General features: G+C 51.3%; 6 protein-coding genes and 1 pseudogene across 13 annotated transcripts; 2 read left to right on the top strand and 5 right to left on the bottom strand.

Moving 5' to 3' along the window:
* Nucleotides 1–5,713: 5,713 nt before the first annotated feature.
* On the bottom strand, nucleotides 5,714–9,295 carry GNG8 (G protein subunit gamma 8). Of its 2 annotated transcripts, XM_074316222.1 has the most exons (3): nucleotides 7,306–9,295; nucleotides 6,096–6,181; nucleotides 5,714–5,903 (listed from the first exon to the last, which is right to left on the bottom strand). In XM_074316222.1, the coding sequence occupies exons 2-3, from the start codon at nucleotides 6,177–6,179 to the stop codon at nucleotides 5,775–5,777; spliced, it is 213 nt and encodes a 70-aa protein (XP_074172323.1). In that variant the 5' UTR covers nucleotides 6,180–6,181; nucleotides 7,306–9,295; the 3' UTR covers nucleotides 5,714–5,774. The 2 variants fall into 2 exon arrangements, with proteins under 2 accessions (XP_074172323.1, XP_019608147.1); XM_019752588.2 differs by lacking the exon at nucleotides 7,306–9,295 and having other exon boundaries at nucleotides 6,096–7,290.
* Nucleotides 9,296–15,689: 6,394 nt separating this feature from the next.
* Nucleotides 15,690–24,897, bottom strand: DACT3 (dishevelled binding antagonist of beta catenin 3). The gene is made up of 4 exons (XM_074316221.1): nucleotides 24,561–24,897; nucleotides 19,250–19,346; nucleotides 18,931–19,083; nucleotides 15,690–17,932 (listed from the first exon to the last, which is right to left on the bottom strand). The coding sequence occupies exons 1-4, from the start codon at nucleotides 24,807–24,809 to the stop codon at nucleotides 16,536–16,538; spliced, it is 1,896 nt and encodes a 631-aa protein (XP_074172322.1). The 5' UTR covers nucleotides 24,810–24,897; the 3' UTR covers nucleotides 15,690–16,535.
* Nucleotides 24,898–30,575: 5,678 nt separating this feature from the next.
* Nucleotides 30,576–62,048, bottom strand: PRKD2 (protein kinase D2). Its single transcript, XM_019752637.2, has 19 exons — nucleotides 61,803–62,048; nucleotides 61,120–61,533; nucleotides 58,851–58,989; nucleotides 55,699–55,830; nucleotides 52,677–52,831; nucleotides 52,352–52,574; nucleotides 50,786–50,863; nucleotides 50,549–50,702; nucleotides 47,677–47,794; nucleotides 47,328–47,405; nucleotides 45,704–45,962; nucleotides 44,079–44,131; nucleotides 43,865–43,937; nucleotides 43,261–43,367; nucleotides 42,283–42,444; nucleotides 38,963–39,061; nucleotides 33,708–33,975; nucleotides 31,323–31,408; nucleotides 30,576–31,038 (listed from the first exon to the last, which is right to left on the bottom strand). The coding sequence occupies exons 2-19, from the start codon at nucleotides 61,357–61,359 to the stop codon at nucleotides 30,826–30,828; spliced, it is 2,637 nt and encodes an 878-aa protein (XP_019608196.1). The 5' UTR covers nucleotides 61,360–61,533; nucleotides 61,803–62,048; the 3' UTR covers nucleotides 30,576–30,825.
* A 2,334-nt stretch (nucleotides 62,049–64,382) lies between these two features.
* Nucleotides 64,383–90,400, bottom strand: STRN4 (striatin 4). Of its 3 annotated transcripts, none has more exons than XM_074316214.1 (18): nucleotides 90,104–90,400; nucleotides 83,165–83,268; nucleotides 82,545–82,618; nucleotides 81,426–81,504; nucleotides 78,937–79,134; nucleotides 76,574–76,715; nucleotides 73,207–73,366; nucleotides 72,516–72,629; nucleotides 72,058–72,173; nucleotides 70,122–70,297; nucleotides 69,990–70,037; nucleotides 69,486–69,607; nucleotides 68,159–68,329; nucleotides 67,870–68,010; nucleotides 67,330–67,428; nucleotides 67,064–67,150; nucleotides 65,557–65,780; nucleotides 64,383–65,300 (listed from the first exon to the last, which is right to left on the bottom strand). In XM_074316214.1, the coding sequence occupies exons 1-17, from the start codon at nucleotides 90,383–90,385 to the stop codon at nucleotides 65,611–65,613; spliced, it is 2,283 nt and encodes a 760-aa protein (XP_074172315.1). In that variant the 5' UTR covers nucleotides 90,386–90,400; the 3' UTR covers nucleotides 64,383–65,300; nucleotides 65,557–65,610. The 3 variants fall into 3 exon arrangements, with proteins under 3 accessions (XP_074172315.1, XP_074172316.1, XP_074172317.1); XM_074316215.1 differs by having other exon boundaries at nucleotides 72,058–72,152; XM_074316216.1 differs by lacking the exon at nucleotides 90,104–90,400 and adding an exon at nucleotides 84,206–84,226.
* Nucleotides 89,991–100,949, top strand: FKRP (fukutin related protein). Of its 4 annotated transcripts, none has more exons than XM_019752611.2 (3): nucleotides 89,991–90,051; nucleotides 91,634–91,695; nucleotides 97,086–100,949. In XM_019752611.2, exon 3 carries the CDS (start codon nucleotides 97,125–97,127, stop codon nucleotides 98,607–98,609), a length of 1,485 nt encoding a protein of 494 aa, XP_019608170.2. In that variant the 5' UTR covers nucleotides 89,991–90,051; nucleotides 91,634–91,695; nucleotides 97,086–97,124; the 3' UTR covers nucleotides 98,610–100,949. The 4 variants fall into 4 exon arrangements, with proteins under 4 accessions (XP_019608170.2, XP_074172321.1, XP_074172320.1 ...); XM_074316220.1 differs by having other exon boundaries at nucleotides 91,637–91,695; nucleotides 97,086–99,813; XM_074316219.1 differs by lacking the exon at nucleotides 89,991–90,051 and adding an exon at nucleotides 90,344–90,356 and having other exon boundaries at nucleotides 91,633–91,695; nucleotides 97,086–99,813.
* Nucleotides 100,950–105,361: 4,412 nt separating this feature from the next.
* Nucleotides 105,362–116,660, bottom strand: SLC1A5 (solute carrier family 1 member 5). 2 transcript variants are annotated; one of them, XM_019752652.2, is made up of 8 exons: nucleotides 114,851–116,660; nucleotides 112,534–112,576; nucleotides 112,080–112,127; nucleotides 111,060–111,226; nucleotides 109,012–109,245; nucleotides 108,073–108,267; nucleotides 107,790–107,924; nucleotides 105,362–106,263 (listed from the first exon to the last, which is right to left on the bottom strand). In XM_019752652.2, exons 1-8 carry the CDS (start codon nucleotides 115,417–115,419, stop codon nucleotides 106,029–106,031), a joined length of 1,626 nt encoding a protein of 541 aa, XP_019608211.2. In that variant the 5' UTR covers nucleotides 115,420–116,660; the 3' UTR covers nucleotides 105,362–106,028. The 2 variants fall into 2 exon arrangements, with proteins under 2 accessions (XP_019608211.2, XP_074172318.1); XM_074316217.1 differs by lacking the exon at nucleotides 112,534–112,576 and having other exon boundaries at nucleotides 114,851–115,399.
* A 7,715-nt stretch (nucleotides 116,661–124,375) lies between these two features.
* On the top strand, nucleotides 124,376–132,519 carry LOC141567665 (small ribosomal subunit protein uS8-like; annotated as a pseudogene).
* Nucleotides 132,520–134,429: the final 1,910 nt, after the last annotated feature.

Raw genomic sequence — 134,429 nt, 5'->3', positions numbered from 1 at the left:
CTGAGCCACCTGCCACCTCCCCACCCAGGTCTCTGCCCTTCTCCCTTCCCCAGGGCCCCCCAGTGGCCCCAGGTGGGGAATCACTGAGTCATCATCATACTTGGAATTTGGAGCTCACCAGTCGGCCCGGATGGGACCTGAGGGGCACAGCTGGCCAGACAAAAAGGCTGTCTCAGGGTGGCCTCTGGGATCTACTCTGGGCTCCGGGCCCTGAGGTTGAGAAATGACCAGGAAATTCCTGCCTGATGCAGTGTTTTCCAGGCACTACTGAGATTTCTGTTCCCTGGACACCATTCACTCCTTCCAGAAGGCTGAGGAAGGGGGTGGCTGGGCCAGAGAAAAAAATGCCTGTCCCTGGAACTATTCTCAGGCACGCCACTGCTCACATATTCACCCAGCAAAGCCCTGGGAAGTGGAGAGCGCCCTCCTGCCCTCTTGCTTCTCACCCCAACACTCCCAGGCCTGAGGCCAAGCTCTGGTGACCTTGACCTCCAAAAATAATATTTTAGCCATAAACAGCTGTTCTGGGTTCCAACATTGCTGTCACATTGATCTCTCCCACCCCTCCCCAAATGCACCCCCAGCTGCCGCAGCCCTGGGTCAGTGTGCTCCGCTTGCGTGTTCCAGCTGCCAGCACAGTCCTCACTGGCCCCACTCCCATTGAGCCCACTGTTCCCATGCGGCCTCCCCACCCATAAGGGCCAGATGGGACCTCAGAGACCCTTGCAGACATTCCTTATTTTTCAGGGAGGCAGTTTAAGTGTAGGGATTACAAACTCAGAATCTCACTCTCTTTGACTTGAATTTCCATCCCAATTCGACTACCTTCTTGCTGTGTAACGGTCCCAGGCAAGGATGGAAAGCCCATATGCCTGTTTCCTCATCTATACAATGAGGTACCAGCAGCTCCATGAGCCTAGCCCAGAGCCCTCTGTAACAGGGAGAGCCCATGCAGATGTGGCACAGCCACGGCCAGAGGTGATGCTCCCGACCCCAACGGCTGGACATCGGGCAGCTGCAGACTTCCCCTCTGTCCCTGTGTCCTCCGGGGACCACAACCCCCTCGCCCCTCCCTCTCTATTTCTCTATCACCGTGCCCAGCTAGTATCCCTAGCTTCCAGTAGGCAGGATGGATGCCCCAACTCCAGCCACACCAGGGGTTCCGAGAGTGACCACACAGCCCTGCTCTGGGAGTGCCCCTGTATGCAGGTCTCAGGCCGCCCAACCACGTGGTCCCTCCTTATGCCCTGCGGTCACCAGGCAGACCAGAGGGAACTCAGGAAGTTATATGATATTAATGAAGGATGACGCCTGCCTGACAGGCTTGCATCCTGTCTCTGCATCTGGAGATTGTGGGGTGGGGGGAGCTCTGGTCCCCAGAGCCTCCTTCCCACTGGCTTCCTGTCCCCACCAGGGACCTCTGAGTATTCCCAGTGCTCCCATGCCCAGTGAGATCTCAGACAAGCCCCTACCCCCCTCCAGGCCTCAGTTTCCCCTCCTGTGCTGTGGTGGGGGGAGGGTAGGAGCCTTTGCAACCCTGGCATCAGTTCCGTGCTTGGGGAGTAGGTGGGGTGGCGGAGACTGTAACTCATTCCTAATGAGAGGACTGAGGTCCCTGGGGCTCCTGGACACACCTCCACTCACCTTCTGAGGACCTGAAGCCCCAGCCAGACCCACAGCAAGGACTACAAGGCTTCCTCTTCCATCCAGGTGCCCTGGGTGAGAGGTCACCCCGCTGGGCAAAGGGTGGGAGGGTGGCTTCCGGGGGTAGTTGGGGGAAGGGCAAGCTGTGGGAAGGAACTTCTCCCAGTGGCTGAGTCAGCAGCTCTCCCCCTTGGCCCACTGTGAGGAGCAGGACTCACCTCCCCAGAGGGCCCCAGGGCAGCAGGCAGAAGAGGGAGGACAGCCCAGAGACAATTGGAAATGGACACACAGCACCAGGGAGGAAGGGAAATGGCCACCCAGGAGGGTGTGTGCAAGGGACTGTGGGTATACAAATGGCATATGTGAACAGGCTTTATTTTTCCCTAAGGATTATTTGTGCATCTTTTTGCGTATCGGTGAGTGTCTGTTTATTGTGAGCTCATGTGTTTCTTAATGGCCTTGTCTAGTGTGTGTGTTTGGTGTGGAGGGGCTGCCTGGTACAGGGGAAAGGGATGGGTTTGGAAACTCACCGCCAACATTCACCAGTCATGGTGTGACACTGGAAAATGACTTCCCCTCTCTGAGCCTGGTGTCTTCATCAAATGGCTGCCTTGCCCTTGTCTGGCTGTTGTGTGACGATTAGAGATGGAATTCACCCTCGCTGCCTCCAGGAAGGCCCCCAGCAGCTGCTGGTGTTATTATTCACTCAACAAACCCTAACACACTTGCTGTATACGAAGGGCTGGGGTTGCAGAGGTGCTCAGAGGGCACCATCTGATGGGGGTATGTTCTCAAATGGTGTGCGTCACGTGATGGCAGAGTAAGGTTAGAGCTGGAACCTGGGCCGGCAGGAGTTGTTCCACACACAGTGAGGGCTCCCTTCTGGGTGGGTATTCAGTAGAGGACAAGGCTAAGCGGGCCAGGAAATGGGGCTGCAGTGGGCCTCTCCCACGCCTGCTGGCCAGTGTCTCCGGCGGCCTGCCCAGGTCTGCATCTGGACATGCTGCTGACCCCAGCTCGCCCTTAGCCTGCGGCTTCTGTCCTCCTGGCCCTGCCCTGGGAAGGGGCCGGCCCCACCCCCCCCCTCACACACACACACACACACACACACACACACACACACACACAATGCACGCAGACTGCCAAGCCTACCCTTCTATCTCACTGCTGTGAGAAGCTGCTGTGTGTCCATCCTGAGCAGCCCTTCCTTGGCAGGTCACAGAACTTACAGCCAGAGGCCATTTTTCCTCAGCCCACCACCCCAAACAGCTTCCTGCCGGCTCCAGGGGGCTCTCCTTTGCTGTCCCTGCCCTGCCTTTGCCTGGGCTGCGCCCCTCACCTGGAATACCCTCCCTGCTGCGTTCTCCTTCAAGTCCCCAACTCCTCCAGTCCCTCTTGAGCACACCCATCTCTCCACACCAACCTCAAGCCCCAACTGGCCAGGTGACATCTCCTCTCCAGGCCTGTTTTCTGTGTCTGTAAAATGGGGACGAACAGAGTCCCTTTGACAGTTACCTAAGAATTAAGTGAGATGGGGCATGGAAACAGGACTCACAATGATTGATGCCATGACGGTGGCTCGGTTGGCTCTGAGCTACGTCTTCCTGATGCCCTCGGCAATGCCAAGCACTGCTCTGAGCACTGGGGTCAGGGTGGGAGGAAAGACAGGCTGGAAGGGGCAGCCAATAGTCCTGAGTGTTTGGGGTGAAGTGGGAGGGGCCTGCTGAGAGCAAGCACTTCCCTAGGCAGTTACCTCTCTGCCCCTGGGCCAGGCACTGACCACAGAGCTGACCTCCCAGCGGGAGAGGGGGTGGCAGGAAAGAGCAGCTGGTTACCAGAAGCTGGTATTGCAGTGTCATACTCCCTAACAAGATTATCTGTGTTTGCATGCAGAGAGCCTGGTTGTGGGGAACCTACCCTGTCCCTTCTGGCCTCCCCTCCCTTCCGGCCTCTGTCATGACCAGCGTCTGTGTCCAGGCTTACCCGGCTCCCCTCCACCCGAATCCAGGCAGAAATCTCCCTTTCCTACCCCAAGTCAGCCAGCCTCGCTTGCTCCTCCTCAGCTTCTATTCCCCAAGACCAGGAATTCCAAAAAGGAAGCTCCAAGATCCCAGGGCTGAGAGGGTTAAATCCCAACATCTAAGCTCAAGATATTTTTACACTCCTGAAGTGCTGGACAAGGGGGCAGGACCCCAGAACCCTGGTCCCGCAGGTTTGAAAGACTCCAGAATTCCAGCCCTTCAAGTCGTGGGATTCTAGATTCCTTCACATTTCAGGTTCTAAGATGCAAAGATGCTGGGTGGGAGAAATTCCAGAATCCTCCCGGCAACTTCCCTCCCAGCATCTCTTCCCACCCTGCCACACCAACCCCCAGCTCATCCTGGGCTCTCTCTGTCCCCTGTCTCCCCCGGGGCTCCCACAGACATGATGCAACCAAGCCAGAGCCTGCTGAGAGGTGGGAGGGAGCAGGGAGATGTAATTACAGCTGCTCCTGTCTTAATTCAACGGGAAGCTCAGAGTTCGGGCCCAGGGGACCCTAATCCAAAGTGAATAATGGAGCACTTACCAAAACCATACGCAGCTGCCTCTAGGGAGGGGAGACCCAGTGAATGGTCTCCATCCAGATCTAGGGAGCAGGGGTGTTAATCTCCAGAGAAGAGGAGGTGGGGGTTTGGGGTGGGGAGGGGGTCATGAACTCAGTGGCCGTTGGGCCAACCAGATAAAATAGTTAACCAAACCCACAGCTCACTCAGTCTGTATTTCCTCATTTTCAACACACATTTCAAGACATTTCACCTTTCTCTTCATTCCCCTGTAAGAAGCCCCCAACACAGGCTCCATGATAAATAGCAACTGGCCCTCCGCCTCCTCAACTGAGAGACAACAGGGCAGGGTGGGGAATTTGATGAGCTGCAAAGCCCAGGTCCCATCTCATAGTCTACGGTCACCCTGTGGAATTGTGTAGATATGAGGTCACCAGACCTTCCAGTTCAGGGGAAGCTGGAAGTATGGACTCCTATGTGTACTACTCTGTTTTTCAGTCTGGCAACCAAATCAAGAACATTTTTAAACATTGTGTAGGCCAAAAGTAGAAAGCAAAAAAATTATATAACTGCAGGCTATATATGAGTATGTCCTGTGGGCTACCAATGTGTGAAATGGGAAACAACATGGGGCAGGAACCAGAGCTGTCAGTCACCCATGTGTCCCCAGATTAAAAAAAAAAAAAATTTGTTGAAGGAATATACACATTAATTTGTCTCCTCTCCCTCTAGCTACACTTCTCTCTTCTCTGGGTCCCAAGTTTTATTACCACCATATACTAGCTCAGATGTCTCCTCCTCCAGGAAGTCCTCCCTGACCCCCAAGCTGAGTCACATGCTCCCTCTGAGCTTCCCCACCCCAGCCCTGCCCACTCAGAGTCATAGCTATCTGGGGACATGTGTGTCTCTCTCGCTGAATTCTGAGCCCCAGGAGGGCAGGGCCAGGGCTGTCTGGGTCACAGCCATGTCCCCAGCTTCAACCAGCACAGGACAGGTACCCAGGGAGTGCTTGGAAGAATGAACAAATGAATGAATGAACAGAGTTCAGTGCTTAAGGAGAGGGGTAGGCCTGTGGCAGGGGGTAGCCAGATGTGAAAGAAAGGGGTGGATTCATTTAGGGATGAGAAAGGTGGGAAGAGCACACAGGGGCCCCAAAGAGTGTCCAACCCAGGAGGGAGGGAGGAGAGGAGAGAGCCCTGCTGAGGGGTTCAGGGAGCACTGCAGACAGAAGTCTTCAACCCATTACCTTCTATCTGTGTGACTTTGAGTAAGGGACTTCCTTTGGCATCTGTAAAATGGGTATTACACAAGTAGCCAGATGCTTCTGGGGCTGTTGGGATCATTAACTAAATTCAGGATTGTGGAGCCCTCAGTGGGCTCTGATACACCCTCTGCATCCACACACCCCACATAACCTTACCCCCGCCCCCACACACACTCAGAAGGGGTGAGAAGGGACACAGGTTCCTCCACGGTGAACCCATGCTCTGCGCGTGCCTCAGTTTCCCCGAAAGCACAGGCACCACCACAGTTACCACGTTTATTGGATTCATACTTTGGCAGGGGAGGGTAAGCTCTCAGGAAGGCTCAGAGCAGGATGCAAAAGAGGCGCTTGTCGCGGAAGGGATTCTCTGCGGCCGGTACCGGCGTCACCAGCGGGTCGTCTTTGGCATGCGTCTCGCAGAAGGCCAATAGCTCCGCCGCTGCCTGCGATACCTGCCGGTGCCCGGGTGATGTTCACGCCCCGCCCCGCCCAAGGCCTTGCCCCTTGCCCGGACCCCTCCCCGGGTCCAGCCTTGTTCGGAAGGGGATCTTCCCCCGCCTCCGAGGCTCCAGGCCCCACTCCCAGTAACTCCAGGTCAAAACCCAGCCCTGAGCTCCCGCCTTCCTCCCATCTCGACCAGGCACCTTCAAGCGGTCGATGTTCACTTCCAGCTTCAGCTGTTCCACAGTCTTGCGGGCCTCCGCGATCTTGGCCATGTTGTTGGACATGGCTGCGGCGGGGAAGGAGTTAAAGGCCAGGCGGGAGTGGGATAGGCTAGGGACAGGTCTGGGTCGCCAGGTAAGGGAGGCGGAGGTGTGGTGGGACCCAGCAACTGGGGTGTGGGTGGAAGAGGCTGGTGGAGCTATAGGAAACCAGGGAAAAGTGGAGGGATGGAGAGCCGCACAGACGGGGTCCTAGTGGCAGCGGGAGGGATGAACAGAGAGGGGTGAGGAAGGCAGGAGGGAAGCACAGATTCGAGGCTGAGAGGCAGGTGGTGGGAGGGACAGAAGGACAGGGCCACAGGTGCTGGATCAGGATCCAGGTGTCCTTAGCCCCCAGGGATAGGGCATAAGCCAGGAGGGGGGCCCTCCCCAGGCCAATTAGCGGTGGCTCCAGGGAGAACAAGGAATTAAGATCTCGGCGGGAGGGGCACAGAGGGGGCCTCATTAGGACTTTGGCAGCAGCTGCCCCCTCCGCCCCCCTCGGGGAGCTCCCCCACCCCAGCCCTGGCCACCTCAAAGGTTCCTCTGCTCATTAGCAGCCAGAGAGAGGGCTGGGGGGAGAGGGGGCCCAATCCAGACATGACTAGGAGAGGGACAGAGAGGATGAAGAGGGGGACAAATTGGAGGGGCAGAGGGAGAGACAAAGTGACAGAGGGAGAGACTGAGGCACAGGGGAGATAAAGAGATTGAAGAGGGAGAGAAAGAGATGGAGACATGGGGGACGGATGGAGGGAGTAGGGGGTGGACAAAAAGCTAAAGAAAGGGGCAGAGTGATACAGAGGGAGAGAGGTACAGAGGACAAAGGGATGGGGGGATAGAGAAGGGGAGATGGAGGAGTCCAGGAGGGATGAGGTGAAGGGGGTGGGAGAGGATAGAGATAGGGACACATGTAGGGGTAGAGGAAGGGACAGGGATAGAAGATGAGAGAGAGGGGCACAGGGGGATAAAGGGACAGAGGAGAGAAGGGACCAGGGATGGAGAGAGAGAGATGGAGCAGCTGGAGGAGACAGGTTAACAGAGACACAGAAGTATAAAGTCATTCATTCACTCACTCATTCATTCATTCCCAGGCAGACACACTGACTGATGAGCAAAGGGAGGAGCTGTTGGCGCCAGGACCAGAGCTTCCTACCTGTTGTTGCCTAGGGCTGGGATGGCAGGCTGGTGGCGAAGGCTGGGAGACAGCTTCTGGGTCCCCCTGCCCAGCCCAGCCCCTCCCCCTCTCCTGAGGTACAGCCCCTGAGGACCCGCCTCCTGATGCTGCCACCGCCATCCTCACTACCTTCGTCACCTTGTGTCTTTCTCTGGGTCCCATCTGTGTCTGTCCGTTCCCCTTTTGTCTCTGTTTCTGTGTCCCTCTCCCTGTCTCTGTCGCTCCTGTTCTCTGTGTCTCTTTCCTTTTCTCTATCTCCCAGTCTCCCCTCTTAATCTCTGTCTGTCTCCCTCTTACACACACTCACAGGAAAAAGACAGACTCTCAAGGTGTACCCTACACCCTGCTGCATTTACCCCACAGTCACACAAATCTCTTCCGTGTGTCCACACAGCCTCTCACTCCATCACACGTGCTCTCCCACCGTGTCACAGCCGCCACCTTTGTCATCCCCTCACAGACACCCCTTCTCAGCACAGACTCACACTCTCAGTTCCTCACACAGAGATGCACAGTATCTCGCTTTGTCACACGGTATGACCACACAGTCTCACGAACAACCTGTGCCCAACACACAATCTCCTACAGTGCCACAGTCACATGGTCTCTCAAAATGCCACACAGTCCCTGTCTCTTCGAGTGTGCTACATCACCATCAGTGACACTGCGCCCAACCAGTTAAATACACTACCTCAGATATGTGACAGTGAGTCACATATCCAGGGACTCCCACGTACAATGACACTCATGCTTACACAATCTCTGTCACACACCATCTTACACATTCCCTGACACTCTGTCCCCACCCACACGCTGTCATGCACAGAATCTCTTGCTGAGCCTTACACAGTCTGTATCATACACAGCTGTCACCCTCACACAGCAGATTCCCAGTGTCACACATTTACACACACAAGGTCTCGCTTGTACTTTCTGAGTGCGCTCATAGTCTCACACTCTCACTCCCTGCCCCAACGCTGTGCCAGTCTGTCATCTCCCACACGATCTGCGTCACACACAGTTCTCACAGTTCATCAGTGTGGCTGACACTGTCTCACACTCAGTCTCTCTGTCACACCCAGTCCCCCGGGGCCGCTCACACTGCCTTCTCACGCCATCTCTGGGTGGATCACATTCATTCAGTCTCACATATCATGTGCCCATGTGACTCATACAGAGCTCATGCCCTCACCACGTTACACACTCTCGCACACAATCTCACTCTCGCATATGGTCTCTCGATGTCACAGTCCCCCAAATAGTGTTGCAGGCACACCAACTTCATGGTATCACACAGTCACCTACATGTTACCTCTCTCATCTCACATATAGTCACACACAACCTGTAGGTATGACAAGATTTCACACAGTGACACTCTGTTACACCGCATCTCACGAGGTCACACAGCCACACACAACCTCTGGCATCAACGCACAATTTCACAGTACTACACACTCATACAATCTCTTTGTGTCACACACCATCGTTCGGTGACACCCCGGACACCCACAGTGTCTTTCCTGCACTCAGCACACACAACCTTCTGTCCTCTCTGACAGTCCCCTGAAGGCCACACGAGGGCGCCCGCGGCCCACCGAACCACCCACCCCAACCGAGCCAAAGCCGTAAAAGGTGGAAATCCGGAGGGCAAGAAGCCCCTGCGGACCTGCTGTGAGAGAGACACAGGAAAGTGGAGGGAGAGAACTGAAGATGGACCGGGACACAGAGAGGGGGAGAGAGATGCAGGGAGAGGCAGACGCAGAGAGACAGGGATATGGAGACAGAAATTTGGAGAGATAGACCTAGGGACTCAGAGACAGGGACAAGCAGAGGATTGCACACAGAGACACAGAGACTTGGGAAGGTACAGGAAAGACACACAGACAGAAATGTAGGGTCGGAGACAAGAACCGAGACATACAGACACCCAAACAGGGACAGGCGGGCAGACACAGGTACTCAGACCGCGCCTTCCACAGGGGACAGTGACGGAGGAGGGGCCTACAAAGGTGCGTCCAGGGGTGTGGCTGTGACCTCGGGGTTTCTAAGGGGCGTGGTCCAGCGCAAGGTTTGGAGGGGCGTGTCGATGATGTGGGCGTGGCCTGGATGAGGCGTGTCCCGACCACCCCAGACTGCTGCGGGAGGGGCGGAGGCGGGAGCCCTGGGAAGAGGTGGAGGTGGGGAGAGGAGCGCCTCTGCCGCAATGAGCCCATCTCAATTTGGTTTTTACGGCCTGGTCTGGGAAGCGAGACCGACGGGGAGGGGACACCAGCCCAGATCCGTGGTGTAGCGATTTGATAGGGAAGTGGCGGACCCTGGCTTTCCTCCTCCCCTACTTCGCCCGAGCTACAGGGCCAGGTGGGGGAGGGGAACCAGGCTCACATCTGGAAAGCATCAGGCGCGCCGGACATGCCAGGGCCCCGGGCCCCGCTGCGGAAGCGGGGAGGGGAGCTAGGGCGCCCTAGTCTCCCCCTTAGCAGGGTCTGCCGGCGCCGGGGAGGGGCCTGGGCGTGCGCCCAGCCTCGGCGCCTCCCGCAGCTGGTTTCCATCATCAGTGCTGGCCCCGGCAGCCCCCAGGAGGAAACCTAACTAAGAGCGGGGGTGGACAAGGTGACGACCCAACCTCCCTTTCCCCTCCCCGATGGCGGCCAGAGGCTGACAGACTGACACTGCCTGAACCAAGTGTAACCTCCATTTCTCTCCGGAGCTGTGGACCTCAGCCCTCTTTCCACCCTACGCGTGACCTTAGTTTCCAGGTGTGCAGTCCTGCTCTGTGCCGCACAGGAAAGGCCCTAGCCTCATGACAACCTAGTAGTCAGTGGTATTATTTGTCCCCATTTCTTGGGGGGCAGGGGGGAACCAAGACCCTGGATTCGGATTCAACTCTGGCTTTAAGCATTCAAGAAACGTGCAATGGACGCCAACAGTAATTCGAGGGCCAAATACCCAATCGCTTGCTGTATATTCCCACCTGGGTATCTGGTGAGATTCTCAAAATCAATGAATCCAAAACTAAGCTCTGGATTTCACACGCCAAACCCACTCCTACAGCAGTCTTACCCATCTCTGTTGATAATAAATCTTTGGGGTCATTCTTGACACCCCGCTTTGCACCCCACACATGATCTAGCAATAAGTCCCATTAACTCCATGTTCAAATTCTCTCCACAGTCCAATCACGTATTACCTCCTCTGTTGTCCCCACTCTGGCCCAGCCACCATGCCCTTCCACGTGGACTAGTACAGTCACTCCTCGCTGGGCTCCCAGCTTCTACTTCTGTCTCTCTCAGCCTGGTGCCCACAGAGCAGCGAGAGTGACCCTGTTTGAACTGAAGTCCCCAGAAAATAGCAAGTGTTAGTGAGGAGATATTGGAACCTTCAGACACTGCTGGTGGGAATGTAAAATGGTGCAGCCACTTAGGAAAGCGGCTGTTCCTCAAAAGGTTAAACAGAGTTACCACATGACCCAGAAATTCCACTCCTAAGTATCTACCTACAAGAAATGAAAACATCTGTCCACACAAAAACTTGGACAGGGCTGTTCATAACAACATTATTCAGAATAGTCCTGAACTGGAAACAACCCAAATGCCCATCAACTGATGCATGGATAAACTAAATGTGGTCTACCCAGATAGTGGACTATCATGTGGTGATTGGAAGAAATAAAGTTCTGATACGAACTATATAACATGGATGAACTTTGAGAAAATATGCTAAGTGAAAGAAGACAGACACAAAAGACCAGATATTGCATGATTCCATTTATAGGAAATGTCCAGAATAGGCAAATCAATAGACACAAAAGTAGATTAGTGGTTGCCAGGAGCTGGGGAGATTGAAGGATGACAGCTAAGGGTGCAGTTTCTATCTGGGATGATGGAAATGTTCTGGGATTTACAGTGGTGATAGTTGCACAACTCTGTGACTATACTAAAAGCCATTGATGAAATAAATTGAAGACACAAATAAATAAAAAGCTATTCCATGCTCGTGGATTGAAAGAATTAACGTTAAAATGTCCATACTATCCAAAGCCATTTACAGATTCAAAGCAATCTCTATTAAAATTCCAATGGCATTTTCCACAGAAATAGAACAAAATATCCTAAAATTTGTATGGAACCACAAAAGACCCCAAATAGCCAAAGCAGTCTTGAGAAAAAAAGAACAAAGCTAAGGGTATCACCCTAATTTCAAACTATATTACAAGGCTATAGTAATTAAAACTGTATGATATTGGCATAAAAACAGACACTGTATACTATTGGCATAAAAATAGAACAGAATAGGGAACCCAGAAATAAACCCACACATATGTGGTCAATTAATTTAAGACAGATGAGCCAAGAATATACAATGGGCCAAAGAAAATCTCTACAATAAATTGTTTTGGGAAAACTGGACAGTCATGTGTAAAAGAATGAAACTGGACCACTATCTTACACCATACACAAAAATTAACTCAAAATGGATTAAAGACCTGAAGCCATAATACCCCTAGAAGAAAATATAGGTGGTAAGCTCCTTGCCAGCAGTCTTGGTGATTATTTTTTGGATTTGACACTAAAAGTAAAAATAAACAAGTAGGACTACATCAAACTAAAAAGCTTCTGCACAGCAAAGGAAACCATCAACAAAATGAAAAGACACTCTCCCAAATGGGAGAAAATATTTGCAAACCATATATCTGATAATGGATTAATATCAAAATATATAAAGAACTCATACAATAGCAAAAACCCAATCTGATTTTAAAATGGGCAGAGGATCTGAATAGACGTTTTTCCAAAGAATACATACAGATGACCAACAAGTATGTGAAAAGATGTTCAACATCACAATCAAGTAAATGCAAATCAAACTCATGAGGAGCTATCCCCTCACACTGTGAGAATTGCTGTTATCAAAAAGACAAGAAACAAGTGTTGGTGAGGGTGTGGAGAAAAGGGAGCCCTGTGCACTATTGGTTGGAGTGTAAATTGGTGAAGCCACTGTGGGAAACAGTATGGAGGTTCCTCAAAAATTAAAAATAGAACTACCATATGACCCAGCAATCCTGAAGAAAATAAAAACACTAACTTGAAAAGATATCTGCACCCCTATGTTCATTGGAGTATTATTTACAATAGCCAAGACATGGAAGCAACCTAAGTGTCCATTGATGGGTGAATGGATAAAGAAAATATGATACACACACACACACACACACACACACACACACACACACACCATGGGATATTATTCAGCCATAAAAAGGAAGGAAACCTTGCCATTTGCAACATACCATTTGCAACAGCATGGATGGACCTTCAGGGCCATCTGCTAAGTGAAATAAGTCAGACAGAGAAAGACAAATACAGTATGATCTCTTTCATATGTGGAATCTAAAAAAAACAAAATTCTACCTCATAGATACATGGGTGGTTGCAGAGGCAGGTGGTGGATGAGCAAAATGGGTGAAGGTGATCAAAAGGTACAAATTTCCAGTTATAAATTAAATGTCATAGAGATGTAAAATACAGCATGGTGACTGTAGTAAATACTGTTATTGTTCTGCAAATGTGAAAATTGCTAAGACAGTAGATTTTAAAAGTTCCTATAACAAGAAAAAAATGTGTTTTAAGCCATTAAGCTCCATATTTTATATGGATGAATTTCATCGTATGTGAATTATATCTTAATAGAGAGAGCTGTTAACCTCATCCCTCCCCCAAAAAAAACAAAACAAAACTAAGTTCTTCTTCTGCTCAGAATTCTCCCATGGCTCCCGATTCCCTCAGAGTTAAAACCAAAATGCTCACCATGGCCCACAAGGCCCCACATGATGTTGTGGCCCTTACTATTCCCTGCCCTCACCTCTCCTCTCCCCCTCATGCACTACTCCAGACACCCTGGAGTAATGTGTCTCCTAGCTATTTTGCCAACATGACAGGTACCATTTTGGCCTCAGGGTCTTTGCACAGGCTAACCCCTCTGCCTAGGATATTCTTTCCCAAGGTATCCATCCACAAACCTCATCCTTCCTTCAGGTCTCTGTTCAATCAAATGTCACCTTCTCAATTAGACCATCCCTGATCACTCTACCTATCTAAAATTACAAACTCTTTTGCTCCCCATCCCACTCATACCTCTGCTTGGTTTTTCCTCATTGTCTTTATCACCTTTAAAAGATTATAACATTTACTTATTATATCCACACACACCCCCCCACACACCCCAGCTTCCATCTCTGTGACCAATTCCTTGTGTATCTTTCTAGAGATAACCCATATAGCAAATATACTCTGTAGGGCAGTGGTTAAGAGCCTTGACTCTTAGGCAGCCTGAACTTAAATTCTGGCTTTGTTATTTAATAGCTTTGGGTAAACTACTTAACCTCTATGCCTCAGTTTCTCCATCTGTAAAGTGGGCACAATAATAGTATCTACCTCCCATGAGATTGTGAGGATTAAATGAGTCAATATATATAAAGTGTTGAGAATGGAGTCTGGCATGTTTCAATGGGTGTTAGCTATTATTTTTTATGAGTAAGTCTTAGAATCTTAAAAAGGAAGGAAGGTCATCCATATTACTCCAATCATTTTGACCAGAGTGGCCTGTGTGGCCTTAGACAAGTCCCTTTCCCTTTCTGGCTTTAATTGCGTCTTTTATGGAATGGAGATGGAGCGAATATTCCCAAGGGCCTGACAAGCAATGGCTTTTCCTGGAAAACCTTTAAAAATAACTGATTTATTGCTACTCTAACAGAAATACATGTTTATCCACATATACACTAGAATAGAAGCTCTACAGGGCAGAGACTTTTTTTCTGTTTTGTTCCTTGCTGTGTCCCTAGTGCCCGACTGGGGCCTGGTCCCCACTCTCTCAGACCTCAAACGGACAGAGAGCTGGACCCACCCATGTAGACATAAGGGTCAAAGCAGCAACAAATACCCATTTTTCAGACTGTGGAGTCGGTGGGGGTTGGGTCCGAGTCCTGGCTCCCTCTTGCTGTGTGACCGGGGCAAGTGATGGCCTCTCTCTGAGCCTCTATTTACCCATCCTTAAAATTCGTATAATTATTGGGCCTACCAAATAGAAAAATGGGCAAAGTATGTAAACAGGTCGAAGAAACACAAGTTGGTCAGTAAGTAAACCAAAAGATGTATCACCTCAAGGAAACAGGGAGTTAAGACATGCCAACTAAAACAACACAGTTCTCAAACCCATGTTTGGTGAAGGGGTAGAAAAACAGTCTTCTCAAAATTTGTAAATGTCAATTGAAGGCAGTCTTAGTGGAAGGAAATGGGGCATGGAAGTGGAATTCAGTTTTTAAATGAGCAGACTATAATGACCAAGCCATTCTATTTCTAGGAGTGGATCCTACAGACATTCATACATAAATGCACAGAGGTATGTACAAGGACATCACTGCAGCAAGATCCATACGAACCAAGGAATTGGAGAGTTTACAAATAGGGTTAGATTATGGAACTCCCCACAGTGGAATCTCATGCAGCTATTGGAGTGATAGGAAAATACGGCACCTAAATTTAGATGAAATGCACGAATTCCTAGAATACCACTTAGCAAAACTGACACAGGAAGAAATAGAAAAGCTAAGTACTATAAACATCAAAGAAATTCAATTCTTTTTTTTTTCCAACTTTTATTTATTTCAAGTGTGTGTTTTTGTTTTTTTTCCAGGACCCATCAGCTCCAAGTCAATTAGTTGTTTCAATCTAGTTGTGGAGGGTGCAGCTCACAGTGGCCCATGCAGGGATCCAACTGGCAACCTCGTTAAGAGCACCGCATTCTAACCAACTGAGCTAACCGGCCGTCTCCAAAGAAATTCAATTCTTAATTAAAATCCTTCCCATAAAGAAATCTCCAGGCACAGATGATTTAACAAAAAAAAAAAAACCCAAAAAAACAACAAAAAACCCAACCTGGTAAACAATGCATATAGTTCAATTTATGTAAATATAGTTTTATATAACCAGTGTGACAATATGTATATACCTATTTATAGTGATATATTTATATAGTTACTTAGATCTATATATGTATGTAAACACATAAATAAAAACATGAAGGATGTACATCAAACTGATGATGATTTCTGAGAGGATTTGGGACTGTCCCTTTACCTACATTGTTTCCGTCTCTCTGAGGCCATATTTATGATCAAACAAAACTCCTTCAAAGGTCAGATTCATTGAAGTAAAATAGCCAATGGTAGGAAAATGATGTTGAGACCCACCCTGGCATCTGCCATCTGGTTCTGGACACTGCCATATCCAAAGCAAACAGTAGTTGCTCAATAAATGTTACTCCAAAGGAAAAGCATTTCTACCATTTTAACACAAAGTCCACCACATATGTAACATTGTGCGTTTATTTACAAAGAGGTTAGAGAAACACACATTATCTGGCCCCCCTGTGCAACGGGGAGTCACCATCGTCATAATAAATACAGTAATTTTTTAAAAAGAAAAAAATACTGGATTGGAACAGCTGAGGGTCATCCTGAGCTCCCCCCATTCCGTCTCACAGGGGGGGCCACAAGATAGATGCCATCTTCCTTCCCCTCTTCTACCTCCCAACCTTCCAAATTATTCAGGGATAAAGGTAAAAGAATCTTTCTTTCCAAGTGTTATTAACCCTCAAAACCCCAAAGTCAGTGCTTCTTCCCTTCCTGGGAACTCTGCAGGCATCATCTGGGTCAGACAGAGTTTCCAACCGAGGTGCCAAGGGGGATAACCTAGGGATCCAGGGACATAGATGGGGGGCACTTGGTATATGAGGGGAACCGTATCTGGGCATAGAAAGGTGGAATAAGAACTCAGTGAGAGAAGTAAAGGGCATCAAACAGACTAAGTGTCTAAACTAAAATGAGGAAATTCAAACTGAATTACCCCTTCTACATACCATAGCACACCCATAGTACAGATGAGGAAAGTGGGGCCCAGAGAAATAGAACTTTTTTGCCCCACGGGCTGCAGAGCCAGCAACTGAACTGGGTCAAACTGGGCTCCTCCCCCATTCCTCCCTATGGTGGAGGGGCAGCCTTTCCAACCAAGACTGCAGTGGATGGGGGCAGTGAGGAAGGGTCTTTGGAAGGAGAGAAAATGGTGGTCTTTGGAAGGGAGGTGTGGAAGGGTCCGTGATTGGGAGTGTGGTGGTGCAGAGGCTATGAAGGGGGAGCCCACGCAAACCCTCAAACTCACACTGTAGTCATGACCTTGAGAGAACCCGAACGGAAACGCAGTATCTTTTTCTTGAGCGCGTGGGAAGCCTTGATCTTTACAAAGACTTTGGCGGGGCCCGCTGGCGCCCCTCCACCTGCACCACCCCCTGGCCCGGAGGCCGCGGTGGCTGCCACCAGCTGCTGCGGCCACACGAGGCCACCGCTGCCGTCTGAGTCGCTGGATGCGGAGCTGAAGGCAGGCGACTCTCCCTCGCTGGCACTAGATTCACTCTCCCCGTAGCCGCCGCCAACGCCGCCCGTCGGACCCCGGCGTCCAAGGGGTCCCAAGCGCCCCGCTGAGCACTCTGAGTCGCTGCCTGCGCAGCCATAGAGCAGCCGGCGCTGAGGAGCAGACGGGGATGGGCCAGGCCCTGGGCCGCGGGCCGCCGGGCCGCGGGGCCGGCCTCGGCGCCCATCGGCTGCGTCGATCTCGGCGGTGGAGCGCCAGCGGCGGCAGGACCCCGCGGCCTGCGCGGCCAGCGTGGGTGCTGGGCCGCGGCGGGGCCGCGGAGGCCGAGGCTCTTCCCGTTCAGCTGTAGGGTACTTGGGGGGTCCCGGAGGAACGGCGGCGGCTCGGCCCAACAGGCTGGTCTCGGACTGGGAGCGCGCGGCCTTCCGAGCCCTGGGCGAGCCCCGACGGCCCGAGGCCTCCGTCATGCGTCCGCGGCGGCCGGCAGCCCGGGGACGCTCCCGCGGTGGGGACTGCTCCACGCTGCGGCCCCGCGTCAGTGGTGGCGCTTTGCGGCGGGCGGCGCGGCCAGGGGGGCCGCGGGGAGCCGCCTGTGCCCCTGGGATGTACTGCGCCTTCACCAGGCGGCCCTCGCCCGGGCTGTCGGGGGGCGAGGATACAGCTGGCGGCGCAGCGGGCTCCGGCGCCGCCTCCGACTCCCACGGCGAGGCCCAGGCGCGGCCCAAGGCGGCCGGACTGGCGGGACGGCCCCCCACACGCTCCACTGGGGGCTCAGGCGCGGGCCGCGCGCCTCCGGGGGGCGGGGACGCGTCGGGCGGCCGCTGGCGCACGCTGTTCTGGCGTCGCGGGCCCCCGTCCGCGCCCCCGGGACTGGTCCGGGGCTGGCCCGCCCCCCGGCGGCGGCGCCTGCGCAGGAGCGCTGAGATGTAGCCGTCCAGGGGCCGCCCTTTGCCAGGTGCGTCGGGCGAGTCCGCAGGAGGTCTGCCACCTGGCCGCGGGCTGCGCAGCGCCACAGCGTGCAGGGGACTGGGCGTCAGGAAGGGCCCCGCGCGGGCCCGCCGTTCCGCGGAGGAGCAGGCCTCTGGGCCCGCAGATCCCGCTGCCGTCGGATAGGGAGCAGAGAAGGACCGCGGCACAGCTGCCCGAGCACCCACCGCCTCCGGAGCACTGGGACTGGCGTCTCCTAGGGAAAGGAAGGCAAGAAGAAGAAGGAAAAAAAGGAATAGGGAACAGGCACTCAAAGCCCTTTTCTCAGTGCAACTAGGAGGAGCAGGGTGCCTGTTGCACCCCGCCCCCACCACCCGCCCAATTCTCCGACTTCCATCAAACCCTGTTCTCACCCCTTCACTCATATCAGGTTCATAACAAAATCATAACAAGTGGCCTTCAACAACTCATATGGTCTGTCCTGCCCCTACCTCTCTGACCTCCATCTCTAACCCCCCTCTATATTTATTGGTCTCCAGCCACACTGATTTCCTGGATGCTCAGGCCAGTCCCGCTCCAGCCTCAGGACCTTTGCACTTGCTTCCCAGGCTTTTCCTTCAGGATATCTGCTTGGCCCACACCCTTACTTACTTCAGGGTGCCACTCAAATGTCCCAGTCTCAGTGATGCCCTCCCTGGCCATAGTTTGTAAAATTGCAATTCCCTCCTCAACTCAAAGGGACATGCCCTAGTCCCCTTCTCTAATTTACTTTTCATGGTACATGTCAATATCTAATACCCTATATATTTTACTTAACTTATCTTGTGTATTACCTATTTCACTCACCTAGAATGTCAGCTTTGTAAGGACAGGGATTTTTTTCACTGCTGTATCCCTCACCCCTAGGATAGTGCTAGGATAGCACATAGTAGGGGCTCAGAAACTTACTTGTATAAATGAATAACAGCAGTTCCTGTTTACTGAGTGGCTCCCATATGCCAAGTTCCATGCCTTAGGGCAGAGGTTCACTGAATACTCAAAACTTCTCTATGAGGTAGGTGCTGTTATTAATCTCATTTTAACAGATAGAGAAACAGAGGTCCAGAAAGAAGTGACATGCTCAAAATCACACGAAAAGGGAATGTCACAGCCAGAATTTGAATCCAGATTGGTCTGACTCAGAAGCTTGGGCTCAAAACCATCCTCTCATTGTCCAGTCCCTGGCTCTCCGGGTCCCAATCCCACCCACCTTACCTAGGGACTTGGGCCTCTCGCTGGCATAGATGCCCCGGGGTTCAGAGGGACCCAGGCGTCCATAGGAGCCAGATCCGGAGAAGCCACTGTCCCCACAGAAGGTGGAAGGTGGTGAGTCGGGACCTCCTGTGGAGCTGGGGTCTTCATAGAAGCCTGGATTCCGGGGAGAAGGGGAGACACCATCAGGGGGCCTGTCTGGGGAAATCAGGAGTGGAGAAAAGGATCCCAAAAGACAGAGATGGGGCAGCCTGAGTGATGGTGGGCAGTGGGAAATATTGGGGAGTCCCAGGCCAACCCTGCCCCCTTTACCCATGCTCACCCGAGCTGCGCCCGCTCTCCTGTTCCAGGCCCCCAGACTCCAAGCTCAGGTCTCCCAGCTGCTGGCCCAGGTCCCAGATGAGCCCGGGCAAGGCCTCCTGAAGGCATGGGGAGAGCAGGATGGTCAGAAGGCCCCCAGTCCTCTGCTAACTGGTTCCCTATTCCTGGAGCTCATGGGCAGTTTCACTTTGACAACGAGGCTCTGACTCAAAAGGTAAAAGCAGCACCTGAGGCCCAGGGTCCCCCTCAAGTTCTCTGCCCCTTGATCCCATTAGAAAGTCCTTCTGGCTAACGCCAGTCCTTCATCCTGCAGCCACTCATTCCCTTTTAGGTGTGATGAGGCCTCAGAAGGCCCTGTTCCTTCCCCCTCCCTGTCAACTGTTCCCTCCGTCTGTGCTCATGGCTCCTTGACCCCTGTTAGTCTAACTTCAGATCTTGCTATAAGTTCACTGCTAAAAGTTGGTGTCCAGGACCTGCCTTCTCCCAATTCTTGGGCTTCCTTTCTCAGATGCTCCCATCTTTCCTCAGTGCCCTTTATCCACCAGTAGAAAGTTGTTTTGCAAGTCTTCCTAAGACCTTTCCAGTGCAGACATGTTCCCTCATATGGATAAAATAGGCTGACCACGAATCATGTACGTCTTTGCTCCTCCTTTCAGAAAGAACGCTCAGTGCCTACTGGAAAGTCCTTCTGTGAGTCTGGCCTCAGTGGTACTGCAGTAATGGGCCCCAGCAGGTTCCTTTGGCCCAGGGACCACATCTTCCTCCTGCTCTTCTCCAGTCCCACCCAGAAGCCTCCAGTGTCTGCCCACTGCTCCTCAGCCCCATAAGAAATTTCTGTTGAGTCTACCCTGGATTCTTTTTGCTGCAGGAAAAGACCATTTCTTATTGGGTGTGAAAAAAATGAAGGTAAAAAAACCCTTTGAGCAGAGTGTGACAGTGACTGGGGGCGGGGGGAGGGACTGAAACAACACAGAGGGGTCTCCAAGACACTAGGATTTAATCCCATTTTGGAAAACGGGGCCAGAGTCAGAAGAGTCTCACACAGGTCTGAGTAAGGCCAGAGGCGGCAGCAGCCTGGGCTGACGGTTGACCCTCAGACAAAAGCGGCTTGTCTGGACGGTGGAGGCAGGGGAGGAGGTAGGAGGGAATGGGAGGGCAGGCGCCCAGCCCTGCCTATTTAGGGCAGAAAGACTGGCCGGCTCCCTCACCCTCCCACACCCCCACCCCCCTACCCCTCAGCTTCACACTCCTTCCACTGCTCTCCTGGGCCCCGTCCCCACCCCCCACCCCCACTCCACCCCCACCCCACCCCTACCCCCCACCCCACCCCACCCCACCGCAGAACATAAGCCCCCATCTGGGCTTGTTTATGGTAGGAAAGTCAAATCAGTCAACTTTGGGCTTCTGCTCTGGGTGTGCAGATGTGCTCAGGGTGATGGCGCCGTCTTTGAACAAAACCCAGGAAAGCAGGCTAATTGTGTAGCATCAGGGGTGGCTAAAAAAAAAAAAGAACCAAAAAAAAAAAAACCACAAAAAACCACGGACCGCCCAGATACACCATGTCATGTTCCCCACTAATCGCCCCCTTGCTCACTGTGCTAGCCACACTGGCCTCTTTGCTGTTCCCTGAACATGCCAGACCTGTTCCTACCTCAATAGGATGTGTCCCCCACATCTCCTGCCTCACACAGAAACTTTGCTCATCCCATTCCTTCTCTCACCCTCTTTCCAAAATAGTTCCCCCATCACTCTGCATCCCTAGTGTCCTGTTTTTCCTATGTAGCAGTAATGACCTCCTGGCTTAAAGTTATATCAGATTGTCATTTGTCTGTTGTCACTCTCACTAGAATGTCAGCCCTAGAGGGCAGAGACTTGTCTGTTTTGTTCATTGCTGTACCCTCCCCGCCCCCAGTGCCTAGAACAGTGCCTGGCACAAAGTGGGTGCTCAGGAAATGTTCGATGAAGGAGTAATGTACAGCAGAACATTATAGGGCTATTAAAATGGAAGAAGGTATTTCTTTATGGAAGCATCACCATGGTAGAGCGTTGAGTGGAAAAAGAATAGTGCAGAATGTATAGTATGAGGGTGAGACAGAATTACCTGGAAGTCTGGTTAAAACCTAAATTACTGGGTCCCTCCAGAGCTGGAGCCCAAGCATTTGCATTTCCCATAGGTTCCCATGTGATGGTGAAGTCCCACAGGCCACACTTTGAGAACCACTGGCATAGTCTCTGGGACCTCACCCAACTGGAATTTGTAAAAGGCAAAGCAGAAATTTATATTTCTTTTGCTTTTTTAACACCTGGAGTGATTCTTTTTTTTTTTTTTTTTAACTTTTATTTATTTTAAGTGTGTTTTTCCAGGACCCATCAGCTCCAAGTCAAGTAGTTTCAATCTAGTTGTGGAGGGCGCATCTCACAGTGGCCCATGTGGGGATCGAACCGGCAACCATGTTGTTAAGAACACTGTGCTCTGACCAACTGAGCTAACCAGCCGCCCAGAAATTTATATTTCTTGGTATGTAAACTGTTTCTGCCAGTAGATGAATTGGAAGAGGTCCGAAGGGACTCACACCAAGGTGACAACAGTGGTGATCCCAGGGGAGAGGGTGCATTTAGGGGATCAAGTGAGGGATAATGGGACTGGACGGTAGAACGAAGTGGTTAAGGAGGCATGGCTTGGAGCCAAATTGCCAGGGTTCAAATTCAGCTCTGACACTTTCCAGCTGTGTGACCTTGAACAGGTTACTTCACCTCTCTGGGCCTTGGTTTCTTTACCTGTAACATGGCATCATTTTACTCCTTCTCTTATGGGGTTGTTGTGAGGATTCAATGAGTTAAAACAGCAGTTCCTTTTAAGCACTTAATAAATGCTAGCTTTTATTATTATATGAAAGCTCTGAATTCCTAACAAGGAAAATATAAAATCATATTTTACTTGTGTAATTAAAAATAAATGTTGGTAAGTTCTGCAGGTCTAATTTCAGTTCTTCCATTGCAGGGGAGGTAGGAGTTAGGGGGACAGAAGGGAGAGGCCTTCTCCACCCTTGTGCCTGGACCCCTCATCACTCCTCCCCCCACAACACCCCCCCAGTCTATTTGTAAGTCTGACCTCATTCTTTCCAGCTGCAAAGGGATGAATCTTTAAAAGACCAGAAGGTCTTTGGTCTGAATCTGGCTCCCTGTTTGCCCACAATGCCTCTCATCTTTTTTTGCCGGTCCTACTGCAGTGGGCCTGAGGTCATCCAGCTCAGGCAGGTTTAACATGAGTGTGGCTAAGGCCCCTGGAGACCCCTTTGCTCAAACTTTCCCAGATCTTTGTTCCTCCCCTCACATGCCCCCAGTTTGTATCCAATTCTCTTTGTCCCGATTAGGAAGTCCTTCTGCAAGTCTAACTTAAGGCCTTCTTGCTGGAAGGGTTCCTTTCTCCTTGGTGGGAGAGAACAGGACCCCTGCCCTAATCCAGGATTCTGGCCTCTTTTCTGCGATACCCCTAATCTGTAACTGCATCCCCATCATTCTTATTAGAAACTAATGAAGTATGGCTTCAATCTTTTTTGCTTCAAAGGGAGTGTATTCCTAGGTGGGAGGGATGGGAAGGGTAAGCATCATAAGACAGAGGCTCAGGTATCAGTAGAGGCTTTCACCCCCTCTTCAGAAGGACCCAGGAACCCCAAACACCAGAGGGGTTTATATTTAGCGCTTCTCTGCTCCTCCCTCAGTGCCGCTGTCTCCCTCCCGCTGCCTGCCACCGCCTCCTCCCTGACGCTGGGACAGAGCTTTGCCTGGAGACTGTGGGGGGAGAGGCCTCTCTACTACCACCTCATGTGGTGGGGGTTGCTGAGGGGCAGAGATGAAGAAGCTGAGGGGGGAAGAGAAGGGGAAACTGAGGCAGAAAGCGGGAGAGACTGAGAGACAGTGAGGAAGGACACAGCTTGCCCATCCCCACGCCTTCTCCCTTTTCCTTGTAGAGGTGGGAGGCGCCTCCCCAAGCCCAGCCAGCTCTGGGTGGGGTGGGGGGAGCTGGTGAAGGCCCCCACAATGCGTCTCTAACTTTGGGAGGGGGTGGGGCCTCCCACAGCTGTTTCTGTTTCCAGAGAAGAATGTACAGGGTCCCACTCCCGGCAGGGGGAGGGGCTGGGCGTGCAGCCTGGGAGTCTGACTTCAGTCCCCTCCCCAGTCCCCATCTGGGGAGGGGGCAGTCGAGGTCAGCAGCAGGGAGAGCCCCCTCCCCCGCCACCTCGGCTCAGGTTTCCCCAAACGGGAAGCTCTGACCACCCACAGGCTTGGGGATGGGATCTGCAAGGGGAGCAGGGGTCTGGGGCCTGACAGGCTGGGGGGAGGGGGAGAAAGAGACAGAAATGGGGATGTGGGCCAGGGAGAGGTGCAGACATGCAAGAAGGGAAGAGCAGGGAGACAGAGATAGAGAGGCACAGAGAGACGGAGGATTAAGAAAGACAGAAACACACAGCAAGTCCCAGAGAAGTGATGGCGAGAAGAGTGCAAGAAACCCAGGAAGAGGTCTGGAGAATTAAGAAATGGCAAGAGAGGGATGGTGCTTCTTAAGTAATCTGGAGACCTCTGCCTTATCTTCCCCCATTAGAGCACCCAGGGAGTCCAGAAGTCAGACACCCATGCTGCCTCAACCTGCCTCCTTATGGGTTAACCAGGGCTGGGACCAGGTAGGAAAGGAGAGAAAGTGTCACAGGAGGGTCAAGATCACCGTGGGGTCCTCAGGCACTGTGAGCTGCCTCTCAGTAGTCATCTCTCCCTCAGGAGGCCCTAAGATCCCCTGCCCCCATCTCTCCCCCTCCGGAGATCTCCAAGCACACCAGGACTTAGGGAATATGGAGCTCTAGTAGTCAAGGCCCAGAGGGGGGCATGTTTGAATCCCAGCTGTGTGACCTTGGGTGAGTCGTTTGCCCTCTCTGAGCCTCAGTTTCTTTCTCTGTAAAATGGGGACTATCCCCGTTATCTCCAAAGCTACAAGAAGACAATGCATGCCAAATACTGGGCCCTGGGTGTGACACATAGTACTTGGCGCCCAGAAGGATTTTCCTTGGGGAAGGGGTGTAGGGGATGGGGCCTGTGCATCTCGAGAGGCTCCAGAGGAAGCAATGCAGCGTCCCCTTTCCCAGTTTGGAGGCAAGGAGGCCACATCCCGCCCGCCGCCCAGACTCCAGGGTCTGCAGCCCCACCCCCTGTCCTTTTCCCCCCTCCCCCCCACCGGCACGAGTGTTTCAGCATCCAACCGAGACAGACAGACAGACACAGATGGGGACGGAGGGACAGACGGACAGACGGCCTCTCACCAGCTGCTCCTCCAGGGCCGCTGCGGCCCGGCGCGCGGCCGCCGCATCTTCGTCCTCGTCGGCGTCCTCCTCGTCCTCCGCCTCGGCGCCCCCCATTCCGGGTTGGGCCAGCCGCAGCGCCTGCTGCACGCGGTACTCCTGCCTCTCCCGGAGCCAGTGCAACTCACAGAGCCCGGCCAGGCTGCCCTCCAGCCAGCCCCGCAGCCGACCCCGCTCGGGGCTCACCGGGAACGAGAAGGCCCGGATCATGGCTGCGGCCCCCGCCCCAGCCCGGCCGGGCCCCGCGGCCACCCCTCTCCCTGTCCCACCTCCCCGCCCCAACAGCCCGCCTGCCCGCGCGCCCGCCCGCTAGCCCGGCTGTCACAGTCTCATCTGCATAGGCGCCCGCCCATTGGCCCGCCCACCCGTGCCTTATCTGCATGACCACACCCCCGGCCACACAGCAACCGTAGCCGATTGGTGGGTACCCTCCCTTACGAAGATGCTCGGTGGTGCACAGGCCCCACAACGCGACGCATGCTCGCAGCTGCCTACTCGCTCTGCTTCGGGTGGCCTCGCCACGCCCCTCCACTCGCCTGCCATTGAACCCTGGCCACGCCCCCCAACGCGTCACCAGGAAACAAGTCCGCCCTTGCCCAAATGTCATTGGTCGGTACCTCCTCGGTATCACAGCTGGTTCCTCTGGCTACCATTGGACTGTCCGGCTGGAGGGGAAGAGGTAATCTACAAATAGAGAATGGGTCGGTGTGACAATTTGGCAGATGCTCCTCTTTCTCCAGCCCCTGGCAACCCTCGGTGTCTGAGGCTGCGCAAGGAGGAGGAAAGGGTTAGAGTTAGCCCTGATTTTGCCTCCTCTTCCACGAAGCCCTCCCAGACATTCAGCGGTAAAACTAGAGGGCCAGACCAGCTAAGATCAACAAACTCCCATAAAATTATGCTTCTAAGCGGAGACAGCTTCACCGGCGTGCGACCGGCTTAGAAGGTCCAGGGGCTTGGTTTTAATGTTCTGCTGCTACTGTCTTGAAATTCTTATTTTTTGAACAAGGAGACCCGCGTTTTCATTTCACACTGAGTCTCGCAAATTATGTGGCCAGTCTTGCTTCTCAGTCTAAGATAGGTTATGTCTTAAATTCTGGAATTATAAGACCCTCGATGGAAAATTCTGTGATTTGACCAGGACAGACTCTAAGTGTCTTTTGTCTCCCAGATGCTGTGAGGCTCTGCGCTCACCATTCTACTATTCTAGGGGCCTTTGTTCTACGTTCTAAGAGGCTTTGTTCTCAGCCTTCTAAGATGCTGTGTTCTCAACGTTCTATGGTCCTAAAAGTCTGATCCCGACGTTCATGTCCAAGGTTCCCCCCTCCCTTCCCGAGCTCCGCGAGCAGGGCTGGCGCCCCCTCAGGCGGCCAGCCTGTGTCACTACGCCAAGTGTGCGTCCTACAACCTTCAAGATCTAGCTCCAGTATTTATATCCATTTCTCAGACAGACCTGACTCCCTAAAACTCAGGGCCCAGAAGATCATGTGGGAACTTCCCTCTTTTATGATCCCCAGGGCACCAGGGGACTTTCTGGTCCTGAGCAGGAGAGGCAATAGAAGTGACTGAGAGCAAAGACTTCCAGGAGTGAGCCCCAACTCTGCCACATTCCAGCTGTATGACCTTGGGAAACTTGCCTAACCTCTCTGTGCCTCAATTTCCTCATCTGTATAATGGGGGTCAGAATACTATCTACCTCACAGAGTGGTTATGAGGATTAAGTGAGATATTTGTTAAGTGCTTGGAGCACTGCCTTCCATGTATAAAGAGCCACAGAAAGGCCTGATAAATAAGTAAAAAAATAATCGAGTGAGCCCAAAGGATAAAAATGAGTCTAGACTTTAGTAAAGGCAATTTTTATTCAATCCCACTCTTGTTTAAGACAGACCTACACTGTCCTTAAACGGCCCTAGTTTTCCAACAATGGGGAGACGATCAGGATTGATGAAATGGGGATCTGGAGCGCTCACTCTTGAACAAGATTTTCTTAGTGTCTGGGGGTGATCTCAGGATTGTTTTTTTATCCCTGCTGTTTGTGCAAGACTAGATCAAGACTAAATGAACCATTTGCTGCGTGAAATGTTGGATCTGGAACTGATTTGGGGTTCTGGTCACCAGGGATTTGAAGATGGGTGTTCCTGGGAAGAAAAATAAAAATGGTTAAATAAAGGAGTAAAACCAAGATTTGAGGCCAGAGGACAGCCAGTTGAGAGTTCCAAGAAGGAACTCTTGATGAAGAGAGATTCTTGGTTGGTGGAGTCAGAGCAGCGGTAGCAAGTGTGCAGATTTCCTTGTTGGCTTCTTGATGTCCTTTCCTTATTGGTGATGACAATTCCTGAAGAGTTCCTGGGAATGACGTGCAGCAGTTACTTTCAATCACAGCCCAAAAGTCCCTCCCCTGGCAGCCCTTAACCTGGGTACAATCATGCCCAAACATGATTGGAGGCCATACTAAATCCTTGGAGTTTATTCCCAAGCATCTGGCTTTTTGGGGGGTCCTAACGAAAAACTCACAATCATCCTGGGTCTTGTGTCTGTCTGATGATTTTCAGCTTCCACAGGATTTAGCAGATCTACTTTTGTGAGGAGTTGGGGGTTTGAGAGGAGAAAGAGTGAAGTTTGGGTATTGGTAGAATAAGGGGAATTGAAACTCTGATTAGGGTTTACAGGATTGGCAAGACCATATGGGGCCAAGCAGCTGGTAGGTAGATACCAGTCAGTGAAATCTCCACACATAAAGTATGTACCATTGGGGACAATCCAAGACTCAGAGGAGAGATAATCTTATTTATTTGAGAGGTCAGAAAACAAATGTTGACTAAAGGTGGAAAACCAAGGAGAACACACAGAGACAGGACTAAAACCATGAGATGAATCACAAGAGGAGCGATGCTGCTGGTAGCAAGAGAAATTGTTAGAGGCATTGGTTGACTGGGATGGGTAATATTTTGATACCCAGAAAACCTGAGTTCAGTGAGGAGGTGGTTCCTGCCATTAGGGTTGTTATGGTATCATTTACTGAATAAAAGGTTCAGTGATGACAGAGACTGAGTCCCATGAAGGGGCCACTAGGGAAGTTGTGGGAGGAGCACAGAAACCCTGATTCATACATAGGGAGGGGCCTTGCAGTGGGGTATGTGGGACAACGCTCAATCCATCTGCAACAATCTTATTTCCAAATCAGGTCCCATTCTGAGGTACTTGGGGATGATGTCAAAATATCTTTTTTTGTGTGTGTAAGAGGCCCAGAAACTATTGGAGTTGCATTTTAGTCTTGGGTAAAGATGAAATTAATGATGGGATAAATGCATTCTGTAGATAAGGTTTTTACCTTCAGGTGCAAGGTCATGTCCTAAACTGTGTGTTGTGACTGATATGGTTGTAATTTGTCCCTACATGCCTTGTGTCCCTATGAGCAAGGGTTTGGGCGTAGATACTAAGTGTCAGTGAGTGAGCTGTTGAACTGAGCAGACAAGACCATTCACATATTGGATTAGAAAGGAATTGCAAGGGAAAACCAAACCCTTCAAATTAGCATTCAGAGTCCGACAAAAGTAATCAGGGGCTTCAATAGAAACTGGAGGCCTAACCGTCTGTGTGTATTGTTGACTTTCCCCAGTGAAAGCAAAAAGGATTGTGAATCAGGATGTAGAGGTATGTGAAAGAATGCAGAAGAGACGTTTATATACTAAATTGGGTGGGGTTGGAAGGTATAGAGGCCAGGATGGTGCTGGATTGTGAACTCATGGGAACCCAGGTTTGACTGTTTTATTTATGGCCTAGTCTTGGACTAGCTATATCCCAATGGTAACGCTGAAGTTCTTGACAGACAAGATGGGAGAACTGCAGGGGCTGGAGGCAGGTATTACAAGGCCCTGAATGATGGATTGGAGGCCCTAGAGAGCCTCTGGTGTCAGAGCATGTTAAGGCAGGGGCATGACAGGATCTATTTTCACTTTAAGAGGCTCAGCTCCCAACATGCACCCTATGTCTGTTGAGTTGGAGGCCCAAAGAAAATCAGGAATGCGGGTCAGCATAGCTGACTTTGTAGGCCTGAGGGAGAGGCTGATGGGTTATTTTGGGAGAGGGGGTTGAGAAAGGTTCGTGGACCAAGATGGATAGGCTCAGTCAGGGATTGTGAGAGTTAGGCTCTCTCGTAAACATGAAATGTTAACATTCCAGATGGAATATCCCCTCTGAAAAGATTTATTGACGTAGTTTGAGTAAGAAATTGTTCTGGGCAGTAAGGTGCCTAACGAGACAGAGAGTGGCTTAGACAAAGGGTAAACGTGTGGCAAATTGTGGCATCTCATCATAACCATTGCTGTGTACCAAGGGAGGGTAAAGAGGGACTGTGAGATACTAATGGGGGTGGGGTGGCCCCTGTATCTACTAAAGCTGCGGTAGCACACCAGGTAATGGAGATGGTCATTTCCCTCTGTGGGTTGAAGGGTATTTATGGACACAGAGGAGAAAATCTGCTGGAAGGGAGTCATTGCGGAGACTGAATCTTAGGCTCAAATTCCTTTTTGTATTTTAATGCTGGACAGTCTCCAGTCCAATGTCCCTTTTCTTTACAGTACCTACAAGTATCCCTATCAAGATTAGGTTTTGTGGTATCCAGTAGCCCCGATAGGATGGCCTTTTTGTTTCTAACTGTTTAAGTTGTAGGACCTTAAGTTGCATTGTGGGAATTTGATTTTATCTGCCCTGATGTTGGGCTATCTCGTGGAATTCTGTATTCAAGGTATTTCACCAGTTAACATGTTTTTTATCATGTCTCTAATTTCTGGCCTCAGGAAGTTAACAATAACTGGTGGCTAAGACAGAAGCAACGTAATTGCCAAGGATCGGGCATTCTGGTTCATTCTGAAGATCCTTATTGACTGAGGCTCGTCTAGCTTTTTCGAATCAAAGAGCTGCAGCTCCGGAACCCACCAGCAGATGGACTAGCTGATACAAAGTGGGGAGACGGAAGAAGCAGCTCCAGGTACTAGCCTAAATTGGCACTGCCGTTTTTACAGGGCTCAGCAAAGTCTTCTACTAAGACATGTAAGTCTGAGTGTGATTAGGTATAAAGGGAACTTGTCCAGGTGCATGCTCCCCCAGCTCGCCCTCAGCTGTGGGGCCAAGAGTCAGGCTGACAGTAAGGAGCTGGGGAACTGGAGGGCAGGGGTCAGGGGTGATGACATGTTCCCTGGGTCTAGAGTCTCAGGGCCTAGATGAAGCTTAAGAAGGCAGCACAGGGGGGAAAAAAAACCAAAGAAGGCAGGGCAGAAGACCCCTCCTCCTGCTACCCAGGCTCGCCCTCCGCTGCCCTATCCTCCTGGGCTCCCCATCCTAGCCCTGCCCACTCTGGGTCATCACTGTCCCCCCACTGGATGGTCAGCCCTCTGAGGGTGGGGTCTGGGCTGTCTCGGTCACCACCATGTTCCCAGCATCACTAGCACAGTGTGACAAATGGAGGAACCAGTGAACGAGCACACTCAGTGTGTAGAGAAGTCCTCACATCAATTTAAAATACTAAGTATAGTGTATCAAGTTCCTCCTATGGACCAGACTTGGGCTAACACATTGTCATTATTAATAGTTGTGGTTCATATTAAAACACCAAGTGAAAAATGCGTCCAACAAGCCATGAATGACTTGCTTTCCTCTAAAGCTTCCTCTCCTCCAGTCATGCCCCCTCCATCTGTCTTCCCTCTCCAGTCATATTCCTTCCGTCTCCTCCACTTCCAACTTTTTGTACCTTACTCTTCGCTCTCCGCCTTATGCCACTGCTATACCTTCCTCCCTTCTAGTCTTGCCTCCTGGCAATCCTCCCTCTCTATTTTCCACCCGTTAGTCCTCCTTCCCCAGGCCCTGCCCCTTCAGTCCCCTCTTCCTCATCTCTCCCACCCACCCCTCCCTCCATTCCGCCTCCTTTTCAGGCAGGCGGTCCGCCTTCCAGGTGAACATCAGACTAACGGTACAAGAATGTGGTGTGGCCAGAGATCTGGCCATGGGGCCAGAGATGAGTCCGTTTTAATTGTTGGGTAATTAACTTTGGAAATAAATGCCCCCCATCTCCACCATGCTCCTCTCCCGGGGTGGGTCCCATCCAGTTTGCGCAGGAAGCCGCTTCCGCTAGAGCAGTCCATCGCTGGGATGATGTGGAGGGCCGCCCCCCGAGGGCGGGGAAAGGGGGGCGGACAGCATCATGGGGCAAATAGAGCGAGGTCTCCGAGCCTCAGAGGACGCTGATGCGCTCGGCTAGCCCTTGCATCTCATGATCCTGCGGTGGGAAGGCCCCACCCAGCTCTCGATCTGCGGGCAGCCCTGGCCCGGGCAGCGGGTGCTCGGCCACGAACTGCTCCCAGCGTGCATCGTCACTCTCGTGCGTGATGTACCGCTCGCCCATCTTCCCCTCCAGCTCTCGGAGGTCCAGCCACGTCTGGTACTCCTGGGACCGGGAGAACACAGGTTAGCCTGACGGGGCAGCGCACGGAGGGCAGCCAATAGCCACCCCACATTATTTGCGCTGCCAGTGAGAGGCCAGGTGCCAAAGAAGGTGAAGCCACACCCTTCCCAACCTGCCCAAGTCGATAGAGATGTAGCTCCACCCGTTCTACAGCCCAGCCAATGGGAGGCTCAGCCACGTTCCACACCCACAGAAAATGAACCTACACCCTTGATTACTTGCGCAGCCAATAAGAGATCTGGTTCCAGCCCCGCCCCCTGCATCACCTGTAACCACGGGTGGCTGAGAGACTTGTCCACGCTGTAGCGCTTGCGCATCTTCACCTGCAGCAGGTTGTTGATGAGGTCGATGGCTGAGCGGGAAGGATAGAGGCAGCTCAAGTCCTGCCGGCCCTCATGCCACAGGCCACCCTAAGCCTACCTGCCTGCCATCCAGGCCTTTCTTCTGCACTGGCCCAGGTGCCTTGGAAGCCTCACCTGCACTGATCACTCATCCACCCATTTCCTCATTAGAGTACATATTTGTCTTGCCCCACACACGTGGCAGCCACACTCACTCCTACATCTCTTCAAGTGTCTACCTCAGTTTCCCCATTCCTACGTCACCTTCATAAGTTTTGTCATACACAGGTACATACAGGTACATCTGTACTATTCTTCACTTAGTATTTTTCTTTCAGCCAACTCATTTGTCCAAGATATAATGTGAAGTGGAAAATGCAAGTTGAAAAACAGCATGTACAGTATGCTGCCATCTGTGTAAAAATGGGATATATGTCCACATATAAATATAAAAGAGACTCGCAATAGCCATTGCTTTTGGGAAGAATGGCAGACAAAGGAGTGAGAATTTTCACTATAGGCCCTTTTGTATTACATTTAAAAATTTGAACCATGTGAGTATTTAACTTAAGTAAAAATCAATGCAATTTTGTTTTACATTAATTCACTTTTTTTTATTTCACTTTCTGAGGTGAAAATGAATTTATATAAAATGGAAACTTTGCATTGCCCTGGTCCATGGAAATCCAAAGATCATTTGCCATGTCCACAATAAAAAAAAATAAAAATAAACAATGTGAGTAGATGGTAGTTAGTCACTGGTTTCCTGCAGAAGGCCCAGAGACTGAGGCCTGATCGTGAAAAGGAGGACGAGCGAGTGTCAGGCATTCAGGACAAACCAGCACTTGTCTGAGGCTCTCTCCTGGATCAGAAGCCTTGAAGGACAAGGGCCTCACTGTGTGCAGCCCTCTGAGTATAGGCCTTGTCTACACAGGCCCTCTGCTCACACCCACAGGCTCCCTCACGCACATCCACCCACTCAAATTCACTCATGCACATTTGATGAGCTTTTACTGAGAGACTTCTGAGGACCCCCAGTATTACTCCAGAACTCAAGTCAATCCACCTTCTCATTGCTAGTGCTTTACCTCTCTTAGGCCCACCACCAACACTTTTCCTGAATTGAGTAACCCTCATGTCATCCCTCTCTCTGCCTGCTCCATGAGGTCACACCCTTCTAGGGCCCTTCCCCTTCTCACCGTTCACAGACCACTCAGCAACCGTCTCCCCTCATGATCTCTTTTCTCCAACACAACCTCAGTATTCCCAGAACCTACAACAATCTGAATCAGGCATATAGTAGGCACTCAACATATCCTTGTTGAATGAACCCTTATGAATAAATGATGGTCTTCTTAACCTTCCTTCCATACTCCCTCTGTCCTCCTGAGCTACTGGCTCCAGGACCTGGCCCTTGTTCTAACTTATTTAGGGCTTCTTATCTTAGCCCCGCCCTTGGCCCACCCCCACACCTGGCTCCGCCCCAGAGTTGCAGGGCTCCAGGACTTAACTTTCCCAGACCAGTCCCCAAGGAGACAGGTCCAAGTCACAAGGCTCAGTGCCACTACCTGGCCATGACACCAAAGCCTCTACATGTAGATATCCCAAAGTCCACCTTGGTCCCAGCCCTCCTTTCCTTTGCAGCCTCATGATTCTCCCCACCCCAACGAGCTCCCAAGGTTCCGAGTGTGATTTTGGTCTCATGGCTCGTTCTTTACCTGGACAGCTTCAGAAACCCTCCATGGCCCTGTCCCTCCTCTAGCCATGCCCTTAAACCAGTCCCTTCCATCACTGGACTTGCCCGCAAGGCCCAATCCCTCGTCTACCCCAGCACCCAGCAAATTAGCCAAGCCTGGTCCCCTGCTTTTTTGCAGGGCTAACCCTCTCGGGCCATAACCTCAAAGACTCCAGGCCCCAGCCAACACCCTGGGACGATCTGCCTCTTCTCCTGGCCACCCAGGCCCTTTGGCCTCCTCAGGTCCAGTCCCCCTTCTGGTCCAGCCCTAGACAGGCCAAGCCTCGCTTAGCACCCAAGGCGCCAACCAAGTGTCTGTCTGCCTTAGTTTCCAACCAACAGAACCTAGTCTAGGCCTGAGTCTGGGGGCCTGGCTCCATACACTCCCGGGTCCCTGACCCAAAGTACCAGGTCTAGGGTGCTTCACTGTTTAAAGGACCGTCCTCCCCGGGGCCCCGCCCCATTGCTGGGCTCAAACCCCATCATACCAGGCTGTTTCAAGGCCCACCCATCTTGTGGCCCCGCCCACTTTCCACTCCGCCCCGCCACGGGCCCTTCCCCCTGCCTCTGCGTACCTCCTGCGGAGATGTGGCTCCAGGGACAGGCTGGGTACATGAAGGCTGCGTTCTGGATCTGGTCGTTGATGTCCTCATCCTCATTGAAAGGGAACGTGCCACTGAGGCTGACATACATGATCACGCCCACCGACCACATGTCCAGAGAGCGGTTGTAGCCCTGGTTGAGCAGCACCTCGGGCGCCAGGTAGGCCGGCGTGCCAACCACCGAGCGCCGGAATGACTTCTCACCGATGATGCGTGCAAAGCCGAAGTCACATAGCTTCACCTGTGGGGGGCGAGGGGTAGAGCGTCTGAAAGAGGTTGAGGCCGCACCCTCTGGTTGTGTCCCCCCATCACAGTATTCCAGAGAAAATAGAATATTGTTTCTAATCCAGGCTCTTCCACTCACTAGTCGAGTGAACCTGGGCAAGTGACTTCTACTCTCTGTGCCTCAGTTTCCTCATCTGCATGAGAAGGAGGATCAGACCTCAAGGGTAGTCATAAGGATTACATGAGTTAATCCATCCAAAGCTCACAGGTCAAATGCCTGGCCTGCAATGAGTGCTCAGTAAATGCTACCTGCCACTCTACCTCTGCTGCGTGGTACAGTCTTAACCCCCAAGTGCCTGTTTCCTCCTTGGCACAGGGAGATGCTAACAGTCCCTACCGTGAAGGGTAGCTGTATGGCTTAAAGGAGTGAACATGTAAAGCGTTAGGAGCAGCGTCTGGCAGAGTGAGCTTCGGTGATCTCAGGAGAGGGACCTAACTTCTCCCAGCCCCAGTTTTGTCATCTACTGGGCATGTTAACAGCAGCTTGCTCTCAGGCTTCCCTGGGGATTAAATGGGACTGGGCAGGTAAACTGCCCACCTCCAGACAGATGTGTGCCTACCTTTCCCTTGCCGGTGGGGGCAGTCTAGGGTTAAGCACAGGCTTTAGAGCCAGCAAACCTGGGCTCAAAGTCCTGCCCTGCTGCCTACCGCCTCTGTGCTGCTACCTCTGCTCATGTATTGTCCCCTTCCCTGCTCAAAATCCCTTCCTGGCTCACTAATGCTCTCCAGACAAAGTACAAAATCCTTGAAGCCCCAAGCCTCTGTTGCTTTCAAAAGCAGCCACACCCAATCCCTGACCTGAATCTCAACTTGACAGCAATACCACTCTTTCTTAAGATACTTTTCTTTTTTGACAGATCTTACCTGTCTTTTCCTTTTCTAAGATCCACCCCTTTCTTACAATGGGATATTATTTGGCCATAAAAAGAAATGAAGTACTGACACATGCTACAACATAAACTTGAAACATTAACTAAGTGAAATAAGACAGCTACAAAGGACCACATATTATATATTATATTATTATATATTCCACTTACATGAAATGTACAAAATAGGCAAATCCACAGAAAGTAGATTAGTGGTTGGGGGTGGGGGATGGTGGGATTGGAAGATGATGGCTAAGGGGTATGGAGTCTTTCTGGGGTAACGAAAATGTTCTAAAATTCATGGTGGTAATAATTGTACAACTCTGTGAAGATACTAAAAGCCCCTAAATTGTACACTTTGAATGGGTGAATTGTATAGTATGTGAATTATATCTTAATAAAGTTCTGTTAAAAAGACAAAAGTACAGATCTTCCCACCACAGGGCCTTTGCACAGGCCATTCCCTCTGCCTGGAACACTTGTCCCCCAAAAAACTAACTTCTATTCTTTCTTCAGAGAGGGTTTTCGCAGACCCTCCGATGGGGCTATACATCTTACGGTTATCTGAGATCATAGAAACATATTACAGAACTCATCACAGATATATTTTTGTGACAATTTGACCAACATTTACTCTTCCCTCTATGATCTGTACTGTCCAGTATGGTGACCACAGGCCACATGTGGCTTCTGAGCACTTGAAATGTGGCGAGTGCAACTGAAGAACTGATTTTTAAATTTTATTTAATTTTAATTAATTTACATTTAAAAACTGATCTTAGATTTAGTTATTGGAAAACTTTTAAATATGTTTGTAACAACTTGGGCATGCCAATCTACTTTGCCAACTGTTGACTTTATGAAATCTAAATACAAATCAAATATTGCTTTTTCTTTTTAATTAAAATTTATTTGGGTGACAATGGTTAGTAAACTACACAGGTTTTGGTTTCAAGTGTAACAAATCAAATATTTCTGATGACAGTTTAACATCTAATTTGAGATGTTCTCTAAGTATAAAATACACACCAGATTTTGAAGATTTAGTATGAAAAGAAAGAATATTTCATTAATAATTTTTAAATTGGGCCGGCCCGGTGGCTCAGGTGGTTGGAGCGCAGTGCTCCTAACTGTGGACATTTCGATTCCCACATGGGCCAGTGAGCTGCGCCCTCTACAGCTAAGATTGTGAACAACTCTCCCTGGAGCTGGGCTGCTGTGAGCTTCTGTGGGCTACGGAATGCTGCCATAAGCGGCTGGCAACCAGCAAGAGCTGCTGTGAGCCGCTGTGAACAGCCGATCCACGACTGGCAACCGACTGCATCACGGAGGGGCGGGGGGGAATGGGAGGGCGGGGGGGGGGGGAGCGCAAGGCTCATAACACCAGCATTGGGCCAGGGAGCTGGGTCCTACACAACTCGACTGAGAAACAACGGCTTGAACCAGAGTGGGGGGGGAGGTGGAAAAAAGGGGGAAATAATTTTTATGTCGATTACATGTTGAAATGATAATATGTGGGCATACTAGGATAAAGTATATGATTAAAATTTGTTTCACCGCTTCTCTTTAGTTTTTTCAGTGTGGCTACTAGAAAATAGAAAGTTATAGAAACGGTTCATATTATATTTCTAGTAGATACTATTGCTCAAAATCAAGGTTTTTCATGCTCGGCACTATTGACATTTAGGACAAGATAATCCTTTGTTATGGGGCTGTCCTGTGCGCTGTAGCATGCTTAGCATCCTCCTTAGGTGCCTCTCTCGCAACAGCTGTGCAACCAAAAATGTCTCCAACATTGTCAAATGTCCCAAAACTGCCCCCAGATGAAAATCACTGCTATCGGTGGACATTCCTCGGTCATATAAATGGGGATGTCTTGGGGTGGCCGGATGGCTTAGTTGGTTAGAGCGAGAGCTCTGAACAACAGGGTTGTAGGTTTGATTCCCACATGGGCCAGTGAGCTGCGCCCTCCACAACTAGATTGAAGACAACGAGCTGCTGCTAAGCTGCGGGAGGGGCGGCCGGATGGTTCAGTTGGTTAGAGCATGAACTTTCAACAACAAGGTTGCCAGTTCAATTCCCACATGGGATGGTGGGCTGTGTCCCCTAAAGATTGAAAACAGCGACTGGACTTGGAGCTGAGCTGCACCCTCCACAACTATATTGAAGGACAATGACTTGGAGCTGATGGGCCCTGGAGAAACATACTGTCCCTCAATATGCCCCAATAAAAAAAAAATAAAGAAATGGGGATGTCTTTGCTAATCACAGATCCTAACACCCCACCCTGAAGCATGGCACATTGTAGGCACACAATAATTTTTAGTTGACTAAAATGAGCCTCTGGCTTTTAAAGTGAAATTAACTAAATGATTGCAAAACATAGATAATAAAGCAAAAACTTCACAGGGATATGGAAGGGCTAAATGAGAAAATGTCACTAAAGGCCCTTAAACATAGTAGCACTCAAGGGGGCGGCTTGTTGGCTTAGTTGGTTAGAGCGCTGTGCTCTTAACAAGGTTGTTGGTTCGATCCCCACATGGGCCACTGTGAGCTGCGCCCTCCACAACTAGATTGAAACAACTACTTGACCTGGAGCTGATGGGTCCTGGAAGAACACACTTAAATAAATAAAAGTTTTTAAAAAAACACCAAAAACATAGTAGGCACTCAATAGCTTGTAGCTGTTATAATTATCACCCTTATCCAGTCTGGCCCTGACCTTAATGGGGTTCTCATCACCTAGTCAGAGGCTCGTCAAAACTGTTTCCTAACACACCCACAGAAGAAATTACTAGTTGTCCCCTAATCTTTGTTCTCTGCTTCTCCCCTTAATAATAACAATCCTGGGTGAAGGGAGTGAAAAGGCACAAAATTCTAATTATAAAATAAATGTCACGGGGATGTAATGTACAACATGCCAACTATAGTTAATAACACTGTATAGCATATTTGATAGTGGCTAAGAGAGTAGGTCTTTTTTTAAAAAATAAATTTTATTGAGGAATATTGGGGAACAGTGTGTTTTTCCAGGGCCCATCAGGTCCAAGTTGTTGTCCTTCAATCTAGTTGTGGAGGGCGCAGCTCAGCTCCAACTCCAGTCGCCATTTTCAATCTTTAGTTGCAGGGGGCGCAGCCCACCATCCCATGTGGGAATTGAACGGGCAACCTTGTTGTTCAGAGCTCGCTCTCTAACCAACTGAGCCATCTGGCCGCCCCTCTGGCAGCTCAGCGGCAGCTCGTTGTCTTCAGTCTAGATGTGGAGGGCGCAGCTCACTGGCCCACGTGGGACTTGAACCTGCAACCCTGTTGTTCAGAGCTCCCGCTCTAACCAACTGAGCCATCTGGCCGCCCGATAGTAGGTCTTGAAAGTTCTTACCACAACAAAGAAAATTATTTAACTATGTATGGTAACCGATGTTAACTAGACTTGTTGTGGTGAACATTTCACAATATATACAACATTGCATTATTATATTATACACCTGAAACTAATATAATGTATACGCCAATTTTAGAAATTTTAACTAGAGAAAACAACAAAAACAAAGAACTTGGAAACCAATTTTTAAAATAATAGTACTAAAAATCATAAATTGAATGGGCCACATGGTCACCCAGAATAGACCACATTTCACAGGCTCCTGTGCATCCAGCCATGATCATGTGATCAAGTTCTGGCCAATGGGATGTGAGAAGTGACAAGAGCAACTTCCAAGTATTGCCTTAGGGGTATGTCCATTTCCTCTACCCTGCTTCTTTCCTCCTTCCTCTCCTACTATCTTTTCACATGGTAGGCAGCCATCGTGGACCATGAAGACCAGGTGACACCACAGAAAGGTCAGAACAACAAGACAGCAGGAGCCGTGGTCCCCAAAACCACGGAACTTACTTTTTTAGCAGCAGTATGCTTAAACTGGATCCTATATGAGTGAGAAACATGCTTCTATCTCATTGAAGCTATCGTTATCTTGGGTCTCTGTGTCCGATCAATTATCTTGATTAATGTAAGACGTCCCGACCTGCCACCAATGTTGCCTGGACTCCCTAAAATCAGGAGGGAACATAACTAACCTGAGGAAATGGGTCAGCCGATGCCAGCAACACATTTTCCGGTTTCAAGTCGCAGTGGACGATGTTCTTGAAGTGAAGGTGTCTCAAAGCCACAAGGATCTGAGGGAAGGAGGTGGCATCAGTCAGAAAGGTAGAAAGGTATCCACCCCAGATTCTGCCTGTAGCAGCCAGCCCTCCAAACCCCATCCATGCCTCCCTCTGCATTCCCAAAGATGTTCCTTGGGGCCAAGGGAGGCATTGGAGCACCAAAGAAGAATCCCAGAATGCCAGAACCATTTGTGCCTGAGATAGGAGTCGGACACATAATTCTAGAAAGGCTGAACTAGAGCGGTGGGTTTGGGAAGATCCTGAGACCCTCTGGCATGTGGTAATCTCCTGATAAAATAAGAGCTATTAATAAAGCAGTGGCTTTCAAGGATGCACTATTGTGTTTAAAAAATATATTTTTCATCCATTAAAAACTATAATATAAAACAATACAAACAATACCAATATGACATGCGCTAAGAGGTGGGGGGATTCTAGAGCCAGTATACCCTGGTGGAAAACCTGTCTCTATACTTATTAGCTTGTGGCCTTGGGCAAGACACTTTACCTCTCTAGGCCTCAGTTTTCCCATCTGTAAAAGGGGGGGTGTTGACAGTACCCAACCTCACGGGTTGCTGTGAGGTTTAAAATAGTTGATGCATTTAAAGGACTGAGGGCAGTGTCTGGCACAGAGCAAGCACTATATGTTAGCCATTATTATTATTATTATTGGTTATTATTTTTGTGATGGTGTGTTGGTGAACATATTTCGCTGTGTGTTTCAAATAAAGTCTCTCTTGTTATCTGTTAATTCAAGAATATTCTATGATGGCAAAGTAAGCTGATTTTAAAATAAAACAAAAATCAAAACTGATACCATTCGTATGCACTTATCTGTGGGAATCATGATTTTCCTTGATTCTGTATAACCCAAACAAAATACCAAACACACTGGAAGAAGAGTGATGTAAGCACGATGTTGTAATCTCTACCTTAGAACTTAAATATATGTCCTCCTCATTGTTTTTGCTGGATGATTTTCGAGGACAGAAATGCTCCTTGAAAGCCACTGCTGAGGTCCAACTTCCTTATTTTTCTACAGACAGGGAGGCTGAGCTCCCAAGATGTATTTGTACATCTTCCTCTCCCGATTCCCTGTGGGTTGATTTCTACCCTCCTAGTAAATGTGGTGAGTAAAGAGGGCAGGTTGGATGCTACACAGATCTAGGTTCAACTCTCAGCCAGACCATTTCCTAGTTGTGTGACCTTGGGTGAGACCTGGGAACCTCCCTCCACCTCAGTTTGCTCATCTGTAAGATGGGGGTTATAGCAATACCTACCTGAAAGGGTAGTTGAGGAACTAACAAGTGAAGAGCTTAGCCTAGGACTTGGAATGAGGCAGGCAAGAGGCAGAAAGCAGAAATCTGGAGGGAGGGAGGGAGAGAGAGAGAGAGAGAGAAAAGAGAAAGAGATGGATGACCAGAAAGAGAAACCGCCTTGGTTGCCACAGCAGGCAATTCCCACTCCCTGCCTGAAGTCTGGATGAGCCTGCCTCAGTGGGTTTCTGTCCCCACCCAGCAAGCCAGCCTGACAAAGGCACACAGCTTGGGAGAGCATGGGTGCTGGGCCTGAATAAAGGAAACAAAGCACAGGGGATTTTGCAACCAATAGAAAACATGTCCCAGAACCAGCCAGATGGGAAGGCCTTTCTAGGAAGACCATGAAATGCAGAAGCCATGCAGAAGCAACATTTAACTTTGTAAAGGTTAATCAGTAAAACCAGGGAGAAAAAAAACATTCTAAAGGTTAAACCCTCTATGGCAAATAAAAGCTATGAATGAAATGAAAAGGAAAGCAAATATTGGGATAAAAGAACTGAACAACACAATGACAAGGATCCAAAGTCTCTCATATACAAAGAGCTCTTACAATTCAATAAGAATAATGCAATTGAAAAAAGGGTACATAAAGCACAGGCCTATAAACATATTAAAATATGCTCAAGCTCACCCATAATTTTTAAACTGCCAAATGAAGCCACATGAAGTATTATTTCTCCACCTAAAAGACTGGTGATTGCTTTATGCAGAATTAGTAAGGAGTGAGAAAATAGACACCCTCAAACTCTGTTGGTGAAGACAAAGAGTGAAACAGATTTTAGAAAATAACAGGACGACATCTTTAAAAAAATTTAAAGCAGACCCCTGGACTCAGGAGTCTATATCTGAATGTGTTCTATTGAAATTCTCCCATCAGAGCCCAGTGATATTTGTAGATGGATGTTCACAGGATGTTGTTTGTAATAGTGGACAAGCAAAAACAACCCACGTGCTCAGCAGTTGAGGCATTTGGTGATATCTATCATGGGATACAATACAAAAAGGGGCAGTTCTGCTAACTATGGACTGAAATAGAGTACAATCACGCGCCACTTAAAGATAGGGATACGTTGTGAGAGATGCAACGTTAAATGATTTCATCGTTGTACGACAACATAGAGTGCATTTCCACAAATCTAGGTGGTCTAGCCTATTGCTTCTAGGCTACAAGCCTGTACAGCATATTACTATACAAAAACAATGCAAGATTAAATCAAGCGCAAGAGAAAATAACGCAATCCAGAGATGCAATCACGAGATGCATGAGGCTGCTGCTGGCTTAACACAGCATACTGTTTTAGGCCCACTTGTTTTTGATATAAGTAGAAAGAGCACACTTTTAAATAACAATAAAAAGTATAGTATAGTAAATACATAAACCACAGTGACATAGTCATTTATCAGGATCACGTATTATGTACTGTACGTAATTGTATGTGCTATACTTTTACATAACGGGTGGTGCAGTGGGTGTGTTTACACCAGCGTCACCACAAACACATTGTGCTATGACATTACGATGTCTATGTCACTAGGCAATAGGAATTTTTAGCTCCGTTATAATCTATGGGACCCCCATCATATATGTGGTCCGTAGTTGATTGAAGTGTCATAATAACTGTAATAATAGCTATTATTACTATTACCAACCTATTATTTTTTTTACTTATTATCCTATCATTTTTCTATTGTTATTGCTCTATTATGTCCTATTATTATTCTACTATTATTTTAAAGTTATTGTGCCTATTATTTCTTCTATTGTTATTATTACTCTACTACTGTTTTCTATTGTCCACTATTGTGATTCCTGACCTCTGGGCACCTGGGGACTCTCCAAGGGGACGTCTGCTATAGGGCAGGGAGGAGCCGGGTGGGGAGGGTGGCAGCGGGCGGGCAGCTGGGCGGACGCACCTGGGTGATGAGGAATTTGGTGAGACGCTCGGGCAGCCGGCCCTTCTCACTGGACAGGATCATCTCCAGCATGTCCCCGTGTAGCTTCTCCATCACCACAAACACTTTCTCAGGTGTCTCGAACATGCACTCCAGGTTCACAATCCCTGGATGCCGGAGACTCTGGAGTGGGGTGAGGGGTGGTGTGGTGGTCAGGGCCCAGGTCACCCACAAACTTAGGATGCCAGAAGGTAAGCCACGGGAGCAGGTGTATGACAAACAAGGAGAAGGAAGTTCCCTAACTGAGCAGCTTGTTCCCTGGGGGTGGCACAGGCCCAGACAGAGCCACCCCCTGCACCCCCAGGTGTCCAGAAGGACCTTGACATCATGAAATTCTAGTGAAGGCCCAGGGTTGCGAGAGAGAATGTAGAGAAATGGGAAGAATCTCTGTACATCTGTCTTTCAAATCCGTGCCTCTTTCCTTTTCCCCCAGCCCTGGCCTGGCCCGGCCTGACCCCATCTCTCCCACCCAGGTCTCCACCAGCCTCCTCCTTGGGCGCGGGGCTCCAGTCCCACCCCTTTCCACCTACCCTCCGATGGCAGCCTGAGAGATCGTTCTAAAGTACATAGCTGACTCTGTCCCTTCCTTGCTCAAAATCCTTCCATGGCTCCCCAGCACCCTCAGGAGAAAGTCCACAGGGTAGAATCCCACCATCCTCCCTGGCCTCGCCTCCCACCACATAAACTATCTAGTAACCTTGAACTTCTTCGTTTCTAGAAGACATCATGTTCCCTCTCATCTCCAGACCTTTGCACAGGCTGGTCACTCTGCTCAGAACACCTTCTCCACCCCTTCAATCTCAACATGCATAGTCCCTTCTCCAGGAAGCCTTCCCTGACTACCCTCACCCTGAGTCAGTTGGCCTCTGAAGGAGGCAGTGAGAAGGAAAGGCCCTTCCTGGGTGGAGGCCGAGCTGAACCACAGACCCCACTGGTCACCTGCAGAATGGCCACTTCGTTCCTGAGCTGGCTTTCCTGCTTGGTGGGGAAGCGCAGTTTGTCGATGACTTTTACGGCCACATCCCGTCCCGTCTTCCGGTGCTTTCCTGGGCAGGGGGTAGGGAAGTTAGGGGGTGAGCATTTCCTTCCAGTCCTAGCAAAAGAAACTCACCCCCATCCCCACCCCAACTCAGAGACACACCCAGCATTGGACAAAAGTGGATAGAAGGCTTCCAAGATGGCTCTGAGGCCCCAGGAAAGATGGGAGCAGCAGGGGGCCCTGGGAATAAAGGTGGAATGAAGGAAGGTAAAGACAGAGCTCCAAGGAAGGGACTCTACTACCTGGAAAACTAGATTTGTAACCAATCAGAATCTGGGCTCTACTCTGTGGCCAGTCAGAGTGGAAACTCTCCCTCCCTGTTCATACGCGGAGAAAGTCCATTGGCTTTTCTCAAGGAGAAAAGGACAACCTGCAACCATCTGCCCCAGAATCTAGCTTTCTAATCAACCAAAATAAGAGGTGACATGTGACCAATCAGAAGGGAAAGTCTGGAGCCCAGAAATCCCCAGGACCGCCTCTGGGTTAACTTTGAAGGGTCCTTACCGCCATAGACCACTCCAAATTGCCCTGAGCCCAGCACCTCGTCCGGGAAGATCTGGTAGACAGTGGCGATGTCCTGCAAGGTGGGACAGGGAGGGTCAGGGGTGCTCATGGAGATGGGGGTTCAAGGAGACTGGGAAAGGTGGGAGAGCTAGGAGGCTGTGTGGGAGGCGGAGGACATCCTTGGTGCCATGGGGTGTGGGCAGGGGGGTCTTACCACATTCTCTTGGATCTGACTGTTAGACACTGAGATGCTCAGAGAAGCTTGTCCTGGGGAGAAGGGAGAGATGGAGGTGAGGGGACCCCAGTCTCAGGATTATGTTCATCCATAACTCCAGAGGCAGACTCTGGAGCCAGACCACCTGGGTTTGAATCTGGGTGATCCAAGACTCATCTTCAGGCTACTGACCTGTCCACTGTGAACCTCGGTTTCCTCATCTGGAGAATGGGAATAATACAAGGACCTCCCTCACAGCGCCAGAGAAAGAAGCAAACGAGATGTACTGAGGGGGCTCGAGAACTGACATCACAAATGATTTCACTGAGCATTTCATCCCGTGATCTCAGTATCAAGGAAGGCATGCTCTTCCCATTTTATAGAGGAGGAAACTGAGGCTCAAGGGGAAAGTCCAAACTGACTCCAGCATCTTCCCTTGAACTTGCTCCACTACCAATACAGTCAGAAACAGACATTTCCAAAGCTATGATCCTTCTGCCATTTGAGCATCTCTCTCCTCCACACTCCAGACTTTGCCCCTTAGCCTCCTCCCTCATCTCCCTGCCCCCATCCTGCTTTTTCCTATTCACCGTCTCCTCCATAGGGAAGCCAGAGAGATCTCACTGAAGCATAAACCTGACCCTGCCCATCTCCTGCTCAGAACCAGCCATGGCTCCCCAGTGCCCTCAGGAAAAAGCCCAAGCCCCTTCCACGTCCTATCAGCAGGGTCTGGTCCCTCATCCACCTCTTTGACTTCAAGCCCTACAGTGCTGCTGTGTGTCCCTGCCACACTGGTCTTGCTGGGCCTCAGATAGAGCAAGTTCTTTCCTGCCTCTGGACCTTTGCATTTGCTATTCCCTCTGCCAGGAACACCCTCTTTCCCTCATTCTGGACTTTGTTAAATCCTCCACATCCTTTAGTCTAAGCGTGAATGTCACTCCTGGGGCCATGTCAGATTACTTTAGCACATGTTCTACGAAACAGTTGTCATTGTACCAAATGAGCTGATTAATATCGGTCACCCACACTGGATTATGAGCTCCAGAAGGCCAGGAACCTGGTAGGCTCTGATTGTCCTTTGCCTCTGCCTGACATCATTTCCCATTTGCTTTCCTCTGTCTCACCCCTCCTCAGCTTCCAGGTCTTAGCCTAGATGTTATCTCCTCCAGGAAGCCCTCCTGGATATCCAGTCTGAGCCAAGCACCAGCTCTGGGCTTCTCCAGCCCTCGGGTTCCCATGTACCAGTCCTGGTCACTTTGGGGCATCACTGTCTAAAGACCGCTCCATCTACCCCACCGGACTGTGAGCCCTGAAAGGGCAGGTCCTGGGGTGTCTTGATCACAGCTGTGTTCCCAGCACTGTCCAGCAGAGGCCAGGCACAGAGGAGGTACTCAGTAAATGCATGAATTAAAAAGTCTGAACTCACAATTTGGAGGCGTCGTCACCATCTGGACAAAACTCAGAAAGGGGAAGTGACATGCCCAAGGCCACACATCAGGTCCAGGGCCTGCTGAGTCCAGAAGCCACATTTGCCACTGTGCTATTCCTTCCTTGCCTTCCCCTGGCTTTCCCTGCCCAAGCCTTCCAAGACCCATCCTCTCAGGGACCCATGACGGGGGACTTACTGTGGGGAGCGTGGCCCGGGGCGCTGGGTGCATCCTGGAGGATGACGGGCATCAGGGCCTGGCGGATGGCCGTTTCCCAGCCCCGGGCAGCCTCCGTGCCCTGCCCACTGGGCCCCCCTGGGGCTCCGCCAGGTGTCTCTCCCACGAAGTAGGTGGCATTGGCAGTGACGATCTCAAAGCAGTGTGGGTTGGTGCCTGGTGGCACAAGGCTGAAGTTCTGGGCAGGCTCCACAGTAAGGATTTCCGACAGTGGAATTTCCTGGCAGGACACAGAGCCAACGCAGGTGAGGATACCAGGCAGACCCTGGGGCTCCGCCCTTACTCAGATAAGTACACAGAATCCAGTGTCAGTGGGGAAGGGCCTTGTTTGCATGAGTGGTCAGGAAAGGCCTCCTGGAGGAAGTTACATTGAAGCAGAGACCAGACCGGTAAAAAGAGGCCAGCTGGTGGACGAATGGTGGAAACAGCATGTGCAAAGGCCCTAAGGTGGGAAAGGCTTGTGTTGAAGGGATATGCTATATCCCCATCACATGGATGGTGCCTGGCACACAGCAGGCTCACCATCTTTGAGGAATAAATGAAGGAAATGAGGCTAGGGCCAGGCCACACAGGGTGTCATGGGCCACAGGGCTCTATCTCCTAGGCTGTCTCCAGGGCCCTGGGGAGCTATGGAAGGGTTTAGAGCAAGGGAAGGGCAGGTCTCTCAGGCTGTGTGTTGAGATTGGATGGGAGAGAATGGGACTGAGACAGGTGACCATGAAGGAGGTTGAGGGGGCCCAGGTGGAAGAGAAGGTGCAGGGTCAATGGAGAGGGAAAAGGGGCTACTTTGAAAAGTGCTGAAAGAGAAAGGAAGGAAAGAGTGACAAGAAAGACAGACTTATGCAGCCAATAAAACCGGAAGACAGAGATGTAACAGTGGGGATGGCATTTGAGATGGCAGGGATGGCATTTTGAGATAGCAGTATTTGAGGAAGATGGGAAAAGTGGGAAGGGACAAGCCATGGGAAGTGGATGGAGGATGCCAGAGCAGGTAACAGCGAGGTGTCTGGGTTTTGTTCTAAGGGCAGTGGGAGTAACTGGAGGGTCCTGCCATTTTTAATCGACTCCTCTGGCTGCTTCGTGGGAATAGACTATGGAGGCAAAGGAAGAAGAAAGCACCAGTGAGGAGAATGCCGCAACAATCCAGGTGGGAGACTGGCTGGAATGCAATGCGGGCATGCGAGGTGGCGATGAATACAAATAAATAATTCAATAAATTAATGATAAAGTAATAATAACAAGTTTGTAATTACTTGGAGCTTAATACGTGCCAGGTCCTAAGCTAACTGCTTCCTGCAGTTGTCTCAGAATTCTGTCCACAGCCCTGAGGTGAGGGCTATTCTCTGAAGCCTTTTACAGGTGAGACACGTGAGGTGCAGAGATGTGAGTCAAGTCACCCTGGGTCCCTCAGCTGGAAAGTGTGGGGCCAGAATCAAACATTCGGGCAGGGTGGCACTTGCTGAGGGGTTGGAAGCGAAGAGGGCAAGCAGGGGGTGGGGAGAGGGTATGATTCTCTGGCATTTGGCTGGAGCAACCAGAGACTGGAGATGCAAAGTCTGAGGGAGCTGGGAACGGAAACACCCACCTTGTAGTATCTGTTGGTTGTGTTGTTCTGGAAGAGTGTGATGCACTTGCAGTCCAGGCGCCAATAATGCCGCTTCCTCTGTTGGGAGAGATGTTTGAGGGTGAGGTTGTCTTCTTGGGCTCCTCTCTCCACAAACCACCCCGGTCCCTAACTCTGTCTCCACCCCATGGGCTCTGACCTCGCCCTTAGCCCCGCCTCTTAACTCCTGCCCTGCCCCTCCGCCCACCTCTAATTCCAGCGGGCCTCCAGCACAGCCACACCCACTCTACCCAGCCCCACCTCTTCAAATGGATCCTGCCCCGCCCCTAACTCTGGCTCCGCCCCATCTGGCCCCACCCCACACACTCACCAGCGTGTCCTTGTTGCTGTAATGAACCACCCAACCTTCATGCAGTGTGGTGCTGGATTTCCTTGTCGTGTGTCGCACTGACTGCACCACTCGCATTAGGGGGATGTACCCTAGGGAACTAAGGAGAGGAGAGAGGTTACTACAAGCAGACTATAACCACAGTGTCTGGGGGCACAGCGAGCTTCTCAGGGCAGACTGGATTGGTTTTTGGCACCCTTTCTCCCCCTATCCCCCCGTTTTGCAGATTTCCCATAATGAGGAAGGGGACTGTTGAGAGACTGAGTTCCCAAGTCAGGCTGCCTGGCAAATTACCCAACCTCTTTGTGCCTCAGTTTCTCCACCCAAAGGGGTTGCTGTGAGGAGTGAGGTTCATTAAAGGAGCTTAGCACAGTGCTCGGCAAATAGTGGGCCTCCAATAAGCGTTAATTAGTATTGAGCCCAGCGATTGTGCAGCCAGATGTGTGACATTGGGCAAGTGACTCAACCTCTTTCCCTCCTTTTCCTCATCTGTGCACATGCTGTTAATATAGTGAGGAGTCCTAGAGAGAGTAACTGACTTGCCCAACTCCAGAACCAACTACCTCTTGATCCCTGCACTAGACCAAGATTTGGGTGGCCTTGGCCACTTCCCTTTGCCTCTCTGAGACTCAGTCTCCTCATCTGTGAAAGAATACCCCATCCCCCCCAAGTGCGTTAAGGTCCAATTCTGATAGCCTATTATTCTGTTACTAAACACTCTCATTTCCTGAGAGTCTTTCTGACCTGGGAGAAAGGGAATCTGAGGTTCTAGGTGGCTCAGGTTGGGTGGCACCAGTAAGAATCCCTCCATTGTCACTATGGCATGCATACCCATCCCCCCTCTAGCCTTGTTTTCCATCCTCTCTCCCTTCCCCTCCTCCTCCAGCCATACCAAGCTCCATGCTGTTCCCGGAACATGCTTGGTCCTACCTCAGGGTTTTTGTACTTGCTTTTCCCTCTGCTTGTACTCTCTTCCCCCAGATATCTTCTATATGGCTCCTTCCCTCCCCTCCTTCAGATCTCTTTAAATGTCACCTTGTCAGAGAGGCCTCCTTTAATGACCCAAACAAATAACACATTCCCCTTTTCCTATCTCCTTTCATTGCTTTATTTTTATTTCATTTTTGATGGCAGTTACCTGATGTTGTGGATGCGTTTATTTGCTGCTTCCCCAACTAGAGTGGCAGCTCTATGAGGGCAGAGAGTTTTGCTGGCTTTGCTCAGAGCTGTGTGTTTGAAAGTCTAGAACTCAGTAAGTGCTCACTAAATATCTATCAAGGCTCATGGAAGTGGCTGACACTCCTCCCGTGTTTACGCCGCCCTGGCCCTTTGGGGTGAAGTCTCAGCTCTTCTCCATTATTAATTATTGGCTGAAGCTCCTGAGCCTCAATCTTCTAACCCAGAAATGGCATAATGATCCTTATGGCCCTTGTGGGAAGGATTTAGTTCAAGAACAAACGCTTAAATCAGTGGTTGTTTAAATCCACAGATTAGCCTCAATACATGTATATATTACTGCAGTAATACAATGTATTAATAGTACTGTATTAATATTGTTCTAAAACATACACACACAGAAAAATGAAAACATTTCAAGGATGAGATTAAAACTAAAGAGAACTAGAAATTCAAATATTTTCTTCCCATACCCCGAATGGATCATCTCTCACCCTCCCCACTTTGGGATTCAAGGTTAAAATACCAGAAAGGTCTTCTTCTCCATTTTCTCAGCACTTATAACCCGACAAGAACTTTACTCACGTGATCTAATGAAATTCCCACAACTGCCCTGTAAAGCAGGCGGGGGGAAACTGAGGCACACGGAGACATGACAAGTGGTGATTTAAGTAATGGAGCTGGGATCTAACCCTGACGCTCTCAGCCTCCAGTGCCCTGTGCTTTTAAGCCCAGTTGCCTTCCTGCCTCCTTGCTAAGCAATCATACCACACCCATGTTAGAAGCCAGGCCCGGTCCTAAGCACTTGGAAAATGGAAAAACATCCTTGCCCTCCAGCACTTGAGCTCACATTCTAATGGAGTTGAATAAATATAAATTATATTTATAATTTAAAATGTAGATAAGTATAAGTTATTATTTGTCAGAGCTTTCACGCCAGAAGAAAGCCACTGCCTGTCAGGTTCTTGGCGATATTTCCCCTTCCCCATTTTACAGATGAGAAGACTGAGGCACTGAAAGAAGGTGCTTGTTTAAGGCCATACTAGTCAATTCGAGGCCAAAATGGTTGAAAGAAATGGATAGTTTCTCTTCCCGTTTAAGATTTTAGTGTTCTGTGTTAAGAGCTAACACTATTTAACACTTACTGCATACCAGGCACTGTTTTAGGTTCTTAATTTATATTCATTCATTGCATCTTCACAACAACTCTGTAAGGTAGGTTCTATTTTATCTCCACTTTACTGATGAGAAAACAGGCTCAGAGAGGTTACTCTTACCTAAGGCCACACAGCAGTCTGGTTCCAGAGTCCATGTTCTTACCCACTCTTTGTACTATCAGTTTGTAATACAGACTGTTTCTGGAAGGACCCACCAGAAACTGATCCCAGTGGCTTCCTCCAGGGAGAGGAGCTGGGCAGCTGGGAGGCAGGGAAGTGGCAGGGTTTGACTACATACCTTTTGAATGACTGTATTACAAGTTCCAAAATACAATATAAATTAAAATACACTTCTATGAAAACTTTTTAAAAATGTAAATCAGGGGGAAAAAAAAGGTTAAATTAAGAAGTCTGGGTGCTTAAATGGTTCACCTCAGGAACCTGGGAAATGTACAAGTAGAGGGTGATGTCAACCCATTGTAGAGATTGGAAAGGGCATCCCCGGAGGACACGCTGGGTACCTCTGGGCCTTGCCTCCCTCGACTTCCTCCTCCTCACTGGCATGGAGGGCATTTTCTGAGTGCGAGCCCGGGATGACACCGGAATCATCTGACTCATCCATGAGGGCGCTCTTGTCAGCCTCACTGAAATCGGTGGCCTCCTCCATCGGCACATCTGGGGGGGGGGGGCAGAGCATCAGAGGGGCCTCCACCCAGTCTGGCCCCCAGCCCCTTCCCGCTCAGCCCACAGTCTCTTACCTCCATTGATAAGAGCCTCCCCCAAGCAGTCGTTAGGGACACGGGTGGCGCAGCGTTTGTGACAGTTAAACTTGCAGTCTAGAAGTAGGATAGGGAACAAAGAGACAGGTGGGAGGGGGAAGACAGCGTACCTGTAAGGGTTCAATCTTAACTCCTAACCCCCAGGCGTAAAAGAGCCTTGTGCTCTTGCTGTTGGGACAGGAAACCTGGCTGACCCTGGTTGTCCCGTCCCCTCTTTGAACTACGGTAATTTCCCCAACTATTGAGAGACTGGATTAAATAAGTAGGAGGGCCAGATTAAGTGTCTGTGGCTTTAAAGCCCTATGACTCTAAGGGCCTAAAGTTCAGTAGGATAAATAACCATTACTCTCAACTTCTAAAATTCTAGAATGTAACAGGGTCTAACATTCTATGATTCTAGATGTTGAACACTCAAGGGCTGGGTTTCTCAACCTGTGGCACTATGAACATTTTGGGATGGCTAATTCCTCGTGGTGGGGGACTGTTTTCTGCACCATAGGATGTTTAGAAGCACCCCTGACCTCTACCCACTAGATGCCAGCTGCATCATCCCTATATGACAAACAAAATGTCCCCCAACATACCCTGGGGGGGAGGGGTGTATTGCCCCTGGTTGAGAACCATTGCTTTAGAGCGTGATTATTCTAAGGTTCTAGGATACTGTACAGCAGATATTCTATAATTCGATGTAAACCTATTTTTCTAAGGTTCTATGATTCTACTCCGGAGTTTGATGTCCAAGTTTCTAGAACTCTACACTCATCTATGATTCTACAGTTCTATCATTCTGGATTGCTAAGAATGCCTGCTGTCCAAGGTTTTAGGATTTTACATATCTAAACTCTAGAATTTGATGACCCCAGAGTTCTATGATTCTGGACGTCTACATCTCCAGAAGCCAATGATTCCAAGCTTCTAGGATTCTGCACATCCAAAATTCTGGAACCTAATTGTTCCAGTGAATTCTAGAATTGGATGGTTTTAAGTTTTTATGGATTTAGACTTTCGGTATTCTAGAATTTGATCAGTCTATATTCTAGGGTTCTAGACATCTAGAACACTAGGATTCCATGGTTATATGATTCTAGACTTCTAAGACTTGGAATTTGATGCTTCTAGGCTTCTATTAGCCTCAAATCCTATAGTTCTAAAGTTCTAATATTTCGAGAATCTACAATTTGGTAGTTCTAAGATTTATGAGTCTAAAGTGCTATGATTCTTTTAGCTGAATCCCACGATGCACAATTCTTGAATCCTATGTTTCTAAGGTTCTCTGATTCTAGAATTCTCAAGTTCTGCAGTTTCAGAATTCCATGCTGTCTTATGGATCGAGATTTATAAGGCTCTAGGATTCTAAGTTTCTAATAACTAAGGTTCTAAGATTCCAGAATTCCTAAAATTCTAAAACACTAGGATTCAGGGCTCACCCCTTGTGAAGGCCCTGTGCTCTTAGGACTGGAATACTGAGATTCTTGTGTTCTGCCACAAGCCCAGCTAAGATCCTAAGCCTCTGGGTCTCCCACCCCACACGGGGGCCCTACTGACCTTTGCACTGCAGGCCTTGGCGGAAGAGGCCCTTGAGAAGTTTCTTGCAAGCCTGGCAGACGGTGGGCCGCGTGTAGCTGTGGATGAGGAAGGTGTGTGGCACCTTGACCTTGGAGAGCAGCATCTTGTCCAGCTCGATGGGACGGCCCGTGTAGGATGAGGCAGATGAGGAGGAGGAGGACGAGGGGGGGCGGCGAGGCAGGAGCTCGGTGGTACTGCGGTTCTATCGGTCAGCGAGAGTGGAAGGGGAACATCAGAGCGTTGCCCCATGCCTGGGCCTCGTCACCCACCAGCCACCAACCTAGCCCACTCTCCAGCGCCTCACCAGTTCATCAGCCAGGCAGGGCAGGGAGTCCGAGGTGCCCAGGCGCAACGAATGGCCACTGGCCAGAGACGTGGATGACAGGCGACGCTTGCGGGCCCCACTGCAGTTGTTGGGGATGCTGAAGGCACAGCGTTTGTGGTAGTTCAGTCCGCAGCCTGAGGGGGGCGCCAGACGGTCAGAGACACAACTTCCTCCTGTCCTGGCCTCTAAAGCTCTGCCCCCCTTCATCTTTGCTGCAGATGTGAGGTACTCGAGATCCCTCAGGACGCCTCTCAGTGGTGTGATTAAAGGCAATAGAAATCTACAAAAACCCAATTCAGGCAGAACTACTAATGGCCCAGAATTTTCAGGAATGAAGGTTTGGGCCACCCCATCAGGCAAAGTACCATGAAGTGGGTGAGGTGCTAGCTGAGGATAAAGGGAAAATGGATTTGGGAGTTGAAGAGGGAAGCCACCACCGTGTGACCAGTTGCAGAAATAAAAACTGTAATTGTTAGGAGTTATTTCTTCCTTATTTTATGAATATTTGTGTTTTCTCCCTTCTCCCATCTCCTTATGACCTCACATAAAATAGTAGTAATAACTAACTCTATATCATGGTATTTAAGTCACAGGACATCAAAGGAGAAGAATGAACACCAACCCCCCAAGGATATACATTGTCTTCTGGGGAAAGAAAGGATTAGCCTGTTTTCGGTTGTACTCGGGATGGTTGTATCATATCAGGTGGAAGCATGATTTTGTTATTGTTTTTTCTTTTTAAATTTTTCTTTTTTCACTCCTCATCCATGAAAGAATTAGGCTCAGCTGGAAGTTTCCATTGGGTTTCCTGAACCCTTGCTCTAATCCATCTCTGGAGATTCCAAATGGTTCCAGGACCACTGTCTGTTCTGGAGTGAAAATGTCCCTCCAGCTTCTGGAAGCTTCTTTCAGAACACTTCATGAAGCTTATCTTCTGGTAGCCCACCTGTTATAGACCTTCCAGCTCAGTAATTGTCCATCACAGGCACTGTCTCAGATACGTGATGTCACACTGCAGAGGTACAATTGAGGCACACTGTTGGTGCTGTGAGAAGACCTTCAAAGTGGCAAATGGCTTTTGCATACAGGAACCATTTCTCAGTTTTGGCCTTTCATCACTCATATGCTTCACAGAATGTCAGAATCTCACCCATGACTCCGATATGTGTATCCAGGGAGAGCCCAACTCCTGCAGGAAGGTGTCAGTGGCATTAAGTACAATCATTTGGGTGTCTTTTGGAACCATATGAACTTGAACCATTGTCTGTGATTCTGGGCCAATGAAGTCCATGCTAAGAATGCCCATTAGAATTTGATGACACCAGGACTGCACCATGATGAAAGTTACATGTGCCAAGACATCAAGAGTTGGATGTGATGTATGAATGATGGCAATATTGATAGCAGCTTTGAATACCTGAGTTTGTTTTCTGCAGGCCTGATATGGCTATTATCCTGAGTCCTTAAATAATGCCACGATATATTTAGGGCTGCATGATAACAATCCTAGTTGATGATATAGGTTATCTGGAAAACAGGGTATTGAAGACCTTAGATTTCCATATGAACCACAAAGCTGGAGATCCTTAGACAACGGAATATCTGAGAACATGCCTTTAATTGCAAGGCACACCGAACAGACAATGATGGGGCAGATTGTCATCACCGAATGGATGGCCCTCATCTGCTGTGTGTACAGCATAGCCAAGGCTGTGGCCTTCATCTGTAGGTGGGTGAGATCTCAACATTCTCACTCAGAAGCACAAAGATGGAAACAGGGAACCTGCTGATCCTGACGCTTGGGCTTAAAACCTTGAGACATCTTGGCTGAAGGAGCACGGTGTGTTCCTTTATTTTTTCAAAAGTATGATTTAAGATGTGTATGGGTGTTTTTTTTGTAGACTGAATATTTGTGGCCCCCAATTCATATGTTGAAGCCCTAACCCCCAATGTGACTGTATTTGGAGATGGGGCCTTTACGGAGGTCATTAAGGTTAAATGGGATCATAAGGGTGGGCCCCGATCCCATGAGGCTGGATCCCTTATAAAAGGAAGACACTTCAGAAATCACCATCTCTCCACATGCCATGTGAGCACACAGTGAGATGGAAGCCATCTGGCAAGCCATCTGATTCCCTCAGGAATCAGACCCTGTGGGAACCTTGATCTTAAACTTTCCAGCCTCTGGAACTGTGAGAAATAAATGTCTATTGTTTAAGACACCCAGCCTGTGGTATGTTGTTATGGCAGCCCTAGCAGACTGAGGTGCCAAGTTGACAAGGGGTGCACTCTGATGGTCAGCTTTACGTGTCAACTTGGCTAGGCTAGCATCCCCCGTTATTCAAATACTAATCTAGGTGTTGCTGTAAAGGTATTTTGTAGATGTGATTCAAATCCACAATCAGACGACTTTAGCAAGGGAGATTATCCTAGTTAATCTGGGTGGGCCTGTTTCAATCAGTTGAAAGATTTAAAAAGCAGAGCTGATACTTCCCAGATGAAGAAATTCTGCCTGTGGATAGCAGCTTCAGCTCCTGCCGGAGTTCCAGCCTTCCCTTGCTTACCTTCTGCCAGTGTTGGCTAGCCAGACCCTACAATCCTGTAAGCCAATTTCTTCCAAAAATCGATATAGGCTCCGCCTTCTTCTCTGTGCACCCCAGCATTTCCTCCCGCTAGCTCTGCCCTTTACCTGTCCCTCGGAGCTCCACCTCTCAGGCTCCAGCCCGGGAGCTGAGGTCCGCCCTAGGCCCCACCCTCCACCAAGCCCCGCCTCTGGCCCCTTACCTCTCCTACCAAGCCCCGCCTCCCAGCACCACCTCTTGGCCCTGAGCCCCACCCAGGCCCCACCCCCATCCAAGCTCCACCTCCTGCTCACACCTTCAGCTCCTCCCCCAAGCTTCACCTCTGGGCCTTTAGCTCTCCCTCTGAGCCCAGCCTCCTAGGCTCCGCCTCCTGGCCGTGCGCTCCATCCAAAGCCCCACCTCCAGGCGGTCACTCTCACCATCACACTTGAGGCCCTGGCGCACGAGACCGAAGAGCATCTCCCCGCAGTGGTCGCAGAAGGCAGGCGCGCGGTAGGAGTGCACCGTGAGTGCGTGCGGACGGATCTGGAAGTCCTCGAAGGTGGCCGAAGCTGTAGGCAGCAGGGAGGGGCAGATGATTGAGCCGGGGCCCGCGGAGGCCATTCCAGCCCCCGCTTCCCGGTTGCTTACAGTCCTCCCAGCTGCAAGGTTTAATTGTTCCTTCCTAAGTTCATTTACTCACATATTATACTCTACGTGGGTTCAAATTCCAGCGCCACCACTGGGCAAAACATCTATGTGCCTATGGGGTGGGTGGGGGGCTGGGGAGTTGTTGAATGGGTATAGAATTTCAGTTTTGCAATATGAAAACCGTTCTGGAGATTGGTTGCACAAGTGTGAATGTAATTAACACCACTGAACAGTAGACTTAAAAATGGTTAAGATGATAAATTTTATTTTATTTATATTTCACCACAATTAAATATTTTTAAATTTAAAAAAATACAGATGCCTGCGTCTCACCCTCAGAGTTTCTGATCAACTTGGTGTGGGGTAGAGCCAGAGCATCAAGAGAAAAAAACAAACATCTGTGTACCTCAGTTCTCTCATCTTTAAAATGGAAATCCAACAAATATTTACTGAGCACTCTTTTAAGCTGTAGGGACACCACATAGAACAAAACAGACAAAATCCCTGCCTACCCTCTAGTGAGGGAGGTAGCTAAACAAAATAAAATAAATATTCTTATTTAACAATCACCCAGTCTAACAGTTGCTCTGTGCCAGGCACTGCTCTAAGTACTTAAAGATACTAATGAATTTAGCTCTCTCCTGTTGTAATCCCCATTTTCTATATGAGGAGACTGAAGCACAGGTAGGTTAAGCAACTTGCCGAAAGTCACACAGCTAGCAAGTCACAGACCTCACATTCAAACCCAGGCCAGTGTGGCTCTAGAGTTCATGCTTACTGCCTCTCTGAAACTATTAAGTAATAAAATATACAGTAGGTTAGAAGTCAATAAGTACAAAGGAGAAAAATTAAACAGGGAAGGGAGACAGGGAAGGTGCGAGAGGTACGGTTTTAAATAGGTGGTCAGGGAACTTCTTCTTGAGAAGGTGACATTAGGGCAAAGGCCTGAAGGTGGTAGGATATGAGCCATGCAGGTGTCTAGGAAAGAACATGCCAGTATCATAATAGTATCTCCATATAAGGATTAAATGAATATATGGAAAGCTCTTAAAACACTGCCTGGCACATAGAAAGTGCTCAATAAATTATAGCTATTATTTTGAAAGTTTCATTTTAAGATTAAGTCTCATTCCTCCCCCCACCCCAAGTTTCAGTCTAATATTAAGCTATTTTTATTGTTTTATACAATGGAAAGGGGATTCTCTTTAATGAGCCAAGCACTGTTTACTCACTCAAGATAAAGCTATAAATAAGACAGAATTAACACCACCACCCCACTCTCAGGGAGCTGACATTCTTTTGGGGAGACAGACACAAAACATAAACATAAATAAACAAGGAAATTTCAGACAACAGAAGAAATGGCATTTAAACTGAGATCCAACTAACAAGAGGAGCTAGCTATGAGAAGATGGGATGGGAGGCGGGGAGCATTCCAAGCATCAAGAACAGCAAATGCAAAGGCCCTGAGGTAGGAGGAAGCTTGGTTTGTTCAAGGGACACAGGGCAGGCAAGCATGGCTGGAACAAAAAAAGTAAGGAGGACAGTCTTAAGACATGAATTTGGGGAATTGGCAAGGGCCAGATCATGAACAGTCTTGAGGCCATGTTGAAGAGTTTGTATTTTATTCCAAGGCTAATGGGGAGCCATGGGAGGATTCTGAGCAGTGGACTGTCATGATCTGACTTAGGTGCTACTGAAATAGTCTTGGCAGGAGGTGATGGAGGCTTGGACCAGTGGAGGTAGTCAGAAATAAATTTAGGATATATGTTAATGGTAGGACCAATAGATTTGATGATGGATGAAGTGAAGGGGTGGGAGAAAAAGAGGAGTCAAGGATGCCCCAAGGTTTTGGGCATGATCACCTGGGTGAACGGTGATACCTTTCAGCAAGATGCTGACAACTTCAGGAACAGCAGGTTTAGAAGGGGAAAATCAATATTTCTGTCTTGGACAGGCAGTATCTGAGACGTCTAGAGATGCCAAGTAAAAGTGGTAGGGAGACAGTTACATAAACAAGACCCAGTTTTAGGGGAGAGACCAGGAAGAAGATAAAAATCTAGGAGTTGCCAGCCTATACGAGGGTATTTAAAACCCAAATAAGATCACCAGGGACTTAAATCCTAACTTCTAATTGTCATCCATTCATTTAACAAATTTAATTGAGCACTGCAGTATGCAAGGGGAGGTGAGGGGGGAAGTACAGACACGAATAAGGCAAATACCTCCCACCCCCCCACCCTCCCGAAGGAAGCAAGAGCTATAGACTCATTTAAAATGCCAAGAGCTTCATCTATAAAGTGGAAATGGCCAGTGGGTAGACTAGATTCTGGCTGAAAATACAAGTGCTCAGGTGTCATCTTACTTTGCAGAATCAGATTTCATTGAGAAGGAGGCACGGGCATCAAAACATTTAAAACTTTTAATCAAAGTTTAACGTATGTCTAGAAAAGGACACGTCAGAAATGCACAGCTCCATGAATTGCCAAACTACCAGCATCCTGATGAAGTTTAAACCAGACCCCAGAAAACTCCTGTGCCTCCCACCCAACTCCATCTTCCCCCAAAGGCACCTACTCTCCTGGCTTCTAACACCATGGAGTATTTGTATCTGTCTTTGTGCTTCAGAAATGGAATTATACATAATGTTGTCAGAAGTCTGGCTTCTGTCTCTCAGCATTAGGTTTGTGAGATTCATCAGTGTTGCTGTGGATGGTTTATATTCAGTGCTGTACGAATTGCAGTGTGTGTGCACCATAATTGACCCATTCCAGAGCAGTAGTTTGTAAAACTCCCAAGGTGATTCTAATTTGCAGCCAAGGCTTAGAATCACTGGTCCCTAACTTTAAGAAGCAGGTTTCTGGGCCCACCTCCCCTTCAACTCCTCCAGATGCCCCTCCCTCGATCGAGGCTCCGCCCCTAGGCGGGCCTCGCCTCTCACCCGACAGCACCACCTCCACCAGGTCTCCCTCCTGGATATCTCCCGCGGAGCGCACCAGCTGCAGGAGGTTAGCGGACGTGGGGTCATGTTTGAAGAGCAGGATCTTGTCGTAAAGGCCATAGAAGCCACACTCGGGGAACTGAAGGGCGGGAGAGGGAGGCGGTGACGGAAAAGCTCAGAGCTGCCTTCATCAGCGGTCTGGGACCCTCCCAGATCAGGGCCCGCTGTTTCCCCCGGAAACTCAGAGACCCCGCAGCCCTTCGTTTCCTGCCTGCTCCCTCCCTAACTCAGCTTAAGCAGGGCAGGGTGCCAGGGCCCCAGGTGTGCTGGGAGACAGCGCTGGCCAGATGGGCGAACTGGTGTGGGAGGCAGAGTGATTCCGGAGCCTGGGCACCTAGAATTTCCCGGAGATTGGGGTGGGGGTGGGAGTCTGAGTGAGCACCCCTTTCCTTATGCTCCCCGCCAAGCTTCCTTCCTGGATCTATTGTTGTCCCTGTTACCTGGCTCCAGTCCCAGTATTGGGGCAGGGCTAACTGGAAGGAGGGGATTTAGCACTCTTGGGGGAGCCGGTGGGGGGAGCTGCGGGAAGGCTAGGGCTCAAGGGAGCTGAAGTTAGGAGGGTGCCCACCCACCCAATGCCCAAAGGACCCAGGTGTCCGGGTCCCCAGCTTGGGAGGGTGGGGGCAGGAAATGAAACCCGGTAGAACAGAAAGTGAAACAGTCCAGGTGGGGTGGCTGGAAGGAAGGAAAGGGGCCCTACCACACCTGGACAGAGAAGGTAGAAAATAAAATGGGTGAGCGTTGAACAAAGAATTTCACCTAGGGAACAATCTGCTTCCCCCCCCCCACCTCGCCCCCAGTCTGTTTTCCCAAGGAGAAGGCTAAGTTGGGTGTGGGAGCTGGGCCTGCTCGTTTTGGGGGGCAAAGTAAGCCCAATGTATTCTTGCCTGCTGGGAGAGGGTCCACAGGTGACCCAGGCTGCCTGGGCCCTGACTCCTGAGAAGTCTTTCTCTAAATTCTGGTTTCCTTGTCTGTAAAATGGGGGAGTTGGCCAAGCTTCCGATGTTTCTCTGTAGCCCAAAGAATTCATTTCCAGGAGTCTGAGAAGATTCTGGAATTTTAAGATTTGGGGATTCCAACTTCCTCACCTTAAGGATTAGACATTTTAGATCCCAACATATTCTCATTATATATTTTAGGATTTTCAACAACCTAGATTAGCAGTAGTCTATTATTATTTTAATGTTCTAAGAGTCTGACAAACTAGGATTCTAATATTTGAATATCTTAACACTAAAGGATTGCAACAACCCAGGAATCTAATATTCCAACATTTGAATGTTTTAGTATTTCAGCAACCTAGGTTTCTAATGTTTGGACACGTTAATATCAGAGGAGTTCAATTGCAGTTGCATATTCCAGCATATTCCAGCATTTAGAATGCTATATTCCCCCATTTTGACAGTCTAGAATTCCAACAACAGAGAAGCCCACTATTCTTTTAATGTTCTAGGGTTAATGTTCTAATGTTCAGGAGGAACTGAGTTCCTCCTGATTCCCTCTTGCCATGACCCCCAGCTCCCCCCCCCCCCGCCACCCCTCCCCAAAAGCTAAGAAGCTAAGAGTGGGGTGGGGTTGGGGAAGGCTCGTTTTAACAGGCCAGCATCAGACCTGGGGGGTGGGGACACTATAATTAGGAAATGGGACAGAGTCCACAGAGCCTCTGAAGTTTGGGAAGAGATGCCTACCCCTCCACAAACATCTCAGGCCTGGGGGAGGGCAGAGATTGGGCTCTGAGACCTCACTTGCCCCTGGCTGCTAACGCAGGCACCCACACCCACACATGTCACCCGATCTGCCATGGCCAGCCCGGCTTCAGTTTCTACTGTTTCCACCAAATGGGAGGTCGGGGGTGGGCCTGGGCAGGGAGGTTCCCCCCCATCTACTACCCCCATCTGTCCCTTCCTCCTCCCCTCTTCTACACCTAGCCAGCCCCTCCCTTCCTCCCTCCCCGCTGCAGAAAACAACATGCAGGGACTCGCAATTTGGGGAGGCCTCTGGGGCACTCCACCCTTGCTCAGGCCTCCCTCAAACGGGTAGTGGAGTGAAGAGGCAATTGGAGGCCAATGTCCTACTCCTACCCCTCAGTTTCCCAAGGTTAGACCGCCTTTCTCCCCCTCCCCTACTCCAGGCTCCAGGTCGCCTCTGCCAGCACCCCACTCCTCCAGACCTCTCCCCAAGCTGGATGGGGGGAACCCTGCGCCCTCACCTTCTGGTCCACGATGGAGCAAGCCAGCTGCTTCACATGGGCCAGCTCCGAGGCAGCGGGCAACAGCACGAACTCGCGGGTTAGCCCGATCTGGATGTGGAAGGAGACCCCGGGGCCCGGGGCCGGGACCTGGGGCAGCAGCGGTGGCGGCGATTGCAGCTCCAAGCTGCTGGTGGGTGGAGGAGACCCCGGCCCGGGAGAACCCGGGAGCCCGGCGGCATGGGAGGGGGCGGCGGCCATGGGGGGAGGCCCAGGATCCGCCGCCCGGCGCCCGCCCGGGATCCGGCTGGAGGAGCCCGGAGAACCCGGATCACTTAATCCAAGGGTCTGGTAAACTGGTGGTGGGCGTGCGGGACCCCGGGGATCCGAGAAGAGAAATCTGGCAGGTTGAGGGGACTGGAGGATGGCGGGACCCTGGGAAATTAGAGAAAAAGAATCTAGTGGATCAGATGCTCGGGAATCAAGGAATCACAGACGATCAGAAAAAAGATGGTTTGGGGGACCCAGCGATTGAGGGATTCCAAGAAATCAAAGAAGAAAATCTAGTAGGTCGGGGTCGCAGGGATCAGTAGAGGCCAGGATCTAAAGGCCCTTTGGAGAGAGAAGGGTTGGAAAAGGAGCAGGGGACCCCAGAATCCAGTGGCTCTAAGAGGATCCAATTAGAAGGCGGCCGAGGGACTCACCAGATCTTGGGGGTGAGGGGCAGGAATCTCTTGAGTCGGGGATCAAGACGGGCCCGGGGATGGGTAGAGGGATCCAGAGGGCCGGGGTGCTAAAGAGGGAATCTCACGGGTCTCGGAAGCTGGAGAAAAGTTCGGTCCCGGGCCCGCAGAGAAGGGGGCGTTACCGGCCGCGGTGTGGGGTGGGGCAAGGGAGGGTCGCCCGGCGCGGGTGGCTCTTTTTCCTTCTCTAAAGTTTAACTCGGCTGCGACGGCCCAGTAGGAAGTGTCCAAAGCGACGGCGCAGTCAGCCAATCGGCGCCGACCTCGGTGACGTCAGAGAGGGGCGGAGTCTGTCAAGGGGCCGGGGGCGGAAGGGGAGGGCGGGCCCAGCACCTCAGAGTTGTCAGTCTGGGGGACCTGGGGTGGGAGAAAGCGGGACAGGGAGGCAGGGCCGATTCCTCCCCCCAACACAGCCGCGTCTGCAAAGTTAACTTCCCTGAACTGGAGAGGGAGGGGCGAGCCACGCTCACCGCCACCACAGGTCGCGGGGACCGGCACGCAGGAGGCGCCTGGCCTGCATCTGGCGCTCATCGCGGGGTGAAAGGGTGGGAAACGGTGTCAAGTCCAGCTCGCTCTCTGGTCTAGGCCTCCGTCTTTCCAGAGTTGGCTCTGCCCTTCCGCGTCCCAGCCCCGAGGAGGGGGTGTTGCAGAGCTCCCCCAGCCCATTCCACAGGTGGGAAGACCGAAGCCTCCAGATGGGCAGAGGTTCATGTCTCAGGTCTCTCTCCAGCAACTTTGGGCAAGGTGTGGGGCGTAAACTGAAAGGGCCAGGCCTAGGTTACCTGTGCTGGATAGTCACACACAGGGTGGGTGGAAAAGGGGTGGTTTCCTTCCCTCAGCTCCCCAGGGTGAAGAGCCGAAGGCCTGGGGTGGCTTAAAGGGCCATAGCAACCAAGGAGGACAACACACCACACCACACCACTTTGTAGATAGGAGAACTGATTGTTCTCCTGGGGAAATGTGCATTTCTTTCTCCGTGTGACTTTAGGCAGGTGACTTTCCCTCTCTGAGCCTGTTTCTCTATGTGTTAGATCAGACAGTAATAGGAGGATCTTTGCCGGGATTAATGAGATTGTATCATGGTGCCTGGAACACAATAAATGGTGGCTGTCACCATAATTTGCAGGGATACCGGGGTGGGCACCTAAAGCATTCTGGTGGGTGGGTTTGTTCAGTCATCCAGCAAGCATAGATTGATGGCCTACTGTGTGCCGGGCCTGTCATAAAACACCTCTTTCAAAGAAGCATTTCAGACTTGATTTCTCTTCCCCAGCTAATAATAAAAGTGGCTACCATTTAGTTTACATACAGGAAGCTGAACCCTCAGAGGCAAAATGACTTGTCAAAGATCACCAAGTCAGTTGCTACCACCCCACCCCATTAGAAAGGCCAAAGCCTGGTTTGAGCTCCAAAGGCTACCCAATAAAGATGGGCCACCTGCCTGCCTGGGTTCTGGACCAGCACAGCTGGTTGGGGATGGGGGCCATGAGACGAACCCCCCTTCCTGGTAAAGGGTTGTTGGGGGCAGCTGAGGTTGGTACAGTAGCAATTGTCACCACATCCGGGGACTGGCTGGGGCTGGGGAAGGAAGTCTGAGGCTGGAGCTTTGAAAACCCAAACCACCACCTGGGGAAGCTGCTCAGAACCCAGAGGAATGAGGGGGGAGTGAGGCCACGTGGAGCCCATAGCCAGGCTCTTGTGTCACCTGATGGCCAGCTGCCCACCTGCAACCTTTTTCCTTGAAATATTAACATGTCCCGAGTGTGCGGTTTGCAGGACTTTGTCAGGTGTTCACAGGGGCCTGCCAGTGACTGGGCCTCATTCTGGGCACTGGGCACAGGCCTTAACAACCCAAGTGGTGCTGGGACTTGCCCAAGGACACTTAGCTGGTAGGTGGAGACCTTAGCAAGCAGAGGGAGTGACAAGGGACTGCATACAAATTCTGATGACCTGCTGGAGGCTTTGGGCAAGCCCGAGTCTCCCCCAATCTCATCCTCTGTAAAACGTGCATAACGCTCCTTACTTTTTGAGGCTGTGAGGACCCAGTGAAACTGCATGTGAAGAGCTTGGCACAGGGTCTGGTTCCTGCTAAGTGCACAGTTGACCACTGTGATTTGGCCACTTCAGAGAAGGGAAGGGATTCATCTGGGCCCTCACATCTCCTGGGAAGCTGCCAGCATGTGGAGGTGGGTGGGGAGGGAAGGGGGGCCTCACCGATACCCATCACACATTGTGGGGAGCTGTTGAGAGGGGCGAGTTGTCTTGAGCCTGATTGTCACATCATCTGTTTGTGGGGCTCTGCCCCCAGGGGAGGCAGCACTTAGGCACAGAAAGGAGAAGCACGGGGAGATTCGGTCCTGTGCCCCCACTTCCGTCCCTCCACCCACACCCCCGCCTAAGCTCTGGGCCCCTCTGGCCCCCCTTGCTCTACCACAAAACCCCAACCCATCTATCGCCTCTGCAAGCTCCACCCACCCCGGCAGGGCTGGTTACTCCTTCCCCCAAGTCCCCGGTCCCCTCGACAATCAGTACCACCACCCATCTTACTCCAAAGGGTTTATTGAGACAAGTTTCACATACAAGTCCAGGACAGAGGGGATGGGGCTTATGAACAGGAATCTGGAAAGGGGGCCTGAGGGCTCAGGATGGAACCCAAAAAAGAGTGAAATAAATAGAGGAAGATAGTGGAGGGCCAGGAGAGGAGACTGACAGACTATCACACAGTGATAACGACATGGGGGGAGGGGGGCTCCATTAAAATCCCATTTATTTATACAGATATACAGGGAGTTACGGGGGCCCAGGGGACCCCACTCCACCCTCTCTTGCCTCAGGGAGGGGCAAGAGAAGGCCTTCTCTCCCCCTGGGTGACCTGGTGGGGGTGGAGGGGGCTGTCCTTGGAGGAGTGTTGGGGAGGTAGGGGCGGGCACCTCCCCAGAGGGCGTCACCTGCTCCCCAGGCAGCTACTGACCCTGGAGGCATTGGGTAGTGTCTGGAAAGTTGAGTTGAGGGAACTGGAGGGGAGGGTGGTGGACTGGGTGTGCTTAGCACTCCCACTGGGGATAGCCCAGGTCCAGCTGGCTCCATGGCTCCCCGAAAGACCCAGAGCAGGGGCATCTGGGGTTCCTCCCAGCAGTTCCCATCCAGGTCTGGGAGGATGGAGAGGAGGGGTCAGGAGTTCAAAGAGAGAATCTGGCACCTTCTGGCATCTTGGAAAAGCTGATCCCCAAGGACACTCAGCCCTGGTTGTGCTACCGCCAGAAGGCAGGTCAGAGACCAGGAGTGGGTGTCAGGGCTGAGAGGAAACTCCCAGAGGCTATCTTGGAGGGTGGTTCCTGAAGGAGGCAACTCCCCAGGCTGGATGCTGGGGGAAGGGCAGACCATGGGCGAGCGCCTCCTGGGGAAGGGGCCTTTAGCACCACCAGGCTCCAAGGCAGGCGGGAAGAGGCTGGGAGGCACCTGTGGGAGACAGAAGGGAGGGGAGACTGAACCATGACCTCCAGGGTATAAGGAGTAAGGCAGCTCTGGGTCCCTCTAAGCCTCAACCCCGCTTCTGAATGTCCAGACGCGATCCCGGGTGCCAAAACTGTGACTACAAAACTTGGCACCCTCAGAAAGGCCAGGCGAAGGGGTGTGTTTAAGGGCCCTGTCGTGGGTGATGATACAGGGGGTTCTGCCTTCCTGAGCCAAGCCTGCTTCCTTCCCAGCCTCTCACCTCCGTCCCACCTGCCCGGCCCCGATCCCTGGCCAGGGCGGGGCCAGGTGGGCATCATACAAAGACCTTGGCCAGGGCGTCGGCGCCCGCACTGGCGATGAGGGCCTTGCTGGGGTGGCAGGCAACAGCGTGGATGGCCTCCTCGTGCTTCTTGCGGTGGGCCGTGATCTCTTGCACACACGTTTTGTTATCCAGGCTCCACAGACGAAGGGAGCAATCATGGCCTGCGCAGGTGTGGGAGCGGAACGAGCTGTCACCCAGCAGCACCGTACCCCCCAGACCTGACCCCTGAACCCCTCAGCCGGCCTCTCCAAAGGTCCTCAGAGTCGGGTGGGGGCTCAATCCTTCTCCCGCTCACCTCTGCCCAGTTACCTCCTGATGTCCCTCCTACCATCCATCCATCTAGTTACCAAGGGTTTCCTGAACACCTACTGTGTACTGGGTCCCAGGGGTACAGTGAACAAAATGGGCCAGTGTCCCTGGCCCTGTGGTGTTGACATTCCAGTGTGGGAGAGACAGTAAATAAGAAAACAGAATAAACAATGCCAGGTGCTCAGGAGTGTGTGGGTACAAGTCGGTCAGCGTGAGGACAGAATGGCCAAGGGCTACAGGGAGAAGAGCCTTAGGGAAGGCCCTGAGGACCGACAGGAGGCAGTGTGGCTGCCACAGCCTGAGCAGGAGTGTGGGGAGGTCGGAGAGCCGGGCTCAGCATGGCGCCCAGCTTTGAGGGCCATGAGCCCCTGGAGGGAGACGGCCTGACTTTGTGTCAGAAGGATCAGGCTGGCTGACGTGGAGGCCGGCTCTTTTTGTCCTTTTCTGGGGGGACCTGGGCCCTGCACTGCATCCTCCCTGCCAGGGCTAGATCTCACTCACCATCCCCTCACCTGTCTCCTCGGAGACAGCTGCTCCTGTCACGGGGCAGATTGGGAGGACGAGATGGGTCCAAACCCATCCACTCCCCCCAACTGCTCGCAACTCTGCACCTTCACTTGCTGACAGCTCGCTGACACACCACGAAGTGTGTGGCAGCCCCACCCCCATGGCAGGTCTCCCTGACCACCCACACACACCCTTTACCCCCTGGGGAGCAGCCCCCCCATCTGCCCAAGTCCCACCCCCATCCCTTTGAGGCACAGCCCCAAGGTCGCTGGGCCTCGGTCGCTTTTAACCACAGATAGCAGGGCAGCACTGAATGTGAAACAAGCTAACAAGCTTTTGGGGACCGAGTCAGATAGACCTGAACCTCCAAATGCCTGCAACTGGCTGGGCTGTGCCCAAATTACATAACTTCTCTGAGCCTTAGTTTCCACATCTGTACAATGGGGTAACAGTACCAACCTCCTAGGGTCATTCAGATTAAATGAGATGATGTAGGAAATGCCTACAGTGCTTTCCTGTCACCCAGTGGCTCCCTGCCCCTGCTTGGATTACTCTCTCACCAGCTGCCCCAACTTGGGGCCAGTGCCCAGCCCTGCCAGGAAAAGGAGCCAGGAGGGTCCCAACTTACTTCCCGACATCAGGAATACACCATTGGGGTCCACGGCCAGGCACGTGACCGCGTCCAGGTGGGCAACCATGGAGTGCACACATTTCCCTGAGGGGAGAGGGGCGACAGGTTATTGTCCCACTCGCCACCTTGCCTGCGAAGGTGAAGAGGCTAGAAGGGACGCTCAGAGCCTCCAACAGACCCCAGCGGTTCTGTGTCTGAGCCTGGTCCATCCCTGCCTCCCACAAGAACAGGGGAGTCGGGGAGCTGGGAAGGCTGGGCCTCACCTGTCCGGTTGTCCAGGAAGCGGATGCCTCTGTCATCATGGGCGGTGATGGTGAGGGGCTGGTTTGGATGACTCACCACCTGGTTGATCTGGGTGGGGCCTAGAAGGAAAACAGAGAGCGAGGACATCAGGGGCACATCGGGGGACCAGGACAAAGGCAAGAAAAGGACCACGCTCCCACACCCTGCTTCCACCTAGATGATGGGGGGGGACACCCAGCCTGCACCCTTCCATGGGCCTCACTGGTACAATGGGTACTGGGGCCTGCCCTGGCATGGGCAGGAAGATGACAGCCATTGAGACAGCTTGCCCACGCCACTCAGTGGGCTGATGTGTGAATCCCGGACACGCTCCCTCCTCTCAGCCCTCCTGAGACCCCTGCTGTCTGTAAAGGCAGTAGTTGGGACCTCATCTCCTTCCAACTCAGAGCCCCAGAGGGGATGGGGAGCCACCTGCAACTGAGCAAGCCTTGGATCACCAAAGCACAGAACTGGGGCCTTGGAGCATTCAGATGCCAGCCCCCCGCCCCGGGCCCCCTTACCGCTGCTCCCTGGGGACTCCAGCGTGAGGAGAGCACTCTCAGCCTCTAGGTCATACAAGACTGTGTCGCCAGAGCAAAAGGAGGCCACGATGTGTGCAGGTTCGATGCTGGTAAAGGCCACTGAGGTGGGGATCCCGTGATCTGAGGGCAGAGGGGAGCGAAGGCTGCCTAACAGACCAGTCTGGCCCTGGGACAGGGGTGCAGGAGCCACCCTCCTCTCAAGGCCTCCAGCTCTGTACAGCTCCTGTGGGAGCAGTCATAGTTCCCACTGTCCCTGTCCCCCACTCACCGCTGGCTGTGGAGAAGGTACAGAGGCAGGTGGGGCTGCTGCTGCTGGGCTCCCAGATGCGGACAGTGCCGTCGGCGGAGCAGGAGGCCAGGCGTTGGGTGGGGGGACTAAAGGCCAGGCCCCACACAGCGTCCCCATGGCCCTCCAGGACGTGGCTCAACATGCTCGGGTCTAGACCCACCAAAGGGAGGACGGACTGTGTTAGGGCTGCGGGCCCAGATCCTGGACAACCTGGGAGCACCAGCTCTGCCACCCTGCACCCAGCTTCATACCCATAATCGTCATGCCCTCAGAGCTTCACCACCGCAGCCTGCCCTGGTGGCTGTTCACACTGCCCACCAGCTTCTCTTGGAATATTTCAGGGCTCTGAAGGAAGCCCAGCAGGGAAGCCCCAGAGGGCAGGGATATTCCTCTGTTCCCTGCTGTCCCCCCGGGGCCCACAATAGTGCCTGGCACAGAGTGGGCACTTGATACACAATTTTTAGCACTTAGTTAGGGGAGAAGGAACAATGGCGATTCTTGGCAGCCTGGGCCCTGTGGGTTGGCCCCACCCTTGGTCCCAGCAGTCTTTTCTGCCCCCGTGCACCAGACTTGTCCAGTCACTTCAAAAGGTCATTCCCACAACTGCCTCCCTGGTCACTCAAGTCCACATGGGGGACTCTGGTCGGGTCCTGCTGACGTTCAATGTGTGGCAGCTCGATTGGCTCAGAGCACATTCTGCCAGGGACTGACCCCTGACCTTTCCCAGGCTGAGGCTGCTCTCTGGAAAATCGTGTTACATTCCTTGCGGGAGACACCGACCTCTAAACTCTGCCATGACAGGATGCTGCGTGAAGCACGTGTGTGATCAAAAGGGTTATCAACAGAGGTATCAGAGAATAGGGGGACAGACACAGAACAGAGGTGACAGTCTGGCCTACTTAACTCTTAAAGGTGCCCCAAAGATGAAACACAAACTCCCTACAAGCTGGCCCAGCTAACTTCTCCTATCTCATCCACTCTACTTTCGCCTCACCCACTCCCCCAACCAACCACATAAAGACACTGGCCGAGCCTGAGCGCAGCTCCTCCAGGGCCCAGCTTCCCTGGGCTGAGCCCCCGGCCCTCACACTGATTCTGAGTCAGCTCAACCATCTGCTCATCTTGTGTGACGCAGTGACGTGCTGAGTCATGCTGTTCCACGCTTCACCAGGCTGAGCGTCCTTGGTGTTCCCCCCAATACCTGCAGCGTTAGGTATAGGCGAATGCTCTATGTGCTAAGGGAATGACGCGGCCCCAGTGGATGATGGGTGGGCGAAAGGGAGGGAGGCAGAGGGAGTTGTCTCACCGTAACCATCATAGGGGTCCATGTTGAGGTCTGGAATCTTCCAGCTGTGGATGCGGGCATCTGCCCCACCACTGTAACAGTATTCACTGTTGCTGCCCAAGGCTACTGCCAACACGGGGCCCCTAGAGGATACAAAGGGGGAGACAAACAAGTCAGTGCTTGCCCTTCTCCAATCCCTCCCTGGGGACCGTGAAGTTCTTTCTTTACTAGCATTTTCCAAGGATGGCCAGATAGAATTCAGCATCTGGGGCTCTTGTGCCACTGGGCAAGTAGGCTGTCCCCTGCCTCCCCCCACCCTCCAGGTCTGTTTCCTCCTCCAAAGGCTGTGCTGAGAACGAGCTGAAAGTGGACAGTGAAAGTATGCAGAGCACCAGGAGTGAGGGGTGTGTGTGCAGAGGGTCACAGGGACTCAGAGCCCTCCTGCTGCCCTGCCTCCCGCCATCGGGCCCCTGGAAAGGCAGTGAGCAAGCCAGGGGTCAGCCTGCCTTTGGGGCATCTCCCTACCTGTGAGCCCGGAAGGCGTGGATAGGTTCCACGTCTAGTGCAGCATTCCTGTGGGGAGACAGATGTCACCCAGAGCCCCCTGTCACCCAGTCCCCTGGGCCCAGCCCTCCAACCCTGGGTCGCTGCCCTTACTTCTTGGCTGTGACAGCCTTCTGCAGGTTCCAGAGTTTAAGTGTGCCATCCTCGGAAGCGGTGAGCAAAGCCGACTGGCTGTGGTGGAAGGCCAGGGCACGGATGCCATCGTAGTGTGAGCGCAGGGTGAATTTGGGGTTCCATGTCTTCTTAAAGGCATCTTTGCTGTCAGACAACTGGGGTGGGGGGAGCTGCCTCAGGTCTTCTCTTCCACCCCGGCAGACACTGACATCCAGGACTGCAAGGATCTGTCCTACCCCCACCCCAGACCCCCAAGGAGCACCCCACAGACTGGCCTCCAGACCTGGACATTACCCCCTTCCTCCTGGCCCTGCAGTGTCCCCCCTACTCACTCAACAAGTTCCCACAGTGTGCAGGGACTGTAGGAGACAGGTTCTGGGGAGACAAGTGTCCAAACCCCTGGGATCTCACAGCTTAGAGGGGGTTGGGGAGACACTCAGGATCGCCCACCAGTGCGTAGGCTTATGAACTACGAGCAGTGTTATGAATTAAAAATGCCCTGGGCAGAGGCACCCGCAGCCTTACTGCCTCTGTGGGGGTCGACTAGGCTTTCCTGAGCAAGCGGGACATGAGCAGGACCTAACGAGACAGGGGAGGGGACTGAGTAAGTGCATGTGCCAAGGCCCTGAGGCAGGAGGCAGCAAGGTGGGGTCCTGGGGTGCAGCCTGAGGGAAGACCTGGGTGGCAGAAAGCAAGGAGGAGAGTGGCAGAGGGTGAGCCCCCGTTCAGGAACCTGCATCTCATCCTAAGTGAAGTGGGGGGCCGAGGGAGGGTTTAGAGCAGTGAAATGACAGGTTTGTTGCAGCCGCCCCATGGGAGGCTCGGACTGGGGAAGACACTACGAGTGGCTGCAGAGGGAAGAGTTCAAAGAGAGAGGTTAAGAGGTCATAGGAAGTCTCTCTGGAAAGAGAGGGCATTTAGACATGATGCTGGGGCAGGGAAATGGGACAAGTACACACAGTGGGGAGAAACAGGGATACTGCACATGCCCTAAGGCTTCGCTCTCCAAGTGCAGACCCAGGGAGGGCCATTCGGGAAAGAGCAGACTATCAGGCAAGCCTCAGTGCCCTGCCCCAAGAAGGGCTTCAACTCTGACGAACCCTTTCATCTAGGCTCTGTCACCCAAGGTTCCTGCCTCAGCTGTCACTTCTGCCACACTCTTTAGGGTGAGAGAATCTACTGTGGTGTGGGGACCCCTCACGCGCACAATCCCCAGGAGGGGGTCAAACTCAGGCAGCTCCCAGCCTCCCGTCTGGCCTCCCTTCCCAGCTTCCCACAGCAGTCGCCCTGACCTTGCGGGGCCACCAACCACCTATCCTGCTAAACAGAAGCCGTGGGGAGTGCTCTGCCACAGGAAAATGCACACACATGCAGAGTTCGAGATTCCCAGAGAGCCAGCTGCCTCTCCATGTCTCGGGCTCACACACCAGCCTTAAGGTCCCCTTTCATTCCAGCCCAGCTGCCCTCCCTAGCCCCCCTATGCACCAGAATGACATGAGGTTTTGGTTGCTGGCTGGAGGCCATTAGCTCAATTCCTGCGTCCTGCACGGACTCTTACCCTCACTGCCGCCAGCCCAGAGCCCCCTTCCTCCTCTGATGCTGTATTTCAAATTCTGTTCCCCCCTCGCCACGCCCCCAGCAATAGTGGGTCCTGGACTTGAGATGCCCATAAGCTGGGGCCGGAGGGAGTGTCGTCTGGAGAAGAGCCTGGCACCGTGATTAAGATACCGAGTCTTCTAGGCCCTGCAGCTTGGGGACCCTGTGAAGTCCCTCAACCTGTCTGCGTCGGCACCCCTTGTCCTCATGGGTAAGGGACTGAGCACAGGCCGTGCACACAGTCAGCACCCAGGAAGCGCTGGCACTGGGCAGGATGCCCAACAGGGGTCGTGAGGGGCGGGGCACCCCGAGAACTTACATCACAGCTGAGGTCGTTGTCATTGGTGACGGTGAGATCTGCCAAGTCCCCCAGGCTCACCTCCCCGCCCCCGATAGTGTCCATGATGAAAACGTCTGAGGAGAAGCCAAAGGAACCTGGTGGGGGGAGGGGAGGGAGGGGACAGAGGGGCCGGGAGAGAGAAAGAGACACAGAGAGGCAGAGAGAGAGAGATGAGGTGTGAGAAAGAGAGACAGGGAGAGGACAAGATCAAGAATCACAGCTGGAAAGAAAGAGACAGGGACAGACAGACAGGGCAGGACAGACAAAAAGAGGGGGAGACAGACAGACAGACGAACTTTTGGGACAGGGAGGCTGCAGACTAGAGGCCAGGCCTCGACCCTGAGGACACAGAAGCCCTGGGCTTAGCTCTGCAGCCTCCCTCTGCTGTGGGTGTCGCGGGCCCTGCGGGACTGGACCAGAGTGTAGGGGCCTCTTACCTTCGTGTGGCCGGGGCTGGGGTGTGCCAGGAGGCGGGCCAGTCACTTTGGGGGGCAGCCCATCCACATCCCGAAGGTCGGCCAAAATTCCCTGGAGCTTGACCCGCCGGCTTTCTACAGGGACGAGGCACCGGGCAGGAGTCAGCCACCAATTCAACCAAGCCAGGCACAGGTGATACCTGCCACCAGAAGCCTCTCCTGCAACAGTGGGGAGGCCGGGGAGCCCTGGCCCCAGGGCAGGGGTGGGGGACAGGCAGAGGAGAGCCGCTGAGCGGGGAACCCCTCTGGGCGGCCTTGCTGGAGCCTGTCCCCAGTCATCCTCCGTGACCCGAGGGCCTCTTAGCTCAGTCACAGTATGGGAGGAAGATGGAGCAGTGCCCCATCGGCCTCACCCCCTCGGCTCCCCATCCTGTTTCCTCCCTGAGGTCCGCCAAGATCTGGACGCACGCATGCGGAGAGCTGGAGGCCCTGCTGCAGGAAGAGCCAGGCCTGCCTGTGTCCCCACAGGGATTTTCCAGGGAAGAGGTGCGGGCCTGGCCACTGTGGAGTGGGCCTCGTTCTCCTCGGCTGCCCTCGTCTCAGGAAGTATAACTATCCGGTGCGGACCCCAGGGCAGGAAGCAGCTGCAGGCAGCTGTGTGTGCCCCCAGAAAGCTCCCCGAGGAAGGCTGGACAGAAGACCGTCCACTCACCCAGCTCACGGTGGGGCCCCTCTGCAGCACATCGCCGAGGGTCCGGAGAGCCCTCCCCGTCCTCTCCTGAGCCTAGAAAGTCAAACTCGTTGATGGCATCTTCTGAGTCATCCTCCTCATCCTCGTCCTCCATTTCGGGCACCAGGGTCTTGGACGGCAGCTGGGCATGGAGAAAACCAGACCGGTCAGGGGACTCATGCCCAGAGGGCAAGCCTACCGGGTCTTGGAACAGAGAAGACAGGGCTCCCTGTTTGGAACTGTGGTGCAGCAGCAGCCACCAGCACCCCCCACCAAGCCCCACACTTTGGGAGCTGTGCTCCCCCTGCTGGGAGCCTTCAGAGGCTGCACCTTACTAGCGCTGGGTGGGGCCGGCCCCCAGCCTGCTATGGAGACCCCTCCCTCCTCCGCCTCCAGCTGTGATCCCCTCACAGCCCTCCTGGCTTTTGCTCCCCACAATCCCTGCCTGGCAGCACAGTATTTCTCCTGAAGAAAAGCCGACAGACAACCTGCCTCAGGGGAGAGGGACGATGTTTGTGTCTATGTGACTGGCTGAGTGTATGGAGGTGCACAATAGAAGTGAGAGCAGCCCCGCGGGTGTAACAGTAATAACAGCCCTCATCAAACACTGCCGGCCCCTCTGCATTATTCAGTGCACTGAGTAAGACTCACACATATGATTTCACAACCCCAAATACGGACGGTTATCATTGCTGTAATTATTCTTCCCATTTTACAGATGAGGAAACAGGCTGAGCAGAGCGAAGGCCCTTGTCCCAGGCCACCAGATCCAAGCCATCCCCTCCACACTAAGACAACTCTGGGGCATGGGCTTCCCTGGGGTTCTCCAAGTCTTCCTTAGAACTTTCCAGATTAGCTGAACTTTAGTTTTCTTATATAACCAGTATGTTCTGCTTGCAGAATGATAAAAAAAGCCAAAAACAAAAACAAAAAAAACCATGGTTCCTCCACTCTAAGAAACAGAATGCAGGGCAAGTGAATACTGAGTTTGCCATTTTCCACGCTCGGTCTTAACCAGGGGTAGAAACTAAATCATCCTGTTTTCCTCAGTCCCATCCCAGACTTGTGGATTTAGGAGCAGCCTGGCACCTGCATTTCCCACACGGACACCTTTTAGACACAGCCTTATGAGATGACACCTTGCATGATTCTTTACCCTCTCATGGTGTAAGCATCACATTTTATACAAAGTACCATCCAGGGGCTGTGCACACAGAACCTTCAAGGCTTAAAGGAGTTCCAGAATTTTCAAAGACAATTCTGGTATCTTAGTTCTGCTGTAAGCATGTAAAAGCATACCCAGCCCAGCACCGGGAGGCTGACGACCACCAGACTCGACCACTGCCTCTTCCAGGGAACCTTCTCCCTCCTAAGTGATTCCGGCCTGGACCATGTCTTGGGCACCCACGGAGCCGGCCTCAGTGAACAACTTGAGGGTGAGGCTGACCCCCTCCAAGCTCAGCACCCCAAGCTGGGTCTGGAGTGGTACGAATTTGGAAGCAACACCTTGTAGGCATCTGTGAGGGACCAGCCTCTCGTGGGCAAGGGAGGCCCAGAGGGCTGGCACACGGGCACTTCCTCTTCCTTTCCAGAAGACCTAGGGCCAGGGTTTTGACAGCATGCCCAGAGGCCGTGGCAGGGGTCAGGGTTCCACAGGACTGTACAGGTGCTCTGCAAGGCCCACAAGAGAGGGCCTGTGACTGTTAGTGCCACAACACTGCAAGTATCACTACTACCGCCACCACAGAACGCCTGCATGGTCAGCCACTGTGCAGCCAAGGCCTTTCTAGGCGTGAACTCATTCAAATCAAATCCTCTGCAGCCCCCAGACAGGGACCCTCAGCCCCAGAAACTGAAGCTAAGACCATCAGGTGCCCAATGTTACACAGACAGGACAGTGGACACTCGGGGAGTCCCGGGCAAGGCTTTCAAATCAGTCTGGTCACTGACGGTCTGTTGTGTAGAGACAGGGTCTGGGGAGGTGTGAAACCCCCACACACTGAGGCACCCCACAGGGCAGGTGGTACAGGGGCAGTGACAGAGTATGAAAAGTCAGTGATAATTTCTGACGAGGGGTAGGAGGAACCAGCACTTGGGACCAGGGGACAGCAGTACCGGGGAGCTCGGGCTCAGACACACCCTGCTTCTCCTGTAAGCCAAGCTCCAGGGTTTTGATCTGTGTCCTCCCTTCCACTCACTACATTCACTGAGCACGTAGGCTGGGCAGGACCCTGTGCTGAGCCACACTGGGGACATGGGACGGAGGAGAGGCCAGGACAGACCTGGTCCCTCACAGGGATGCGAGGCGGAGGACACAGACCTGACACGAGACAGGGAGACCAAACCCCCAAGAGGTTCCTGAGCTTATAAGGGGAGGGCAGCAAGGGTGAGTCAGGGAAGGCTTCCTAGAGGAGGGGGTGTCTGAGGTGGGCCTGAAGGAGGGAGGGAGAGAGGGAGTTCTGATGGGGAAGCAGGTTAAAAAAAGGCCGTCTCGCACAGATGCCTCCTCTACAGGCACACGTCCCTGTCTCCACTGTGGCATGTCCCTTTGTATGCGACTGCTTACAAGCCCGCCACCAGCCACAACTCCTCTACGTCGGGAACTGTGTCTCCATACCCTTGCTGGCAGCAGAGCTGGCCCGTGAGACCCAAACTGACGTTTACTGGACAAACGAGACTATGCTACGCCTCAGGACAGTACCATCGAGATGGCAGGGACACAGGCTGTGGCAGTTAAGGAGGGGGGTGAAATGTGGTATGCGCCATATTTTGAGGTCAAGCTGAAGGGATCTGGACTTTACCCCATGAAGTGTCCCGGGCCTGGATCCTGACACCAACAGCAGACGGACACTCACATCCTCCGGAAGCCCCCATGGAGCCCTGCCCCCACCCAGCCACATTTATTCAGGGTGCCGGGGAGCACCATGAAAAGACCCCCAGAGTCCCTGCCTTGTGGAGCTTACCCTCTATGGGGGGACAGGGAGCCACTGCCACACCAAACAATATCTGAGCATGACTGTGATCAGACTGGCCCAAAGGAGAGAGCGCTGTGGGGGCACCACGGGGTTGGCCTGGTCTGCAGAGTTCAGGAATGACCTCTCAGGAGCACCTGAGCTGAAGCAGGGAGGACGGAGAGAACAGGGGCACAGGGGTACAGAGGCGGGCCCTCACAGTAAAGACCTAGGCGCCTCTGAAGGCTACTGAGGCAAGGGGATGGGGACTCGAGGATGTGCTCAGGCCACACACAGACCAGAGGGAGTCCCCCGGCACCTGCAGGGGCACAAAGCAGGTGGGTCCTCTGGGAGGAGAGCAGGGGAGGGGAGGAGCACTTGCTCTGCTCACACCTCACCTTCACGCGCTGCTTTTTGTGCTGCACACTGTCCAGCTCGTCGTCCTCGTCGCTGTCCTCGTCCTCACAGCTCTGCAGGAAGGGGATCTGCTCCAGCACCGAGCCGCCCAAGCGCTCTCTGCCATCTCTGCCCGCCGCATTCCTGCCACGACAGGGGGGGACAGGGGGGGTTAGTCCTGTCAAGGGACAAAGCTCCGATGGGAGGGCACCAAGGCTTGGTGGCCAGAGCCGAGACCCAGCTCTTGGGGCTGAGCCCACCCTGACCCCGGAGGAACCCTGACTGGTCACACCCAGGGCCGCAGCCCCAGCCTCTGCCTGACAGGTGATCACCCCAAAGCAAAACTTCATTTGGACCACAGACTGGACCCACCTCCTCACTTGAGTTCTGAGCCCGAGTTCCAGAGGACTGGCCCCCAACCCTGACCACACATGTCCCCGATTGTCCTGACTCAGGAGAGCTACACAAGAAAGTGCCACTGACTCCGCAGCCCCCGTTCCCACGGCCTGGTCAAACCACAAGCGCAGGTCAGGGGAGTGGCAGACAGCCCCAGCAGGAAAGAGGAACTGGTCACCCATGCGCAGGCCCTAAGCCAGCCCGGCCCTGGGCGAGCATGCACTCGCCCACTGACAGATGGCACTCCTGGCCCCACCTTCCAGCCTGCTGTTTAATGCCCAACTGAGTGACAAGTTTTAGCAAAAGAAGTTATTTGCCAAACCTGACTCCAGGTAGAAAGGGGGTGGAATTCAAAGTTCAGATAAATGCAAACAGTCTCCTTTTTTGCCACTAGGCTGATGCTCTTGTCAACGGCCGGGTACGTGGTGACTGCTCCGGAGAGACCTTTCCGCCAGCTAGCCGAGTCCAGCACGCACTTCCTGGCCTCCGCGTGCACCGCCTCCAAGCAGAACATGTCTGTGCTCAGCTGCCAGGACACCATTCTCAGGGTTTCCTCCCCCACAACTGGCTGCCTTGGCTCAGCCTCCTCCTGCCCTTCTCTCTGGCCTCTCGAAAGAGGAGAGCCCCCAGGGCTGTCCTCGCACCTCCTCTCTGCGCCTGCCACCTACACTCTCTCCCTTGTGACCACCAAGTCCTGTGATTTTCACAAACCTCCCATGTGCTGGTGAACTAGTTACACTTAGGAGTCAAGCCCCTCTCCCCGCCACCGCCCCCCGCTCCAGGCTCGCTCCTCGACACCTGCACTGGGGTCACCAGGCACCTCCTCCACTCATCCGAAACGGCCCCCTTGACGTGCCACTCATCTTCCCCATCTCAGCCACTGCTGCTCCCAGCTGCTCAGACCAAACTCTGAAGGCAGCCCTAATGTCTTTCCTTTCTCCCCACATCCAATCCTTCAAATCACGTCAACTTACCCTAAAAACCCATCGAGAAGCTGGCCACTTCTTGCCCCTCCACCTAACGTCCCCCATTTCTCACCTGGACACTGCCATCCTCTCCCAACTGGTCTCCCTGCCGACTCATGCCCTCATTCAGCCGCTGCTTCTCGAAGCAGACCAAGTGTATCAGATTACGTCACACCCCAGCTGGAAACCACTGGCTTCCCACAACCCTCAGACTAGAATCCAAACTTCTTATCATGGCCAATGAGGCCGTTTGATCTGACTCCTGAGATTTCAGCCTCACCACAGACCACAGCCCCACATGCTCGCCCCACTGCAGCCACGCTGACCTTTCTGCTGATTCCCAAACATGCCAGGTCTCCTCTGTCTCGGAAACTGTCCACTTGCTGTTTCCTCTGCCCAGAATATTCTCCCTCCACCTACTTGTGTGGCTTACCCTCCATTTCCTGCACTTCTCTGTCCAAACTTCACCTCCACAAAGAGGTCCTTCCTGCCCACCTCATCCAAAGTGTTTCTATTTCTCCCATCAGTCTTCCTTATTACCCTGCCTTTTCTTCATAGCACCTAACATCTCATTATTTATTCTGATGGGTAACGATTATGGATGAGAGAATGAGTAAGAGCCAGAGGGCAGTGACTATGTGTCTTGTTCCTTGCCAGGTCCTAGCATGAGGCCCAGGGGCTGCCTGAATCAGCAGGTGCTCGATTCAATGTCTGCTGAGGGGTGTACAGGGCTAAACTTCAGCAGAGAGGCCAAGCTGGAGATGAGCCATGGTGCATGTATCAGCACAAAGGCGAGGCCATGGGAGCATATGGGCCGGGGACCCAGAACAGAATCAGGCTCCCACAATGAAGGGACAGAGGGTTCCGGAACAAATGAGCCCAGAACATGCTCCAGGAAGGAAGTGGCCGGCAGAGCCTCCACGAGTACTGCTGAGTTTTCTGACAATGGCCTTCATCAGGAGGGAGAAGGCAGAGGGCTGGATCCACCAGGCCCACGGGCTCACCTCTTGATCTGCTCCTCGATCTGCTTCACCAGCAGTGACTCCCCGCCACTGAGCCCCCCAGGGCCCGGCGTGGCCCTGGGGCCCCCTTCACTGGGCTCCACGGCCCCATTGAGCTCCAACGAGCGGCCCAGTAGGGACCGCACGCGCTTGGACCGCATGTCCAGGATGGTGTCGGTGTAGCCCACCTCTTCCAGGTACCTGCGGGGAGGCAGAATCAGTGCGGGGCAGGCATCTTGGGGCTTCTTTTGATACTGCAGGCGTATATGAAGGACAGCAACTTGGGATAGCCTTTTTGGAGGAGCAAGAGTATACACCAAAGACTATACACCAAAATTTTAAATAAGCACGTCCTTGACCCCGCTGTTTCACCTTCCAGACTACTGCCAGTGGCAGCCTTCTACATGGACAGTGCTGTGACAGATGCTCGCCGCGATGTTGGGCAGGAGAGCCAACCTACACGTCCATGGACGAGGGCTGTGGAAGCAAATTACTGATGGGACGCTAGGCAGAAACTAAACGAGGCAGAGCACCAAAAAAAGATGGCCACGACAAATGGCTTAAAGAAAACTGTAAGTTACGTGTTCTGTACAGTTCAAGTGTTTGTCTTAAAAGTGTTCATGAGTACGTAAGTATAGACTACACACACATACAACTTGTAGTACGCTACCCTCTCCCTCCAAGGCCAAGAAAGATGTATATTAAACTTATGAGTAGGGCTGGCCCTAGTGGCTCAGGTGGTTGGAGTGCTGTGCTTCTAACGCCCAGGTCGCCAGTTCAATCCACATGGGCCAGTGAGTTGCGCCCTCTACAGCTAAGATTGTGAACAACAGCTCTCCCTGGAGCTGGGCTGCCGTGAGCAGCCAGAGGTTGGCGTGAACTGCTGTGGGCTACTGTGGGCTGCCGTGGGCAGCGTGAGTGGCTGGCGAGAGCTGCCGTGAGCGGCCCACCGGCGACCGACTGCCTCAGCGGGGGGGAGCAAGGCTCATCTACCAGCATGGGCCAGGGAGCTGTGTCCTACACAACTAGACTGAGAAACAACGGCTTGAAACGGAGTGAGGGGGCAGGCGGAAGAAAGGGGAAAAAGAAACAAACAAACTTATGAGCAGTCAGTGACCTCTGGAGAATAGGACTAGGAACATAAGAGGAACTTTTGCAACTTATTCTATTCACTTCTACAAATGAGCATTTATTACTTCTGCAATCAAAAAAAAATATTGAAGCCAGTCAGTACTGGTCTAAAAGCTAACAACAAAAAAAGGTGGGGGGGATTATGGTTATCAGTGGCTTCAAAAGATACAAGCCAAAAATTAATTAATTAATTAAAAAATATGCAAGCCAAGAATTCCTTGCTGGTCCTCAGAAGGCGCCTCGAGAACCTTTTTCTGTTTACTGTGACCCTGTCCCTTTGGGACCTCTGCCCCCGCACATTAGACAAGACTTGCCTTCACTGCCGTCTCATTGTGTGCCGGCGTGTGTGAGGCTCCCCAGCAGAGGAGAGGCGGGGAAGCATGGGGGTGAAGAATTTGGGCTCTGGGGGCTCTGGGGACGGACCGATGGAGATCATACCACAGACCTTCCACTCATTAGCTGTGACCTTATGCAAACAGATACTCTCTCTGCACCTCAGTTTTTTAATATGTGAAAGTAAGGGGAACGCTAGCAGTTATACCACATGAGGATTTACGTGACGCATCAACGTGAGCCAAATGTTACCGGCGCCCGGCACACACTAGCTGGCGAGTGCTGCCTGTCATAGTCATTTTTATTGTTTGAACACCCTAAGCTAGCAATTGCGCTTCTGGATATTAACTTAAGGAAATTAAGGATACAGAGAAATAAGGAACCCCCTGATGTTTGTCACACTGTCTGTAAGAACACCTTCAATGAAATACAAGAAGGGGCTAGCTATAGCAAGTCATTGTTACCCACCTCACAGACTACCATGCAGTTCTTAAAATGATGCAACACAACTAATTTATATGGAAAGACACTCACAACACTTAGCAAAACCAATGCATTACAAAACACTGTGAGACGGTGTTTATAAAGTGTGTGCGTGGACACACACACATGCCATGACTGAGAGTATATGTGCCAAAATGTTTATGGGGGCATGACATTCCTTGGGTGGTACAATTATGGAGTGATTTCTATTTTCTCTTTGTGTTTCCCTAGATTTCCCAAGTTTTCTAAAACACACAAATGTCTTGAATAATAAAAAATAATTCAACGTCACCCTTGGGGAAAAAAGCGAGAGGCATTTGGGGCCGCTTTCCCTACATCTGGCTCCTACAGTGAGTCTTCCTGCCCTCTCCCGGGCAGGGCTCCACCCACAGGGTGACAGGCCATCTCAGCTGTGGCCAGCAGGGATCCCAATAGTTCAGTGTCCCCAGGGGGGCCAGGAAGGTCTGTGGGGCCTTCAGGCTTATCTCCCAAGCCAGATGTGTCCCCCCCCAACTCCCCGCGCCCGGAGCGCTCTGCACACTCACTGTCGGAGAAGCTGCCGTCCCTCCTTCCACACCAGCGGGCTGTTCTCCAGGGTGACCGACTCCACCGGGCCATTGGAGACTGGAGGGTGGACAGAGGAGGCAGGCCATTAGTCAGGGCACCACCACATTCCCATCACTGTCCCCATCTTCCTCAGCCTCAAACCCCAGTTGGTCACTGTCACGGGTCCTGCAGAGTCCTTCTGAGTGTGTGAAACCTCCTCTCCCTTCCGCACGCCTCATCTCTAGTCTCCTGACCGGTCATTCCCCAAACCATCCCCAGACGATCTTCAGACTCAGTTCTGTTATTTAATTTTCCTACACAGGAAGCCAGCCCAGTTCTGAGTGAACAGGCAGACTCGACTGGGTTCAAGTCCAGCTCTGCCACTTCCCAGCGGTGTGGCCTTGAGCTGGTTAGCTTACCTATCTGAGCCTGTTTCCTCTTCTGGGAAATGAAGTTAACAATAGCAGCACCTACCTCTTGGGATTGTCGTGTGGATTAAATGAGGTATCTATTTATTCTATTCATCAAATACGTTACTGGACATCTACTACATGCCTGGCTAGGTCCCCAGGTGACGTCAGTAAACAAACCTCCTGCCCTTGTGGAATCCACATTCTTGGAGAAGGAGTCTGACATACAGAACAATAGTCGCCATCGGCCTGGCAGCGAAGGCCGTGGCATGTCACCTGGCACCTCACCTCGGCTGCCCCACGCCACTTGTCCCGGTCACACCCAGTCGCTCCTGTGTTCTCACACACCAGACGCCTGCCTCCCCTGCAGCACATTCCCGACTGCCCTGCTGGTGAACTGATCCCTCCTTCAAGGAGCGGAGACTGTAATGGACCTTGTGTGTCTGTCTCTATTTCACAGACGGACCGCAGGCAGGACGGGCCTTCTTCACCACTCTCACCCTCCCGTCCCCCCCGGGGCCAGCACAGTACCTGGCACAGGCGCCCAAGGGGAGGAGCACTGAGGGTGAGAGCCACCCCCTCCCCAGGCCTTCGGCCAACTCTGCTTTCTGTGGAACAAAGGGAGGAGGAAGCGGCCCATCTCGGTGCTCCTCCAGCTCAGGCAGCTGTGTTGGGAGGGGCAAGTGGGGAGGGTCTGAGGGCGGGTACCTTGTTCTGACAGGTCCAGTTTCTTCTCTCCCTGGTTCGGGTCGGTCCCAAACTTCAATTTATGATATTTGGCCCTAGAAGAGAAAATGATTATGAGTAAGACACAGAGGAGTATACAGGGCCAGTACTCACCTCAGGAACCCCAAATCCCACGGCGCCACCCCCATCCACTCTCTTATCTCTGAAGCTCCCCACACCCCACACCCCACACCATGAGGAAGCAGCCCTGGTGGAGAAGCCACCACCAACGGCGTTGTGAAGAACCCACTCTCTGGAGTCTGGCAGACTGGCATGCCAGCCCAGCTCCAGGAGTCCTTGAAGGAGTCCTCACCCTCTGGAAGCCTCATTTGTACTCATTAGGCTGCTGGCAGGGATGAGACAATATGAATATATGGTGCATGGCACACAGTGGGCCACCAGCATCATGGAGACTGTCACTAGTGTCCATCCTGAATCCACCGACTATGTCTTATTCTGTCCCCTCTCCTAGAACCATGCAATACTGGTGATCTGATCCCACATCTCCCTGGCGGGGAGGGAGAGTGAGCAGCCAGCCCCGACCCCCCACACTCCCGCTGAGGACCGACTTCCCAGAAGGCAGCACCGGGGCAGGGGCCCACCTCTCCTGCTTCAGCGCATACTCTAACATCTTGATCCGTCGTACCAGGTCTGCCTTGAGATTCTCTTGCCCTTTCCGCTCTCCCTGGAGGAAGGCCACCTGAGCCTGGGGGGACAGAGGGAACGGGAAGACAGCAGGGCTCAGCGCCAGCGCCTACCCCACAGTGACATGCAGCAGCCATTTCTTCAGGCGTGAAGACCCTAGACCAGGGTCCCGTGGAACACGAGAGGGCATGCTGGACCTGCTTCCAGAGTGCCCTGCCATGACGTTACAATGAAAGAGTGAGAGAGGAATCCTTAACGCCCGCAATGGAAACAGGGCCAGCTTGGGCGTGACCTGTCCCTGCCTTGTAGGGAGAGGCTGGCTCAGGGACTAGGTATGAATAGCCCTGGGCTTCTCCTCCACCACCGGAGGCAGGTGCCGTCCTGAGGCTGCTGGTGGAGGTTGTGTCTCACTATTCCTACCAGAGCATCTGTCTCTGGGAGGCGTAGGAAGCTACTTCTGGAGTTTAGGGACAAGAGTGGGTGGCTCGGATCAGCTCCCGTTCCCATACAAAAGCTTGACGACCCGGCCCCCACTGCGGGAACCAACCGTCGCCCTGGAGTCTGCCCAGGGTGAGGGAGACATGTCACAGACATGACCCAGGGCCCCTGCCAACCACTTCACACCATCTGCTGGCATGGGCTGCTCCAGACTGCGCTGGTCTGTCAACAGGTCTCCTGGAGCCTCTGGGCCAACGGCCTGCGAGGCAGGATCCTGGCCCCGACCAGGTTCCGGAAGTCTTGTGCCAAAGCCCCGAGTGCAGGGCTCATCCTGGCTTCTCCCCAAGTGCTCCGCTGTTCCAGGCGGGGGCAGCCTGAGCTCCAGGCCGGGCTCGGCCACTTACTTGCTGCAAGATCATAGGCCGGTGATCAGCCTCCTCTGAGCCTCCATTTCCCCTTCTAGAAAATGGGGCTCGCGAGAGTACCTGCCCTTCATGTGTTAAGTTCTTCTCAGTCCAAGGCCTAGCACAGAAGAAGGGCTAATAAATGCCAGCTCCTACCTCTTACTATTTCTCTTCTCCCCGTCCGTTCTTCCAGTGCTGACATGCGTCCAGTTCTTTAAGGGAGCTAGGGTCCCTCTGAGCCCTGACACCCATCCAGCAGGGACAGGTATGTGGCTTGCAGGCCGCCTCCTCCCCTGGGCAGCTGCATCTTCCGGAGCCAATCCCTGCGCATCACGTGCTTGCTGAAGAACTTCAGTGGCCCCACCGGAAGTCCCCAATCTGGCCCCAGACACCTCTTCCAGGCAGTGCCCATTCTCAAAGCCTTATTCCAGGACTGCCAGTTCTCGGCAGCCCTCAGATGCCCACCCGCACTGCTGTCCTTCTCCCTGGAGCTCGAAGGGCACTGACCTATGTGCCCCGTGCACTGGGAATACAGCAGTCCGTGCTCACCTCTGCCCTGCTCCAGGGACCAGGTCTCTCCCTCACATTAGCAGAGGACTGAGCACGTGCTAAGTACTGCCTGGCACTGGTGGGGGCCGGGGGCAGGGGAAATGGGCACACTCCAACACTATTGGGGGGTCATAAACTGAGGCACCCATCCTGAAGGGCAATCTGGCCGGATCTATAAAACTATTAAATGCACACTCCTTTCGTCCTAGCGGTGCCACTTCTAGGAATTATAGGAACTTATCCTACTTGTGGGAATCTATTCTACAGGTATAATTGCAGTGGGAAGCTTCCTTTTGAAAAGATAAAAAGGATATACATGCACTGATGTATAACAAAAGTATCATTCATTCATTCACACAAAATATTGACTGAGCCCCAACTACGTATCAGGTACAGCTGGAGACAGAGGACACACAATGAACAAGTAAATACATGTCACCAGCTATGCCAAGGAAAAGCAACTTCATCTGTCCATGGAGAGAATGGGACTTCTTTCCCCCTCAACATTTTTTTCTCTCTACACTTCAAATGAACACACGCGTACATAAATATCTAAGGCCAGACAGGCGGACTCACTGTGATCAACATCTCGGAAAGTGGAATTTCTGTCCTTTGTGTATCTTCTCAGCCTCCCGAATCTACTCTGTCCATGAGTCATTTCAGAAGGTGGGGGAGAGGTGGAGAAGAAAAGGCTGACTGCCCACTAGACACAAGCCCTGAGGGACCTCCTCACTGTCCTCCCTGCCCTCCTGGGTTTCCGTTAGCGAGCCTCCCACTTCCCGGCGCCAGCTCAGCCTGCTGAGAGCCTACATTTGTCCAACATCCAACAGAGGTGACTTCCTATGACAGGCCAGTCCTCCTGTGTGAGGAATTCTGGAGCGGACGAGTGGCCCTGTCCCACAGAGCTCTCAGTCCACCGCAGATGAGCATGAGCACTGACAACAAACATACCACCAACAAAGGATGTCGTGGGAGGAGGGACACCCAGCCCACTTTCGGAGTTAAGAAGTGACAGTCCTGCTAACAGCAGAAGGCTGATGAGAAGCTAGCCGGGGAGTGGAGTGTGCTGCTGGCATACGACAGAGACAAAAGTCGCAGAGACGACTTCAGGGGCTCTAAAAAGGCTAGTATGGCCACATCAGAATGCTACGAAGGTCATTTCAGCTATAACGTGGAGAACTGGTGGCTGGAGGACTGGGTGTGGTGGCAAGGCTAAAGGCAGAGAGAAAGACAGTCCCAGAAATCCCAGTGGCCTAGACTAGGAGGGGGCAGAGGCAGGGAGGGATGAGGGCATTTGAGGTAAGGAGAAGGGATTAGTAAGACCTGGGGGCTACTCTGTGGGGGAAGAAAATGGAGAATCACTCGGCCCACTCTGCTGTTGTCCCCTTTGCAGTTCCTCTGGCAAAGGAGAGAGAAAAGAAACAGACACATGTGGCTGAAGTGTCTCAAAGCAGTGGAATCCCACAGAAAGTGCAAGTGCTGGTGGCCAGTCCCTCCGACCTGGCAAACACCTGCAGCCAGCACTGCCTGAGCTGCGAGGGCTGTGGTGGGCTGGCAGGTAGGTCTGGGATCTGGAAGTTCTCCACGCCCACATCCACCCACTGGCTAGACGGTTAGAACGTACACAAGCTCAGAACCATTCTGAGACACGACTGCCACCTCTCCGCCGGCTGTTCCCTCTCGCCAGCCAAGCAATGTCTACAAGGCTTCCTGAGGCCCTCAGCATCTGTCCTCTAGGAACTGCTGCCTCTCTGCACCCCTCTGCTGACCTTTCTGTCCCAGCCCCCAAGGGAGGGGCTCCCCAGTTGGTCATCTGGCTCTGCATCTCCTACACTCCTCTGTGCCGAACTCCTCAGGGATGAGTCACCTGCATCCATCCCTCAGAGCCCCTTGTAAGGCTGGAAGTGGGGAGAGGCCAGCCCCACACCTTCTCTGCTGCCACGACACTTGCCACATCTCTGTGTCACTGCTCCTACATGAATGTCCAGGTCAGATTCCCCCACGAGGTTCCTCCTGTCCTCAACAAGCTCCCCTTCCCAGAAGGGCCACAGATCGTGGGCAGAGCCGCACAACGCTGTAGCCTGCTGTGCAAAACTAGCTTCCTCTGTTTAGACTGGAAGTTTCTGAAGGGCAGAAACCACACCGCCTCTCAGAAACCCCCCACCTGGCAAAGTCCTGCTTATTAACAGACACAATCTACACCACCTCCCTGCTCCAATGTTTGGGTGCCTCCCTCCCAGCAGGACCTCACAAGGAGCTGCCTTTCCTGCCATTCCACACACACTTACTGAGCCCTGACTGCACAGCAGCTCCTGTGCTGGGAGCAGCTATCCTGTATTTGGAGAAAAGGTATTCAGAGCTCATCAGAAAAAAAACGACACAGTCCAGGCCATAAAGGATCGCACAGGAGTCACACCTCTAGGTGATAAATGCCCGAACAAAGGTGTGTGAAAAGAGGTGCTACTGACGGGAGTCTAAACATGGAGCCACTTGGCAGAACCAATCACCATTTTATAAACACATCTAGTCTATTCCACCCATTCATTCCGCTTATATTCACACAGGAATATAAGGACATTCACTGCAGCCATTTCTGATGGAGAAAAATTAGAAACAAGCTAAAAGTCCATCAACAGGTTAAATTACAGTACAAACAGTTATCAAAAATAATGAGAAAGCTCTGTGCTGCTATGAAAGGAACACCAAGGCACAGGAGTATGTGAAAAAAGTCATAAAATTATATGTATAATATGATTTCGTGTTTTATACACAGAGCTGAATAACTTTTATAGCAATAAATAGTTGGGAAGGAGAGTGAGAGAGCGACAAAGGGGTGACTTTCACTTTTCACTTATACATATACGTATACACACACACACTTCTAAGATCTTTGAATTTTTACTAATGTAACAGAACAAAAGAAAACAAAAGTACAAAGTAAGTGATGCTGGAGCCAAGATAAGCACAGCCTAATGGGTGCTACCCACAAGTTCCTCTCAAATTCCAAGGGCCACTAAGTGAGGGAACACACACCTTTTCTCTCGTTAGCCTTAAAAATGAGAAGGTGGTGGGGTGGGGGCTGTAGGGCTCATTGGTGTGAAGTCCCAGAGACCAAGTTTCAATCCCAGCTCTACTATGGCTACTTGGATGACCCTGGGGAGGCCCATCAGTTTTACAGAACAGTTTTCTCATCTGTAGTGGGCGGCAGAGAGGAATTGAGCATGGGCTTGAAAGCCCACAGACCAGCCCTGCCACCCATGTGCTGTGATCCTAGATAAATCACTGACCATCTCAAGGCCTCCATTTCCTCTTTTTTTTGTTAGGGGAACGGGACTTTATTGGGGAACAGTGTGTACTTCCAGGACTTTTTCCCAAGTCAAGTTGTTGTCCTTTCAGTCTTAGTTGTGAAGGGTGCAGCTCAGCTCCAGGTCCAGTTGCCTTTGTTAGTTGCAGGGGGCACAGCCCACTATCCCTTGCAGGAGTCGAACTGGCAACCTTGTGGTTGAGAGGACGTATTCCAACCAACTGAGCCATCTGGGAGCTCAGCGGCAGCTCAGCTCATGGTGCCGTGTTCAATCTTAGTTGCAGGGGGCAGAGCCCACCATCCCTTGCGGGACTTGAGGAATTGAACTGGCAACCTTGTGGTTGAGAGCCCACTGGCCCATGTGGGAACCGAACCGGCAGCCTTCGGAGCTAGGAGCATGGAGCTCTAACCGCCTGAGCCACTGGGCCGGCCCCCATTTCCTCTTCTTATTAAAATTAAAAGAGTGGTGATGAATTATATCACTTACCCTCCCAGAATATTGCAAAGATTAAATGATACCATGTATGTAAAGTGCTTAACACAGTGACCGACACATAACATGGGATCAATAACAGCAGCTGCTACAATTACCGCCGAGTGAAGGCAATGACATTGGCCCTGCCTACATAATGGGGGTATTGAGAAGATCTAATGAGATGTATGCTGCCTGGACAGAGCCCCGGAAGTGGAGGGTGGGACACAAACACGAGGGGCTCTTACATAAGGATTCCTCTCCCATCCCAACCCCACGCCTCAGCTACCACACAGCTAAGATCTCTAGTGGAGTGGGAGAATTGTGGGATGCTCTCCTTATTCATCCTATGGACAAAATTCTAATCAGTTATTTACTTGAGTCCCCACCTCAACTAGATAGTAAACAACAAGTCAGAAGGGGAAAGATGGGCCGCTAGAAGCAGATACAGACTTCTGCTAACAATATGCCACAGTCCAGGCACTTTCAGACACCTCTCCGCCCTTGGCTGGACTCCCAATCTTCACAACTGATGCCCAGGCTACTTGGGACACTGCAAATGGACCCACACTTCTCAAGGTCACCAAACCCAGCTCAACTCCTCAGACTCTTCTAAACATCATCCCACGGTGCATCCCTCTCCCAAGCTACCCCACAAACCATGGGGTTCTTTCCCAGAAACTTCCACAAACACGTCGCAGCTCAGGGTCCTTCTGAGACGCTTTCTTCCTGCTCTACAAAATCCGCCCCCTGCCACATCCCAGGTATCCTGGGATTCCTCCTTACAGTCCCCATCCCAAGTCCCCTACTCTCCACGTTGGACATGCGTGACTCCCGCACCCACATTTCAGTTCAGGGTTTTCCACCTGCCATCCTACACACACCGCCCATCTCAGGACCATCCCCCACTCCTCCACACCCCCAAACTGGAGTTTCCACTCTGAAGCTCTTCCACACAGATTCCTAAGGTACGTCCTTGGGACCCCTTCCCTGCACTCGGTAGCCACACATGCCAGGGCTCCCCCAGTTTCCTCCTCAGCCGGGAGGGCACACACCATCATCCTGGGACCCCTCGAGACCCTCCTGTTACCCCTTCAGTCCTCGCTAAACCATCTTTCAGTTCCCTCCATCCAAATGCTCCGAAACACCCTGTGTCCCAGGATCCGTGACTTCCTCTCCCTACTCAGGCCTGATTCCGGCCGAACTGCTCTCGCCCTTGACGGGTCCCAAAGCCTCCCGACGCCCCGTCTTCCACACTGAGCCCACTGGACTCCCCCTCCAACCGCACCTGGTCGGGACGGGGGTGGGCATCCCTCGGCACCCGAGAGCTTTTGCTCACTCCCACACAAGCCCCTCCAACAAATCCTCTCAGCACCCTTGGCTGAGTTCTCCTGGGTCCCCGCCAGGCCCCGAGGCTACTCTCAGGAACCCGCCAGCCGGTCCGCTCACTCCCACTCCCACTTCCAGCTGCTTCGGGGCCCTTCCGCCCCTTCTCTCGGCCCGCCGCGCTCGGGCATTCCCGCCCCCGGGCCCCACTCCCGCTGGAGGCGCCCCGGTGCCCCCAGGACCCTCCACGGACTACCCCTCACTCCCGCTCTGAGCCAGTCGCGGTCCCCTCCTGCCCCCCCGGCCGTCCCGGCGGCCATTGCTCCAAGATGGCGGCGGCGGCGGCGGCGGGTGAGGCCGGGCCGGGCCGGGCGGGGGGTCGGGGGTCCGGGGCGGCGCTCACCTGCAACTCGGCGCGCTCCGCCTCCCAGCGGGCCTTCTCCGCTTCGAAGCGCGCCCACTCGTGCTGGATAAAATGCAGGATCCCGGGCAGGCTCAGGGGCTCCGGCCCCGCCGTGGGCCCGGGACTGCTCCCGCCGCCGCCTCCCTTAGCAGCCGGGCCGGGCCCGGGGACGGCGGCAGAGACCGGGGCCGCCCCCGTCGGACCGGGGCCCGCGCCCGAGCCGAGGGGGCGGCAGGAGGAGGCGGCGGCGGCGACGGCTGCGGCCGCTCGCTCCTCCATCATGGAGGCCCCGGGCCGGCCCGCGCGCCCGCTGTGCCTCGCACGCCTGCGCGGCCGCGCCAATCCCCGCGCGCGCGCTCGGCAGGGGCTGAGTGGGGGGGCGGGGACGGGAGCGAGGCCGGGCGCGCGCCTCGCCCACCCGGGTCGACCCCGAAGGCGCGCGCGGGGGGGGTGGCGGGAAGGGGCGGGGCGGGGGCGCGCTCCCCGAGAACCGGCAAACTGGACCCAGGTCCTGCGCGAGGGTTGTCCTTGGGGAGAGCGGGACTTTGAGAGGGCGCTGCTTTCTGCCCTCCTCCTCCCGCTTGGCTCCAAAGAAGGATTCTAACTCTCTCCAGACCCAAATACCACTCTCCTCGAGCATCACTGTAACTCTTTGAGAGAAAGGGCGACCACCAGGGGTGGCTTCAGCCATAGCTCAATCCTGATTTCTGGCCCGGGTCGGTTGTCATGGTAACCCTTCCCTAGCCTGGAACACCCCCAGCCTCCCCTCCCCTCCACCTTTGTGGTTATGGAGCCTCAAACGTCTCCTGTCCCTGCACCAGGAGGAGGTTGCTACGGTAACTTAAGTCCCTGGTGATCTTTCTGCCCCTACCCTCATTGCTTACTATGGCAACCTCACCTAACACTCAGGTAGAAAGGATCCCAGCCCCAGGGACACTGATTATTAAGGGAAATACCTCTTTCCCAACCCCTTCCCCCAGCCACCCAGTTGGCATTACCGTGGTAACCATCTCCCCTCCTTTCTCATGATGGGAAGTCCCTGGACCAAACCAACCAGGTATTTAGAAAAGGAGATGCTCTGCTGAGGAGTAGTTGCTATGGTTACAGGGCCTGACCATCCCCAGGGATGTGAGAAACCAGCAAGGCCAAGTCCCGGTTACTGTGGTAACAGGGGCAGTCCCCCCACCCCTCCAGTGACCCTAGTAACCAGACCCACCAACATAGGCAACGGTTTTAGGATTTTCTCTCAGGATGGAGTGTGTAAAGGGAAGGGGTTGTCATGGTAACAGCTTGTCACTTTTAGCCCTACGTTTCTGGACACATTCATCAGAGAGGGATGGTTATAGGTTGATATGATAACTGACATCCTTTCCACCCATTCCTGAAATGCTCCAGGTAGTGTCTGAGCTTAAGGGACTTCAAGAGAACTGTTCCTTGACCTTCTCACTGCCACTTTTGTAGGTAGGATGAAATTGTACTGTATTGTGCAAAATTGGTTGATTTGGGATTTTCTGGTTCTCCTTCCCTCAGCAGTGCAGCTGAGCTGGGCTGGAACCGCCTCCCTGGAACTCCCCCAGCCTGCAACGTAGGAGGTAAGAAGTCCCTCAATGTCACCAGCACTCATGTGGACACTGCCCTTCCCTCATCTCCAAAGGCTTCCCACATATCTACCCATCACATTCCCGAGTAACAGTTGAGACTCAGGCTAGATCAGAGCTCAGGCCATGTGAACCCAGGCCTGAAGTGAGTCTGGATCCACTTACATTGTTTTGTCGGGGATAGAGAGACAAAGTCTTGGCTTAATTGTCTTCTTCTTCCCTGACTACCTTTTCTTTTCTTTTTTTTAATTTATTTTGAGTGTGTTTTTCCGGGACCCATCAGCTCCAAGTCAAGTAGTTTCTTTTCTTTTTTTTTTTTTTTTTAATTTATTGGGGTGACAATTGTTAGTAAAATTACATAGATTTCAGGTGTACAATTCTGTATTACATCATCTATAAATCCCATTGTGTGTTCACCACCCAGAAGTAGTTGTTTCAATCTAGTTGTGGAGGGCACAGCTCACATTGGCCCATGTGGGGATCGAACCGGCAACCCTGGTGTTACGAGCATCACGCTCTAACTAACTGAGCTAACAGGCTGCCCCTCCTGACTACCTTTTCTAAAGGAAGTCCTGTTTTTTTTCTGCTACTCCTCCCCTCAAGCTGGTTTCTTGCCCCATCTATAAGTTGTTTGTGTAGTTTTTATTTGTCTTCCCACCTCTGGAGGTCCTACTCAGTGACTGCGTAATGCATCCCCGGAACACAGGGTATGGCACAGAGAGCACTCGATGAATAGCTTTGTTGAGTTAGTTAATTGAATTAATTAATGTGTCATATTCAGCTATTCAGCTTTGAAAGCACTTCTCAGGTTAAGGCTGGCGAAGTCTCAGAAGGTTGACAGAGTTGGGCTGAGTAGACCCAAGAAAGTCAGCAGAGTTGATTGGATTAAAGCACAACTCGGGAGCCAACTTCTTGGGTCAAATCCTGAGTCCACCACTTTCCAGCTGTGTGACCTTAATTAAGCAAGTGACTTCACCTCTCTGTGCCTCAATTTCTTCATCTTTAAATGTGACCATAACTTGAAGATTAAACAAGTTAATGTGTGTAAAGTACTCAGAACAGGGTCTGGCACATCGTGAGCAGCTAGATTTGTTAATAGTATTCTATTATGAAAAATATTCATAAAAGCATATAAATTATTTGGACCTTCAAAATCATTTCCTCTACCTTACCTCAATGAAGGGGTTTTGAGCCCTTATAGTCAGAAAAGTCAAGACTAACCTTGTGAGGGTATAGATGATTCCTTTCTCCTTCCTCTTTGGTCCCCTCACCCAGTAGGTGGCGCTTCCCCATGAAGCCATCATAAATACCCTCTGGTCTCTGAGAACCCCCTTTCTGTCCTCTGTCCTTCTGGGTACCTCCCAGCCCAAAGTCAGCCAGACAGCATGGCAAGAACCAGAGCCTGGACAGTGGAGACCTGGGTTCTGGTGCCTGCGTCCTTTCTGTCTCTAAGCCACTGGTTCGCCATCTGAATAATTGGAGTCACTCATTTATTGAGCACCTGCTATGTGCCGGGCATTGAGCTGTGCTCTGGGCATACAGCAGGGAATAAAACAATAAACAAGATAAATAAACATCTACATGATAGGGCTGGCCTAGTGGCTCAGGCAGTTGGAGCTCCATGCTCTTAACTCCGAAGGCTGCCTATTCGATTCCCACATGGGCCTGTGGGCTCTCAACCACAAGGTTGCCGGTTCAACTCCTCTATTCCCGCAAGGGATGGTGGGCAGTGCCCCCTTCAATTAAGATTGAACTCGGCACCTTGAGCTGAGCTGCCTCCCAGATGGCTCAGTTGTTTGGAGCGCGTCCTCTCAACCACAAGGTTGCCGGTTCCACTCCCACAAGGGATGGTGGGCTGTGCCCCCTGCAACTAGCAACGGCAGCTGGACCTGGAGCTGAGCTGCACCCTCCACAACTAAGACTGAAAGGACAACAACTTGACTTGGAAAAAAGCCCTGGAAGTACACACTGTTCCCCAATAAAAGTCCTGTTCCCCTTCCCCAATAAAATCTTTAAAAAAAAAATCGACATGATAACTACTAGGAGAGAGAAATAACCAGGGATGGGGCAGAGGAAGTATCTGGTTGATAGGGCGATGTTTTTTAAATAGGGTGGCCAAAGGAAGGGCTCACTGGACAGGTGACATTTGAGCAAAGACCTGAAGGCCGTGGGACAGGAGTCATGCAGATCCCTTCTGGAGAGAGCATCCAGGCAGAGGGAGTAGCCAGTGCTGTGGCTGGAGTGTGTCAGGTGCACTTGAAGAATAGTGTTTGGTGGCCGGTGTGGCCAGAGCTGAGTGAGGGTGGGAGAGGGTGGGAGACCATTGGGAGCCTTATGGGCTACAGGGAAGACTTTGGCTTTCCCTTTGAGTGAATTTTGAGTCATGGAGCGTTTGAGCAGACACAGGACAGGAGCTAATTTGAGTTCTGGGTGCTAAGTGGGAAACAAGACTGTAGGGGACAAGGGTGGAGCAGGAGAATGGTCTCTTTAGAATCTTTAGAAGATTCTAAAACCATCTAAGGGTCTCTCCTGTGCTTCTGTGTATCTAAACTCTAAGATTCTAAGATTTTTAATACTCCAAAGACTCAGTGGTTTCAGAAGATCCTTCTGCCCACAATTACGTGAGTTCCATGAGGTCCAGGGTGTTGCTTGTCCTATTTTGTGTCCACCGCTCTGTCCCCAGTGCCTAGAACAGAGCCTGGTGTGTTGTAGGAGTTCAAGTAGCTACTGAAGGACTGAAGGAAGGGGAGATCCATCTAAGGTCCAGAAGGCAATTCCAAGGTTCTAAAGAGTAAGACATCACTCTTAAAAGTGCAACTCAGATTCTTAAGTGACATCCAACTTGGGTCAGAGAAGGGCCAGCAGAACTGGGACAGGTGCCGGGGAGGTGGGAGTGCATTCCTGGTGGGAGAGTGGAGGAGACAGGACGAGCAGCACAGGGCCCCAGGCACATGGCCACAGTGTAGAGTTTGGCTCCAGGGACCTGAGTGAGCTTTACAGACACAAAAACCCTGACCTTGGCCATCATTTTTTGTTTTTGCCAAATGCATTTTTGGTGCCCAGCCGTGTGCTAGGAACACAGTGGTAATGGAGACAGCCCTGGCTCTACCCTCCTGGGTCTAGTGGGGCAAACAGACCCATCCCCAGACAGTGCCAAACCAGAATGGGTAGGGCTGGGATGGGGGAATCCTAGAGGGGACTTCTGGCTCAGCCTGGGGATCAGGGAGGGCTTCTTGGAGGAGGCACCATCTGAGCTGAGGCCTGAAGCATAAATAGGAGTTCTCCAGGAGAAAATAGGCATGGGGAGTAGGGGTGTTCAAAAGGACACTCTTCTAGGCAGAAGGAACAGAGTGTTCATAGGTTTAGAAATAAGACTTGAAGAAAAGTCCAAGGTGGCTTAGGCAAAGAGTATGAGGAAGCAGATGGGGCTGGAATGGTGGGTGTGCTGGGGCCAGGTCACACAAGGCCTTGTAGGATATTGTGAGAAACTTCAGCAGGGAGGGAGAGGTCAGAATTGTATTTTATGAAGATCCCCCCCGGCCATGACAGGAGGGGGCATGGGGGACTTGCTCAGGAAACCAGGGGAGGATGGGTGGGTATCTGGGTGGACCCAGGTTGAGAGGGGAGCTATGAGAAAGGGGTGGAAAGGTCAGAAGTATTTAGGAACTAGGAAGGTCAGCTGGGTCTCTGATGTCCCCCTCCCTAGAGGAGCAGACACCTATTAAAATCCTTCATGGAGAACCTTATTTAAGTATCTGCTCAGATCTCTGTGAGTTAGTTACACCTCCTGTGCTGGAGACAAGCCAAATCTTCAAGTTGTAATGGGGACAGGAAGACAGCGCCATCTGGGGGTAGCTTAGGAGTGTGGCCAATGAATGGGGCGAGTCCGAAGGCTAGCCTCTTTTAATGCAGCCCACTTCACTTAAAATAAACAAACAAAAATTTTAATTGTGATGAAATACAGGTAACAAAATTTATCATCTTAACAATTTTTTAAAAGATTTTATTGGGGAAGGGGAACGACTTTATTGGGGAACAGTGTGTATTTCCAGGCCTTTTTTCCAAGTCAAGTTGTTGTCCTTTCAATCTTAGTTGTGGAGGGTGCCATTCAGCTTCAAGTTGTTGTCCTTTCAATCTTAGTTGCAGGGGGCGCAGCCCACCATCCTCTGTGGGAGTCGAGGAATCAAACTGGCAACCTTGTGGTTGAGAGCCCACTGGCCCATGTGGGAATCGAACTGGCAGCCTTCGGAGTTAGGAGCACGGAGCTCCAATGGCCTGATTCACTGGGCTGGGCCGCCTTAACAATTTTTAAGTGTATAGTTCCGTAGTGTTAAGTATATTCACATTATTGTGCAAACAATCTCTAGAACTTTTCCATTTTACAAAATTGAAACTCTAAATCCATTAAACAATAACTCCCCGTTTCCCCCTCCCCACAGCCCCTGGCAACCACCATTCTACTTCCCGTTTCTATACGTTTGACCCACTCCATTTGAAAAAAAAAAATTAATTACCAACATTAAAAATTGGGATAATTCTGATTTAAGAAAACATTTCTAGCTTTTTTTATGGTAAAACCAAAACGATCTGGCTGACCATCAAGAAAGAGGTGACCATGTAGCACAGGATTTGAGGAAGTGAGAAGTGGCAGTCGAGTAGGGACTTAAGGGCCAAGGCTTGAGGGCATCAGCCTCACACTAGAGCCAGAGCCAGGGTGTGGGTGGGACAGGAGGGAGAGATCAGGGGTGGCTTCCTGGAGGAGTGAAGAGTAGAGAAGAAGGTTCAGATTGGCCTTGGGGATGGGGTCTGAGGCATTTATAACTGAATCCAAATCTGAATGAGAAGCAGACAATGTTTAATGGGTTTACTGAGCTGGCAGGGTGGGGGCCTCGAGTGGTTCAGCTGCAGCAAGGAGACCTCGTGCTGCTCGGGACCATGGTGGGTGACACGCCAGCCTACTTGTACCAGGGGCACTGGACACCTCCGTGCTGCCAGGATGGGATTGAACAAGGAAGAAGGGAAGATGATTCACTTGATAAAATCTTACTGAAAACCTAGTATGTACTTAGCCCTGGGCTAGGTGGCCTTGGAGACCCAACAGTGACCAAGACAGGCTCAGGACCTGCCCTTATGGATCTCACAATCCAGGAGGAAGACACAGATGAGACCCTAGGCAGTAATGACTTACAATGGTGGGGCAACCCAGGGGGCTGAAGTAGCCCAGAGGTCCAGGGCACAAGACCAGCCTGGGAGGTCGGGGAGGGCTACCTGGTGGAGGAGAAGTCAGAGTTGAAACGAAATAGGGAGAAGGGCAAGGCTAAAGATGGGTTAGGGGGTGTTGCTGGCAACCAGCTCCAGCCTCATCTTTCATTCCCCCTCCCCAGGATGCCCTGGAGGCCCAGCTAGGGCCTGAATTTGGCCCCATGCGGCTCACGCGCTGCCAGGCTGCCCTGGCAGCCGCCATCACCCTCAACCTCCTGGTCCTCTTCTATGTATCGTGGCTGCAGCACCAGCCCAGGAACTCCCGGGCCCGGGGACCCCGTCGCGGATCTTCTGCCCCCCACGTCACCATCCTGGTGCGGGAGTTCGAGGTCTTTGACAACGCAGTTCCTGAGATGGTGGATTCCTTCCTGCAACAGGACCCAGCCCAGCCGGTGGTGGTGGCAGCCGACACACTCCCGTACCCACCCCTGGCCCTGCCCCGCATCCCCAACGTTCGCCTGGCGCTGCTGCAGCCTGCTCTGGACCTGCCCGCCGCAGCCTCGCGCCCCGAGACCTACGTGGCCACTGAGTACGTGGCCCTGGTGCCCGATGGGGCAAGGGCCGAGGCACCAGGCCAGCTGGAGCGTATGGTGGAGGTGCTCCGAACCGGAGGTGCACGCCTGGTGGCCGCGCCGGTCGCCTCAGCCAACCCTGCCCGGTGCCTGGCCCTGAACGTCAGCCTGAGGGAGTGGACAGCCCACTACAGCCCGGCCACCTCGGCACCCCGCTGCGACGCCGTGGACGGGGATGCTGTGGTGCTCCTGCGTGCCCGCGACCTCTTTAATCTCTCAGCGCCCCTCGCCCGGCCGGTGGGCACTGGCCTCTTCCTGCAGACGGCCCTGCGAGGCTGGGCAGTGCAACTGCTGGACTTGACCTTCCCGGCTGTGCACCAGCCCCCGCTGGCCACGGCCCACGCACGCTGGAAGGCGGAGCGTGAAGGGCGCGCGCGAAGGGCGGCGCTGCTGCGGGCGTTGGGCATCCGCCTGGTGAGCTGGCAGGGTGGGCGCCTCGAGTGGTTCGGCTGCAGCAAGGAGACCCCACGCTGCTTCGGGACCGTGGTGGGTGACACGCCAGCCTACCTGTACGAGGGGCGCTGGACGCCTCCGTGCTGCCTGCGAGCGTTGCGTGAGACCGCCCGCTACGTGGTGGGTGTGCTCGAAGCAGCTGGCGTGCGCTACTGGTTGGAGGGCGGCTCACTGCTGGGGGCGGCACGCCATGGGGACATCATCCCGTGGGACTATGATGTGGACCTGGGCATCTATCTGGAGGATGTGGGCAACTGCGAGCAGCTGCGGGGGGCCGAGGCAGGCTCCGTGGTGGATGAGCGTGGCTTCGTGTGGGAGAAGGCGATAGAGGGCGACTTCTTCCGCGTGCAGTACAGCGAGAGCAACCACCTGCACGTGGACCTGTGGCCCTTCTATCCCCGCAACGGGGTCATGACCAAGGACACATGGCTGGACCACCGGCAGGATGTCGAGTTCCCTGAACACTTCCTGCAGCCTCTCGTGCCCCTGCCCTTTGCCGGCTTCGTGGCACAGGCGCCTAACAACTACCGCCGCTTCCTGGAGCTCAAGTTTGGCCCTGGGGTCATCGAGAACCCTGAGTACCCCAACCCGGCACTCCTGAGTTTGGCAGGAAGCGGCTGAAGTCCTGACTCCCGCGCCTGGGGTCAGGGGAACCATCTTTTGTCTTGGTGTCGCTGGCGTTTGGTGGGCGGGCCAGGGATGCCAAGCCGCTCTTCAGGGCCCAGCACAGTTCGCGACATCAAAACCATGTCCTGCCCAAGATTTCCAGGGAGCCTGGGTTCCAGTGCTGGGACAGAATTTTGGAAAGAGAGGGAGAAAGTATAGATTCTGGGGCCGGACTGCCACGATTCAGCCCCCGGCTCTAACACTTAAGAGGTGGCCCTGGGCTAGTGTTCCGGTTTCTCAGCCTCAGTTTCCTCCAGGATTCAGTGTCTAGCACATAAAGAACGCCAGGACATTGGCTGCTAGGCTTGCTTTAACCACTAGAGGGCGACTTTGTCCTACTGTGGGGCCAAGACAGCAGCAAGCCCAGGACCTGTGCTCCATAGCTTTTACAGCTCTTGAGCCTTTGGTGTTCTGCCTGAACCTCGGTGCCCCGCCAGGCAGCATAACCATCACCCCTTCTTCCGGAATGCGACTTCCTCCCTTCCTGGGAGAGGCCTGTTGAGGTGCATGCCGTTTTTAACCTCATCTTGCAGAGGTGGAAAAGGACTCAGAGCTCTGAGGTGTGACTGTGGTTAAGCGGGCTTCTGGATTGGGGCCCCACTCCTTATTAACTGTGTTACCTCGTTATTTAAACTCTCTGCACCTGTTTCTCTGCTTGCACGGCAGAGTAAATAACCATAGCTGACATTTACTGAGCCCTTACTGTGTACCAGGCATTGTTCTCAGTGTTTCACATGAATTAACTGATTTACCACTTGCCTCCACTTTCCCAGATGAGAGCTGCTATTATTTCCACTGTACAGAGGAGGAAACTGAGTCCAGAATGGTAAAGTCACTTGCCCAAGGTCAGACAGCATAGGAAGTAGCAGAGTGGGAACTTAAATCCAGGCTGTCAGTCTGGAACCCACACTGAAATGAACCACAGTGCCCCTTTCTAATACTGGTACCCAAGAGGGCCCTTACCACTTAGGAGGCAGAGTGACGGCAGCCTTCCTTTTGTGATCATGCATCTAAGAGTAAATACTGTTTGGGCATGTACCCTCACTATGTGTATTTATTTATAAATGATATACAAGTACTACTATCATGCTGTGTATTCGTGGTAAGGCTTAAATTATTCCATTTTTAAATTAAAAATAAATATAAAGGTTTTTGTTTACTTGCCTCAACCCAATGGTTTGTCCCACACACCTCCTGGTATGTGCACCTGGTTTTTGAAACAGGCTTTGAAGTGGAAGAGGCCTGGGTTCAAATCCCAGCGCTTCTGCTTCCTTCCACGTGAACCAAAGCCACTGTGAGTCTGCCTGTGCACTTCTGCTTTGTACCTGGGAAATGGGTGTGATGAGAGCGCTTACCACACAGGGGTGCTGGGAGGCACTTGAGTGGTAAAAGGGTCAGGAATCAGGGCTGAGTTTAGATCCTGGCTTGGTCACCTGCTTTCTTTGTAGGTCCTGGCTTGGTGACCTTAGGCGTCGCTGCCTCTCTGAACCTATAGATTGGGTGGGAGGATTAAAATGTGAAACCCTTATAGGAAAAGCCTTCACAGACAATCAAGAGAAGACAAATATGCAAATTTAGTTCACTGCTCCGAGGCTCAGGTGTCCAAAGCCTGACTTCTTATAATGCAGCCTGTTTTTAGCCACTGAACCCACAAATGGCTCACAAAGAGACTGCCGTGTTCCCATGGAGTATTCTGGAAACATATGGGGATGATTTGGGCAATCACTGTGGTCGGTGGTGCTCTTGGAAGTCATGGCCCAGGGATAGACATGTCTTATAATACATGTAGGGCCTATGCACACAAAGCAGTGTCCCTTGTCGCGTACAGTTTTAAAATGGCACCTCAGACATTCATGAAAAACTAGTGATGTTCAAAAAATTTTGCAATGGGGACAGTAATATAAATTAATATGTAAATCACATAAGCATCCAATTTTTGAAATATTTCTTTAAATCTCAAGTAATCAAAATGATCTATCTACAAATACATATTTCTTTAAGTTTTGGCCAGGAACGTAAGTTGAAGCTCTACTCATTCTTAAATTATTTAATGATTTTGTTTCAGTTAGAAATCGTTAGTGTGATTTCATTTTTTTAGTGTGATTTCTTGATTGACACAGCTGTATACGTGTATATATGTGAAGTAACATTTATCTGTATAGATATATAACCTTGCCTTAGCTATGTATGATTTGACAAGGGAACCACATTAAATGGTTCTATTAACTTCCCATTAGATTGAGAATCATTAGGCGACCTGCGATTTGAACAGATAAAGAATTTCTCTTAGCATCATCCATAGTGTCTTGGTGCTTTCTCCTCTTTTCGCTGTTCCTGAACGAACAACAAGTATGTTAAAAACTTTTCTAGCCCTTATAATAGTGTCTGATAGTTTTGTATATTTAATATTTTTATTTTCAACTAAGCAACGATTTTCAACTAAGAAAACCCATTGTAACAATTACCTTGAACTAATGAATTTATATTACAATACGTATTACTGAATTTTACTGCTTCCTCAATTACTCGTGTGCTATTAATCAGAAGTAGTTCAGTATTTTAACAACCGGCACATCCATCCTAGTTCATACTGACTAAATTTTAGGCTTACGTGAAAAACACCTGGTTAAGAATTATCTCACCCCAGAACCTAGCTCTCTCTTCATGCAAACACCAAGTCCTTTTTGTAAGGTTTTAATAGGCTCTGAATTGTCCAGGAAGTGCAACTACCAAGTAAAATGAGGGAGGCCTGTGTTGTGTTTTGTTTAAAACTTGGCCAAGGATTGTCAACAGGTTCAGAAAATCACGTTCCACAAGGCTTTTGGTAATGAGACACCGACATCACGTGTACCCAGCCATGTTGGCAGCTGCCTACCTGCGTGCATTACAGGTGTGAGCATCTGGCTACCTCCTTGGGTTCCAGGGAGATTGCTTCACGCATTCACATATTAAGATGCATATTATAAATTACTATCCTTTTATTTATTTTTATTACCATTAAGGCAACATAGAGATTGTTTTTAAAATCATGCACAGGTGGGTTATATTTATCTGTGAACTTTATTTCATGAGAGCCAAGAAGTCTTCCCCAGAAGTGACACTCCAGCCAGCACATGCACATGGTGGTTTAAACACAGAAACATTAAATTATGGATTATTAATCCATTGGCAAATGGTCACTGCCTTGAGTCCCCTACTGTTACCCTCCTGGCTCTCCCTGGGGACCCCCTGACCCAGCAGCCAATGGGTTAACACTGGGCTGTGGGAGGTAAGAGGGGCGGGCGTCCTTGTCCCAGATGGGCCAATGCATTTACCAAGCAAATACTTTGTGTATTACCTCAGGACAATACAAAATACTTGTTATGAAAAGTAGATGGCATGTAAAGACCTGTGTCCAAATGCAGCTTTATGCACAATCACCCCAAGCTGGAAACCACCCAATGTCCATTAACAGGTGAGGTCAACAAATTGTGTACATGCAGACAATGGAATGCTCCTCAGTGATTAAAGAAAAAAGAAATGAACCACTAATCCCGTGCAAAAATATGACTAAATCTCAACAGCTTCATGCTAAGTAAAGGAAGCCAGACGCAAACTCACATGCTACGATTCTAATGTGAAATTCTAACCCTTAGTGACCCAAAGCAGATAGGTGCCTGCCTGGGCCTGCGGGTGGAGGGAGGGAAAAACTGCAGAGGAGCAAGGAAATTTGGGGGTGGTGAGGATATGCTGTATTTTGGTGGTGGTTTCTCACAAGTGTATGCATCTGTCAAAACTCATCCAACTGTCCAATGGACGTAGTTTATTATATGTAAATTATACCTCAATAAGGTTGATCCCCCAAAAAAAGATGTGGAAGAGCGTCTTAACAGGCCTAGAAACATTGACCTATCACTTGGAGAGACAAGGCTCAGTCATTACCCTGCCTGCCTGCCGCGCATACTGCCACTGTGAGCCTGGAACCCAGGCCCAAGCCCAATCCAGGACCAGCTTAAGCCCTCCCTCCTAAGCCAAGCTCTTTGAAAGGAGCAAAAGAGCTGTCGCAATGAGAGGGTGGGGCAATGGAGGAAGGGAGAGGGAGGTGGGAGTGTGGCCCAGGGAGTGGCTGTCCAGGTGCTTTTTTTTCTGCTCTTATGTAACCTTCACCAGAGGCCTTTGGGTGAGGCATAACAGCCATTGTCATCAGAGGGTAAGACTCAGCAGTGTTTGCCCAAAGTCACATAGCTGGCAGGTAGCAGAAGCTGGACCTGAACTAGGATAACAGCCTCTGGCAGTCAGGCAGATCTGTAGCTGGAGCCCAATTCACTCATTTTGCAAAGATTTATTGAGTACCTACTATGTGCCAGGTCCTATGCTGTGCTCTGGGCATACAGCAGTTACAGGACTAAGGCTGCTCCCTCATGGAGTGCACATCTTAATGGGGACCAGGTCTGGGAGCCCCCTAAGTCTCTGTCCACACCGAGGAGGCTTGAGATGGTTCGTCTTCCTATACGACTTAGATTAGACGAATTGGTGGCCTGTGCTCAGCAAATTTTAAAAACTGGAACAAAAATATGGGTAAGTACCGTTTGGTGGAATTTGGCCCAGTTACCTATTCTTTGTATGTGCACATGTTGTATATATTATATTCAATATATTACATATGTAGGCATGTACTGCTTTAAACAGGCATCCCTCATAATCTAAATCTAATCCATCCTCAAAAAGGATTACATAGAAAATTTGAGGATAAACGATTTTAAGCAGCGGGAGGGGAGGGGAATAATGCACTCCCAGCTCCATCCAAAAACCCCAACCGATTTCCCAACATCATTAAAACACTCTTAAATACTTCTATAACAACCCACCAAGGGTTTCGGCATAATAGAAAGCATTGAAAACACCAATTACTTAACTATTCGACACTTAATGAACTCTAGTGGCTATGTTTGTATGCAATATGCAATTTTGCACAGAATCAGATGAACTATATTTCTACACTGCAATAGTCATGAGATGTAACTAAACAGAAAAAAGATGCTAAAGATAATCAAAATACCACTACTGCACCCCGATTGGTAGTACCTCCAGGCACCTGGCAGAAGTCTACACAGGGACCTAGGAATATTATATGGGTAATGTGTAACATACTTCAACAGCACACAGGACGGGGTCGCTAGAATGGGTGAGCTGCAGCCAATGTCGTCCACATTCTGGACTCAGAGGGCTTAAAATAGTTGCACAAGGCCAGCCTGGTGGCTCAGGTGGTTGGTTGGAGTACCGTGCTCCTAACACCAGTGTCGCAGGTTCAATTCCCACATGGGCCTGTGAGCTGCGCCCTCTACAGCTAAGATTGTGAACAGCAGCTCTCCCTAGAGCTGGGCTGCCTCAGTAGAGCACAAGGCTCATAATACTAGCATGGGCCAGGGAGCTGTGTCCTACACAACTAGACAGAGAAATACCGGCTTGAAGGGGAGGGTGGTTGGGGCGGAGGGGGGCAGCAGAGGAAGAAGGGGGGGGAAGTTGCACAGCTGGTTTTTAATCCAAATGGTGAATTTTGGATGAAAAGAAAAAAACAGCAAATCATTATTGGGACTATTTGCAGAGTGTGGGTTCAGATATTGAGGGAGACCTACAACATTCCTATGTAGGTGGTTACAGTGGAAAGTGAATTTCTTACGAGTTGTACAAAATTGACTAGAATATACATGGGGTAAAATGCACACATCTTAAGTGTACAGGTTAACTTTTCCAAATGTTGACATCTGTGTAAGCGTCACCCAAATCAAGACAGGACATTTGCTGTATCATAGAAGCTTCCCTCATGCCTTCTCCCAGGCAATAAGCATTCTCATAGGTCACTACTCCAATTTCTCTCACCAGACACCAGTTTAGACTGTTCTAGGCCTTCACATAAATGAAACTATATATAATATATACTGTTTCTGGTTTCTTTCACTCAAAATATTATCTGTGAGACGCATCTGAGTTGAGTACAGTTGACCCTTGAACAACACAGGGGTTGGGATACCAACCCCGCCCCCAGTCAAATATCCGTGTTTAACTTTTGACTCCCCAAAAGCTTAAGTTGTCCATTAGTATCCACGGGGACTGGTTCCAGGACCCTGTGGATACAAAAATCCATGGATGCTCAAGTCCTCTATATAAAATAGCACAGATCAATGCATAGTCAGCCTTCCACGTCCAGACTCCCAACCAGATTGAAAACAGTACAGGTATTTATAAAAAAAAAATCAAAAAAAAAATCCGTGTACAAGTGGACCTGCGCAGTTCAACGAGTTGTTCAAGGCTCAGCTGCATATCAATACTTGTTTTTTGCCAAATAGCCTTCCAACATATGATGATTGTACCAGTTTATCCAAGGGATTCTTTTCCAAATTTGAGCAATTATGAAAACAGCGGCTATAAAAATTTGTGTACCAGTTTTTTGTGTGAAAAGAAGTTTTCATTTCTCTTGGCTAAATACGTTTGAGTGGGACTCCTGAGCTCTATGATAAATGTATATTTTAACTTGATAAGAAACTGCTCCAGCCATTTTCCAAAGTGACTGGACCATTTTGCATTGCCACCAGCAATGCGCCGGCTCTGTCTAGTTGTTCCTCATCCTGTCAGCACGTGGTGTTTCATGCATTCCAGTAGGTGTGTGTAGTGGCATCTTGTGGCGGTTGCCAATGGGGTTGATAAACAGACATTTTATTTCAATGATATCCAATGAATCCTGTTTGTTTTTTATTTCTGGGTTGCTGGTGCTTTTAGTCAAATTCTTAAAAACATCTGATTAGATATACTTCATAATTTTATTGCTAAAAAATGTTCTTGGTCTCCTCCCACCAAGTTCCTGGCAGTATTTCTATTATTGTGGAGTGAACAGAGGGTCCGGGACGGGGGGGACAAACTGTACAAAGTCATAGCATGCATGCACATGTGTACACATGTGTATACACACATACATACACACACACACACACACACACACACACAGCTAAAGCCACCAAAATAACCAGCAACATGTTGGAACATCCCTACTCTCAAAGAGGACAGAATTCCATGTGGTGACCTGTGCCCTGAGACGGGAGGCCAGGCAGTCTCCCAAGATACGGCGTGGAGGACGCTATTACTCCATCTTGCTATTTCCCTAGCCTTGGATGGAGGCAGGAGTTGAGGACTGGGGAGATTTGGGGAGACACACTCATACACATACACATATACCCCAGCAGGGAGGCCTCCCAGATCTGGTGTCAGGGAGGGAGGCTGGGGCCCCTGGCTCCCGTAAGTGTGTGGGCCCCTCGAGCCCCAGTGTGTCCGTTTATCCATCCCTCATGATCCCAATGTCCAGAGTGCCACCATTAAGGCAGGGAAGGTCCCTACAAGGGTTCACATGACCGATTCCTTCTCGCAGGTGTCAGCATCCCCACCAGGCCCCGGATAGTGTTTGAGGAGGGGATTCCCTTCCTCAGTGGCGCTGGGCAGTGGAGCCAGGGGTGTCTCGCTCTTCATCTGGATCAACTCAGGCACTGAGCTCTGAGACTCTGTCCGATCCACGTAATGCTGGAGGAGTCCAGCCCCAAAAGCATCACCTTCCACATTGAGGATGGTACAAGACCGGTCCCTGAAGGGGGAGGAGCGATGGGGAAGTGAGTGAGAGGAGAGGGGTCAAGACCCAACCCTCCCTCCTCTCCCCCTACAATCATGAAGTCCCCATCACACCCTCCTACACAGAACCCTTTTCTACTCCTAGACCCACAATCAGCCCTCCATCCTCCCAGGATCCCTAATATCCCTTCCTTCTAGAAACTCGAAAATCTCTTCACCTAGAACCCCAGTACTCACCTACTTCCCTTCTTTCCCCCTGAAAACCCAGTGTCCCATCATACTCTGCCAGAGAACCCCAAAGATCTCCTCCTCAATCCTCCCTGGACCCCAATGATCCTTCTCCCAACAAAACACAATATTTGTTGCTTCTAGAACCTCAGAAAGTCCCCCTCCCTTTTCTTGAGGCCCCAGAAGACCCATGCACCCCTCCTCTTCCCCCTGAGATACAAGCTTTTCTCCTCCCTAGAATCCTAAGGATCTATTTCTTTCCTCTTTATACTGTGTGTTTTAGAAAATTGAGCTATAATTCACATACCATAATTCACCCTTTAAAAGTGTACAACCCAGTGGTTTTTAGTAGAGTTGTAAAACCATCACCACTATTTAATTCCAGAATATTTTCATCACTCCATAAAGAAACCTCCACCTCCATTAAGCAGTTATCCCCCATTTCCTCCCAGCCCTATGCAACCACTAATCTACTTTCTGTCTACAGATTTGCCTACTCTGGACATTTCATAGCCATGAAACCATAGACTATGTGGTCCCTTGTGTCTGGTTTCTCTCAGCACAATTTTTTCAAGGGTCATTCATGTATTAGTATGTATGTATGTATCAATGCTTCATTCCATTTTATTGCTGAATAATATTCCATTGTATGTATATGTGACATTTTGTTTATCCATTCATCAATTGATGGACATTTGGTTTGTTTCTGCCTGTTCACTATTATGAATAGTGATTAATAGAATAATATACTATGAACATTTTTGTACAAGTTTTCATGGACCTGTATTCAATTCTCTTGAGTGTATACCTAGGAGTGGTATTTACTAAGACACACGGTAACTATAACTTTTAAAACCAAACTGCTTTCCAATCTTTTATGCTCTTAATAGTTTCATCGTGATAGCTAACAATTATGTATGTAGCATTTACTACTTACTAGGGGTTCTTATAAGGGCATATATTAAGTCATCTAATCTTAAGGAGAGACTATTTTCTCCATTTTACAGATGAAGAAACCAAGACTCAGGGAGATTAAGTACTTGCCCAAAGTCATAATAGCTAGCAATGGTGGCACTGGGATTTGAACACAAGAAGCCTGGCCTAAGAGTCCATTCTATAACCCCTTAGGCACACAACCTTTCTGGGATTCTTTTAAGAAGCCCCAAAATCCCTTCCTCCCCTCTGATTGGAAGTCTCAAGGTCCCACCCCCTTTCCTCTAGAACTTCTTCCTTCCTCTCCTCTTCTGCCCTCTTGCTCATCCCCTTTCCCAGAGGCACCCCTGAGCCCCCCTGAAACCCCAAACTGACACTCACACAAGCCAGTCCACAGCCAGGATCAAGGAGATGTCGTGAACCGGCAGGCTGACCGCCTCGAGGATGATAGCCAGCGTGAGGACACCTCCGGCGGGGATGCCCGCAGCGCCGACGCTGGATGCTGTGGCGGTGACCCTGAAAGACGGAGGGTCAGGGAGGGGCCTGGTAGGTGGGAGAAACTGCTACAAGAGGTATGCTCCCCCCAGCCTATGTCCATTCTCAGGTAAGGTGTCAGGTGGGTGGGGGGCTGGGGGGATCCTAGCCGCAGCCACCACGCACTCACAGGATGGTGATGATCTTCACGAAATCCAAGGGTCGCTGATTGAGCTGTGCAATGAATACTGCGGCCACACACTGGAAGAGTGCGGCACCATCCATGTTGACAGTGGCACCAATGGGCAGGATAAAGCGGCTGATTTGCTTGGAGACACCATTCCTCTCCTCCACGCACTTCATCATCAATGGTAAAGTAGCAGAGCTGTGAGGAACCACAGATCTGAGCTCACATGGCCAGCCAAGGCCTGGACCCACCTATTGCCCAAGCCACGCCCACGCCACTCCGTCCATCATAGGCCACGCCCACAGTCCATCCTCCCGGACCCAAGCCCCGCCCACTAGCCTAGACAGTCCCGGGGCCTCTACCCACAGCCCTTCTAGCTGTCCATTCCCTTCTCTTCCCTGAGCCAGAAGTCACTAGGGATCTCACAGAATTCAAGGATTCCAAAATATTGACGTCCTGGACCCCCTGCTACTCCTCAAAATAAACACAAAACTTCATACCTAAATTCTACAATGTCTAAGAGCTCACTGACCTACACCTCCTTCCATCTCTGCCAGTAATCGACCTCCGCTAAGAATTACTACTCTCTTGGGGGTGCCGCTGCGGGGAAGGTCCAGTTCTGAAAGCACAGGGCCAGTAGAGATGGGCGAAATACCCAGAAGAGAAGGTAGAAAGAGCTCCGAGAGGTTGGATCTAGGGTGGGGCACTAGAGTCCCCAAGTTTCAGGCCTTGGCGAGGAGGAGGGGTTCTCAGGAAGGGAGGAAGAAATCTCTAAGGCAGGCGTTTCCTACTTTTAGGAAGAGGGGAGATCCAGAAAAGTATGGCCCCTGTACCCAGATCCAATATTCCCAAACACAAAAGTTCAGGGGTCTTCAGACATCTGACGCCCCCTCCAGACCCCCTAGCCTAAAACTCCTGCTCTGGTCTGCCCCAAGGCCCCACCTGGAGGACGTCCCGAAGGCAGTGGCCAGCGCAGTCATGATGCCCCACAGGAAGCGGTAGGGGTTCTTCCGGGTGAAGAGGAAGTAGATGAGGGGCAGTACCAGGAGCCCATGGATGGCGTGACCCAGCAGGCAGCACAGGATATATTTGCCGAGACTGGCAAAGAGCATCTCCACATTCTCCATCTCCACGATTTTGCCGGCCACCAGGAACAAGATGCCCACGGGTGCATACCTAATTACCCAGGAAACAGATGGCAGTCTCTGATCACGTGCCCACCCAGGGCCAGGCACGTAGTCTTCTTCATAGTTTGACCACAGCCTCCTTGGCAGTCAAGAAACACCCACAGCAACGTGTGCAGAAGTTGGGGCACCTCCCCTGCCTTCCTCTCTCCCCTTGAAGATAGTGCAGCTGGGAGAGAAAAGAAGCCTGGGTGCTTCCATTGCCACTTGGAGCAGAGTCACCAATCAGACTTGGATTTAACACACAACGGAGAAAGAAACATCCATCATGCATGAGTCATTTACATTTTCTGGATTAATTTGTTATAACAGTTTGTATAACTTAAACCAAGACAATCTCTCAAGCCGTGGTTCAGGTCTTAATAACCACTTCCAGGTATGAAGCATTTTGTATGTGCTGAGCCCTTGAACGTGATTGAATCTTCACCCCAAGGGAGCTCCTATTGAGTCTCTTACAGCTACCATCGAATTAACAAAATCTAATAGGTCTGTAAAGCAGGGATGACAATGCTCCCACCCTCACAGGAATGTTGGGAGGATGAAATGAGATGCCATCTGAAATGAGGTGAAAGCCTTTAATAATTCATCTATAAACTTTAGCACCCTCTCCTGGAGTGAAGATTTTTGGGTTCTTATGCCTCCCAGGCAGAAGGCCTTCCTTGACTGCTTGATTGCTATGACCAGTTGTCTCCCAAACCCCTTTCCTTTTTTAGTAACAGAAAAAAGGCACCATTTCCCAGCCACCTGTGCACTTGAATTTGGCCAGAGGTCCGTGATCTGGCCAGTGGGACATGCCAAAAGTTATATAAGTACTTGATAAATATTAGCTAATATTGTTTACTGTAGGCCTGCTATAGGTCAGACACTGTCCCAGGCACTTCACAAATATTAACTCGTTTGTGTCTGATACGACCAACCCCATTTTCAAGACGGGAAACTAAGGCACAGAGGGATAAGTAACGTGCATTTGGGCACACGGCTGGGAAGTCGCCACACAGGGTTGGGAACCCAGGCCTTGTGGCTAGAGTCTGCTCTTACCCACACAGCACCCCACCTCTCCGGCAAAGTGCTTTTACCAGTCAAGGTTTACTCGATTTTTGCACAGTAGCTTCTTAGATAATGGCTGCACTGGAATCAGGGTGGGTGGGTATGTGGGATTTGTTAAAAATGTAGCAACCCTCTCCCCCGCTTCTGTTTCCTGACCTTCCAGATCCAGGGTGAGTCCTGAGAATCTGTGAGACCACGTGGAGATAAGACAGGGGAAGGAACAAGGGTGGAAGCCAGAGTCCTCTGCACAGGTTTTTTCTCATTATCTAAGGCCATTTAACCAAAGCTCATCATGGTACTAATAGTGGTAGCTGATATGAAGTGAATGCTCAGTAGGTGCCAGGCATTTAAAACACTTTCTAAGAGTTTTCTTTACGGATACCCAGTCACTTGTTCCATCTTCGTGATAACACTATAAAGCAAGCACCATTTTAGATCATTGCTCCAAAGGTGGACATTTGATTGCCTTTAAATCTCTAAAATTGAGATGCATTAGCCGGGCTGTGACCACAGCTTGTCTTTTTGTCACCTTCCAGTACATCAAGAAGGTGCCAGTGTCAGTCTTAGCTTTCATGGAATACAGCACTGTCCTCATTTTATAGATGAGGAATTGGAGGCACAGAGAAGGTAAGTCACTTGCCCAAAGTCACACAGCCAGGGAATGGTCCATGCTGGACTTGAATCCAGGCCCTCTGGCTCCAAGGAGTGGATGGAGGGTTGCCCCGTCCCACATGCCCAATTCCCTCTCCCACCACCTACCACATGATCCAGGAGACCAGCACCATGGTGGCATCGTTGAAGGAGTTGAAAAAGCGGATGAGCAGCTCTCCCTCAGGCCCCAGCTTCCGCAGGGCCACACCAAAGACGATGGCAAACACCACCAGGCCCAGGATGTTCATACCATCCACTTCATCTCCCATAGGCACCTTTTGGCAAGGAACAGATGGGGTCGGGAGGCAGTCTCTCAGTAAACCTGCACAGTCACTGAGTGCCTGTCCTGGGTGCTGGGGACACCCAGCTCCTTGGGCCCCTCCCTCCCAAGGCTCAGTTTAGGTCCAGGGAAAATAGACCTGTTGCTAGGAACCACCCAGAGTGGGCAGGGCTGGGATGGGAGAACCCAGGGGAGTGTGGGAATGGGGAGGGGGCCAGCTCAGGGGTGGGATAATTAGGTAGGGCTTCCTGGAGGAAGGGACTAAGACCTGGAGAACAGCAAGGGTAAACCAGGTAAAGAGGGGTGGTAAAAGGTTCTAGAGAGAGAGGAAACCAATGTGCAACAGCCTAGAAATAAGAGCAACCTGGGCATTCAAAGAGGAGGAAGAAATCCACTGAGGCTGGAGAGGAATGAGCTGGGCAGAATCACAAAAAGCTAGGAGAGGAGCTGGGCCGGGGTCCGACCTTGCAGTGTCCCATGGACTGTGGCAAGGAGCCTGGGCTTTCTTCCAAGAGCAGTAGGGAGCATGACAGGACTTTGGGCAGGGGAGAGGCAGTCAAGCTTGTGCTTTGGAGGTGGATGGGAGGGGGTGGGCCTAGGGGCAGATCAGAGAGGCCAGGGCAAGATGGAGTGGGGGGGAAAAAAGTAGCCTGGACCAAAGCAGGGCATTAGGGAGGGAGAAGAGATTCCAGGAAAGGCAGAAAAGACAGCAGTTGGGGAGGGGCTGTACAGAGTTTAAAAGATTGTGCAACAAATGTTAGAAGACTGGGGGTAGACAAAGGCTAGAGTGGGAACAAAATGGAAAAACCACAACCATGGGCCAAAGGGTAGGGTCCCCCTGCTCTTACCTTCACCTGGGTTCCGTTGAACTGTCCTATCTTATAGAAGGTGGTGTACTGCAAAGGGGGTTGGGAAGAGTCAGTGTCAATTGTCATTAAGATTCCCGTACTCCATACTGGCACCTACAGCACTCAAAGCCTGCCATAAGCATCCCTACCCCACTGAGGTAGGACTAGTCCTGCCTCTGTATTCCAGAGGTGGAAACTGAGGTTCAGTGACTTGCCCAGGATCACTCAGCTAGAATTAGAACCCAGAGGGGGGTCGGAACCCATATTCTCATTTCTTGATGAAGGGCATGGATGGGTTGCAGAGGTCACCCAAGAATCCTGCAATATTGCCTGTAAATATGTGGGCAGGTGGGTTTTTTCCAGGCTCTGCCCCAAATCAGGGGCCAAGGGGCTGAGACTGGTTGTCTCCCTCCCTGCCCACCCCCCACCCCTCGGGACATCCCCAAGGACTCACTGAGCGGAAGGCTGCAGACACCAGGTTGGAGGGGAAGATATTTCTGCAGAGACAGACATGGGGAGGGCAGGGGGTTATTAGATAGTACAGAAGGTCAGGGGGTGTCTGGGTTGGGATCGGGGGAACCTTATAGGTCCTATTTACACCCAAATAGGGCCCCCGCCCATGCCGCAGCCAGGTTGTCAGGCAGAGTTGGACGGGGGCCTGTACACCTTTCTAGGGTGTGGGGAATCTGAGCTGGTCTCCTAGGGCCCCAGTAGGCTGGCCTAGCAGAGGGATTGTGGGATTGTGGTTAGAGGTAAGGAATGCTGGCTTCCCCTGGGACAGGCTGGGGCAGGGTCACGCGGGGCCTCAGCTCCACCCTACGCAGCCAACTTCACACTCGGGACATCTTGCATCAGCCACTTCCTCCTAGAGGGCTGGAAAGGTCTGGCCCTGGGGGCTGGCTTGTGCGTCTGAAGATCTGGGTGTGTTGGGAAGAGGTAGGGAGAAAGGGTGACAAGGGTGGGTCATAAATGTGCATGTGTTTACGTGGCCACTTTGGTGACCGTGTCCAAGGGTGACTCAGTGTGCAGCAGCCAGCATGAAACCACAATGAGCATGCGAGGGTGTCAGACGACAACCTTGTGTCTCAAGGCAAGACAAAAATAATAGCAAAGGCATACAGTAAGTGCTTTACATAAATCAGCTCATTCTATCCTCACAATAGCCCTCAGGGATGAGCACTATTATCCTATTTTACAGAAAAAGAAACTGAGGCATGGAAAGGTGAAGCAACTTGCCTGGCTAGGAAGTGCCAAAGCTGGGACTTGACTTGAACCCAGCCAGCTGGCTGCACGGTCCTAACCACTGAGCACCCTCACATCCTCCCTCTCCCCAGTGAGGTGGGTGTACAGCTGTTGTGGTTCTGTATTCAGTTTGTCAAGTGTTAGTATCTGGTTGGGTTGAGAGTTAGTGTTCAGATTATGTGGGACACTTGCTGTGTGGCCATGGAGGTGTGTATGTAAGTGTGTATGCTTGTGCCAAAAGGGTGTTAGTATCCAATGGGTGTGCATGTGTGACAGTCGGTGCAAGCCCATGTGTCAGTGTGAGATATCACAGTCATGGCTGAATGTCTGTGTGCCTGTGTCTAGCTGTGTGTCAGTTGGTTATAAAGTTATGTGGCTCTGAGATGTTTCAGCTAAGTGTCAGAGTGGCTGGCCAAGTGTGAGTTATATGTATTTTGGCATAAACAGCCTTCCAGTGGGTGTGCCTGTCTGCAGGTTGGCCTGTACCCACCCAAGCCAGCTAGGGCTGGGCCAGGACCCAACTAATCTTCCCCAGCCAAGAGGTACCCACCCACTGCAGCTTCTGCAGAGAATTTCCCATCTCAGACTGCACCGAGGCCCCAAGAAGCTGGGGGAATTCTGACTCATCACATCCCTCCACCAGTTCCAGGAAGTCCTAACCAACCTGGAAACACTGAATTACTAGGCCCCAAAGGCAAGGCCATGTGAACCCAGCAGTCTGTCCTCCTTAAAAGTAGGGCGAGCCATTCTTGGGGGTGGGCAGAGGCCAGAAGGAAAAGAACCTGCCCCTTCTAAGTGGCCCCCTTCTGGGCAGCCTGGGAGGGGGCACAGAGTGAGGAAATGGAATGGAAGTGGTGGAGGTGGCAGGACTTCCCAGGAACATACAAGGGGGAAGCCACCAGGGCCCAGCTGAACTGGTGGGGATGACAGGCGGAAAAAATATAACCTGGCTGGGTGACATGTAGTGTGGGGAGCCCTGAGACTGGGAAGGGGATCTCGTGGGGTCATTCAGATCTCCTCAGCATTCCCCACCCCCACCCCCCCACCCCCGCCAGGGCTCCTTGGAGCCCAGCTCTTTTACCCAAACCCTGGACTCAAACCTTTATCCAGAGGCCCATCCTGGGGCCTTTGGCCACCCAAAGATCCCCTTTCAAACCCTCCGGATCCCCTCCGCTCACAAGGAAAGCCTCTCTTAAGTCCCCCAAGCATTACTTGCTCATTTCTCTATAAGACTTCCTTGCTTATCACCCTTATGTGAGGTTCCCCTTATGTCACCAGGCCCCACATTTAGAAACCTCCTTCCCCAGGAGTCTGTCCTCACCCTCTGTACCCTGACCCTTGAGGGGCAGAGCTCCCCCCCACCATCCCGTCCAGTTTTCCTGAGACCATGAGGATGTCAGGCTCTGGAGGCCCCAGAGCTCCCCTCCTGTCCACGTGGCCACTCCCGCCATCCCTAACACGTGTCCCCTCCCCACGTAGCTCAAGTACCCTCCCACCCCCAACACTCCACCGGACAGGCGGTGTCTGACCTCACAAGATCCAGGAAGGAATCCAGCACCTCCTTGCTGGGGGCCTCTTTCACAGCGTCGGTGACCCCGCCTAAGGAGTTGATGTTGGCGAGGGCGGCGCCGGGCTGCAGTGCCAGAGCCAAGCCCACGCCGAGCGCGGACGCTAGCAGTGTGGTGACCAGGAAAAAGAGCAGCGCCCAGGCGCCCAGGCGGCCGAGCGCGCTGGGGTCCAGGCTGGCGGCGCCGCCGACCAGACTGCACACGACCAGCGGCAGAATAATCATCCGCAGCAGGCGCAGCAGCACCTCGCCCGGGAAGGCGAAGGCCGTTAGACGCGCGGGGCCCAGCGCTGCCGCGCCACCAGCCTGCGACAGCCCCAGCCCCAGAGCCACGCCCGCCACCACGGCCACCACCGTCAGCAGCACCAGCAGGTTGGCGCGAAGGCAGCGGCGCACCTGGTCCCGGGAACTGCAACAGCCGCCTCGTGACGCTCCTGGGTCCTCTATGGGGACCAATGCCACAGCACCGTTCTCGGTGGACTCCGCCGCCGCCGACCCTTTGGGGTTTCCCTTAGGCGGATCCGCAACCATGATGGAAGGCCCGGGGTTCCTTGTCGCCTAGAAGCTGGGAGCGCTTAGGGTTCCTTCCCAGGACGCAGATGTTCCTTAGAACTTAAAGTTGAGTAACAGAGCCTGGAGGCTAGAACTTTGAGGGTTCCCTGGAGTGTTGAGTTCACCGCGCCTAAATTCCTTGCCTCTTGGAAGCTGGAGTGTCGGAGATCCCTAGGCTGGGCGCTGGGGCTCCTCTGCTTCTCCAGGTTGTGTCCAGCGCCCAAAAGCTGGGAGTCGGGAGCGCCTGGGTTTCTTGGCCCTGGAGGTGGGAATACAGGAGTCTCTCAAGCTGGGACCTGGCGTTCTTGGCTCCAGAAGGCTGACGGCGCCCCCGTGGCCAAGGTCTTCAAGAGGCGAGATCCCGGTGGCGCAGATCCGGGATGCCTGGATCCGGGAGGCGGGGACCCGGGGTGCCTGGGTCCTGAAAACGGAGAACTCGGGAGCCTGAGTCTGGTGGCCAGGAGACAGAGCTCCAGGAAGAGGGGAACCAGGCTCTTGGGTTCGGGAGGGGAGGTCTCTGGATGCGGAAGGCCGTGGTCCAGGACCCAGGAAGGTAGCCGCTGTTACTCAGAAGTACCCTCAGAAGAGCGCCGCGTGGCTCTAAGCCCGCTGGGCGGAAACGGCCAAGATTAAGGACGGGAGCGAGGCTTGAGAAGGCGGGGACCGATGTAAGGGTGCTGATTGGCTGCAGCACGTTCAGAGCCCCGCCTTGAGAGCGAGGGAAAGAGTGAGGCGGTAATTGGGCCAAGTCCCCATAGAAGGCAGAATAACCAAGGCCATATCCTGGGGGGGGGAGGGTTACGTGGGGACCCCCCCCGAAGGTGGCGGGGCGTTGAAAAGATTCATTTTCCGGCTAAACGAATTGGGGTGTGGGTTGGGGCAGTTACGCCACAACGGTTACCTGACGCGCGCTAGGGTCTCTAGAAAGTGCAACCGGTCCGCTCATTTTCAAATCACCTCCGCCTGGAACTCTCTTCCGCCCTAAATTCTATCTTTTATCCCCCCTTGAAAATGCACATCCCCCACATGATTGGTGTAAGAGATGCAGTTATTTGTTAAATGAGATGGAGTTATTTGTTTAATAATGTGAGTAATTTTTAAAATAAATGTTCCCAGTTCAGAACTCAACTCTTACCAATTAATGGCAGTTACTATATATTAGGATTGTAATCCACTTCCCCCTAGGTACACCATTTGCAATTCATCCATTAAAAATTATAATTCAATTTAATGACTGTGCTAATGATTTTACAAATGTCTTCACCAAATATTCCCCCCATATTTTATTATGAAAATCTTCAAACAAACAAAAGGTTTAAAGGATTTTTACAGCAAACACCCATATACCCACCACCTAGAGTCCACAATTATTTCACCATATTTCTGTATTTCTTTCTATCCATTTATCTCTCTATCCATCCTTCCGTTCACCTTTTTTTGATGCATGACAAAGTAAATTGCAGATATACAAGCAGAGCACTTTCCCTCGAAACACTTCAATGTTCATTTATGAATCAGAGTTCAATATTTGCAGGCAGTCTTTTTTTGTCTTTTTAGGTAAAATTTACATACAAGCAAATGCACAAATCTTAAGTGATATTTGCTGATTTTTGACAAATGCATATACCTGATTTCCTTGGAACTTTCATAACTGCTTGATGGGTTTGGTCCCACTTATACCCATTCTCTAGATGGGCAAAACTGGGGCTTATGGTCAGAGGAAGTCACTCACTTTGAGGCCACACCTGGGGAAACTGGAAGTTGCATGCCTGCCTCCCAAGGCCCTAACCATACCCATTCTGCCGCTTTCCTAAATTTCCTCTTGGTGGTCCTTTGGGTCATTTCCATTGACCTCATCATGACTCTGCTTCTGGCAGTGCTGGAATCCTTATTCCTCCCCATCTGTCCTGTTCCCTGGTAACATTTCAGGGGTTCACACTTGCTCAAAGATTATAGACCAGGGGTGTCAAAACTGTGGGCCGCGGGCCAACTGTGGTCCACAATCCATGGTTAATTGGCCCACAGCAAATTCCAAAAATATATTTAGTTTACTTAAATAAACCAGGTGAGGCAATACGTACTTCACCGCCAGTGAGTGGCCCGGCTGTTTGTGTATTTTACCGCATATGGCCCTTGGTGAAAAACGTTGAAAAAAGTTTGGACACTCCTGCTATAGATGGTGATAGGCTCAGAAGCTTCTTCCTATAGCAGCTGTGGGGCCGCAGGAAAGTCACAACCTCTATGACCCTCAGTCTCTACATCTGTACAATGGGAAGAAGAATAATAGAGCATACCTCCGTGGGCACTGTGAGTTTCAAATGAGATCATATGTTCAAAGCATTTAGAAAGGGTACAGTGCATCCCTTAATGAAGTTAACTACTACTCTTGTTGTTGTCATTGTTATTACTGAAGAACATGGTTTGGGCCCCGACCAGCTCCATGAGCTGCTGGACCCTGGTGGGGAGCTCTCCCTGCTGGTCACTGCCAGCCCACAGTTAGACCTGCTTGGGAAGGAGCTTTGAAAGCTTGTGGTGACATCTTGCAGGGATCTGTGGCATTGGGGCCAAGCCAAGCTGAGAATTTACCCAGGCACATGGGTCCACTGGACCTCCTTCCTGTGTCTCTCAGACACTCTCCCCTCCCAGAACCCCTGCCTGGACACGACTTATTTCAGAAAACCCCCGTCCTCCATCCTACCGTTTTAGTCTGACATCATATTCATTCAACAAATTCAAGTTAAACTCCAGAGAGCTTGGTTTTGTGCTAGACACTGAGAGTGGGGCAATAAAGCCACACAGACATGGGTTCGAATCCTGACTCTGCCATTTCCCAGCTGAGCGTCTGTTTCCTCACACATCCTAGAGTCAACGTGGGTATCAATTCAACCAAGCACACGGTGACCTTCAATACAAAACACAAGGGGACAATTCTTGAGCACTCTGCATCCTACAGATACTCCTTGAGCCCTTACTAAGGGCCAAGCACTGTTCAAGGTGCTAGAGATTCAGCGTTGAAAAAAAATTGGGAAAAAGAAAAAATAAAAACAGACAAAACTCCCTGCTGGATTTTAGTGAGGGGAGACGAGGAAGCAAACTTGGGCTGCCAGGTGGGGATAAGAGCTGGAGAAAGCTAAAGCATTGTACAACAGAGAGAGGTGGAGTGGTCATGACGGGCCACTCTGAGGAGGCGAAATATCTAACAAGACCTGAATGACAACAAGGAATCCACTGGGATAATGTGGGAAGAACATTCTAGTGAAAGGGAAGAGCAGATACAAAGCCCTGAGGCAGCAGCAAGAAACACTCTGTTTGTAGTGCTATCAGATATTATCTCCACTCACTGATCCTTGAAACTGCAACATCACTCTCCCAGTTTACTGATTTGGACACAAATAGGTGTAATGAGGTTTGTTGTGATCTAAATCCCCTACCTGGACAGGGAATTTGAACTCAGGTGTCTCTGACTCCAGTCTGTGCCCTCAACCCCTATCAGACACCACAGCTACCCCTGCACTTGGCTCCTCCCCAAGCAGAGACATTTCCTTTATAAGGGACCATCATTTATTCTGAGCACGTTGTCGGGACCTGTGATGGTGGGTGGTACTAGGGACTCAGCAAGGACCAAAAGGGTCCCAACCCTGTTCTCCGGGGAATCACAGTCCAGAGGGGTAAACAGATCTATCCTTAGACAATGACAGATGCGCAGGGCTGGAATGGGGGAGGCCAGAAGGGGTACTTGCCTTGGCCTAGGAGTGCAGAAGGGCTTCCTGAAAGAGGAGGCATCACAGCTGGGGTAGGAAGGGATTAGATCAAGCCCAGGGAAAGAGTGTCCCAGGCAAAGGGAACAGTACACGCAAAGCCCTAGACTTGATAAGAGCCTGCAAGGTTTCCACAAACAGATCTAACCTAGTCACCCCACCCTCTGAGTGGCCCCAGTAGCTTCCTTCTGGATAAAGTCCAAACTCTTCAGCCTGGCATCTGTCTATTCAGTAATACATTCCTTCAATCATTTAAAAACCAAATCCACAGAATGGACTGCTGAGAGATGTCAAACAGACTGAGACATGTGGGGAACTGGAGGGAGGGCCGTCTTCAGCAGTAAATCAGATGGTCAAAAAATAGTCTTAAAGAGGAAAATACAGGTGCAGGAAAAGATGTGTAGGACAGGCCACTATGTAATCTGTGGGGAAAACAAACAATATATTACAGCCTGTTTCAAATGCATTGATTCTACAGAGAACAAACAAGATCACCAGAGGCGATGAGGGTGGGAGGTTGGGTGGAAAAGAGGAAAGGGATTAAGAAATACAAATTTTCAGTTACAGAATAAGTCACAAGGGTATAAAGCACAGCACAGAGAATAGAGTCAATAATGTTGTAATAACTATGTACAGTGACAGATGGTTACTAGACTTATTGTGATCACTTCATAAGGTATAGAAATGTTGAATCACTGTGTTGTACACCTCAAACTAATATAATATTGTGCGTCAACTATAATTGAAACTAAATTCTAAAAAATGCAAGAATTTGTAGAAACTGCTAGAAGCGGTCACTTTCAGGAAAGAAAGCTGTAGCTTTGCAGTGCAGCTGCTTAGCGTGTCCCCGAATGACTTCGGTCAAGTCACTCATTTCTCCATTCGCTCGGCTGAGGAAGGGGGATCACGGTAGCATCTGCCTCAGAGATCGTGGAGGAGTGAACCAAGTTCATGTGTATAAAGCACTTTGGTTGTTTCCTGGCAAACTACAACCTCTTGGTACTTTTAGCGATGGTGGCCTTTTGAGATCAACATTATAGTTAAGGGAAAGGTAAAAAACAACAACTCTTCCATGCGTTCCCTCGGACACAGACTCACAGGCTGGTACTTACCCTAAAGAGTGTTCCGTTCCCTGGGGCCACTGGTCAAAGGGAGCTTGAGAGGCCCCAGGTGGCACCCGGCAGCTGGGTTTCAGATACTGCGAGAGCAGGTGGCCAGGCTGGGGGCGGGGAAGCTTCTGGCAGCCCTCCTGCTAATCAGGGCCCCCAGGGCATGGAAAAAATGGCTTAGGCCAGTTGGGCAACATAGGGGTAGGCCAGGCTTAGCCTAGTCACTGCCCACCCACTCCAAGCACAGGGGTGCCAGACAGGAGGCAAAATGGAGGGAGGAGGCTACAGAACTAGGGGACTCTGGAATCCCAGAACCTTCGGGGAATGCGGGGTGGGTGAGGGCCAAGAGGGGAAAGTTTGAGGGTTTGGTCCAGGATTGGCCAGGAATGTCCCACCCCCCTGCCCTCCCCAGGCTTGGAGAGGAAAACACCAACTGGTTTCAACCAGCTTTCTTCCCACGCAGCCAAACCTCCTACCCAGATTCAGATTTCATCATTGGGGAGGAAAAAAGGCCTGCGGCTCCCAAAAGAAAGTGAGAGGAGCCAGGAGGAGGCTGGGTTGAGTGATAGAAAATCTGGACCTCACAGAGCAGGGAGGCTCTCCTTGGCCTCAGTTTGCCGTCTGTGAAATACGTACTGTTCCAAACGGTGTCTGTCCTGAGAGGACCCGATGTCTCACAGCAGAAGGGCTTCAGCGTCCTCCATCAAACTTGTAATCAGGACCTCCCAGAGGATACAGCCTGTCCTTCTCCCTCAGCTGTGCATTCATGCATTCAGCCAACTTTTTCTGAGCACCTACTGTGTGTCATCCTGTGGCTGGGACAGGCCTTGCTCCTGCCCTCCTGGGTTCATACTCCAGTGGGGCAGACAGTGAACAGGGCTGGGATAGAGGAGCCCAGGGGGGAAGCCTAGCCTGGGAAATAGGATCAGTGAAGGCTTCCTAAAAGGGGCATCTGAGCTGAATTTGGAAGGATGTCACAGCTGGCCAGTGAAGAGAGGAGGGAAAGGGTACAGGCAGAGGACACTGCTAGGACAAAGACTTGGAGTGGTGGCGGGATGGCTCAGCTGGTTAGAGCACTAGCTCTGAGCAACAGGATTGCCGGTTCGATTCCCACATGCGATGGTGGGCTGCGCCCCTGCAATTAAGATTGAAAACGGCGACTGGACATGGAGCTGAGCTGCGCCCTCCACAACTAGATAGAAGGACAACGACTTGGAGCTGACGAGCCCTGGAGAAACACCCTGTTCCCCAATATTCCCCAATAAAAATTAAAAAAAAAAAAGAACAAAGCGCTGGAGGTATGAAATTTAGGAAACCAAGAATAATTCCATTTGGTCGAAATGGAAACTGCCGAGAAATGAGGCTGGAGCAGTGGGCAGGAGCCAGACTAGGTAGATAGAAATAAAGGGGCTAAAGTTAAAATCATTCATTTAACACGGTTCACCTACTGGAGTTTATCACCTACGTCACTGTTTCTTAAACTTCCCGCGTCTCATAGCTCCCTTTGCATGTTAAAAATGCTGATTCCTCGGCTCCAAAGCCTAACTTCAAAAGGAAGGAAGATAAAATCCTACCACACGCCCAGAATGAGAGGAGACTGGGCAGATGGGTGAACATCCCTAAAGACTGTCACGTTTGCTATTTCTAGAATTCCACTTCTTTGATTGGCGTCCAGAGGTGCTTAGCATGGTCTATACATCAGTATTTTCAAACTTCAGGTGTCAACCTATTAATAGGGCATTAATTAAATTAGCTAATCTCAAGCAGTTAATTTTTAAAAGTATGAAATAGAGCATATTGTAAAATAATTATTGTTTTGTGAAATTTTAATTTAATTTAATGCACACCTGTATATACACATACTGTGTTGCAAATAAAATACAGATTCTCTTGAGTGTCAAGTGTCTCAAATTCAAAACAGTTTGAAAAACGTTGCACAGTCTATCCCATCCTAACCTTTTCAGTCCTACCGCCTCACCTCTTTTTCTCACACACCTTTCTCTTCACTTGACTAAGATCTTCAGATTTTGACTCAGGACACCCTGAGTCCGCCAGACCCCCAGGCAGGGTCAGGGGTCCCTCCAGCCTCCTCTAGACCCCTGGGCTCCCTCTTCACAACCCTGCCCGCTCTAAATGGACAGTGTCTGGAATGGGTCTGTCCCCTCCATTGGGCTGGGGGTGGGGTATTTCTTGACTACCACTGTGCCCCCAACATCTCCCTGCCCAGGAGCGAGGACTACAATAGGGATCCTGAGAACGTGGGTTGGCTAGTCTAGAAAGAGGAAGGAAAAGAGGAACTGAATCCTTGGTTCCATCAGGGCGAAGAGGCATGGAGGCTTCATGAGTTCTGGCCTGGCAGGGAAGCTGCAGCCTGGGGGACTTGAGACTGGCCTTAGAGCGTCCCTTCCAGCCTTTCTAATTATTTATTTAAGAGCTGGCTTGTCTGCGTTGCTCCGCCCCGCCTCCCCCAGCTGCAGGCTGTCAGGCCCCTGTGGCTTGTAGTCCAACAGTAACTCGGGTTTCTGGAACTGGAGGCCCAGAGCGGGTATGTCAGGCACTGCCCTCCCCACCTCCCCCGCAGATCTCTACAAGGTCATGGGAACTGTTTCCCAGGGCAGCTGCCCCTGCCACCACTCCAGGCCCTGTCCTGGGACCCCACAGGTGTCCTGGGGCTCCGGTGACCTGGATAAAAAGACATTTGATACTTCCAGGGAGGCAGGATAGGATAATGAAATGGTCAAGGGCATGGGGGATGGTTGGGGCAGAGGGATGGGTCCTCCCACTTCTTAGCTGACCTTGGGCTACCTCTGAGCCTCACATCCTCACGTCTGAAACAAGATAAAAGTGGTATTCAGCCATGAGGTGACAGGAGGATTGAATAAAACCACGTGGTGACAGCCCTTAGCACAGACCTGGGTGATGTCATAGGAAATCAGAACATTGGAGGGGCTTTTATTACTGTCATGATTAGCTTTTTCCTTTAAAGAACCCGGTTATAGGTAAGCCAGGCCACACACTGGGAGATTTCAGGAGACAGGGACCTGCCTTGCGGGTCTGAAGGAATGTGGCCCTGTCAGGGGCTATTTCTGAGTGTAGATAATAACCACAGAACCCTGTTCATGTGACTATGTGGCCATCATCTCTGAGGGGGGCTGGCCTGAAGGACCAGAACGCTGTAAGTCTGGGGACATTGTTGTGTCAGTCTGCCTGGGGCTACAGGAGTCCTTGAGTACACAGTCATTTCCCTCAATGAATGCAGCCAGCTGGATCCCAGGTGAAAGGTCCAAAAAGCCACTGCCCGGCTTTCTGAAGGGAGTGGGGGCTAGCAGCCTGGCCTTGAGAGGTATTAGATTTTGCACTTCAGCCAGAGATAAAGGGCAGGCTGAGTGTTGATTAATAAGCCCTGGGTAAAGTCTTGCCAGAGCTGGGGGAGACGGTCAGCATTTTGGGGTGGGAAAGGTACGGTGAAGGGGTTTGCCACCTTGAACTCAAGTGAAGCAGGCCCATGATATATGAGGGCACAGTAGAAACCAGTGGGTCCAACCCCCCTTGGTACAGACAAGGAAACTTGAGTCCCAAAGTCCCACAGCAAATTATCGAAATAGCCAGGAGGGGAGCTGTGAGCTATGCCAGCTAAGGCCCTAGGTAGGGGCGAGGTGTCCAGCCTGAAAGGGAGAAGGGCACAAAGCATCCAGAACAACAAAACCACAAACCTTCACAGCCTAAGAAGGCCATCAACATATATTCCACCTAATATTTTTTCAAAGTACCAATTAAAAATGTTTTTCGATGAAATTCACATAACATAAAAATTAACCATTTCAAAGCATACAATTCATTGGTATTTAGTACATTCACAACGTCATGCAACCATCACCTCTACCTCATTCCAAATAATTTTCCTCACCCCCCCAAAGGAAACCCGGTACCCATTAAGCAGTCACTGACCCTTCCCTTCCCCCAGATCCTGGCAAATACTCATCTTCTTTCTGTCTCTATAAATTTACCTCTTCTGGACATTTCATATAAACGATGGTCTGAATGTTTGTGTGTCCCCCAAAAACTCATATGTTGAAACTTAACCCCCAAGGTGATGCTATGAGGAGGTAAGGCCTTCGGGGGATTATTAGGTGATGAGGGTAGAGCCCTTAAGCGTGGGCTTCATACCCTTATGAAAGAGGCTCCTGACACATCTCTCACACCTCCTGCCCCCTGAGGACACAATGAGAAGTCTGCGATGCAGAAGAGGGCCCTCACCTGGTGGCACCCTGACCATGGTGGCACCCTCATCTCCGACTTCCGGCCTCCAGAACTGTGAGCAATCAATTTCTGTTGCTTAGAAGCCCCCAGCCTACAGTATTTTGTTAATGCAGCCTGCCTGAACCAGGACGGTGACCTTTTGCATCTGGCTACTTTCACTTAGCAACCCACCCAATATTTTGATTTAATAATAGTAACTAACGTTTATTGAACATTCCCGGGTGCTGCTCCCAGAACTCTACATGTATTAACCTCTTTGAGCCTCTCGATAGCCGGTGAGGGGGTCCTATTATTACCCTCGTTTTACAGTCCAGTGAACAGGTACAGAGAGGTCCACTGACCTGCCCAAGGTTACACAGCTGGTAAGTGGTAGAGCCAGAATTTTTTCTTTCTCTTTTATTTGTATTTGATTTTATTATTTTTTAGCATCTTATTTTTGTACTGTGGTAAAATAAACATAACATGACGTTGGCCATTTTAAGCATTTCAAAGTGTACAATTCAGTGGCATTGAGCATATTCAGTGTTGTGTAACCATCACCACTATCAAGTTCCACGTCTTATTCAGCACCGCAAAAATCAGAGCCAGGATTTGAACCCCCATTTTCTATCTTCAGAGTCCAAGCAACTATTCCTACTTTGCTTCTCAACTGAAGAATTTAGCAAGTAGCTAAGTTGTTGTCCTCTCCTTGGAATGAGGCCTGCAGGCTGATATGTATCTACTGGTTGTTCTCTAAGCCCAGCAAGGGTCTGGGTTCCAGCACCTGTTCTAGAACACTGTGGGATGTTCTCTCTGCCTGGAACCTTCCCTCCAACTCCAGCTCTTTGTCTCCTATGATGATGAGGGGCTGATTTCTAAAGGCAGGGTCTGCCAGAGGATGCAAACACAGAAGAGAACAGACTGACAGGCCAAGACTGGCTTCATACATCGTTTAAGCTCCTGGAGCCAGCTATGCCTGAAGCCAGACAACTTGATGATTTTTTTCATTCAGATGAGCCAATCAATTCCTGACTTTGCTGCCAACAGTTACAGTGCGGACTTCAGCTTCTTGAAACAGAAAGGGGCTGAACTGATGGAGTGGGAGTTAGCCTGGAGATAAGGCACTGGGAAGTAGCTCCAGGAGAGGGCAAATGTGTGAATAAACAACAGTGGGTGGGAACATAGCCCATTTCAGGGGACAGACAGCAGATTATCAAGGTGGCCATAATGAGGAATTTCTGAGGGATCATGGTGCAACCTTCTGGTTGCAAGACAAAGGGCTTACAAGGTCCAACTATGGAGGGCCTAGGCCTTGGAAGGATCCAGAGACTTTGTCCTGGGAGCACTAGGACCCATCCACAGGTTTAAGTAGCAGAGTGACACAATCAAGTTTGGCATCTTTAGAAGAAGCCTCTGCACTCTGACCCATTTGCAGAGGGTGAGTGGCAATTGGTATAGCTTCCCTGGAAAGACATGAGGCAACAGGCATGAACATTAGAACTCCCACGCCCTTTGACACAGCATTTCTTGTTTGTGGGGTTTATTCACACAGAGAAACTCACCAAAGCACTGTTTGTGTTAGCAAAAGACTGGGAGCAAGCTAAGCATTCACCAGGAAGAGACCACTGTTAAAGAACAAAATTCAATCGAGTAAATTTGAAGATCTAATTGGCTTTATGAAGTGATTCATGAAAGGGGCAGCAACCCACCCAGCAGCTAGAAGGGTGCTCTGAGGGGTTGTACAAAATGGGAGGGTGGGGCAAGGGAACTATCAACAAAATAAAAAAAAGGGTTATTTTTAGACCAGGATATATTTTGGGGGCAGGGAGTGACAAGGGTTTTTATCATGCAGATTGTTTCTTTCTTATGGGGGAAGGCATGGGGAGAGGGCCCACAGGACAGGTTGACAGATTACCTCATTGGTGTTAACCAGAAAATTCCAGACTGGTTGATTAAAATAATGTTTCTGGGAGAGGTTGAAACAGCAATGAGGCCAGATATTAAATCTAGGTTTGGTATCATGGGCTTTTAGCACAAGTGACGCCATTTTGGTCCTGGGGCCTTCTCTTTAACGCCAGCAAAATAGCTCATGGTCCATCCATGCAGCTTTACAAAAGAATGCGCTAAATCTCTGTGCATTTCGGTGGTGTGCTGGTAAATATTTAACCACTGGTTCTCTGGGGTAGGAAACAGTGGTGACTTGTAGCATTTGCCAATGTCTGTGGTTTAAATACTCTCCCACCCTGTCTGATTTTAAGCCACCAACGTGACACCATTGAATACAAAGTTTGAAAGAGTTATGCAATAGCCCACCACTATGTAGTATTTCTACCATGCAGACACACTAGACATAAATGACCTTTAGAGGAAGTGATAAATTGTGACTACTTATTATCTTTGTGTTTAATATAATTTATTTAATTATAAGTTTATATCATTTACTTTTTAATAATGGCTATGTTTAACAATTGGCTTGCAAAATTCCTGAAAGTTTAGCCATCAGCTCTTCCAGACAGTTACAAGCCGGCTCCAGCACATCACTGAGACATCGCCAAGATAAGAAAGCCAAAGCCAAGTTTGGACAAGGCTCTACAGGATTGTGTTCTCTCTCCCTCTCTCTGTCTCTCCCTCTCTCCCCTCATTCACTCCTCTCCAGCCACACTGCTCTCCTTCCTGGATCTGGCACACTTCAGATTCAATCCTACCTCAGGGCCTTTGCACTTGCTGTTCCCTCTGCTATTTCTACCTTCCCCCCCAAGATAACCACATGACTCACTTCCTTACCTCCTTCAGGTCTTTGCTCTAGTGTCACCTTTTATCAGGGCCTTCTCTGACTAGCCTGTAGAAAAATAGAAACCTGCCTCCCCAACACTCCAGCATTGTTTCATCGATAGCACTTACTGTGCCGTCTGACTTACTATGTAATGTTCAAATGTACTTGTCATTTTATTTATCTACAGTCTGCCCCCCCATTAGAATGCCAGCTCCATGAAGGCGGGGAGTTTTGTCTGTTTTCCTATCTGCTGTGTCCCTAGTGCCTAGAACTGTGCCTGGAGTATAGAAGGTACTCAATAAGTGTGTATTGAACACATGAATACAGACATATCTCACCTTATGGAGCTTCGCAGGTGTCGCCTTTTTTTTTTTTTCTTTTTTTTTTTTCCAATTGAAGGCAAGACCCTCCAAGAGCAAAAGGATTACACCTGGCTTTATTGCGGTTGTCTGGAATCAAACCCACAATATCTCTAAGGTCTGCCTCTATACCTTTAGGTTTAGAAATAAGGTGCAGAATCATGTTAATAACTTGAATCGTATTTTGCCATTTGTGCTTAAATAGGATAGACTACCAAACCGGTGAATCCAGTGCCTCCCAATGGGGGCTCCGGAGGGAGCGGAGAAGAGAAGGCCTTCACTGTACCCCTCTTGCACTTTTAGGAATCTGTGTCATGTGCCTTTCATTACCTATTAACATTTTTTTCAAGTGTTCTATAAAAAATACTGCCTCGAGCTGCCATGGGGGCAGGGACGCAGAGGAAGGTGAGCCTGGGTTGCGAGGAGTCCCAGGCAGTGACCCAGGCACAAACCGGACAGGGCTGCCAAGCCGTCACAGCCTGTTCCAGAAGGTCCCGCCACGGAATGTTCTGCACAAAGCCTTAGAAGGCTCTGGGAAGCGAGGCCTGTCCCTCAGGCCTCTGCAAGCCATCCAGACGGGTCTCCCAGAAAGGCTCCTTGGCCACCTCTGTCCCTCCGTGAAAATATTCCAATAAGATCCAGCCGCCTCCAGCTGTCCACTGGGTCAAAGCTGTCCATCCTTCATATTTCATCTCATGAGGGCGCAACTGAGTCACATCCCATCCTGTTGCCCCCATTCCTCCTTTACTCTCCTCCCTCCTCTTTCACCCCCTCCCTCCTCTCCTCCCTCTTCTGTCCTCTCTTTCCTTCTTCTCCCTCCAGCTCCTCCTTCCAGCCATGCACCACCTCCCCCAGGACCTCTCCAACGCAGCTCTCTCTGCTCCACACCTTTGCCCATGTTATTCTCTCTGCCTGGAACGCCTTCTCCCACCTCTTCATCAGAGTGGTTTATCTGGAGATCTTGGCTTCTATCCTTCATGTAACAAAAATTTGCCAGGCATCAGCTTTTCGTCAGGCACCCTGCCACGGATGAGAGAGCAGGGGCTGAGAGGAGGGCACATCCTAGCTGGGAAGGCAGGAAAATAAAGGAGCCAACAAAAACTGGAAACAAAGGGATTTCTAAAAAGAGTTAAATGCTGCCAAAATCATTGATCTGCAATCTGACTGAGGAGGAGCCCACCTGGTGAGGAACTGAGAAGAGAGAATGAGGCAGAGGGAAGAGCAAGTACAATGGTTCGGAGGTTGGGAATGAACTTGGAGTTCAGGAATGAGAAAAAAGGTCAGTGCAGCTGATTCGAAGGTGTTGCGTCCTGCACAACACAAGCCGTGGGAAGGCGAGGGAGGTGGTGACGGTTAAACTATAATAAAGAGACAGAGACTCATATACAGTTAAATCACAGAGGACCAAGGGACTCGCAGCCTCAATAGACTGGAGCCCCGAATCGGGTCACTGACAGTGTTTATTGATTACAAACAATGAACATCACATGATTAGAGGCAGGGTCTGTGAAACTCTTACACCAATTCAAAAAAATGATTTCAATACCCAATTATTTGTCCCAAAGCAGCCAAAGCATGTTGTCCCGTGATGACTAAGGTGCATGGTATGCACCACCCTGGGGGAGAGAGTCTCTTGGGCTGAAACTGTCCCATGAGTTGAGCAGAAAGAGCTTGATCTTAACGCGCTAATGGGCCTCTCTCACAATAAGGTGAGAGGGAGTGGCAGTGGCAAGCAGCAGCTTCCCACAAGAACAAGAGGAAGGAGGGGCAAGGCTCCCTCCTGTTATTTCTTATAACAGCTCATTGGGGTCTCAACGGGGTCCCGTCTGGCTTGAGTTGTCCCTCCCGTGAGGAATCTTACTCGTCATTGACCGCAGACCCTTCTCTTGAAGACCAGATGGAGAGACTCGGGATATTATAAACTCAATCCCAGAGAGGCACAGTCCCACAACTTCTTTCCTTAGGGAAAGGTTGGGGGGTACAGACGGCTAGACTGCTATGTGACCACACGAAGAAGTGAGGGAACAGAGCATCAATGCAGCTGAAAAGGTCAGTCTCCATGAGTGTCACAGACTTTGTAAGGAGCTTGGCTTCCCCTCCTCCAGGAATCCCTCCTTGACTGAATCAGGGGCTCCATCTCTACACTGTTCACTCAAAGTGGTCATTCCCTGGTCACTGGCCTATCTCCCCCACTGTCCTGTGAGGGTAGGGCCTGCCACCACTGTGTCCTCAGCACTGTCTAGCACATATCTGGGTACACAACAGGTACTTGATAAAATCCCCTGGCCACCTCAGGAAGGCTCCTTTCCTCTGCCTCCCTCTCTCCCCAGCCTATGCCTCTTCCTGGCCCAGCCCCAGCATTCATGAGCTCCCCACATGGCCACTCACACTGGCTTTGGGCCAGGCTCTTTCATCTCACCCTCAAAGGCCCATCTGGGGAGGATGCCTGCTCCAGCCACCTCTGATGGGTGGCAGTCCTGATGTGAAGGCTCTGAGGTAGTCAGATCAAACAAGGAGACTCGGTCCCAGCATGAGTGCTCAGGGGTGGAGAAGGTGAGGGGCGTGGACCCAGCAAAGGTGCCTATACATTTTCTCATCATCATCATCACACAACTTTCAATTGCTGACTTATTTCATGCCAGGTGCTGGGCTAAATTTTTTACAAGAATGTCATTTATTAATTTGAATTGGTAACGTATGGTCAGGGTACAAAAGGCAGAGGAGCCCTCATGGGAAAAAGTAAGTATCCATCCCTACTTCACAATTTTAAAAGGTTGGAAAAAAGCACCCCTCACATTGGGTGGGAGCAGTTCAAATTTTTAAACAAGGTATATCTGCTGTTCACCCAATTCCCTTTCCTGGAGGCAAGTAAAATTACTAGTTTAACTCGAAATGTTTTGCTCAAAAGCATTTATTGTGCACCTACTATCTGCTAGGCACTGTTCCATGTGCTGAGGATATAATGGTGAGTAACAGAGGCTAAAGTCCCAGAGTGCATGGAGCTGATATTCTAATGAAGGAGATCAATGATAAACAGAGAGATAAGGAGAATATGGAGTGTGTGAAATGGAAAGTTCTATGGAGAAAAATAAAGTCCGAGGTGGGAGATCGGGGCTGGTGAGTCAGTTTTTTGATAAAGAGGTCAGAGAAGACCAAACAGCAGGTTTGGGTGCTGATAGGAATGGCCTAGTTTCCTAGATTCTAGAAGAAAAGCAGAGGAGAAGGAGGGGAGAATGGCTGGAATGTTGTCCTTGCCGGGCTCAAGAACATAGCCAGTCACTAGTATGAAGGGTGCGTTTTCCAAAGATGGCCACAGCAGTCTGTCCCATCCCACAAATTTACAGTTCCTCCCACTGAGTGTGTTTTGTGTGAGGTTATTTTCCCTCCCCTTGCACTGGGACAGAACTTTGTGAGTGCCTGAACCAGTAAAGTCAGGCCCTTCCCACTTGCTCTTAAGACACTCACTTTTGGAACTCAGAAGCCATACTGTGAGGAAGCTCAACTAGCCCACAGAGAGACTACATGGAGAGGTCTCAGGAAGGTGCTCTAGACATCAGCTCAGCTGAGGTCCCACCAACTGCCAGACATGACTGAAGACTCTGCCAGCTGATTATAGCTCCCAGCCATTGCCATCGAGTCCCCCCTGTCTGCAAGTCTTGCCAGCTGAGGTTCCAGACATCAAGGAGCAGAGAAAAGCTGTTTTTGTTGTGTCTTATTCAAATTCCTGACCTATAGAATCCATGAGTATATTACAAGGGTTGTTTAAGACCATTAAGTTTGGGGGTTGTTTGTTACAAAACAACAGATAAATGGTACACCAAGTAGTAGAAGGAAAGGTGGATAGGTGGGTGATAGGAGTCTGGGGAAGTTTCCTTCTGATGGTTTTTTCTCTCAGTGAAGAAGCAAGGTCCCCACTGAGAGTGAGCAGGAAGGGAGGAGGTGTAGGAGTTTGAGGAGAGAGAAGTTATTTAAAAGTCTAGGAAACAAAGCAAGTATCCATCAATGAATGAATGGATAAAAAAATATGGTATATCCATTCAATGGAATCTTTTCAGCAGCCATCTTTCTGTGCCACCTTTCAGCGTGAATGTCCTGGCTGATTGTCGTGCAGGGCGTCATGCGGGGTCTCAGCTCCTGCTCCCCACATAAGAACGCAGGATGTGGTGAGGCCCAAAAGGAACACCCACGGAGCCATAGATAAGGGAGTCATAACATTATAGTCTCGCTGGCAACTGGAGACACAGGAAGCAAACATCTGCCAGCTCCCCAACAAGGGGTCTTCCTGCACCAGTCTCACTTGCTAGCTGCAATCCATTCTTGCAGGCTCAACCACCATCTTCTTGCTAGCCCCCATTTTCTGCTAGTGTAGCCACGGCAGTTATATTAGTGGCCAATGGCTCACTGGTTACAGCTGACGGCCAACTAGCCACAGCCGACGGCCATCCAATCACAGTTGATGGCCATTTACTACCTGAGCCAGCACCTGTCTATGTGAGGCCGAGAGCCTGGAAACTGCTCTCTGGGGCTCTGTCCCCACACTGATGCTCTCAAAAACTCAAGAACATCAATGCCAAAAAGAGAGGCACATGCCAGCATCTTATTAGGCCATGCTCCAAAGTCATTTTCCAGTTTCTAATCATGATGATAAAGCATGATGCCATTGGTGGATTTGAAATCCTTGAGGATCACAGACCTCGGAAAATTGTGAGAACCTCACAGTCTTGGCCCATTAATTTGGTTTCATGGTAGTGATGACAGCAGCTGGCATCATGGACCAAGAGGAAGAAAGACAAAAACATACAGGAAGGAAAGTTCTGGGATTTTTTCTAGGGACTTTTTAAAAAAGGAATTCTTACATATAAATAAAATGCCTAAATGGAATAAAACATGAAATGAAATTCTGACACATGCTACAACACAGACGAACCTTGAAAACTTTATGCTCAATGAAATCAGCCAGACACAAAAGGACAAATATTGTATGATTCCACTTATGTAAGGTACCTAGAATAGGCAAATTCATAGAGACAGGAAGTAGAATAGAGGTTACCAGGGCCGGAGGGAGTTAGGGTTTAATGGGAACACAGTTTCTGTTGGGGATGAAAAAGCTCTGGCATGGATAGTGGTGATGGTTGCCCAAGACTGTGATTACGCTTAACGCTGTTACCGGCGAGTGGGCTGTTCTCTGCGGGGTGTCCAGCTTCTTGTTGTCTCAAGGAAAGAGAATTGAACGAGACACAGAAATAAAGTGGTTGTCATGCAGGGAGGCCTGTGGGGTCTCTGGTCCCGCTCCCCACATAAGATCGCAGGATATGGCTAGGCCAAAAAGGAACACCCACGGAGCCATATGTAGGGAGTCATACCACTGTATTTTCGCTGGTGGCTGTGTTGGAGACACAGGAAGCAGGAGCCACACTGTTTGCAACCCTCACTGCGCCGCCGCTTGCAGGCCCAGCCACCATCTTCTTGCTAGCCCCCATTTTTCTGCTGGCGTAGCCACAGCAGTTATATTAGTGGCCAATGGCTCACTGGTTACAGATGACGGCCAACTAGCCACAGCTGATGGCCATTCAATCACAGTCGATGGCCATTTACTACCTGAGCCAGCACCTGTCTATGTGAGGCCGAGAGCCTGGAAACTGCTCTCTGAGGCTCTGTCCCCACACTCCACCCCTATAGGCTCTCACCTCATAATCTACGCGACAAGCGTCTTCCCCAAGGGGCCCTGTGCGAGGAGCCTGGAGGTGAATGCAATATCCTGGACACAGCCAGTCTCTCTGGGCACAGCCAGGGTTTCTCAGGGCACCACCAGTACTTCTGGGCACAGCCAGACTTCCTGGGCTTCTTAGGGTACCACCAGTCTCCCCGGACACAGCCAGGGTTTCTCAGGGCACCACCAGTGCTTCTGGGCACAGCCAGACTCCCTGGGCTTCTTAGGGTACCACTAGTTTCTCCGGGCACAGCCAGGGTTCTCAGGGCACTGCCACTCTCTCTGGGCTCAGACAGACTTCCTGGGCTCAGCCAGGGCTCTCAGGGCACTGCCACTCTCTCTGGGCTCAGCCAGACTGTCGTGCGGGAGACCCTGCTCGCTGCGCCATTTGTCGTGCGGGGTGGCCTGCAGGGTCTCTGGTCCCGCTCCCCACATAAGAACGCAGGATATGGTGAGTCCAAAAAGGAACACCCACGGAGCCATAGGTAGGGGAGTCATACCACTATGGTCTCACTGGAGGCTGGGCCCACCGGACGCGCGACCTGCTGTCAGCCTTTCCGCCAACCGACCGACGACTCTTCTCCACTATCCTCGACTGTGTTCCTCTGCTCTCTTCCGCTCTCCTCGACTCTCCTCGGCTCTCCTCGGAAATCCTCGGCTCTCCTCGGTAGCCGCAGCAGTTATACTAGCGGCCAATCGGCTAACCGGCCACAGCCAAAGGCCAATCAGCCACTGCCGACGGCCATCCACTACCCTAGCCAGCACCCCTCCACGTGAGGCCGAGAGCCTGTAAACTACTTTCTGGGGCTCTGTCCCCACACAGACTTCCTGGACACAGCCAGGCCTCTCAGGGCACTGCCACTCTCTCTGGGCCTCTCAGGGTACTGTGCTGGAACAACAGCGACTCACAGTCAAGGTGCTTACATATTCTCCACGGCGGCCAGTCAAAACACAAAAGCAAACATCCGCGAGTTCCACTACATGGTGGTGTGTTCCCAAACAGTCAAGCTGTCCATTAAATTAGGGATGGAAGGCAATTCC

Source organism: Rhinolophus sinicus, linkage group LG11 (assembly GCF_036562045.2).
Source record: "Rhinolophus sinicus isolate RSC01 linkage group LG11, ASM3656204v1, whole genome shotgun sequence".
NCBI classification, from domain to species: domain Eukaryota; kingdom Metazoa; phylum Chordata; class Mammalia; order Chiroptera; family Rhinolophidae; genus Rhinolophus; species Rhinolophus sinicus.
Note: the sequence above shows the minus strand (reverse complement) of the source record. Positions and strands in the feature narration are given on the sequence as shown.

Coding starts and splice junctions, on each gene's coding strand:
- GNG8 (XM_074316222.1), bottom strand. CDS start 6,179: ATGTCCAACAACATGGCCAAGATCGCGGAGGCCCGCAAGACTGTGGAA. Junction 5,904..6,095: donor TGAACATCGACCGCTTGAAG/GTGCCTGGTCGA, acceptor GGGCACCGGCAG/GTATCGCAGGCAGCGGCGGA.
- DACT3 (XM_074316221.1), bottom strand. CDS start 24,809: ATGATCCGGGCCTTCTCGTTCCCGGTGAGCCCCGAGCGGGGTCGGCTG. Junction 19,084..19,249: donor GGAGAGCGGGCGCAGCTCGG/GTGAGCATGGGT, acceptor CCCGGAATCCAG/GCTTCTATGAAGACCCCAGC. Junction 17,933..18,930: donor CGAGAGGCCCAAGTCCCTAG/GTAAGGTGGGTG, acceptor TCCTTTCCCTAG/GAGACGCCAGTCCCAGTGCT.
- PRKD2 (XM_019752637.2), bottom strand. CDS start 61,359: ATGGCCGCCGCCCCCTCCCATGCCGCCGGGCTCCCGGGTTCTCCCGGG. Junction 58,990..61,119: donor GCTCCATCGTGGACCAGAAG/GTGAGGGCGCAG, acceptor CCCGCCCTTCAG/TTCCCCGAGTGTGGCTTCTA. Junction 31,409..33,707: donor GAGCCACATCTCCGCAGGAG/GTACGCAGAGGC, acceptor CTTCCCGCTCAG/CCATCGACCTCATCAACAAC.
- STRN4 (XM_074316214.1), bottom strand. CDS start 90,385: ATGATGGAGGAGCGAGCGGCCGCAGCCGTCGCCGCCGCCGCCTCCTCC. Junction 76,716..78,936: donor ATCGAGGAGCAGATCAAGAG/GTGAGCCCGTGG, acceptor CTGTCGTGGCAG/GAATGCGGCGGGCAGAGATG. Junction 68,011..68,158: donor TACCTTCTCCACAGCCAGCG/GTGAGTGGGGGA, acceptor CTCTGCCCTCAG/ATCACGGGATCCCCACCTCA.
- FKRP (XM_019752611.2), top strand. CDS start 97,125: ATGCGGCTCACGCGCTGCCAGGCTGCCCTGGCAGCCGCCATCACCCTC.
- SLC1A5 (XM_019752652.2), bottom strand. CDS start 115,419: ATGGTTGCGGATCCGCCTAAGGGAAACCCCAAAGGGTCGGCGGCGGCG. Junction 112,577..114,850: donor TCCTTCCTGGATCTTGTGAG/GTCAGACACCGC, acceptor CTGTCTCTGCAG/AAATATCTTCCCCTCCAACC. Junction 112,128..112,533: donor TGTCTGCAGCCTTCCGCTCA/GTGAGTCCTTGG, acceptor CCCCCTTTGCAG/TACACCACCTTCTATAAGAT.